Source organism: Rhipicephalus microplus, chromosome X (assembly GCF_043290135.1).
Source record: "Rhipicephalus microplus isolate Deutch F79 chromosome X, USDA_Rmic, whole genome shotgun sequence".
Taxonomy (NCBI): domain Eukaryota; kingdom Metazoa; phylum Arthropoda; class Arachnida; order Ixodida; family Ixodidae; genus Rhipicephalus; species Rhipicephalus microplus.
In genome coordinates, this window is record NC_134710.1 from 178,481,165 (window position 1) to 178,625,343 (window position 144,179).

At 43.5% G+C, this 144,179-nt stretch overlaps 2 protein-coding genes across 4 annotated transcripts in view; one reads left to right on the plus strand and one right to left on the minus strand.

Annotated features, from left to right (window-relative positions):
- Positions 1–19,342: 19,342 nt before the first annotated feature.
- Positions 19,343–118,687, plus strand: bsk (mitogen-activated protein kinase dJNK). Of its 3 annotated transcripts, none has more exons than XM_075878286.1 (12): positions 19,343–19,519; positions 38,104–38,299; positions 39,734–39,863; positions 50,345–50,403; positions 59,423–59,606; positions 74,424–74,589; positions 77,565–77,636; positions 87,668–87,853; positions 89,208–89,332; positions 93,329–93,392; positions 96,228–96,317; positions 118,330–118,687. In XM_075878286.1, the coding sequence occupies exons 2-12, from the start codon at positions 38,184–38,186 to the stop codon at positions 118,428–118,430; spliced, it is 1,293 nt and encodes a 430-aa protein (XP_075734401.1). In that variant the 5' UTR covers positions 19,343–19,519; positions 38,104–38,183; the 3' UTR covers positions 118,431–118,687. The 3 variants fall into 3 exon arrangements, with proteins under 3 accessions (XP_075734401.1, XP_037284550.1, XP_075734402.1); XM_037428653.2 differs by having other exon boundaries at positions 59,423–59,561; XM_075878287.1 differs by lacking the exon at positions 118,330–118,687 and adding an exon at positions 102,785–102,922.
- A 23,052-nt stretch (positions 118,688–141,739) lies between these two features.
- Positions 141,740–144,179, minus strand: part of LOC119177230 (uncharacterized) — a 116,750-nt gene continuing 114,310 nt past the window's right edge. Inside the window, exon 11 of the mRNA XM_037428654.2 lies at positions 141,740–142,523. Coding sequence (XP_037284551.2) covers positions 142,249–142,523 — 275 coding nt within the window. The 3' untranslated portion in view covers positions 141,740–142,248. The remainder of the gene's footprint in view (positions 142,524–144,179) is intronic.

Sequence of the window (144,179 nt, forward strand, 5' to 3'; positions counted from 1 at the left end):
GCAGCCAGATCCATTCTTCCAGATTACTCCCGTTACTCCAAAATCTCTAACCTAAAAAAAAAACAGTTAACGCTTCCTACTCTCGCTCTTCGTCGTCGTATTGCACGTCTCTGTCTTTCCCGCATTTTTTTTTCTTTTTTTTCGTCCAGCCACACGTGACAACTAGTTCACCTAACAGGCCCATCGAGGCCATCGCACAAGTCATTCAAACGCTGTGATTTCGCCACGTGCTCCCACCACATCATTTGAGCAGTCATTCTTCTTGCGCACCTCCCGAGACTGGAATGGCCTTCCGGAAGACGCAGCAGTCATTCGCGATTCTACGCGCTTCAAGAATGCCATCCAAGAAGCAGGCTCAGCTGTATCTTAACCATTACTTTTGATACTGCTTTTTTTTAGATGCGGAGCATCTTATACTCGCGCCTTGCAGTGCGCCGTCCGCGCCGTCCGCGCCGTCCGCACCGCTTCTCGAACATTCGACAGCTGACGCGCGCGCATGCGCCGTCGCGCTGTCGCCCACTCTTCCACCATCTGTGCATCCCTTCCTCCTCTACACACCGCGCGCGCTTCACTCCTCCACCATCTGTGCACCCTTCCTCCTCTACACACCGCGTTCGACATCTACAATTCTCCTGATTCTCCAGTGGACGCGCATGTGGCGTCGCGCTTCGAGAACATTCAACAGCTGACAGTGCATGCGCCGTCGTGCTGTATATATACTCAAGGTCGGCGCTCGCTCGCTCAGTTGCCGCTCGTCGGTTGGTTTGTACGGCGCGTCGACGTCCAAGGTCGCGGTGAAATGAATTCCAACGAATCCACAAACACAATGATCGACGTCCCTTCGACCAGCGCCGCCCTTTCGCATACGTGTGTACGTGTTCACTCATTTAACACCCCCTCCTACAACCACGTTAACCAATTTAGCCATCGACCCAAGTAAGTCGCCATTTAACACCCCATTTCACAACCACGTTAACCAATTTAGCCATCGACCCAAGTAAGTCGCACTTTAACACCCCGTTAACCAATTATATGGTCCGCATCCTCCTCAGTGTTCCCCCGAGGGAAGCTGCGGGCAATTTTTATGTCGCCCACCCCTCATGTAAGGTTCCATACGGAATATTTAGGATATAATACAAAAATTTTAAAAAATATTTCAGGCCGGGCCAGCGTCGCCTATCTGTCCGGAACGTCACAAAACCGCGATACGTCCAAATGACGTGTTGTCTCTATGCAGCCCACTATTTTTTCGAGCAAAAATGCCATGTGTTTGTTCTAAATAGCCGGGAAGTGCCCCTTTCTGAAAGTGGTCTCGAAGTGATGGGTATAAGCATTTGCTACTGATCACTCGCTGTTTCGTCGTCGTTTACGTGATGCCGAATTGAGGCGAGTGTACAGTGCGCTTTTTTCCTCCCGATGACGTCTCGAATCAAGAGTTTTTTCTGCGTTGCATCCTTCCCTCGAGCGTCGGCATCGGCAAGCCGTCTTTCTTATTCTTTCTATCTTTCGAGCACGTGGAAAGGCACAGCGGTTGGCGCATTTTGAGTTTACAATGCGTGTTCCTCATGAATTTTCACAGAGTCGGAATTTCCCTAACTTGTTGGAATTGTACTTCATGCTAAATTTGCAATTTTATGCTATAGATGGCTTTTGTTCCACCATCTTTAAATATCCTCATGAAGTATTCATACAAACTGCTCCACCTTATTATATACCACCGGTAGAACTTAGAGCAATCATTTCGATAAAACCTACTAGTGGGGTATAGTGCGGGCATATAGGGAATCAAAGCTCAAGTTTGCGGAGCGATTACAACGCCGGCCTGGCTCTGGCGGCAAGCTCCGGAGAAATTGAGGAAAGGCGTGGCAGAGGGCGCAGGCGATTCAGTGTGTTTCGCCCACGGTGTTAGAATAGTAGAAACTATTCTTACACCGTGGTTTCGCCTAAGCGGGAGCGCGTGCGACATGCGCAGAACGCGCAAGGTATACATTCAAATACGTCGTGAAAGTTCGGGTGAAAAACCGGTTCGGAAGCTACTGCCAGCGACATCAGCACGGGGAGTTATGGGAGTTGCGATTGAAGCGCGACTATGTGTGGAGGGAACAAACACTAATAGTGAGAAATCCAGTTTGATTCAAAGTCGAAGCAATTGCTATGTTTTACAAATGACATTTCCTTCAACAGTATTACGCATAGGTGTAATAAAAAATTATGACAGTTTTTTTTATTATTACGGAAAATCTTTTTCTAGTGCGCTCTTCCCACGCTATTATTACTCGCTGCTGCCGTTGCACTGCATGGAAAGGCACCCTCGTAAAATTCGTCCGCGATGACACACCCCCTCACGTGTTTTAGTGTTCCGCACTTGTTTGCGTTCTCTGCTGTGTACGAAGTTGGTAGGTGCGTTTTATCGTTCGTGAATGTCATGACTGCAGCGTCCAATGGGTGTGGAACGAGGCGGATAACTTTTAACGCCGAGTGCTTTCGTCGTACCTGCGGAAATGATGTGCTGTGCAAGGATGCAGGTGCAACAAACGTATGCCTAGTGACCCATGTCTTCTAGATAAGAAACAAGAATAATGGTTTGGTATGCACTGCTCGCCAGACTTTCATCCATCAGTACACCTGCAGCCCGGTTTATTTTTTGAGCATGCAGTGCCTACTATTATCCGCGTTGTCGGTGATGGTGCATTCAGACGACGGACCGAATCCGGATTTCTCGTGAACGCGGACTGGTAATCCGCGGATGATCCGCCTGCAGGCGCATCCACACGACGGACGGTGTCCTAGGAGAAAACAGCCGGATTACCCTCGACAGTAGGTTCGGCGCTCACCTGCGCGCGTTGAAAGCAGACCGGTTTGAGAGTATTCAACATGGATGCCCGCAAGAAGCGACGCTTTACTGCGATGTCTGTCGCGTTGTGACAAATGAACAAGGAGTGTTATTCTTTCAGGAGAAAAAGGAGTTGCTGGCAGAATGTTCTTTAAACTAAATTGTTCCCCACTTGTAGAACTTCTGAACGCGTATCCCATCCTTTTTTTAGAAGCGGCACGTCGCCGGTTGCAGAAGTTAGAATATTTCACCATCATGACGGCTAAGAATCTCGCGTGTCAAACGACGGCGACAACATTTCCCGAACCACCAAAAGTGATTTCTGCGTATTTAATCACCTGAGAACAAAGCCCCCGGAAACTAAGTAAACCATGCTCAAGCGTAGATGATGCCGACCAGTCATGCAGCTATTCGCGAGCCATGGAGGACATGCCGCGAGCAGAAGAAAAGTGTACTGGTTGCCAGAAACCCCGAGCTAATCCGCTGAAGTATCGGCTTTCCCCCGCCAGAATCCCGATGTGAGAAACAGGTTGCGGTCATCCGTCCGCGAGCCCCGCGGACGAGTCGCGGTCGAGGGGAATCGCTGATGTGAGGTCACGTGACGCGCCGTCCGTCCCGCCTCATCCGGATTCGGTCCGTCGTCTGAATGCACCAGTAGCAGATCGCCAAGTTATCTATCCCGCTACAATTCGCGTATCTGCATTCGCATACGTAGTGGTAATATATCGGAGCATAATGCAAAAAAAAAAAGTAACGCAAGTAGTGTCGCAGACTTTTTTTATGTTCATTACCATTATGTGCAATATAATAAATTTAAGTTCAATGATTCAGACCATTTAATAAACCTAAAATGTAATAATTTACGTGTGACTAGGCACCATTTCTCCCTGTTAAAACTAAAGAACACGAGCATTGTGCATGCTAAAGAACCTGCGTACGTGTGATGCAAATGAGCAACGCTGCAGATATGACATGTGTACGCTGTTGGTTGTTTTAATTCATCTGCGGAAGATGCCTTGAACACCGAATAAAAGTTCGAAGAACAGGTTGTCTTGTAAAACCGAGACAAAGTGAACGGTATAGTACACTTAAACATCACTATCTAGTCATGAGTCAGTGTTAGATTAGCTGGCGTTGACTTGAAGCGCACTCGTGCATGGATGACTCACCTGCAATTGCCTTATCGCGTGCCCTTAGTGATCGGGAGCCTATGAAAAATAATTTCAGATCAAACTTTGCGCTATTGCACACAAATTGACGTCACTTGTTTAATAGCTATTGCGTCACATTTGCTTTATTTTTTGTTCCACAGGGAGTGTTCCCTCCTAACAGAGATGGCGCTAAGCCCCGTGAGCAGTTGAGCAGCTGCCATTTTCTGAACGTATGGGCTTCTATGGGACCTTCGCTACCAGTTGTATATACCTTGGAACGTGTTCTGCAGTCGGTGCGGGAAACTTCGGTGCCATGCCGTCAGCTTGTCGGGCTAAAATGAGACGCTGGCTGTGCGAAGTGGCCTTTCCGCGATGACAGAAGCGACCCCACGGAAGCGTCGGTGAGGTCCGAAGTATTGTGTCGTGGGCTGCCACCAATGCAGGCAACACCAAGGAACGTTTTCCACGTGTAAAGTTGTATCGGTTCCCCGGAAAGTCATGCAGGGGTACCGATCACTGAGCCGCGTTCTAGAAAGATAGAGCAAGCATCACACGAGTGTTGGAACAAGCGAGGCGAGCACTTCAATATTATTCGCAGTGGTTTAAGGTCAGCTTACTGCCTCGCGGCGAAGTCAGTGTGTCATGCTTCCGCGGCACGGAGGACACGACTCTAAAACTTCTCGGACATTTTAGTCCCATGGCCTTATAACTTTAATTTTTTTTTTCAGCACGCCGCAAACTTTTGCTCATGACAGTACATGGCTGCTGCTAGATACCACAACAAAACAACAATTGTATGATCTTCATAAACGTCATTGCAGCACATCAATAGAGTACGTCGCTTCATGTCAATTAGAATAAGACTTACCTCGCTAGGCATACATCGTACTCGGTATTGTCAGGGACCTCAGAAATGCATTTCGCAGTGACTCATGCGTCCTCATCTTCTATCGTCTGTCATAAACGTGACTAACGAGCTTTACTCACTTTTTTATATTGGCTTTTCGGAAGTGCTTGTTCAGCTCAGCGGTCTTTTTGAAGCCGCATTGCAGGCGGTACATTTGAGGTGACTCAAATGCACCGTGCGTGTTCTGCACGTAAGCGAGCGGCTGCGCGTTGGCGGGAAGGGAAAACGCGCGATATCGGGCATGTATATCGGACGTTGTTTTCCCTTCCCGCTGACGCGCGACAGACATCCCCAATTTCTACTTTTATGCCAGAGATGGTACTGCCGATGGATGGATGGATGGATGGATGGATGGATGGATGGATGGATGGATGGATGGATGGATGGATGGATGGATGGATGGATGGATGGATGGATGGATGGATGGATGGATGGGTAGATATGCCTGTGCCCTTTAATACGAGCGGTGGCTAGTGCCACCAAGCCGTAATACTTAATCAACTAAAAACTAGATTTATTTCTTTTTCCTTTAAATAGGGAGGTTGAGTATTTGTACTTTGCAGTGAAGGGCTTAATTTTCACTTGTGCCTTGACTTTAGCCACCAATCAGATAACCTCCTTCTAGTTAATTCTACCCGCTTAAAGTCTATTTTGCCCTCACTGTCCCTAAACCCCAGTGCTTTGAAAAACTCTGCGCCATCAACCTGAACTAAAGGGTGAAGCCCTTTACTGAACATTATCAAGTGTTCGGCAGTTTCCTTTTCTTCTCCACACGCACAGCATACCGTGTCTACCCCTTCGTATTTGGCCCGATATGTCTTGGTGCCGGATGTATGGATGAATGGATGGATGGATATGGCTGTACCCTTTAGATTGGGCGGTGGCTAGCGCCACCAAGCCGTAATACTTAATGAACCAAAAACTATATTTATTTTTCGCCTTTAAATAGTGAGGTTGGGAATTCGTACTTTGCAGTGAAGGGTTTAAATTTCACTCGTGCCTTGACTTTAGCCACCAATCAGATAACCTCCTTCTAGTTAATTCTACCCGCTTAACGTCTATTTTGCCCTCCCTGTCCCTAAACCTCAGTGCTTTGAAAAATTCTGCGCCATCATCCTGAACAATAGGGTTACGCCCTTTACAGAACATTATCAAGTGTTCGGCAGTTTCTTCTTCCTCTCCACACGCACTGCATACCATGTCTACCCCTTCGTATTTGGCCCCATATGTCTTGGTTCGCATTACTCCTGTCTTGGCCTCAAACAGTAGAGAACTACCCCGAGTATTATCATAGATCCTTTCCTTGGTAATTTCCTGCTTAAAAGTTCGATAGATCTCTAGTGCACACTTCTTAATCATGCCAATTCTCCGCATATCGGTCTCAGCTTCCTGCACCTCCTTCTTAACCGATAATTCTTTTTGGTTTGGCCCCCTGCTGTTTTCTAAGTATTTTCCAGTCAATTTTCTGGTTCGCTTCCTCCATTTTGTATCAACATTCTTCATGTACAAGTAGCTGAATACCTTTCCAGCCCAACGCTCCTCCTCCATTTCTCTCAATCGCTTCTCAAATTTTGTCTTGCTGCTAGCTTCCCTGCCCTCAAATGATGTCCATCCCATATCACCTTCTACTTTCTGATTTGGTGTATTCCCGTAAGCTCCTAAGGCAAGCCTGCCTATTCCACGTTGCTTAATTTCTAATCTTGCTTGAACTTCTGATCTCATGCACAAGACTGCATTGCCGAACGTCAGCCCAGGAACCATGACCCCTTTCCATATTCCTCTCACAACATCATACCTATTGTAATTCAATAGTGCCCTGTTTTTCATTACCGCTGCATTCCTGTTACCTTTAGTCATCACATATATTTCGTGTTCCCTTAGGTACTCGGTCCCATCGCTTATCTATACGCCCAGATATTTGTATTTATCTGTTCTCTCTAGCGTGACCTCCTGTATTCTAAGCTCACTATCTTCGTTATCATTGAAAATCGTGACTCCTGATTTTTCCTTACTGAATCTAAAACCTAACCTATCTCCCTCATTACTGCAGATGTCCATCAATCTCTGCAAATCTTTCTTGTTGTCGGCCATTAGCACTATATAATCTGCGTACATTAATGCTGGTAGTGCCTGATCAATGAGTTTTCTTTGTTTGACTAAAGAGAGGTTGAAGCCCAGTCCACTTCCCTCTTATTTGGCCTCTAATCCTTGTAGTACATCATGAATAATAAGGGTGACAGGGGACACCCCTGCCTAAGCCCCCGTTTTACCTCTGCAGGCTTGTATACCTGTTTTTTCCAGTTTATAATTACCTTGTTACCTTTATAGATATCCTTTAAAAGATTACTGACTACATCTTCTACGCCTAGTGTGTCCAGTATTCCTCACAATTCCTCTTGAACCACGCTATCGTACGCTCCCTTGATATCCAAAAATGCTAGCCACAGGGGCCTGTGTTTCTTTTCTGCTATTTCGATGCACTGCGTCAGTGAGAACAGATTGTCTTCCAACCTACTGTGTTTCCGAAACCCATTCTGTAGTTCCCCCAGCACCCCCTCAACCTTTATCCATGCCTGCAGTCTTTCCTTTATAATCTGCATCGCCAGCCTGTAGACCACTGATGTCACTGTTATAGGATGGTATTTGTTTATGTCAGCTTCGTCCCCTTTTCCTTTATAGATCATGCTCATCCTGCTAAGTTTCCATCCATCGAGAACTTCTCCATCGATTATTATTTTCTTCACTGCCTCTCTCAAAGCCTGCTTAGACTTCGGACCAGTGTCTTTAACAGCATAATTGGAATGCTATCTGGGCCTGTTGATGTACTACACGGAACCCTTTTCTCAGCCTTTTCCCCCTCTCGTTGTGAAAATGGAACCATTGCGCCACCTGATTCATCCTTGCTTATTGTGGTGTATAAAGCACTTCTTTGTTGAAATTTTTTTGTCACCCTTGTTCTTATATATTCAATAGCTTCGTCCCCTTCTAGCCTAGCACCTTGAGCTGCAGTTATAAACCTCTGCTCTAGGTTTGTTTCATTTCTTAGGGAGTTTAAATGGTTCCAAAATTTTGCAGCTGCCTTTCTGTCCTTTTTATGTACTTCTGCCAGCCACTGAGCACCCTTTCTTCTAATCTTTTCATTGATCAGGAGGGATGCTTTCCTTCTAGAGCTTAGAAAGATGCCCCATTTTTTTTCAACCTCATCTGTCGGTTCACCCCGCTGCTTAGCATGTCTGTGTTCCCTAGAGGCTTCCTGACGTTTTGCTATGGCTCTCTTAACTTCCTCATCCCACCAACTCTTGGGCTTGTGTCTTCTTTTCCGGGGTGACTTGTCACGTGCCTTAGCAAGCTCTAGCCCAAACAGTCTAATTAGATTCGTGTATGTCCACACTGTTTTATTATCCTCAGTGATTACTTTCTCAATTTGTTTAGTGGCTATTTCAATTTGCCTTTTTGAATAAAAATTTTCCTGTAGTTGCTCATCTTGTCTCCTTCCCACTTTCACTGCTCTTCCAAAACTTAGCTTGATACGTTTGTGATCACTACCCAGACTTCTGTAGCCACCTTCATCTATGTGCATTCCCCTGAGCTTATCATACATCCTATGTGACATCAGTGCGTATTCTATCGTCGACTGTAGCCTTCCTACTTCCCATGTTATTTGCCCTTCACACTTCTCGGAACTGTTGCAAATGATCAAATGAAGCCTTTCACACATATCCATGATCATTTTGCCTGTCGGGTTGGTATACTCACCTATATCTTCTATGTGCGCATTCATATCTCCTAGTATAATTATCTCGCACTCTCCTCCTAACTCCTGAATGTCATTTGATATACACTCTACCATTGCCTGGTTTTCCTCTCTGGTCTTTGCTCCCGTCCACAAGTACACGAAACCAAGGAGTGTCATTTGCCCTGCCACTTTTACTTTCAGCTATAAATGTTCCTTGCACTCCTGCTTGACCCTTTGCCAGTCTTTACTTTTATGAATGAATGCCCCAATACCACCTCCTTTCTGCTGCCTTCTGTTCTCTTACAATATTCCCACGCGTAGTCTGCATCTTTAGGAGGTTGTTCCATGTCCCTGAGATGTGTTTCTACAAAACCGTATACCATCGGCCTCTCCTCCCTTAGCTGTTCTTCTATCTCTTCCCACTTCAGCCTGTTCGTACCACCCTGCACGTTAAAATACCCTATGTCTAAATTGGCTCGGCGCTCGTGGCTATCTATTTCTGCCCCGGACTCTACCTATCTTAGATACTGGCGCCACTTTGGAATCGTATCTGTCCATACCACCTGTCAAAGGGTCTCCCTGGTTGTTTTCCTCGTTACTAGCTATCCTGCACCCCGAAGGGCCCGCTTGCCCCCCAAAAGAGCTACTGCGCGTCCTCCAAGTCGCCAACCCACCTCATGACCTTGCCGCCCATCGAAGTGAGTTCTGTCTCGTTGAAAACCGCCCCACCTATACACCTCTCTGTTTATTTCCCCCACCTCAAAGCCTTCCTCTTGACTCATCCGCCATATCTCTTGGTTTGCGTTGAACCGCTCTTTGCAGGTTGCCATCACGCACCGGTGCCTCGGGTATTGTGTATATCACTACCTGTACCCGAGGAGAAGTGGCGCGCATGTCATCTACGCCTTTCGCCAGTGTGGTTGCTAGTCCTGCTGTATCTTCATTTAAGACATCGTTTAAACCACCTGAAATTATCACGAGGTTTCGTCTATCAGCTGTAGTTTTGAGTTTTGCGCTCGCTTGCCTCATGACTGCTTCCAGCTTGCGTCCTGGGAACGCCCCTACTGCAACCCTCTTGTCACCTCTTACCCTCTTTTTGATGGCTTCTGAGCATCGATTTAAATTCGAGTCCCTGGCGATTATGCCCAGCTGTGACTTTTCAGCTGGAGCGTCCTGCACCTGGGGGTTACTTGCACCTGTGGCGCAGACTGCTTTGTCCCCTCCCAGCCCCACCACTACGTCGCTGAAGCTGGGCCTTGCGACAATTGAACCAGCTGAACCTGTTTTTTCCGAACTTCCTTGCTCTTTCTTTTCCGCTGTTCTGATTGCCGGTTCCCTATTGTTCTCTCCGTAGGCCGCTCCTCTGTTCCCTTTGGCTAGTGCGTCCTCGGCGGACTTCAGCCTTTCTCGCATAGTCCTCGTTTTCTCTTGCTCTGTCGCCAACGCAGTCTCGAGCTCTGTGATTCTCATCAGCAGGTCACTCTGGGCAACTAACATTTTCTCCATTTTTGGAGGAAGTCCAAAGTCACAGCGCTTGTCCAAAGTCACAGCGCCACCATGCGTTGCTTTGGCTTCCTATAGTAAGGTTGTTCGTAGCGCTGTGTCTTCTGCGTCCTCGTGTTTCTCTGCGCTATATCGCGCACATTCATATCCAGGCGTGCGCAACACGGTGGCCCGCTTCAGGGAGATGAAAACGCGACCGAAATTGACCCTCGATCAGTAAAGGAGGATTAGCAAAGGGATTTCATCGACTTGCCGAAGAGTCTCTCAAAGTTGTACACGCACCCAATAACGCTGCGGAATGATAGCAATGACTGGTTCATATCACAAAGGTCTAACAGTCGCTTTAATGTCTCTTAGTGTGTTGTGTGCACAGCCGACCGTGGTTCCAGTTGGACTCGCTCACTGGATTTCGTGCCGACCGGTTGTGCCCCCGCGATCACCGACGACAGCACAGCTATGGCCGACTGGGCTCCCCCTTCATCTCCTGACGCCGACAAGAGCTCTCGCTGAGTGGTGCCCGTCCTCGGACTCCTGCGACCGTGTCCATCTTTCCTATCTCCTCTTTACTTCCGTCGTTCGCTGTCCCTGCGCCTCGCTCTCTCCTTCCTCTCTCTATATATACATTTTAAGCCTATCCTTTTCATCCCTCCTTAACCCGTCCCTTGTGAGCTACTGTTGAGGAGTCGCACTCTGATGCAGACAGTTACGGGGCTCACTTTTCTCTTCTTTTCTCTTTAAGACTCACACAAGAAAAAAGGTTCAAGTTGGAGAGTCAGTATAAGTGCATTAGAAGAAATAGTTTTCATCCTTTATAACGTCCTAGCTAAGAAAATACTCAATAATAAGGAGAAATGCGACATTTGCTCACTGACTTCGTAGTTACAAGTTCTTTCCTGGTAGGTATCTACGACGTCCAGACACATTGTTTGCCGGGTTATTCACAGAAAGTAAAATGATTTAAGTTTATTTGAAGGAGGAGGGCGGTCGGGTCAAATGGAAGAATTGTTTGGTGCTGGAGAGCATGTATTGCGCGCTTTGAGATTTCTAAAAAGTAACTTGTGGGAAATTTTACGGGGTGATGAAGTTCGAGTGAACTAATCAATGTAACTGACAGCGAAGTGCCGATATGAGCGCAACTAGCTGATGATTTGAGTGATTCTTAGTATTCTCCCCGAGATAGAGCGGAGTCACCGCCTGGTGGCCACTGGCTGAAGTGCACCTATAGTGTGGCACGGCCGGGCAAGACTGCGACGAAAGAAGCGCGCGCAGGTGCAGTCTATAGCCCGGCCATGAGTGTGGATTTCTCCCTGGGTCGTCCGCTATCCACATACGCTATAGCACGTGCTCGTACGTCATGCTCGTGCTCAAAGGGGGTAGCGCAAGGGTAACTGCTTGTACAATTGCCTAGCACTGTCTACAGAAGCATTTGGGCTTACTCGCCTGTATATGTACCGAAATAAGATGAGGTCGAGCACTTGGCGAGAGTGATGTGTATCATCGTCGTATATAGCCTCTCTTCGCCAGGATCATGTTGGTGTAGGGGCCGCGTTTTAGCTGACGCCCATCTTAAAGTGTACTTGATGTCGTCCCAAACATGAGGAAGAATACATATTGTGTTAATACAGTGTTTTAACGGCTCATGGATAAACGAAAGTGTTGCATTGTTGTTAGGTGTCTACTTCAAAAAACAATTGTGGCGTTCTTGCTTATCGGTTATGCAGCGAGCTTTAATTGTACTTAAGATAACCTTGTATTGTACGGTCCTAGTCCCATGGCACTGCTGTATAGTAAATTCTTACACTTCGGTACTTCAATTGAATGACACGGAGTGGATTAAACTTGAGTTGCCGTGCGCAATTTTAGCATTGGGCGATATTTATACAAACACACCCGTGTTCTTATCAAAGGTGAAAATTTGGCAGAAGTCTGCCTGGTTGGGATAGAAATCAGGCAGTTAGAAAACTCCAACCAAAAGTTGTATTCAGAAAATGAACGTATCTTCATCCTTGCACGATCAAAGGGCAGCAGGTTATATTCAATCGCTTCTTAGTCCCAATTAAGGGCAGGCCGCAGAGTTATAAAAATATTGCAGTCGATGGCCGTAAATACATTATCAGGCGTCGTGTTTAGGTTCTTCTAATTAAGGTGCATGATCTTAATAATAATCAGCGACCTAATTTAGGTATAGTTTACTGAAGGTGTTTTTTTATTATGTTTCAGGCATATGCCAATCGATGCGTGATCGTTTATAAATTACATGTACCACATGGTGTCCATGATGAAATGATATGTCCTAAGTGTACACGTTAAAGATAATTCGAGATCATCGATAGATGACACTTAATTCAGTCACCATCTCCGGAGGGATTTTGACATTTTCGTTCGTTAACCATCTATTTTTATTTAATTTTGATTAATTAATATTTTTAATTAAAACCCTTCTGGCAATGGCAAAGTGCTTTCATCATTTTTCAACTCTGTATGAGACCATTAAAAAGATGGCTGAAAAGTTTCAATCACTATCTGAAATGGTGAATTAAGTGTCATTTATGGGCACAATATCCAATCATCTTGAATGTGCACGCTCTAGCATTCGTCATTTCAACATGCACACCAGTGGTACAGTGTGATGACGCATCAGCTTATATCTTCGGCATCATAAAAACATCTCTGTTTTTATGTGTTGTTATATATTAATATAACTTCAATTGTGTCGTTATATATTAATAAGACCATGTACCTCAATTATCAGAAGCCAAACACAATGCTCCAATAATGTATTGCAGGCCATTGACTGCATTATAGACCTTATTAGAGTAACTTTATATAGAGTAGCGCATTTGTTTTCCAACGTCGCAAGCGAACATGCACTGCGCAGAAGCTGGTGCAGAGGCCGCACCGCCGAAAATGGTTGCTGTCCACCTGGAATCTATCAAGTGCATGATCAAGTGACTGCCGCTCTGTAGCTTGTTAGCTACAATCTGGTGTTTTTTTCCGACAGCAAACTATTCGTGTGGATTCGGCACAATTTCGAAAAACATACCGAAATAATCAATACTGTATAGCTTAGTGCGGCACTTTTTTCAAATCTCGGAGGACCTATGTTTTGTGTTTATGAGTCTATGGACTATGCGGCAGCGGTGGTGCATGTTATTCGGCGCTGCGCCTTTTGCGCTTTGCGTTACCGAACAGACTAAAGAATACTTTTGAACACGCGTGGCACAGTCCCGAAAGCGGGTGTTTCTGCTTTCTTCGCCGGCCTTTGACCTCGTCGACAGGCGATTGGCGACACGCTTCGTCGATCGGCGACAGGCTTAAGCAAGTCGCCTGCAAAAACAGGGCGCGGCTTGGCCGCGTAAGTATATTGTTGCTGACCATGCTGGCAATTAAGATTGCGGAATTACGCGCTATACTCTGGTCCCGTAGGGAGCATATACAGTCACTCTAGAACTTATGCAAAATCGCTGCCGTCTGTCAGCCGTCGTGCGCATACTATACCATGTTAGAGGCTTGAGCATTGGCGCGCTCAGTCCGCGTGTGTTTACGTGTACGTAAGGCGTATCGACGTATGCTGACGCATTATTACGTTTCTTGCTGCACACAGAGAGGAAGTAGGAATGCCGAAGGAAGAAATATATAAGCTGTAAACTTATTCTCTATGTTATTTTTTCACGCCGTTTGCAGCATGTGCTCCGGCTGCTGGTCCCGAAACACGTGTTTGCGGCCCTCCTTTCTAAGCAAGTAAGACGTGCAATAGCATTTGTACTCATGTTCCCTCAGATTGCTGCACGCCGGAGCAAGACCATTTTTCACGTTTCCACTAGCAGCCACTTAAAAAGTGAAGGCGACTTGAACGCTTCACGCAGAAACCACGTTTACGCAACAAGCTTTACTGCGGCTAATTGCACGTGCCTGCATTTCGTTGAGTGTGCCGAGCACATCGAATCTTTGAAAAACGTTCGCAGTCATGCGCAAGTCATTACACTAAACCGCAGCTTGCACACTGCAGAAGAGAAAGCGAAACAACATGAAACAAAGATGCTTTAACACCGTGGCTTCCTTCTCAGAATGAACCGATGACGCACACTTAATTTGCTTCTAATTCAGTGTGTGCCGTTACCGAAATGTATGAAACAAAACAACTCTTACAATCAAAGAAATTAGATGCGATAAAGCTCGTTACGTTAATACGCGAATGAAACGTACAAGACTACGAGTCCACTCCACTTGTTAAAAGGCTGGTTGCGAAAACGTTCCAAGAACTAGGGCATGCTGCAATTTGAAGGAACACGACTGCAAATGCTATTGCACGTCTTAATTTTTTGGAAAGGAGAACACAATTAAACACGTGTTTCGGGAGCGGGAGCCCAACTCATTTCCTGTCGAAGTATTTTAATGATGTAATATCTATAGCAACCTATAAAGAAAAAAAAACATTACTCGCGAAAAACGTTCTACAATGTGTCCAATATTATTTAAAAAAAAAACTGAAAAAAGGAGCTACATGCCCGCTGTCTTCACAGTTGCTTTTTCTGTAGTGGCAGGCACCTTAAATGAGCTGAACATTTCATTTTTACCAATAGTTAGCGAGGTTAATTAATTAACTTTTTAATGGGGTGGGGGAGTTAGGCAGGTAAGCTAAACGGGAGAATTTAAGTCCTCTATGCGGAGAACCCATTGCCGCTTCGAGATTTCAGCTATAAGCGGCCTCTAGTAATCATCATCATCCCCAGCCTGACTACGTCAACTGCAGGACAAAGGCCTCTCCCATGGTTTTCCAGTCAACTCGGTCCTGTGCTTGCTGCTGCCACTTTATACCCGCAAACTTCCTAATCTCATCTGCCCACCTAAACTTCTGTCTTCCTCTAACCCATGCACTTGCCTTCTCTGGGAATCCGGTTAGTTATCTTTCTGGTAATTTTGCCGACGCGCTACAAGCCCGGTCCATGTCCATTTCTTCTTGATTTCAACTATGATATCCTTAACACTGGTTTGTTCTCTGATCCATTGTGCTGTGTTCTTGTTTCTTAAGATTACACCATAATTTTTCTTTCCATTGCTCGCTCTGTCGCCCTCAATTTAAGCTGAACTCACTTTGTAAGTCTCCAAGTTACTGCTCCGTGTACCGGCAAGATGCAGTTGTTAGAATAGTGCCACTCTTCCAGTCATGTGTTTGCCAAATGTGCTCCACCCCATTCTTATTCTTCTAGTTACTTCAATCTCGTGGTTCGGCTTCGTGGTTATTACTTGTCCTAAGTAGACGTAGTCTTTCACAATTTCAAGTGCACTGTTACCTATCTCGAAGCGCTGTTCTTTTCCGAGGTTGTTGTACATTACATTCGTTTTCAGCAGATTAATTTTAAGACCTACGTTTCTGCTTTCCTTGTCTAATTCAGTATTCATGAGTTGCGATTCGTCCCCTGAATTACTCAGCAATGCAATATCATCGGCTAAGCGCAGGTTACTAAGGTACTCTCCATTAACTCTTATTCCTAACTCTTCCCATTCTAGGCCTTTGAACCTCCTTTATAAGCACGCGGTAAATAGCATTTAGGAGATGTTATCCGTATCTTACACCATTCTTGATTAGTATTCTATCACTGTCTTTATAGATATGGTGGCTGTTGATCCTCTGTAGATTTTTTCCAGGATGTTTTTATATGCTTCGTCGCCGCCCTGATTCCGCAGTGTATGCATAGCTGCTGATATTTCTACTGATTCAAATACCTTCTCGTAATCTATGAAGGCTATAGGGGTTGCACAGCGCCAAAGGCAAAGCGTGAGGATTGGGTAACATAAGGTCTGCTAAAATACGGAGGACAGATTGTGTTAGAAAAACTAGCCAGCCTGTTTACGAAATGTCTCCTGACGGGGAGGGTACCAGAATCTTGGAAGCTTGCTAAAATCATTAAATTAATACATAAGAAAGGAGATGACTAGGACTTGAAGAATAACAGGCCGATCAGCTTGCTCTCCGTCGTATGTAAGCTATTTACAAAGGTAATTGCTAACAGAATTAAGACAACTTTAGAATTAAATAAACCAAAGGAGCAAGCAGGATTTCAAACAGGCTACTAAACAATTGAGCACATTTATAACATCAATCAGGCAATAGGGAAATGCTCAGAATACAGCCAACATCTAGTAATAACTGCGAATCAATGAAATTCTCCGAAATCCTGCGGCGAAACCGAAACCAAAGGAGCGTTGAGCGCAACAAGCAGACGACTACAGGGACGTCACTGTTCAAAACAGCGGTTACAGGGGTGCAGTTCTTCCCCTTTCGTTAACGAATGTGCGTCATGCGTGCTCCAATTGCAAGCGCAGCCCACACAACCCCACAACGAAGTCGGTTCATGGTTGATGTAACAAAAGCTCTCTCGTTTAGGACGTCTCGGACAAACGAGGCAGTTGCGCTCTTTGGCGTTTCGGTTTCGCCGGATACTTTAGAAGAATTTCATTAATACGCTGTCATTACTAGAGGCCACTTTTTCTAAATCTCAAAGCGGCACTGGATTATTCGCATAAAGGACTTCAATTCTTCCATTTGACTTAACTGCCTAAGTTATTTATTTATAAAGTTCATTAATTTGAGCTGTCTAATTACTGTTTCAACTGACGTCTTCAGCCCTCTAAAGATGCCTGCCGCTGCAGAAAAAGCAAATGTGAAGACGGTGAGCAAATTGCACTTTTTGCTGATTTTTAAAGAATATATTTAACACATTTCTCTATTCACCCTGTATATTGCAATTTAAGCTAAAATAAATGAACCATTATAGTCATAAAACAGAACCAGTAATAATGCATAAATTCTTTTGAGTTTATATATATATTAACTAAGTTTGAAGCACCTATATGCTTCAAACTTTGGGCATCCAGGTTAAAAAAAATTGTTGCCTACAGGCCTCCAGGCAACAACTTTTTTTTTTGTGGAATATAACTTTTCAATAACTACACGATTTTTTTCCAGCATGATTGTAAATGGTTGGAAATCGACCGCATATGTTCCTGATATGGAATGTATATTCCCTTTTTAACGCGATAGCTTCAAAGAGCTCGTTTCACAAAAATTCCGGTGCCAATGTCGTTGGTTGCGAGCAAAAAATCATCATCTCATGGGTGACCAGAAATCGAGAACGATGCAAATAAAATAGGTAACTTATAAAGAAGCCTCGAGCAGATCGAGTGGGGCCACAAACCGCCAGGGTTATTGTGTGTCTGAGTAGAGATCGAACCCGGGTTGTTTGCGTGGCTAGCGGATGTTCTACCACAACGTCGCGCCTCTGCTCGTGAAAACAGTGAAAAGAACTTCCCCTACTTGTTAATGCCGTGAAAGTAGCTTTCATGCTTCACAAATGCACACGTACGTCCTGTATAGATGCATGCTTCATACTGCAACATGAAATATTGCAGTAATTATATGCGTCGTCAAGCACCATTGCCAACGGGCGTCAGAATATATGTGATTAGCATAATGGTTGAAAGCCGATACCCCTTTACGAAAGGCACACACGCTGCTGCGCCTATTCTCTTAAGGCCATGTATTGAGTGCATAGCAAATTCGACAAAGGTTTCATGCACTGAATGCTTGAAGAACGCACTACGAACAGGATGTCGCTACCACGTTCAATTCCTAATGGCGGAGCTTTAGGGTACCTTAATTTTTTAATGAAGCAATCAGTGCGTAAGGACATTCGTGATTTCACCAGAGGCTCCCATTGTGTCAAAAACCAGTCTGTATCGCAGCGTGAGCTAATCAGGGAGAATGCATGCCGACGAATGGTAAAATATGACAGAATGTTGGCAAGGAGGTGCACAAGCGCATTACAGCTGGACAATTATTGCAGTTTGCGTATGCGTACATACGTATGCCTAAATCAAACAATGGAATGCAGAACACGAGTAAACTGCATTGGCTGCAGGATCTCTGCTCGAATATCGTAACTTGTAGCGCGGAGGTCCGGCAGAAGCTATGCACAATGGTGCTAATGTGACAGTGGCGCCTTCTGTTGCGGTTTTCTCAAAATATAACAGTGGCGCATTCTTGCACACAATTAATTTGAAATACTGCAAGCGAACATTTTGGCTCTACTATAGATAGCATGGGCTTTACACACAATGCAAATTTTTAATTAAATATACAAACAACGCAATGGGCGAACAGAAAAAACAAAACGAGCGATAAAACTAGTATGACAATAACTGAACGATAGGGCCATCAAAGCATATGTTGTAAGAACACAGTGGTAGGAACAAGAAAAGTAGAAGCGGTAACAGCAAAGATTAAGTGCTACACCTTCAAAACATGACATTGACTATATTGCTAAGAAAGTCATCGGAGCTGAATATGCTATTTTCAAACGAATCCCAATCCGCGACTGTATGAGGAAAAAAAAAGTCATTTAAATGCTTTTGTGCGCGCGAATTAATACTGGTGCTAACAAATGTTTATGACTGTGCCGCGCACCGTTGTTCTTGTACTAAGATGCTTAAGAGATTCCGGAAAAGATTAAATAAATTTTACCTGCAAGGCAGTTGTGAAGGAATATTAAAGGCGGTTAACTTTTCTCCGGGCTTGCGGCGTCGGTATGTTATTGAACTTCATTAAATATGTAGGCCTGGGTATCTAGACGTTTGTACTTTCCAAATACAAATCTCACTGGTTTATGCTGAACCCTGGGCAGTCACAGGCGCCTCATAAAAAAAAAAAATAATATTTCTGAGCTAGCAACAGGATCAAAGCTTGGTTATAGCTGTACTACTTTTCCTGATGGTGCTTGAATAATATGAGAAGCCAGTGGTGTTGATGCAGAAACTTATAAACACCATGTCATCAACGTCACTGCCTTTAATAAATTTAATTAACTGAGCTTTATTTCATGTGAAAGGCACGTGACTGGTGCAAAACACAAGATGGTAATTCACTGAGACGTAAATTTTATGCATTGCAGTGTTATGTAACAACCGCGACCTGAAGAAAACATATCTTCCTTTTTTTTTCAGAATCAGTAATTGTTGGCATTGGTGTGAGCTGGGAAGATGGTTTAAATGTGACGGGATCAAATATCTGCAGCCGAAGGAGCCCACAAATCATTCTGGTACATTATCGACAAGATCCATGAAAAAACCCGAAACCGAAACCAGTGATGACATTGGTTGTTATTTTAGTTGAGTGCCGCTCCTCCGCATAACCGTGTGACGTCAAGCAAAAGTGCCTATGGCGCCATTGTGTTGTGTGGTTTCTGCGAAAAATTTGACAGAAACCTCTTTTGCGGGGCCAAGTGCAATAAGTATAAATTAGATTTCCCAGTAGGTATTCAAGCGGCGTCCATCGTACCTGACTGTACGGGCTGAAGTCTTTAGCCCGGACCCACGAGGATCACAACGAGGTATGCGGTCCGTACGGAATCGGATGCCGGACCCAAAACACGGCACCGTCCCATTCAATGCGCCCGTGCAGTGTTTTAGGCCTAGTGCGACGATGTTTCTGGGCTGATCCGTAAAGATATGCCCTAAGTTTCTGTCATCCCTGATTAAGGTTCGATATTTTGAACTGGCCTGGGTATTTAGGCTATTTGTTCGAACGAGTTCAACCTAATTAAGGTAGCGTTGATATCTTCGTTTCGCCTGATGTGATCGTGTCGGCTAGGCGCTGTAGTTCCGTGGTGGCACCGCGGGTCATGGTATCGTTGCCTGTGCGGTATTTGGCCTTTATATTAAGCCTAATATTCTAATTTTCGTCGTGTATTTGTTCATGTTCGGCCAATTCACCAATGCGTATCGAATCCTACGAGTTCCGGCTCAGCTTTGGACTTCGTTCTAGCGGTCGAGGGGCTACGAAGTAGCCTATTCATGCCCATCAGTACTACTACCGTCGTTTCAGCATGCATACTTACAAGAGATAAGGTGGTTTTTGTTTATTTCTGGAAATCTGCTTAGCGGGTTGCACACGATTAATGGGGCCAGCAACTTATCGCCTCTCCTCTGATGGCCTGAAACAGCCGTCCAATGTCATTGACTGCTGTTTTATGAGGGAAGCGCTTGTGTTTTCTACAACGGTTCTATATCTCCGCTCGGGTATATTTCGTTCGTATTGAAGTGCTTTATTCCCACTATACTTGGTTACCGCGTGTATGACAGTGCATTTTTACCACCTCTTCGTTGAAGTGGAGTATCTCCTAGACCTAGCAGTACCTTTAAAGTTCCTACAGTATGCTTCGAACTCATTACCTACGTGTGTAATATGAGCACTTGACGGTGGCTGTGTAAAGTGCGTGTGAAGTAGTGGAAACCGATATAGAAGTAAGTGGCATTCCGTTATGGCCCAGCTTGCCTGTTAGAACATGTGCGTACGATATATTAATAGAAGCACTCTTTTATGTGAACAGTTTTTCTAATGAATGCTAAATAAATACACTGTTTGCGTTGAATAAAAGATTTCTTTTATTGAAACGCAGCTTATACATGCCGCACCAGAGCGTCAAAGAGATGTGTATCTCCTATATTGTCCTGTGCACCTCTAAGTGCAGAGAAAACAGAAAAAAAAGAGAGACCATTTTCTGCATTCTCTGTCACCGACCTGTGTTTCTTAGCAGTTTTTAAGATAAAGCTTTTTAGTTACTGTTGGTTTAAGAAAATCTATTGCTCTGTGTTTATTTCTGGTCAATAATATTGCAAATAATTGTGGGATTTGACAGATGGGTTGCAGTTCGACAGCTGAGTACTGGCTGGGATAAGCTAATTAGTTGTGGGCATACAAAAACATTTTGTCTCGTATCCTGGCCTCACCTTTTTGTTTTCTTTTCTTAAATTGCCATTAAATGTTTCTTTCTCTCTCTTTTCTGTGGGCACATGCAAGTAGTCTGCCTTCAGCTATTTCAGCACAACTATTTCGGACTACTGAAATGGCTGAAGAGCAGTGTGGGATTGAATAAAGCTTATTTAATAATTTGTTGGGGTAATTTTCATCTGTTTATGAAAAATTATGCTAACATTAATGTATGAGATAATGTGTTCCTAAAAAACATTGCTGTCATTTAGCACAAAAACTAGATATTGTATCCCTCGTCCCCTGAATGAGCCATCATTATGGTTGTAATACAGTAATATTAGTTAGAATTCTGCTGTAGAGCATCTCGGCTTCGCCTTATATTTTTAGTCATAAATTTAATGTTGTAGTGCCAATGTTCTTTAATGCATTAGAACATGAATACATTTATATGGTCTATGCTTGAAAATAATCAAATAAAGGTAATTCAAGCTGACTTGGTTTGCATAGCTCAAGCATCTTCATTGTAACAGAGTTGACAACTGCAGGGTGCAAGTTATGTGTTCAGTAAAATTCATTAGATATGTTTCAAAGCATTTTAATGCCTTCTATGCGCCTCTCAAAGGTGGCTTCACAGATTCTTAATGTCATGCATTTTTCTTTTCATTCGTCCTGGATCTTTCTAAAGCTAATGTTTTCATGAGAGTAATCTGCCTATGCGCGGCAGCGATGACAACACTCCCATGGTTTGTTGGGGGAGGGGGGGGGGGTCACAGCGTAGTGACAGAAAAGAATTGAGTGCCAGCTAGTGTGGCAGATTTGAAAGTTTTCTTGAAGATTACTAGACCTCTGAAATTGGCTGCTGGCATGGGATGGATAACTTCGGTGGCCATGGACCTCCAGTTTTGATTTTAATGATCTCTACTAGAGGGGCTGTTTATTCTTGAAAAAGGTTCATTGTAGTGTTGGAAGGTACTTTCAAGGCAGACCAATGGGTAGGCACATGGGGAGACTTGTTAGTGGGCTTAATTCTTTTCTATCACTACTTCTTTTTCTGCTTTTTGGATGTATTGGGTCATTAATTGGTTGTTGCTCAAGTTGTTCTAAAGATAAATTGTAGGTTAAAAAAATTGTTTGGAGACAAATATTTGACACATGTTAATTTGAACACTGTAAATTGATTGATTGATATGGGGGGGGGGGGGCATAATTTCCCAAAACCACCATTATTAGAGACGCTGTAGTGGAAGGCTCCGGAAATTTCGACCACCCGGGGTTTTTTAACGTGCACCCAAATCTGAGCACACGAGTCTACAGCATTCTCACCTGTATCGAAAATGCAGCCACCGCAGCCGGGATTCGATCCCTCGACCTGCGGGTCAGCAGCCGAGTACCCTAGCCACTAAACCACCGTTGCAGGTGAACACTGTAAATTACTTGCTTCTCTGCTAGACTTCACTGTCCATATGTCTTGTATTGTGACTGTATCTGAAGCTTAATAACTTGTTTGTTTTATGTTCCTTTGGTTCTGCTTTGGATGCCTCGGCAGCCATTCATGTTTTGTAAGAGTTACATCTGAAAAACATGACCAGCAATGAATCTATTGAATTGAATGTGGCTATGTGTATCTGACCGAATATCTTGTAAAATTGGAGGCAGAGATTGGTGCTTCTTGTGTGCTGACATTCCAAGGGACCTCTATATTGTGTACTCTCTGACTGCACAAAAGTGGCAGGTATCATCCCAAGCCAAGTGTCTTTGATACATGGGTAATACTGTAACTTGCCGGCCTGACCAATTTTTGTACGCTGTAAAAATGACTCTCATTTTGATATAATTTCTCTTCCTATTTCACACCATTGGAAGTAATGTTTATGTGACCCTTAAAAATAGTTTAAACTTTTGTCTTTTAATGTCTGTTGGCTGCATTTTTCACTACATCATCAGCTAGTTTTTTTTTTTGCTTTGGATATCTTTCAGCTTTCAGAAGAGGTAGTAGTGGTCTGTAAAATACGGGATAAATCTTGAAGCTACAGTTCTTCATTGCAGCTTTTGCAATGCTCGTGTAAACTGAAGCAATGTTGTGGAAATGCTGGATGCCAGGACAGAAAAACACCTTCCATGTTCTTGTGTATTGCATCATGCTGTTCATATAAACATGTGCATAAAATAAACGCTCATACTTGGGCCTCTTTAAGGGGTAGTAAAGGATTGCAAAAATTTTCAACTGTGCTTATTCGGAATCCTGGGTGTCTATTCAATACTATACCTCGACTCGTTTCATCATCCGGGTTCATTTAATAAAAAAAAGCACAATTTCGATACCTCGCTCACGTTCCCTTCAACTGTACAGCTGACGTCACTTTATGTCTGGCAATGAAAAGTCTGTCTTCAACAAAACATTGCGATGCAGTGATGTTTGCTGAGTTATAGTGGACCAAGGTTCGTAACATCATACCGTTTTGATTACGACGCTGTTAAGCCATCCCAAACATTCTTTGCACTTTTATAAGTTGTGAGGCACTGTCTGACGACGCGCACGATCCAATGAGCTACCCGAAATGCACCGTAAAACACAATCTAACGCAACCAATAATTAAAACGCTGGCACGTTGTGCCGAGCGAACGAAGACACTATGTGATGGAACCCGGATGTACTTGAAAGTGGATCTAAGACGATCACTTGCTGTAATTCCACAGCATGGTCATATAGAAGCCCGAGAAAAGTGCGATTTCAAATGGGCAGCTAATTATACACTGGATATTACTCTAAAATATTTTTTCCTTTATGACCTCTTTAATATATGGTGCAATGTTCCTGAGGTGGCCATCTTGCAATTGCTGTCTTAGATGTCAGGCCGGAAACTTGTGGAATGTCTGTACTGCCTATCTTGAATTTTCTCCTTGAAGTTTTCATTTTTAAAGTATTTTTCACTGCAAAAATTTTGACATGCTGTATGAGGTTTTTTCAGGGTTACAAAATATGCACAGTCCTTGAAACTTAACAAAGCTAGTAAACTGCAAACGGTGTAAGCTGAGGTTAATTTCTTGTATATGTTGTCTTCTGAAACTTCTGCATCGCTCTGTTCTGCAACACCCAGTGTTCTGCAACACCCAGTGATGACATGCCTGTTCAGCAAAATACTGTTCAAATAACCGTAGCGACGGGTGCTCTCATCATTCATTAGGTGTTTCTATAGCGTGGCCTCCTCTATTCTTACAGTACCTCTTCAGTGATGCCAAAACAAGTTTTCATAGATGGGGCTACTTTTCCTGATTTTAGTCTTGATTTATGGGGTACAACAGTTGCAATTTAATCTTTTTAAGCGAAGGTGTTTGCGTATTTTAGTGTCTATGAGCTTGATCTTAAAAAGAGAATTTCCTGAAAGAAATGCGGTACAAATAAATTACCTATGAAGCCGAAATCGGACATAACTACATAGGAACATGTGAACAGTGCAAGTTCTCTGAAAAGAAGCCACATGGGATGCTTGCTGTAACTAACTTTGCTATAGCTAACATTTTCATAAATGAATTCGTTTCAAACGCATTATTACCCATTTGGAAGAAGTAAAGTCCGAGGTATATTTTGTGAGACCACAAGATAAATAGATGGGTGTAGCTCAGTTTCATTGTTTTATGATGTATCGGTTGGGTTCTGAAAAGCAGAGGCTTGAAATTAGACAATTTGATATGGTTCTTAAGAACTTTAATGTCTCTTTCCTAGCCTTGATTATACATGCATAACTGGCTTTCCAATTCTGTGAGGAGCTTTAAAATTCTTGTCCTGTTATTAACCCATAACCAAGCGGTGGTTGAGAAAGGGCTGAAAATGATTTTATAACATCACGGTGCACCGTATTCATGGTAGCAGGTTACACTTTGAAGTAAAGATGAAGCAGGAATTCTCTGTAGTACACCCACATGCACACAATTTGTGAATTCTCCCAACACTCATGTTACACATAATACATAACAGAACAATCGAGTTATACAGGAGTTGAGGTGTAATAATAAATTCAGTTTGAGTGAAAAAATAAGAGAAAGTCTATGTGCGTACATCGCTGTAAGCACCAGCAGCACAAACCAAGAGCATCCCAAAAGCAACGCTTCTAAGTCTCTTTTTTGACTCTGGGTTCGAGGTTCTAATGGGAGTCAGTTAGCCATGTGGTGCGTAACGAAAGGTTGTCGTCGGTGCACTGCAGGATGACTGGAGTAGGGGCAGTTTTGAACAGCGCATGGACTTCTGCCAACAATTTAGAGCTATAGACTCAGGCATATGCGTGTGCATGGGGGGAGAAGTGGGAGGGGGGGAGCAGTCACCCACCCTGGTCACCTAAAAGGAGGGGTGCAAAGTCAGCGCTATACATTGACAAATAGGAAGAGGGGGCAAAACTCGTTTTGAGAAGGGGGCAAAGTCAGCCTCATACATTGACTCCCCCCTCCCCCCCCTGAAGAGAAATTCTCCGCTCTCCTGTGGGCTTAGGCACATCAGGCACCAGCAGGAGCCAGGATTTTTCATCCAAATGGCTGTTGCTTCCTCGGTTTCTATCTCTTCGTGCTGCTCCTGCTGTTCTCTTTTTGACATCCTTGTGCCACGAGGTGTTCTCGCATAGTTTGTTTCTCTTTGCTTTTTCTTTTTGCATGGTTTACCTTGCGGTGTCTCGAAAACATTTTTTGGTGACATCTTTTTGTCCTTGATTTACTATTGTCAATACACTCGCACACACGTCTTGGTGTGGACTCCTAAGATCTCTTGTTTGTTGCTGCTTGGCCGACCAAAATCGAGATGCAGGGTAGGCGGCCAAAAAGTATATGAAAAAAAAAAAAAAAAAAAAACAAGCATGGCGCAGGGGTAGGAGGTGGTAAAGAGGAAGGACGAGTTTGGTCATTACGAACTGGACAAATTATAACTCTGGAAAGCGCTGAACCATCCGCTGCTATTTTCTGTGAAGCCACTGAAACAAATGATGACATAGATATCAATGGAGGTAGGCAGGCAAACAAATAGCCAAAGCCAATAAATGGAGGTATTGGCTATAAAAAAATTTCATTGTAGCTCAAGAAAACATGTTATTAATAGTACAAATGAACAAAATAAAAAAAAAATCTTTCACCCTTCATGAATGTTGACTTTCAATATCCTTGGAATGTTAGAATTTTCAAGCTTGTCACAAGAACATGATGGCCATCATTCTGGAGCACTGTGCGGGCATTGATTGATGTGTGGGGTTTACCGTCCCAAAACCACAATATGATTATGAGAGACGCCGTAGTGGAGGGCTCCGGAAATTTCGACTACCTGGGGTTCTTTAACGTGCACCCAAATCTGAGCACACGGGCCTACAACATTTTCGCCTCCATTGGAAATGCAGCCACTGCAGCCGGGATTCGATCCCGCGACATGCGGGTCAGCAGCCAAGTACCTTAGCCACTAGACCACCGCTGCGGGGTCACTGTGCGGGCAGATTTTATGGGCCTGGGCCAGGCCGGACCTAAAAATGTCATTCTCCAACTCGCCCGAGCCCAGGCCGGTGTTTTTAAATATGGCCCGTACCTGGCCCGGGCTCAAAAAAAAAAAAAAGTCTAAGCCTGGCGGCGCCTGTTACAGCCAGTTATGTTTTGCACATTAACGAGGCACTGTTCAATCTTTGGTTATTATGAACATATCTGTCGTACACAAGATAATTTTTAGCGAGTGTTTTAGAACTTCTTTCAGTGTCACGACTTTCACTGGTACTCTGCATACGTTTGGGTAATTACACTTGTAACACTTCTGCAAAATAATTGCAGGGCAATATAAAATATAATCGTAGTAATAGCTGGCTGTCTCATGTACAGTGTTAACCACGCAATCTTATTTTTTTTTTTGCATTTCAAAGAACGAATGCAAAATATACACCCCCCATAATAAAGGTGGGCCTAAAAAATAAATATTTGTTTTAAGCTCTAGGTATCCAAGTTAAATGCTAAGCATTTTTGGCTGATTGCCAAATACTGAATCTTTCCAACTGTGTTGCTAGCACAAAAAAATCAGCAACATTTACATCAACTGGCGTGCCTGTGATAAGTCATTTCGTATCTTGCATTCTTGAAATGTGTGAACAACAGCTCCTGAGGTATTAATGACTCACAAGGCACGTTGACCAGTCTACGAAGGCACGCAGGTGGAAAATGGCGTGGAGGGCATTTGAGAACATCTGCATACTCGAAATGTTTCTCTATATATAAACACGCTCATCTGATATACAAAGTGTAACACTTATATGGGTAGTGCCTGGTAAACCGTTCCTTACGGTATGAAAGAGTGTGTCTCACTCTCTATAAGGATGGAAACTTATATTAAGAGTTTCTTGAAAGTATGTGTAGCATATAGTGGGAGCAAGATACTAGGCATCTTGTACTTTACAATTTTAGTGCATGCTAATGCACTTCCTGTGGTCACCTCGGCATCTCACATAACCTGGGTCGCTTCGAGACGTTAAAACTCGCAAAGCAACAAAAGGGACCAACAATGACTGTTGGTCCCTTTAAGGTATGAGGCCAAGTCACGGGAAATTTGTTTAAAGCAATAATCACAGCAATTTTCTACTCTCCACTATAAAGCACATCTTCTTAGGCACATGTGAGTGTTATTTTATTTATTTACATATACTGCCAATCCCAATTAGGGATTATTGCAGGAAGGGCACATACATTGTGAAAGGGCAAGATTTATACAGAGGGGACTCACTGATTTATTATAATAACGAGTGAGACAAAGCCGACAGAAATACATTTGATGACTACATCAGTACCACTAAAATACATTCAGTAGCATAGGACATCAATTCCAACTAGTACTGAAAAAAAAAAAAGAATAGTGTGCACTTCAAACAGTGGACAAGAAAAAAACAGAGTTCGTCAGTTCTGAAGACAATAAATAACATTCGAGCAGGGATGAAAAAGTTTCCAATGATTGACTGTTTGTTATACTGATTGGCAAGTTATTCCACTCGCGAATTGCTAGTGGAAAAAAAGAATATTTCAGACAGTTCGTCCTGCAATGATATTCATTCAGTGTCTGAGAATGCTTTTGTCGTGTTGGCCTTGTTTCTTTAAATGACATGTACTTTGAACTGTCTATGTTTAGCTGTTGGTGAACTAACTGATATAGGAATTTCTGACGTGCCAGTTTGGCGCGGTTTTTTATTGTTAAGACACCTGCTTTTTTTAAAAGTTCTGTGGGTGAGTCAGTTATTCTGTACTTGTTATAGACAAATCTTATCGCTTTTCGTTGTATTCGTTCTAGGGCATTTATGAGATTGTTTGTAAAGGGAAACCATGCGACGTTTGCATATTCTAAGACAGGTCTGACGAATGCTTTGTAGGCTAGAAGTTTCGTTTCAGGTGGCACGGAAACGAGTTATAAAGCTAGTCATAATTTATGTTCATTTTACAAAGTTAGAAATTTTCTTTAAGTGTGTCTTGTGCAAACACTCCTGACTCAAGTACTGCTCGTTAAAAATTTTTTATTTTTTGCAATCATATATGAAAAGCTTTGGCCTGTGCAAAGAATTAAAACAAAATGAGATCTGATGAATTGTAAGAACATAGTAATTAAATAACCAAAAAAGTATGTACTAGCCATAGGAGCACCTTCGTATAACAGGCAACTATATTAAATCTTTAGGCACGATTCACTCATTGAAGTTCATTGCATGCCCACTAATGCGATAACGAAGTGTGCCAAGCTTTAATGAAAAATGTTGATTAGCAAAAGAGCTACTGCTTTGTGTATGAAAAAATGCTAGAGATATGTTTGGAAAAATAATCAACAAAATAGATTTGAAACAGGTGCACACTAGATTCGAAGATACAGGGCTAAGATTCTCAATATTGTAGTTAGTTTTATTGTGGACCTTACTACAGTGCGCCTTTTCTTTAGCGGCAAATCAAATTTTTTAAGCTTGTTTTGCAGCATCAGTGACATGAGGGGGTGCTTTCGCGATACAGTGCTTATCGTTTGTGAGGCACGCTTTTCCAGTGTAAGAGCCAGGTTTGATCCCATTTTGCTTTAAAAAAAAAATGAAATGCGCTCCTGTTGCCATATTGAAATGATCACACATCATCAAAAAAAGCAAATTCAATGGTTTACAGGCTTGTATGTGTGTCCTTGAGCGTGAGCAACACATATGCCCCTTTACTGTTCACCTGGTGTGAAGTTTTACGGTGAAAACTGTTATGAAATCACAGCACGAGTAACATGTGGTGCTGCTGTTGTCTGTCGCCACTGCCAATGTCCGTAATCGCTATCTCATGAATTAAAAGAAAAAAAACTTTATAAACACCAAAGGCGCTGTGGGATTCGAACGCTGGTCCAGTGTGTGCCAGCCCAGTATTCTACCGCTGAGCCCACGCAGGTGCTTCGGACTCATTCACGAGCTTTCCTTAGGCGGGCTTGATGTTGGGAAAGAAATCGCGTTAATATGAGTAATAGAGCATTTCAGAACAGCGAAAGAACAACCAGGCGTCACACAATGCGAATTGTGTAACGAGTGGGTCGTCCATGCTCCAACCCATTACAAAGCTTGTTCTTCATCACCTATTAACTGCGGCACATACCCACTTCAGGCGTAATTCGTCGTCAGCTTTTAGCCAACAAAATACCAATCTTATGATGCACAGAAAACTGTCACTTTCGGTATCGTAGGTGATGGTTGGTCTAACAATTTTGCTTGTATCTTTTGAAAGGAACTGCTTAGACAGAAGCTTTATGCAGTAAAATGACGGGCAATCAAATGCTTATTTAACATGGTGAAAAACCGAAAAATGACATTTTGAGAAAAAATTTGCTTTTTCCATTTGGCCTCATATCTTAAGTTATTAAAAGTAATTTGCTGGTTGCCATCAGACGGTTTGACTTAAGATTACTTTTCAAAAAGTTTGTCTGTTTATGGTAGAACTCGGGTGAATTTTTATGCCCTTGGAGTGCAAGTACGAGTGCAGGCAGATGTCAGCCCATGAGGAATTTCTTTAGATGCTCAGTTTGAAAGAAGAGAAATTTTTGTGTAAGGAGTGTGAAATCACTGTCTTGGCTATTTTCATTCAGTTTCACTGTTGCTAGAAACTTAAGAACATTCGAGTATCCACCTAGGAAGGTGTAAAGAGATACATTTTTTTCAGATGGTCTTCTCAAAGTGCAGCAACTGAATGAAAAAAAAAGTACATTAGTGAGCTTTATTCACAAAGCCCGCCTACTATAGGTGGCACGCTGTGCGATTTCGTGCACGGAATAGGGTCACGCCATTTGCTAGCATAGGAACAGATAGGTTGGGCGGATGTATGGAGTGTGCCACTTTCACCTGATAGTCTTACGCTACACTGAAATGTATATGATACCAAGATATTTGCTGAAACCATGGAAGCTCACCCCCCGATTATTTGCCGCAGTGTGAAAGGTTTTATTTCAGTTTCGTTACCATGCATGAATGATGTTTTGCAAAATCCTGTGTCTGCTACAGAAAACTGCACACACTAGAATTGATATATAAACTGAATAGCATTCAAAGGTAGTATGTACCGATCCTGCCTGATGTATTTGCCGCAGTAGCGGGCCGCTAATGAGTATCGCCGTCACTGCTGCACAGGACCAAAAGTTTGATGGGAAGATGGTTTGCGAACACGTTGTGCCGTCGTCATTACTTGCACTGTCAAGAGCATGGAGTTGCTTCTTCAACAGAATACAAGCATTTAACGTCCCATCAAGTAGCACTTGTGTTGTCACCATGGTGAGACTCCATAGCCGTGCGCGATTCACTGCACTTGGTTATTGCAGGTTCGATCAGCGCGATTGAAACATGCATATAAAAAATAATGCACATGAATGCTTCTGGCAATGTCAAAGTTGTGAAAATCTATCAAAGAATGCCATTTGGAAGGTACCAATAGTACAAAAGTTAGCAAAGAGGTGTAGGCTGCAGCTGCAACTGCACGTTTTATCGCTCTAACCATTTCGCTTTGCTGGTGGAGCTCGAGCGTGTTGGCGGCATGCAGCGCTCCATAATAGCCACAGTAATTGTGCTACATACAATCCAGAAGAAATTTTATTTTGACCTCGATGAAAGGTATTATACATTAAAAAATATAATCAGTGGCTTGTGAGCGTGAAAAACATGAACGCGAGAGGCGGCATGAAGTGCAACTAGTTTTTTGGGAGTTATCAGCTGATCGTTCGTCTCTGTAGCTCCCGGTGCGTTAACAGCCTTCTAAGTCCGGTGAAAAAACCTTGTTGTCAACATCCTTGTTTTAACGTCACTGCTGAAAGCAATCCGAGGAATTCCCTCCACAGACAACACTCCACCACCATGTTTATCTGGGCGTGGAGAACGTTTCTCCAATTTCGTTTTGAAACCTGTCAACAAGCAAATCATTTGTAGTGTGCTGCCATCCATCACCAAACATACAAAAACAAGCCCCACAGCACTGGTCAATTTGAGATTGCTCAGTTAAGGAAGAGCAAATCGCGAGCCTGTGCGACTTTCTTCGTACAATGTTATGAGATTCATGCACTACAAAAGCATCTGACGAATGCTGTATGCAAGCAAAGCAAGGCGAGAATCAACTGAAAAGGTCAGGCAACAACATTTAACTAACCTACGTGGCTATACAGGAAACCTCGCAAAGGTGAGATGTGTACTCTGCGGGTTATCATCAAAAGCGCGAGTTGCTAGGTATTTTCATGAAAACTTTGAGTCTCCCAAGAACGAATCATTGTGTGATGGAGAGTCTGGTTTGTTCAATGATGCAGAAAAGATGCAAAATGGCAGCGTTCGTTTCTTGCTAATGTGTTAACACTGTAGCTAGCACAGCCGAACAAGGGACTGTCTGCCTACTAACCATCCTTGCGGGGATGCTCAATTCCACTTGGTGGCACGACAGTCCTTGAGCATTGCAAAGAGACAGTCTCTTACCACTGTGCATGAGCCTGAATGTACAGTGCTTCCATGGTTTTAGGTTCATACTTGGGTGCCTTTAAGCTTTGCACAAAGCTTTAAGGCATCTAAAGCTTATATGCATCTGGTGCAAGGCCGTACTAAGTCTCACCACTGCACATGATGTGGTGCAAGACTATACTTGGCACAGCCTTCCACCAGATCTGACCTTATTTCTCAGTAACCTGTGGCATTTATGACAAATGAATGCTGATAGTGTTACCATCATTTTTCTCGTATATGCGAGAAAGATTGATAAAGTGCTGCTGTTTTTAAAACCATCGTCCGTTTTGGTGCTCAGGCCTTCAGCAGGATGCTATTGGCCGGTACCCTCACACTATTATGAATTTTCTTGCCTGACCTGGTTGGCTGGCAGCTACCTCACATTCCTTCTGACAGAAGTGCCAAAATTGTCGAACTGCTAGTTTAATGAGAAATCATTTAGCCAAGTGCTGGCTCCTTAACAATTGCTTTTAAAGCAATAAGGGAAACTTTAACATGACGGTCAGAAGAAATGTGACTTACAAGCAGTGGATTGCACTTTGCCCGTACACTGTTTTTACACTTATCAAGTTAACGCCAAGTTCCATAATCAATAGTGATAAAATGTTAGACTGTCTCCATTACAATTTTTCTACTGCTCTACTTCACCAAAGCTTACATTGTACAAAATGCTTATTGTAGCAAATTAGAATATGAATCAGCTTTTTGGGACCGCAGTTACAAACTTGATGGACTCTAGCTCATACAGTACAACTCTGGCCGTTTCATTCTACTTAACTAAATGCATATTGCATGCATCACTTCCTGGTTGTGCCCATTTCACAAAATTCTTACTGTTGTCTCAATCTACAGGATAAAATACCTATTTAGTCTTTCCATCTTACTCAGTCTAGGTCATTCTAACATAATGGACATAACTTCATATCGGGCAAGGTTTTTTTGGCATTCTTTCATTAAGCATACAGTTTTATGAAGATATTTATTTCACTGCATGAAAAACATTTTCCTTATAAAAAGATTGTAAAAGCAAGACCTGCCCGTAAACCGTGGATGACGAGACATTTGCTGAAAATGATTAGTGAAAAAATATGAATTAACACATGTCTGAAAAATCTAAATTTGGATGTGTTACACGCATTGAAAAAATACAGAAACCTGCTAAGGCTTTGTTCGAATTCGCCAGCAGTACTGTCATTTCATGTGGGAAAATTGTTGTAAAAAAGCTCTGTACAAACTTACTCTAATGCAGAAAAATGCTGTGCCAGCGATTGCCAAGCAGCTATATCTTCAACTTTCAACTTCAACTTTATTTCAGACAAAGACAAATAATATGTACACTTCACCTGTCTAGGAGGCGTGACAAAAAGGCACGAGGGCCTGACTAAGTGTCACATCCTTGATGCGTGCACATCTCAGTGAAGATTAATTAATTCTGCTTGATTGGTGTACATAACTCCTCACACACCTTGTCAACATTGCTTTCTGCAGCCATGACAGAATAGCTATCCTCTAGCTTGAGTTATCCTTTGTGCAAACATAATACATTGTAAAATTGTTATAGATACATATAATTGGTTCCTTTAAATTTTGCCCTTGTAGTTTATTTAGAATGTCAGAATGTTATTTAGAATGTAGAATGTTAAAATAGGTTTGGTTATGGTAACTAAGGCAACAGAGCTCTTGCCCTTAAATATGAGTATTTTTCTGGTATGTGTAATAACAGTATTTAAAGTGACATTAAAGTGACATTGAAGTATTCTTTCAAATTGAAGCATTTGTGGTGACTTTTTTATTTTCTTACATTTTAAATATTTAGTTACAGCCACATTAGGATCCTGCTGGGATTATTACAGCGTGCTTACTTAAAGGGAGAGCCACACATAAAACGGCGGTCTGCTTTCTGTTCTGACCACCTTAGCTTTGTGGTACCCCCATTTAATTTAAATTGAATTGGTCAATTACTACTGCATAAAAAGCTAGTGAATTCTTCATTGGATTTTTGAAGAGCCATTGTTTATGAAGTTTTGCGGATGCCGCATCTAGTTTTAGTTTTACAAAAAAAGTTATTCTGTTCTTGGTTAAAAAAAATACAGATTTCAAATAGGGGGGCAATACAATGTATGATAAAAACATTGTGATGGGGATTCATATTTACTTTCCAGGAGAGCATGACGATTCTTCCTTCTTGCTGCTCTCCCCACACATCCAAGCGCAACCCATTTTACCCTTCATTTGATGTAGCCAATGGCAGTGATCCAGCTAGCACGGTGGCACGATATTTATGCCACCCCTCAGCAGTGTACTTGTTTGTATTTTTTATATGAAATTTTCGTCTTTTGCTTTCGTCTTTGCGTTTTGTCTTTTGCAGTAACGTTGTTACTTAGATGTTGAAACTAAAGCGTGGCCATTTTTCAGCAGTCGAAACTAGGGAAAGAAAGTGCAAGTTTTTTCTGTATTACAGCTTTCTAATCTTGTGCCAGTCACCAACCTCATTTTTGCTTGGGCAGCTGTGCCAATGAAAGCATTGTGCAACTCATAACTATGGGCAGCATATTTGCATCACAGCTATACATCGGTAGGTTCTGTGGGTGAATACTTCAAAGTGCTATAAATTTTTTTCTCTTGCCGGTGTATTCATGCACACTTGCATGTCTTCTGAAAAAGAGTGAGACGTCATGTGAATGCAAGCAGCCCCGCCGTGGTGGTCTAGTGGCTAAGGTACTTGGCTGCTGTCCTACAGGTTGCGGGATTGAATCCCGCCTGCGGCGGCTGCATTTTCGATGGAGGCGGAAATGCTGTAGGCTCGTGTGCTCAGATTTGGGTGCACGCTAAGAAACTCAGGTGGTTGAAATTTCCACAGCCCTCCACTACGGCGTCTCTCATAATCATATGGTGCTTTTGGGACAAACCGTACATATCAATCATGTGAATGCACTCGTCACTCGTGCACCAATTAGGCAGGTCGTGTAAATACAATAACATCAGTGGGGTCAGAGCTCACTGATGTGATTGCTGTACCACTGGTTTCTAACCACACCTATTAGCCAAGCTACCACTATACATGGTACTATTGTGATTCCACCCGTCGCCATGGTCTATTGGTTATGGCGCTTGACTGCTTATCCGCACGTCGCGGGATCGAATTCGGCTATAGTGGCCATATTTTCAATGGAGGGGAAAATGCTTGAGACCCAGGTATTTATAGGTGCACCCTTAAGAAACCCAGATGGTCTAAATTTTTAGAGCCCTCATAATTGTATCGTAATTTTGGGGCATTAAACACCTATGATTATTAGTTGTGAAGGCACTTGTTTCATGCTCTTGCGGCAGTACTTAATGTTATGTATGACAGACTTCAGTTCTCATGTGCATTTTATAGTGAACCATAAAACTTTCCTTGAGGTTTATTTGGGCAAATTACAATGGGGATGTTATATATATATATATATATATATATATATATATATATATATATATATATATATATATATATATATATATATATATATATATATATATATATATATATATATTGCCTCCATCGAAAATGCAGTCGCCGCAGCCGGGATTTGATCCCGCGAACAAGAAAAACCTTCGTTAATAAATAAAGGAAGTGTATACTCAAGCACTCGTTTTTTCTTGTTAGACACAATATTAATGAGATTGAACAGACCATAATGCAAGGAAAGTATACGGGAAGTTATTAGACCTAATCGAAATGTAAATCTGGAAAAAGAAAAGTGAATGAAAAGATAACTTGCCGTGGGCAGGAACCAATATATATATATACACACACACACACACACATACATAGATACAATATACGATGGTTGCAAATTTGGTTCCTGCCCACGGCAAGTTATCTTTTCATTCACTTTTCTTTTTCCAGATTTACATTTCGATTAGGTCTAATAACTTCCCGTATACTTTCCTTGCATTATGGTCTGTTCAGTCTCATTAATATTGTGTCTAACAAGAAAAAACGAGCGCTTGAGTATACACTTCCTTCTTTCATTCATTAACGAAGGTTTTTCGTGTTCGCGGGATCGAATCTCTGCTGCGGTGGCTACGTTTTCGATGGAGGCAAAAACGCTGTAGGCCTGTGGGCTCAGATTTGGGTGCACGTTTAAGAACCCCAGGTGGTCAAAGTTTCCGGAGCCCTCCACTACGGCGTCTCTCATAATCATATGGTGGTTTTCGGACATTAAACCTCACATATCAATCAATCAGGTTTTGTTCTAGCAGACTTGGTGCCTTGAGGTATTATAGGAGGGATCATTGGTCAGCTACCAGTGCACAAAAAGTTCACGTACTACGTGACACCACACAGGCTCATAGTGTGCCACACTCGCCACCATGGCTACTGAGGGCGCTGACTGACACTCCCACGCTTAAATTCACTATATACCCAATGAAGGGGATGGGGGGATGGCCACCATGGTAGCTGAGTTGGTAGAGCATCGGACGCATTTTTCGAAGGTCGCAGGTTCGGTTCCTGTCCACGGCAAGTTATCTTTTCATTCAATTTTCTTTCTTCACATTTACATTACAATTAGGTCTAATAACTTCTCCTATACATTCCCTGCATTATTGTCTATTAGATCTCATTAATACTGTGTCTAACAAGAAAAAACGAGCCCTTAAGTATACATTTTCTTCTTTTATAATTGTGTATATATATATTACCCATTTCTCTTTTGTCTTTTTAGGGTTGTTTTTACTCACTCTTAAATGTTCCCAAATTTGAATACAGCTCTTTCATGTGAAGCTCATTTGGCAGATTGTGAATCCCAAAAGCATGGTGGACATTGTGGTGGTTGTAGTGCTGTTATCATAGTATGTTCTTGCACAGGAAGCTTTATTGTGTTGGTGGTAATTCCAGAAATTCTCAATTTTTTGGCTCTGCTGTGTAACGATTAAGCGGGAGTATTCTACCTGAATACACAAATATTTGTGTATAGAGGTAAGGGCAGATGGTGTGTCTAGTGGCCTACTTATGGGATTGTTTAGTTTGAATACATTCATGCCTTCTGTAAACATTCACTGAAGGCCTCCTGAGGTGGTCTTGATACAAGTTTTTCTCAGGTCTCGGGAGCCAAAAAAGGAAGTGTAACAGGTCTGGGGAATGCTAGGTTATAACCCCAGGTGGTTGAAATTTCTGGAGCCCTCTACTACGGCTTCTCTTATAATCATATGGTGGTTTTAGCATGTGAAACCCCACATATGTTTTTTTTTAAGGTAAAGCAGTGTACATGTGGAATAAAAATAAATTGACGAGTTTAAATCAAGGTGTAGCTTTAGTAATGCAAGTACTGTCTTAATTCAACAGCTAGAAGTGAAGTTTCGCCACATAGTTCAAAGAACATGCCATATAGCAGGGGCTTTGAGCCTTGGGCTCCTTTCACACCACCCTAGTCTTTGTGCAGAAATGTAAATCGAATGTGTGTTTTTCTGGTTCATTGACTAGCCTGTCTATTTATGGTTCTGAGAAGCCTTATTTTAATGTGAGTGGAAAAGTGTGTTGATCAATTACAAGTTTTTCCTGCAGTGGCTCAGTGAATGTAGAATTTGCTTCAGAGAGCATGCTCATAACTTCAAGACCCGGCCACAGCAGTTGAAAGAAATAATGCAGGAATTGCCATGCACATTAGAGAGGCCCAGATGGTCAAAGTTAATTCAGAGCCCTCTACTATAGCGTCCTTGATTATCTACTGTGTTGTTTCAGTACATTGAATACTGAAATTTTAGTAAATTTCAATGAAAATTTTAATGGTTTATCACAAGGGCTTCTACATAGAGTTATGATAGTATATCCAAGTAAGATAGAAGAAAAGGCACTTATGCTAACCTTAAAAAGGTGTTATGTTTTACTTAGTTTACGGCTCTGTTATGAAGTGTTGGATTGCTTTTTGGTCTTTTGGCTAAGAGTAAAGTGTACACCGTTTCAAAGTGCCTCACCTTGTTGCAGTATTGAAAAAAACATGCATGAAATCTTACGTGCTTTATTTGTCAGTTATTATTTCTTTTGTACACTCGCCAGAAATGCACTAATGTTCACTATTCAAGGAAGTTCTTGAAGCACATGTTTCACATTCTTCATACCTAATTAGAATGCTTCACATTCATGTGCCCTTGCTTATGCTCATTGAAAAGTGGTTTTGTCTCATCTATTTGCTTTGTTTGAAATGCAGCCAGTGTGGACAAATGTTTTTCTTAAATTTGTTTGCAGGGCAACCTCCCTGGGTTGTAGTCATGGCGCTGGGTTGGTGGCGGTAGGAGACATTGTGCTCTGGCTGCCATCGGTGCGCCATGTCCAAGCACTCGAGCCTGTTTTACACTTTTGAGGTGGTTGACACAAAGTTCACCATTCTGCGGAGGTATCAGAACCTCAAGTCCATTGGCTCTGGCGCCCAAGGCATAGTCTGGTAAGGCTTTGCTGAATGCCTTTACCCTTTGAGGGTCAAAGACGTACCTGTACATTATCCCAACAGCCACAAGACGGTCAAAAACATACATATATCCTGTACGTTTTAAGATACGTGCATTTTTAGATAATTTGTTTTGCTTTGCATGTGCTGTCTCATTTCAAGAACACATGCAATTTTTTTTTGTCGATGCCTCTTCGTTTCTGTTGCATGTTCTACTACCATGGTGCAGCGCCTAGTTTCGGTTTCATCCTTCTGCCAGTTTCCACTTTTTGCACCTGCAAAACTGACGGCTTTCTGGTTTAGAATCTTTTAAAAAAAGTGGTGGATTTGTTGCTATCTCGTTTATTGCTCCCTGGTACGCGATTGCACCTGTTTTCGTGCAGGCACTGAATGACACAAACAATACTGCTGTGGTTTTTTGTTTCGGAGACTCACAAAATCCACTTGTCAGTGATAAGATGAAATTTAAGTTTCGTACTCCTTTTTGCTTTCCAGATGCGCTCACAACTATGCAATTTTTTTCAATGTGCTCGGCTGCAAGAGTGAGTCCAGTGGCGATTCCTCTGAATCGCTGCTCGATTGGAAAATTAGAATCTGACTCACTAAATGTCAGCATTTCGTATAAAGCATCATGTTAAGATTCAGTTCTTGATGGGCAAATGACATCTTGTAAGGTGTACATGGCCAAACGATGCCGACTGGATAAAAGGTGGCTTTTCTCCCTCCGCGTCTCCACTTGATGCCACATGGTGCACTTATTTTTGTATGTCTAAACGACACAGACATCTACTGCCACACATAATTTTTTAACATTTGTGTACGTTTCTTTAGAATTTATCTTGCATGAAAAAATCGTGTGTGTAGCAATAGAACAAAATTTTTTTTTTTGTCACTTAACGGCTACTTCCCAAAAATCTGGACAACTGCTTTCTGAAATAAATTTGTCTGAAGGGAGTAATTCTGTGAATAAAAAAGAAATGCACATTTTTCAGATGCATTTCACAAAAACAAATCGACCCTCAAATGGTTAAAGAGTTTCAGAACAGTATATTTTTTACCAATGCTACATGAATACCAGTTTTCATTTGTTGCTTGTGTGTCGGTGTAATAATGGCAATGGAGTGCTTGGAACTAATGATATAGAAGTAAAATTCTGACCAACTGTGTAAAAAAGTGGATGTCAGTGAGGGCAAAAAAGGATTTGTGGTAAGTTTTAATACTGTCACCTTGTTAGCTTGCTAAATGAAACGTTGAATGGCCCTAACATTCCTGAACCTACTGGTGAAATATTACAACTAGAGTGGTTGGTTCCCTTACCTTCCTGGGTGTCTGCAATCTGAATATGATTAACCTTTTTTGAATATCACTTATGTATCACCATTAAAAGCATTTCTCTTTTGAGTTATTGAGAATTAATTGTTTTCATTCCAGTGCGGCCTATGACTCGGTGACTGGTCAAAATGTGGCCATCAAGAAGCTCAGCCGTCCTTTTCAGAATGTGACTCACGCCAAGCGGGCATATCGGGAATTCAAGCTTATGAAGCTGGTCAATCACAAAAATGTGAGCATTTTCTCATTTCCCTCAAACTGAAATGCTGGTAATAGAAGCAAGAATGTTTGCAACGGCTTTATTATTGGAGCCAGAGTGGCAAACTGGGTGTATGTAGTTGAAAGCCCACTTTAATGAAGTGATGACCTCACTCGAATTATTTTGTTAAATCAAGAAGTTCAGAAAGGAATTTTTCAGTTCTTCAAAATTTAGGATTGTGATTTAGCAACAACCTAAAGCTACTGCAGCGTTGCATGTAGCTAATCCATGCTTGCACAAGTGAGAAGTCTGCGAGGGTGACTCGTACGTGGAGCCTCTCATGTCCAGGCAATGCTGGCCAATTAGACCCTAACATGAAGTTGTCACAGGCTGCCGACATGCAAAGGTGGGGAGAACATATGCAGTGATTGTGCGAGCAGGCCAAGCAAGAAAGTTATGAGAAGGCAATTGCCATCTGAGGCATAAACTATGAAGTAGCTAAAGCAATCACTATGGTATTGCTGTGCAAGCATTTACAGTAACAATAAACCTCTGACGCCCCTAGCGTCATCTGCTACGTAATAGTGCTACTGGCTGAGTCTGTTTAGTGCATCGGCATGGTATGCAGCTCCATCAAAATAAAACTAGTGTTGACTAGGGTGACTATGTGTTTTACTGCAACAGCAATAGGGCCTATGCTCGAAGAAACACTCATCTGTGTCTATAGTTTGAATGAATTGCCGCAGTTTCACTCACCTGGTTTGGGGAAAACTTCATTAAAATGGGTTTCGTTAGATACAATTTTCATTGTATCACATGGTACTTGCCATAAGTTTGTGCGTCGAGGAGGGGGGGCGGGGGACACTGGGTGCCAAGCCTCCCTCTATTAAGTTGAAGTGGGTGGGATTGGGCGAGCGTAGGGGGATTGCAAGTTTGGTGGTGTAATCTAGTTGTTTATTTTGCATGCAGCACTGGAAGCTCATGCATTTCAGTTCAGATGACAACGAAGAGCTGTTAGAAGTGTTCGAAATAAAAATTCGGCAGATCCCGCGTACCTTGTGAATCGAGTTTATGCGAAGCATGCGGATGGAAGACGACGTGTTGTACTTGTCATACCGAGTCAAACGCTATGAAGTGTGGCTAAAGATATGTACAAATGCACACACAGACATACTTTAAACAGCCGCATATGTTTCTATATAACCAGTTGTGTAACGATGCCAACAGCAACGCGGATATTATTATGTATGTAATGTTTATAGAATTGGATAGCCAGCACTGCAACCACAATTGACATTTCATGAACATTATGGCCTATCACATTTGCTCGCGTAATTAAAGCACCTTTTTTTCTTGAAAAATCGGAGCTAAGTTGGGGGTGCACTTACTACGCAGGGCAAATTTTATGAAAACTTTTTCGGTATGAGCAAAAATTGCGGTAAGGAAAAAAAAAAAAAAAAACGCCAGGCCTGTGCGGAAGGCGCAGCACAGTTACAGTGAAAGCTAGAAGAGCTGCCTTTCAGAGCCTTATCAAAACACTTATTGGGTAACTACTGCAAGCGCACTTGCTTGATACCCACTAGGACATTAACAGTAAACTTCTGGGTTGTAGGCCGGCATTCGCTATGCTATTTTTCGTCATACTTCTGAGAAGCGTGGTATCCACTAAACACTTGCAAGGAATTTGGTGCTAATTGTTCATGCAGTGGCTAACGACAATGAGAAACTATGGCTGAAGTGGGTATGCGCCACATTTTATCAGGGAACAAGAACAAGTTTTTGTAATGTGCTGGAGCATCAGGCGGCCCACTCGTTATGCTATTCACATTGTGCGACGACTGGTTTTGCTTTTGCTTTTTTGAAACGCTTTATAAGTCGCATTAATGCAATTGCTTTCCGGACATCAAGCCTGCCTAAGGCAAGTTTGCCACCAAGTCGCAAGCACAAACGTAGCTCAGTGGTAGAATACTGGGCTGACACCCAGCAGACCCGGGCTTTGCGCTTGCTGTGTATTTGGTGCTAGGTTTTTTTTCTAATTTTGTGCGATATTGTTATGGACACCGGCGGCGGTGGCATACAACTGCGCGTGACCAGAGTCGTGATCTCATAACAGCTTTCGCTGTAAAAGTTAGGTCGCTTAGCCTTTTGCAATTGACGTATGCATAAGTGGAACCCCGATTTTATGACTTTCAGGGGACTACTCAAAACTGTCGTATAATCCGGGCATCATATAAAGGAAGAACTAAGAATATAGCAATGACACTCAGCCTTGCCCCAAAAAATGGGTATAGACTGTCTAAATAAACTCACAGCATGACCTTGTGCCTTTGCTAGGAAAGTAGATTATTCTTGCCAGCGGCAGCCAATGACAGTATAGCTTAGTTAAAAGAGGTGGGAGTGAATCCTTGTTCTCAAGTTTAAAAAGAATTGCATCCAATGGGCATCCTTCTACCGATAAATTGATCAAAAATGGCCTGCGCGTGAAAACGAAACCAAAACCGCGTCGCCAGTAGCCTCCCGTCAGAAGAGTCAGATACAGTGTAATCGCTATCACACGATGGCAACGGACCTTAAGTGTGCGTAGAATACTTTCGTGCGTGACTGAGCTATGCACATTGTAATTTGTCGTCTTGTGGAGTGCAACTAGTGATGTACTTCTTAGTATGAATGTGGACGTCAAGTAAAAGTAATCTTGCACAGTGAGAACAGCTGCGTCGCACCCTTATGCATCCGTAAGCCTGTGACTGCAAGTACGAAAAAGGCAGGAGATCGGCTGTATGTCGATCAGGAAATGTTTCGACAGAATGAAAATGTGAAAATATCAGCTCTTCGGCTGGCTGGAGCTACTTTGTGTGGATAGAGCTTGACCAGGTAATGACCCCGAATACGTACACATGCAATCGCGGCGTGTGTAGAAGCGCTTGAACTTCCAGGAGATCAAATTTTACTTTCTAAAAAGGGGATATCGGTCTCACTTTCTATTTTTCTAATCGTCAACCTAGTGCAGTGGTTCTCAGCCATGGATGTGTTGGGGACCCCTTGTGGACTGGTTGAAGTGATGGGGGGACCCCTTGGAGGGGGTAGGGGGGGTGCGTAGGAAAATTAACGCAACTGGAGCATGAAACAGGTGCCTTTTATTGCTACCGAAAACATCAAGCAAGCGTGCCCCTTTGTTTTAGACAGTTATCAATACATGGCACAGTCGCTTTTAAACAGAGTTGTATATGTAGAAGAATAAAAAAAATGTAAAAAAAAAGCGGGTGAGGGCTTTGCGGATCTTAGTAATGGCTTCGCAGACCTTCTTTTGAGAACCAGTGACCTAGTGTAACGCAAGTTAATATTTTGCACTCGGGAATATTTGGTCGACGTTTGATTCGAGTAAAGGTTTTTTTTTTCTTTCGAACGGAATCTGAATGGCATCGTAAGATGCAAGGTTAGCGTAAAACTGCATCGTATAACCAAGGTTTTTAATACAATATTTCTATGGGAATTTCGCCAGGACCAAACTGATTCGTCGTAAAACATGGGTCGTCGCATAATGGAAGTTTCACTGTATACCGTTTGGAAACAGGTTCTTTGTTGCACTTCACTCATCTTTGGTTACTGAAGGTGCTATCTTCTGCATGCTGTCCCTGCGCCGCTCATGCACTCCATAAAAGTGTTTCGCAGCTATCTTTTCTCGCTATCGTGTAACTGCAACAGTGGCATCTGCTGTGATCTCGACGGTTGGCCAGAAGCGTGTGCACGACGCTACAACGCATTTTGTCAACTTCATGGTCACCTGTCATGATGACCACGACGGCGCGATTGACATGGCAGCAAGTAACCACCGAAGCATCAAAACAAATCGTCACCAACAAGATTAACAACAAGATATGGCCGCTGCCTTGCTGTTTACATGAGAAGTTACTGTAGAAAATGTAGCCTATATCTCGCGTTCTTTGAAGTACGTGTGCATAACAAGCATGAAGAGGGAGTTTTAACCGAAGCAAGATTCAGGTGTGCTACCATGTTGTGGAAATCGTCACAACCTTTGTGGGCAACTAGAGCTTTTTATGATTTTCCAAAAACCTGCGATGCAATGGCGATGAATGGCCCTTCGCAACAGCCACGGCGACAGCGAATCCTGTCGTTGTCGCTCGAAAATCGCGTGCATGTTGTTGGGCCTTAAACTTTCATGTTCAAAGGAAGCGATCGTCGGTTGGCGCGGGCAGTATCGTGACCTTTGCTCGCTGTGTGCTTGTCAGTTGTGATGTCTCTACACTCACGCCATTCGTGAGCCCAACTGTGGCGTACAAATAATTTAAAAAAGAGACAGAGCACGTGCCACGCACAGATAAAACGGAAAACAATACCCCGCTTGGCAGTGGGTGAGGAGGGGTAGAGAGCGAGTGGAGGTGGCGGGGGGGGGGGGGGGTGTCGGCATTACAATAAAAACGGAAAAGATTCATTGGGCAAGGAAGCGGCAGGTGTCGGTCAACGGCACTGCAGCAGATCAATGTAAAAGGTGCGTTTATTACGTGGGGGGAAAGAAATCCAGATTTTGACGACTGAATTTGGGGGTGCGTTTACTATGCGACTGCGTTCATTATGCGCGCAAATACGGTAGGTGTAAAGTAGTTCCGAAACCTGGCGTGGCTTCGGGGAAGAATACTTGATTGCCATGCAGAATGCTGGGATTGGATTTTTGCTGGGACATTGACATCTATTTTTTGCCTTTGTCAGGTCAACGCTGCCGATGTCAGCATTTTCTTAACGCTCGCATTTTAAAATTACCCATGTCGATTTTCGCCATTTCGGGGTAGATATAAAATGTCAAGTCATCTGTGGCACATACCCGCCCATGGCTATGTGCCGCACGTCTAGCAGAAAGGGTTTATTGATGTTCGCGACTGGGTTTTAACATTATTCATGTCATGACCAGCGAGTCATATTCGTTGGACCATTTTACCCTCCTATACTAATTTTGGTTTACCCCAAACTAAGGGGGTGATCACGGGAGCACCCAGACGTGGGCGGTTATGCAGGCAGGCAAGCGGGCGGGCAAGCGGGCGCGCGGGCGCGCGGGCGGGCGGGCGGGCGGGCGGGCGGGCGGGCGGGCGGGCGGACGGACGGACGGACGGACGGACGGACGCCTAAAGTGCCTGCAGTATGCAAAGAAATACTTCACATTTATAATGTACATATGGTACCTCTAGCAGAAAACCTTCATGTCATTTGCTGTTTGTGGAACTGTAACTGTGCGCACGACTGTGTTACATACCAACATAGAAAAGGCATTTTGCTGTATAGTTTCTGAGTAGAGCATCGCTGCTGCACGGAGATAGATGTGTAGGTTGATGTGCACTATTGAAATCCGGGTTTGATCAGGATCCCACCGCTGCTATCCGTTGTTGAGGTGTTGTGACTTCGCCGTTACCGGCACCGAGGGACTCGGAAGGAAGACGCCGAGCATGAAGAGACTGATGAGGAAAACTGTACAGAAGTCTATTCCACATTTTTACAAGCGAGCATTTCTCACCACAAGACAAACATCTAGACGAAGATTTCGTCCTACATTGCGACGATCTCGTCGAAGCGCCTCTCTGAAGCACACTGTCGCTTTTTGGCCTTTCGCAGTCGCTAAACGCCAGGCCTAGGGAAACACAGAAAGACGTTTTCACCCAACCGGGTCACCACTGTTGAGGGTAATTTTTCTGGCACCACTTCCAACACAAACACACACGCATGCACACACATGCACACACACACGCGCACACACACACAACCCAAAACAGGTAGTTTCCCGGCCACTCTGTCGCATCCGGGGAATCATGCTGCCAGCAAACGAGATGTAACGAGTCCATCGTGTCGATGCTCGGGCTGACCACCTACACTGTCGAACGGTTGTCGCAGGCCAGGCAACTTCAATGACACGGGCTTTTTCATCTGGCGTTGATCTGAGCGTCGGTGAGCTCTCGGCCAAAGACGCACAGCGTGGTGGTCCGAGGTCCGTCTTCGGCAGAAACTCGGCGTCGCGCCCTCGGTGTACAAAGGCGCCACGTGTCACATTTCCGTGCCAGCACAAGCGACAGCAGTGCTGTGTGGACTAATTACAACCATGCACCTCCCAATACATGAGAAACAGCCGGCAGTCTTCGCGTTCCTCCTTATCGGCGGCTACCTTTCTTTTATCTCGGTGCCCTCGGCAAAGGCAGGCTCGATGATCGCAACAGCACAAATCACTTCGAAGGAAATCATGCAGTTTGTGCAAGTGAGCTTTTGTTCAGTTTGTTAGTGGGCGCCAAAAGTAGCATAAGCAGGTGGCAACAGTGCCGTTGAAGCAATGATGCTTAGATTAGTTTGGATCAGCTTGGATTAGTTATTTGTTGAAATAGCTGTATATGTGGTATATGCCTAGTGTGCATCGTTAGAAGTGTTATAGGTTGTGAACTTGCTCATTACTCTCAGGGAAGAAAGCAGACGGCCGTCATAGTTACCTACGTTATTGAAATTGTGTTTCCACATTCACGTTTTCATAGTGAATGTTGTATGTGGGGTGGCCGAATCGTCTAGGCATGTTGAATAACAATTGCTGTGGGGTAGGGTGACCAAACAAGTACAAAAACTTGCTCACAACATGGTTGTGAGCAAGTTTCGCTTTGCTTATCACACCACTGTGCTGTGCTTCTGAAACTGAAATGATAAGACCTGCAGTACCATATGTGTGAACTGATCAGATTTTGACAGGTGCATCGTCGCATTCACGAAGCCTGTCAAATGGGCAGGGACTGTGCGAAATTTCTACCACAATAAAACTCGCCAGCTCCCTTATGCATTTTTCTAAGAATTATAAAGCCAAAGCAGTCTTCTTTTTCTTCTCATTCCACTGTATCCCTACACCAAAAGCTTTCTACACCTCACGTGGTTTGTCAGTTTTTGGGGTCTGTCCACTTTAGATCAAGTGACAATGTCGCGTGATAACGTCATGATTTCAAGAATTTTGGGGACCTGTGACGTCAGCTAATAATTTTTTTAGCACTCGTATAGACCCCACTGGACACTTTTAGCTCTTGATGAGGCTTCTAAGCTTTCCCAACCATGTGTACTGTGCTGTTTATTTTGTAATAGTGTGCAGATATTAACTTTTCATACTGAATTGAGTACTGCCAAAGTCAAACCTGCAGTATCTACTTGTTCGATTATAAATCCAAGTGTTTCACACTTAGATTTTCACCCCACCCTAATTTCATTTCCAAAAATGTCATTTCCGAAGCACACTAGGAAAGTGCTGCTGTTTGTGTGATAGTTATACGAGTAGCGTATACTTGGGGAGTATGCACGCTCAGTTGAGAGATATGAAGTGTTGAAACAAATCTATATAGGAAAGAAGTTGTAGTCGTATTTGCTTATATATGTATATTTATTATTACGCTCAGTGACAATCATTTGTCTACAAAGTGTAGTCACACGTAATCACTGTTCTTTACGTTGCATTGCTTCCTTCGTGTGTTCACTTGTGAATAAGCAATTTAGTTGCTCAGGTGGTGGTTGCAATTGAAGCACAGATTTATGTTTTATGTGGGACGCACTTGTGCTAAGCAATTTTCGTGTAGGCTTTCGGGTATCGACTTTTCACCTGTATAGATAGGTTGGGTTTCTCCTAGAAAGAACCCTTACACATTTTATTATTCAATATCCCAAAAAGGCACAATACACATATGTTTAACAAATTAGCTACAGTGGGAGGGGAACTCACTTTATTGCTGTAAGAATTGACTGTAATACCTTTCTCTAAAGCTGATCAGTTCATTCGTGTATATATGCCTGATTGCGCCATCCAAGCATGAATTTCGCGTTGCTTGACCTCCTCTTTTCCTCTGCCTGCTCTCCACGCTTGCACCGCAACATGACCAATATCACTTTAATCCCCTCTCATATTCTTGAAGGTTTCAAAGAAAAAGAAAGTGGCAAACCATACATCTGTTTAGGGATGCATGAGGCTTGTAATATTTTAGCTGGAACAAAGGCAAATCCTTTCTGCCATGCATGCAGATTAAATCAGCATTTATTGGCTCACTGCAAGGCACCGAGAAGCTTTGTGTAATGATAGCCCTGAAGTAGTGGAAAGGAGCTTTCCGGGTAGCTTCTGAATGTAGCGACATAAGTGTCAAGCGGACTATGTGCGACACCCACTCTGTATGTACAGCCGAACTAAAGCTGGTGACTGCTGAGAAATCTCTAATTACTACGCAAGTGCACGGGGTGGGGGTGGGGGGGGGTTGTTCCCCGTGACTAAACACTGCCCGTATTCAGGGCAACTGACCATCTTTCTTGAGATGTTACTGCACAAACAAATGGTCACACTCTTTCTTAGAGAGAAAGAGATAGTTCAGAAACCAAACCATTGTTTCCAAAAATCCTTGCTGCCAGCGTGGCTGAGTAAAAGTCAGCACCTAACCACTCTATTGTTAATAGTTTTGCGTTTCCAGGACAAAGGGAGGCTCCTCGTTTCTCAACAGTTGCACGGGAATACGGCTGCCTGGGTTGGCGGTTTTTTACGCAGGGGGAGGGTGGGGGGGAGCGTTGCAGACATATGAAACATTTAAGGGAAGCAGCAGCGCCCCTGGAAAAGAACGGATTAGATACAGCAGGAACAGGCTCTTTGCGGTCGCATGCTACGATGGCGGAGAGCGCATTTTCTTCCTTTTTTTTTCAAATGTGACTTAGTGGCGTCTTCTGGTGAAACTACAAGAGAAACTACTTGCAAGATAGTGACAGTAGAACCACCACCTTAATGGCTCATGTTGCTGCACATCAACTGTAGAATGCGAATACCTAGCAAGAAAATGCTTACAAGACATTTTAAGCGACAAGAAAAATTATAACGTGAAAAGTCTTACAATGCTCAGCTAATAGTAAATGCTTGCTTTAGGTTTCTAGTAATTATATAAGGAATATCAAGTCTTAAAGGGGCCCTGCTACACTTTTTGAGAGTAGTCAGAAAATGCTGTCGATTGGTAGTAGAGGCTCCCGAGAACATGCGAGCCAAATGGTATAGCACACCACGTGGCCTGGAATTCACAATAAATGATCAAAGTAAACTAAAAATTGTTTTTTCTTCCCTCGATAAATGATGGACGCTCAAAAATCACTCGTAGAATGACCACCTATCAGCCATTGGCTGATAGTGGCGCGCTTGGTCGTTACAGAGATCGCCGCGGGAGGCCGCCACTTGCTTAGGCGTGCGTGTGCTATGTCACGGAAAAAGCCGCGTATTCGAAGAAAAAAAGAAAAAGTGCCCAAGATCACGAGGCGCGCGTGTCGTTTTTTGTTTGCTCCTCCCATCCCTCCTTGCTCAGCTTCCAGCGCTTTCGCCGGGACGAGAGAAGAGAGAATGGGGATTGCAGCGTGTGACAAATCTTTGTAACTTCACTCGTACTGGACATATTCTTAAAATTCTTGTGGCATTGAACTTGTGAGGCAATAAGCTGTTACAGTGAATTAATTCTACGGTTACTCAAATAAGTATTTCAGGACCCCTTTAAGAAAGATACTTGCACTCTAGACATGTTCAGGAATATGTGGGTAACATTTCATCCCAATCTGGCTACCAGAAGTACCAAAAACATGACGTTCATACTCAAAAAGTTGCCCCAGATCGGATCTTTAGAAAAACTCATTTTAAAGGTAAAAGGTAAAGGTCATCTGTTCAGCAAAGATAATGCATCTTAAAATAGTTTTTTTTCATCATAAGAGCTTGAGAATCAAGGTTATTTCGAACATGTGGCTTTGGTGAACTGCTCATACGAAATGCAATGGCAAGCAGCCAGGTGACAATTTCCAGGGGACTGTAGACAATGAGCATCTTCTGGTTTTTTAATAGCCACCTTGTGCTCTTTAAAAGTGATTTTGCCCTACTTCAAGTTTGATTACAATCTTCAATTTCTTTGTCGTGAAAGGAAAGAAACTACACTTGTGAAAGCAAATAAATTTAAAAAGTATGTAATTTTGAAAAAATAACTGAATTTTTTGAATCTCATCTCCCCTTAAGCATCAGTGTTGCCCTGAGGTCTGTACTCAGCCCACAGCAATTGAAAATCCTAGGTTACATATTCGAGTAGTCCACTGTAGGAAACTTGAAGATGGGACTCCTTGTTGTGTAGTGCTTCCCTTTGAAGTGCTTGCATGCTAGTGCTAATTATTTGAGAATGTTTAATAGATTTCAAATATTTGCAGACGTCTGTGACGTTTTTCCGCCTTTTCTTCCTTTTGCTGAAAAAAAACTTTTGCGGAAGTGCATTGTAGGAAACGGATTACACATCAATGTTTCGCGCTTCTGTAATTTTACAAAAAGTGCTGTCCTTCAATGAAACCTGAACTTTTTTCTGCTAATACATTGTTTAATGCTTTAGTCTGAGCACTTTTATAGTCTAGATTGATCACGGTGAAGGTGTGCCATCTACGCAACTCTTGCAGATTTATTTTCTTTTGCGCTCACCCTAGTGTTTACAACAGTGGCTTTGCTTTTACAGATAATTGGCCTGCTCAATGCCTTCACCCCACAGAAGTCACTGGAGGAGTTCCAAGATGTGTGAGTGGTTGCATTTACATACTGGAACTCTTCTGCAATTACCTCTGTAGCTGGCATGGTTTTGGAGTTGGATGTTTCCAGATGTGGTGGAGTTTCTCAAGTTAAACAAGCCTTAGTTCTTGTGCAACTATTTTTTCCGTAGAGCAAGTTGGTGAGCTCAATCTATAAATATCTAATTTGCTGCATAAGCATAAACATACATTTTTGCGTCATATTTACTCTCATGTTTCTATTCTTTAGTTGCTTAACTGACACTAGTCACGGTATAACAGGGCTGCAAAACATTTTGGACACTGTGTGAAAAGACTATTAGAAGGGCTAGTTGGTGTCATTAATTTTTAAAAATGCCCAAGGTAGACAGAGATGCTGAACAGAATGAAAAAAGTAAATGATGCATGATGTCAAGTGTCTGTGTTCACTTAGCCGCACCTTTAAAGATTAATCTGAAAACACTGCTGATTGGCAGTTCAGGCTCCTGTGAACACGTGAGCCAAATATAGCGATGTACGCAGCAGGTAATGTGCAATTATGTTTGAAAGAGCTAGGAAGCACTCACTTTTCTCTCGACAAATTAAGCCTTTGGAGGTAAGAATACAAAAAATAGTTGGTGTGACGTCCGTGAGAACAAAGTATGCTCAGGCATAGCTTTGACCCCCTTTGTGGTCCCCTCTTCGTATATCAGATCTTCACATGACTGTCGGATGTGCTATGGTGTCTTGGCTGATTCAGTGATTTCCTCTTTTGTAGTTTCTAATGCACTCATCAGTCTGAAAAAAAAAAAGAGAACGTGCCTAAAGCATCCGATGAATTGCTGTAACTTGCTCAGGCTTCATGGATTAAAACATTTTTTTTGCGGCAATAAATTCATGAGGCTATGAAATCTGGTAGTGAGATTATTCTATGATTACTTCGAAAAGTATTGCAGGGCCCCTTCAAATAGTCCCACCGTATGGAGACTGGTTTTGTCTTTCCCACTGCATTTGACCCTCAAGCAAGGGATTCAACCTATCTTAAAATATTGAGACAGTCTTGAAGGAGTGCTGACATGAAATTTATGCATGTGACGATATTTCCATTTTTGCGTCCCCCAGTAGCGACCCCCCAGTAGCAATTCACGACCCAACATGTAACTGAGTGACAAATAACTGTCTGTTTTATTGATTTGTGTCACTAATATCTAGCACGATTCAAAATGGCAGGTAAGCCCACCATTATTTAGCGCTGGCAGCGCTTACTTGCATTCGCCTCCAGACCACGTGCCAGCTGACCATTTGTTCATAGAAAAGAGTCACATGAAGCTCAGGTGCTCGACTAACAATTTGTCTGCTAGATGCACACGCTCAGTCATACCTCGTCACCAGCAAAAATGACGTCGTCGTTGTCATAAGTGTCTACTAGTGTTGAGGAAAACGTTCTGAAACTTGGAATTGCCGCGTTTCACGACGTTGTGAATCATTATTGCTTGGACGTTTTGCAAAAGATGAATTGAAAAATCGATGCCGTTCTAAGCAGCAATGGAGAGGTGCCTGGGGACTCCCACTTGGGCAATGCTTGCTGGTGTTTCTGAGTTAGCTGTATTAGAGAATTGCAGAGTGCACAGCATTCCAGTGTATGCAAAGAGTTCACTGGAATATCAATAAAGCAAATGCACACCAATCGAGAAATAGAATATATATGTTTCTACAAGAACAAATCTTTGCTCGTCAGGTCCTTCCTTGCACCAACAGATGGCCCTAACTATTCGGTCTCTCACGGTTACGGCTGCAGTAACCCGGTACAGTCAAGCCCGCTTATAACGAACTTGAGCGTGACACGACATTCGTTCGGTGTATTCTGAAGTTCGTAGCAAATCAAACATAGCTTTAAAGCAGTTGCGAGTTAAAATACAATATTTTTTCGCAAGAAAAAGTCTGTTATGCATGTATTTTGAAGAACAGAAGTGATTAGGTTGGTCTCGATTTTAATTAAAGCGGCAGTGTGCTTCTTGCCGAGGCCCTTGGCATATAGAAGCTGCCTGAGACGAATAATGTAGCCAATTGCTACAGGCACGCTTGTGGTGACTGGCTCCGAAGTTTCATCGTCGTCTTCATCCGATTCCTCCAAATCGCTCTTGTTGTGCACTTCATTTCAATGCCTTTATCCGTGCACTTTTCCGCAGTGTCGGCATCATCATCGGCCGTAATGAAATCATCCCTGCAGATATATAGAAGCTGCCTGAGACGAATAATGTAGCCAATTGCTATAGGCACGCTTGTGGTGACTGGCTCCGAAGTTTCATCGTCGTCTTCATCCGATTCCTCCAAATCGCTCTTGACGTGCACTTCATTTCAATGCCTTTATCTGTGTCGGCATCATCATGGCCGTAATGAAATCATCCCAGCAGATATCCCGCCCTCCCATAGAGTCGACGTGCTGCCACAAATCACCGCCAGAGTGGACCTGTAGAGAAGCTTCAGACTCTGCATCGAGTCCTACGTTGACGAAGCCAGCCTCAGGAAAACAGTTTCACACACATGTAGCAGTCACTTCCGCCTACGTAGCCTTCATCATCTCCAAAGCTGAATACTGGGGCACCTGAAGTGACAAGTTGGCTGTGCGGCAGTCAACAGCTATGAGCAAGTGCTCCACAGTGCGGAACCTATAAGAAGTCTTAAACGTGCAGATTACGCCCAAGCCAAGCACTTTTGACATTGCTTTGAGCAGCAGATAAAGGCGCGCAAGGCTTCCCGTCCACCATCCTGACCACACACGCACACCAACAGTGAGCAAGACGCAAACGTGCGACATACAGTATGGGTAGCAGGGAACTTCTCTGGGCCCACCAGGCCTATTTCTACCCAGAAAAAGAAACTTCTTAATTCTAACCAGCTTGGCTGGTGTTGTGGAGCACGGAGTGGTGGAGACGGAACAAAAGAGTTGCCATGAAGAGAGTAGACCAGACTTGTCAAAGACAAGGAAAGGAGTTGCGATAGAGTGAAGAGAGGGGAGCATACGGCAGGAAGGCAAACTTGAAAACCAAAACATGTCGTAAGAAGGCAGGGCGAGTAACTTGCTTGAAAGGTCTACGAAACGCACAACTCACGCGTAAGAAAACTTGGGAAAGCAGCCTGTGCGCACAAAGGTCAAAGAATCGCATTGTGGCACCAGCGGGCTTGCATGGCCTCACCAACTACATTATTTGTGATTTGTTCTATGTAACAGCCATTTTTACGCTGTGGAGGGCATGCTGAGCAGAGCGCGAAGCTAGCGAAAACAGGTTCTAAACATGGGAACAAATCGCAAATTATCAAAGTTGGTGGGGTACCACAAGCATGTGCATTGAAGGAATACAACACAAATCCAGACAATCGAGTACAGTCGGCAGGCACGGATATTGGCATATGTTCTGGTAACACTAGGCTGGTGACGCTAACGACAGTGTAACTACGACTAGTGATCAAAAACAGGGGTGGCTAGTCAGCCGACAGGGTCTTTAAAAGATGGGTGGCAGTGTGAAAACATGGGCCTCGTCTATCGATGTGGGGTCCTCAGAGTAGTGAATCCTCAGAGTACCTTAGCCGCTAGACCACCGCGGCGGGGCTACAGACAAACTAAAATTCATTATTAACGATACCTGTGCGTTCCTTGTTAGTGACAATATTTATCTGTACGCTACTCCACTTTGATAGCTTGTGGTCTTGTTGGCCTGTATCGTAAGTGTAATAAAATTACACATTTTCCGCGCTTCCAACAACAAAACTGCAGCTCACAACGGTTCCCCGACGTGCTGACTGATGAGTACTCTTTGAGTCATGCTCTTTCCTTTCTCCTGTATTTTATTTGCGATATGCACCATGTAATTGCATGAAATCATTCGAAACGGCCCGACAAAGATCAGGCGTAAAGAGTGAGAGCATTTCCAGGTGTCGGTGCTTGTTGGTGCCACGATAAAAGCACATGGATGATCGACCTCATCGCTAATAGTGCGTCTTCACTGGGGATGGTCTGCACCTCACTGAGCACGTCACAGTAGTGTCGGTGTTGCAGGATGCTGAAAGCCCCTTTGAACTTGTGTATGCTCTTTGCCCTCGAAATAAAATACCGTATAAACCGGACTATAGGTTGAGTGAGAATATAGGTCGACCCTCCAAGTTCAGGTTAGAGAAAAAGAAAAAAAAAGTAAAACAACCCAATACTGCCGAACCACATTTATTTGCGAATCGGGCGCACCGCACCCCGATCGTCGGAGCTTCTCTCAACCACCATCGCAACTGCTCCTATTCGTCCGGCGAAGCACCGCTGTCTTCCAAACACGAGAGTTTGTTGCTGGCCGCCTCCCACAGTTCGTCGTTCTTTGTGCCATCCAGCGAGTTGCTGATGCAATATTTCTTGAAAGCCTTTTCCATCATGGAATCTGGCAAGGAACGCCAGGCGGAAAGCACCCAGCCACAAAAAGTCGCAAGTGGAGGCCTCTGTTGGCGGCCCGTCGGTGTCTTTGGGTTGTCGCCGGACATCACTCTTGGTACTCCAGCCGCACTCGGTCCTTGAACGGCTTGTTCAGCACAAGGTCGAGCGGCTGGAGGGTGGACGTCATACCACCTGGTATCACGGCAAGGTCCGTTTTCCCATCGTCGAGTGCGCGTTTCAGAGCGTCGGTTAAGTGACCACGAAACGCATCCAACACCAACATGCTCCGAAGACGCTGCAGTGCTCTTGGCCGACGGTTCCACACTACTCTTATTCATTCGAGCATCATGGCCTCGTCCATGTATCCCTTTTTGTTTATGCGAACGACAACACCGGGCGGGAACACTTCCTTCGGCATTGTCTTGCGTTTGAAAATGATGAAGGGCGGAAGCTTTCTACCATCTGCCGTGCAGGCCAGCATGACGGTGAAGCACGAGCACTCGTTGCTAGTGGACAACAGCTTCACATCGTTGGCACCGCGCTGTGTGATTGTGGTCGACGAAGGCACGTCAAACCACGCGGGAGTCTCATCGGCGTTGCCAATCTGCCCCATCATGTAGTCGTTCTGCTCCCGAAGCCGGTTCATGAAGAGCTGAAAGTTTATAAGCTTGTCCTCAAACTCCTCTGGCAACTTCTGACAGATGAATATGCGCCGCGGAGAGAAAATCTTTTCTGTCGCATAAATCGACACACCCAAGAGTTTGGTGCACAAAACTCTTCTCTCGTGAGCCCATCTTCTCGAGCGAGTCCCACGGCTTTCTTGCGAATGGTATCCACGGTCACTGGCAGCGAGCACGCAGGAACTTTCCGCACAAAGTCCGCTAGCTTATTTTCGAGCTGCAGATGAACGGCACTTCGTCCACGAAATGACACTTTTCGAGGATCGCACATCTACAGCTTCCCTTTCTGTGCCTTTCAATAGCGCACACTTTTTTTTTCAATTCACCAAAACGGCGCTGAGCAGCCATATTCTCGTTCGCTTCTGCGAACTCAACAAAATCTAGTTTAAACGCAGCTGAGCACTGTCTCCTCGTATCGCTACTCATATTCCATGAACGAAAAAAAAATAACACTAAAAATGCAGCGCAATCTCAAGCGGAGCGAAAACTCTGAACATATTGGAAGCAAATCACGAACACACAAAAAAAAAACAGACAGAAAAAAAACAGCATGTGATTGAATTTGGATGCAGATGTGGCTGCGTTTGGCTTCTCAAGCACATGCAAGCCACATGTTGCCAGACAGCGGCGCACTTTCGGCTAGACACAGCTATATAAGGACTTTAGCTTATTATTTTATTGAAAATATCTCGACTTATATTCCGGTTTATACGGTGCAGCAGTGGTGGTGGTGGCGGCAGCAGTGAAGGGTGTTCCTATTAAGTGGCAGAACATGTGCTTCACGTTGTTTTCTAGCCCAAGGTTTTGATTGAACGATACGGAAAGATGTTGTGCTTGACCACAATGAGTTCACCTGAGTTTTGTTCAGATGCAGAGTAAATCTTGCACTGTGGACGCACTCAGACTCACTAAAATTTTTGTGAGTCACAGTCACTCGGACTCACACTCTTGAAAATTTTCTTAAACCGGAATAACACAGTTTTTTTTTTGCTTGCTTTCATTTACTTGATCATTTGATAATTTCATCACTGGGGATGGCACACGCTGAAAGCCTTGAGTTCTTTTCATGAATGCCTCAGCGTAATTTTTGGCCTTTTGGCTTTATAAGTTATTTTACGGATGGGTTTCAGTGCTGCAATGGTGGGCTGTTAATCTTTGTGTTTTGTACTTTTAACAACTAAACGAACATTGTTGTGGTAGACGCATATGCATGAAAATTGTTGGGTTGGTGCATACGATGTCTCATGGTCTTATTGGTGTCACAATATACAAAAACAAGAAAACGTCGGCTTAATAGACTGAGAAGGTGGTGCCCGTACGTCTTAAATGAAATAGTCTGTAAAAATGGAGCTACTGGTCCACCACGTACTCACATGAACACACACAGTTCGACCCCATTATAAATGTTTGGAACAACAAAGTTCTTGGAACTACAAAATAGTTTTGAGATCCATAGGCTTCCAAAGCAATGCTTGGTGGTGCTGCGACTCTGAACAGGCAGCGCCATCTCTGGCAGAAAAAATGGAAACTGGGGATGCACGTTTTGCGTCTACCTTTCTCTCTTCCAAGCTGCCGCTCGCTACCGTACACATGCAGGCTTCTCGTGCAGCACTTGCAGCACCGCGCAATGCACTGCTTGAAAAAAAAATCTCCCGGCTGGACAGGCACTTCAAAGAGCGAAAGTAATCAAAGCTGAAAAGTTTGTTAATCTCGTTTATGTTGTGGAGCAGACAACTATGCCCAACTTCACAAAAATGCATTTGTGAAGTCCGCGACATTACTGTGTATGATAGGTCGAGGCAAGCTTCCTTCTGTCATACGTTAAATATACCTAATGGCCTATATGCCGTGCGAAATGAAACCATGCATGCAATTGATGTTCTAAGTTGTTGGCAATGAAAAACAGGTGATTGTTGTTTCGATGTGCATGCCGGCAGTAGCAGACGCGCACTGTCATGAACAAACTTTTGTGGCGTGCAAAAAAGAAGCAAAGATGTCATGGCCATAGCACTAAAAAGGCAGGTAAAGTTAAAGCCATGTCCTCCGTATCACTGGAGCATCACCCTTTGACTTAGCTGTGAGGCAGCTAGCTTAGCTGCAAAGCTGCAAAGCAAGTAGAACTATTTGCCTTGTTTTTTCTTTTCTTCCTCTCTCTCTCTTTTTTGATTCTTGCACTCCCATTTCATGAGAATATCGACTGTACAGGTGTATAAGGTCTGCTGCGAAAACGTGGCTCAGTGTGAGACGTGCTGAAATTTCAGGCACGATGTGATGTCGGGCGTGCGATGAGCTCACGGAATGGGGGCACACGTAAACGCACACTCGAAGCACTCTACGAAGCTTAACCATGCACAAACACAGTGTGCGTGAAAGTCACACATCTCTAATTGTGACAAATTTAATTAATGTACTAAGTGTCAGGTTGGTTCAGTGGCTCTAATAAATACCACCCTAATGAAGCGACAAAAATAGAACAAACCAGCAAACCCATGTCAGAGTTTTCTGAAAAAGCACAGACGTTCATTCCAGTGCGATGGTGCAGCTTTCCCTATCGGTGAATTGCAGGCGGCGAACCTTCAATAGTGTGAGGAGTTCAGTTTAAAGCAACCAACAACGCAACGCTAACTGCAGTATGATGTATACGAATGTGAACATCCAAAGACAGCTACGTCTTACAAACACAAGGAATCAAAACACAAAGTTGTTTCAACATACAACCGTAACTAGACCTTCACAATGCAAGAAGACAGCGGGCAATCATTACTGCGATCGGTTTATGGACGCACTGCATTATGTACTGATTCAGGCAGTCGAAACAAATGATTTTTATTAAAGAATTGAGACAATCCAAACAGAAGGCGTGGCAGAGCTAGAACTTACTAAGCCTTTTTACTGCGGTGGTCCACGCTTGTTTTCTTTCTCTTTCAAACGACTTGTATGGCAGGGGATAGTTGTGCAGGTGGATCGCATGCTATGGTACGGTCTGCACTGTTGTGGCTCACAACAATACTTCGGACCTCGCCGGCGCTAACGTGGGGTCGCTTCTGTCTTCGCGTAAAGGCAATTTCGCCCAGTGACCGTCTCGTTCAGCGCGCCAAGCTGACGGCACGGCGCCGAAGTTATCTACACCAACTGCAGAATGCGTGACGCCGCATGTGCTCCTGCTGCGGTGAAACACACTGAATTGCCCGTACCCTCTGCTACGCCTATCCCCAATTTCCCCGGAGCTTGCCGCCAGAACCGTAGTGTGGCATTGTTGTCGCTCTGCGAACTTCAGCTTTGGGTCCTTATAGTGAACACATACAATTCATTTTGTACATGTTGACAGTTAAATTTCAAAGTTAAATTTCCACATTAACAAAGCTTGCTAAATGCTTCGTCTTCATGTAATGCCAACAGAGTTCAAGAAATGTTTAGATGCATTTTCTACTCACCTAAATGATCTTAAATATTGCCTGTGTGTGCCTGCAAAGTCAATTCTTTACATGTCATAGTTGGCATGTTATTTGCCAATTGCTCACTTTAAATGGCTTGACTGCATTCCCATCAGTTTGTACTGTCTACCTATTGGAGGCATCACGCTTGCCTTTTGTGCTGACCTGATCACTTTTACCTTTTACTGATATCGGTGTGTGTGTGTGTGTGTGTGTGGGTGTGCACTCATAGTTAAACCCGTTCATAAAAGGCATACTCCAAGCAGGAATTCTTGTCTTTTACATGAGATGTCTCTTATAAGCAGGGTACCTCATATGCATTTTCTTACCAACCCGTATTTTACTGTAGGCACACTGGTGTCTCTTGTACCCATTTGTCTCTTATATCAATGTCTCTTATAAAGGGGTTCAACTGTATAACGAATATATAGCATAACCACGATATAGTTATGCTAGATGCAACATTATGTGAGCTGACTATATTCTGTTTTGAATGTTGTTCTCGGTAACATTATGCAGCTATTTGGTCATGGAGCTGATGGACGCCAACCTGTGCCAGGTGATCCAGATGGACCTAGATCATGAACGCATGTCTTATCTTCTCTACCAAATGCTCTGTGGCATCAAGCATCTCCACCTTGCTGGCATTATTCACAGAGTGAGAACACTGCACTGCCTTGTGGTTTTTTCTTTTTCTTTCACTGTAAGTACGAATAGGTTTCACAGACAGAACATGTGAAAATTGATAGGGGGTGAACATTCAAATATTTGGAAAGGTATCAATGGTTTCATGCGCTGATGAGTTTTGTTGAATCCCACTGTATTCCAGAATCCATTTGAATTAATTTCATTGAAACCTTTGGCGTGTGCACTGGGGTGTGGGAGCGAAATGCAGGGAGGGCAGCCACAATCCCTAATCATCTAAGGGGGATGCAAAGTCTTTGCTTAGTTGTCCCATCAATGTTTAATGTGCAGGGCTATGGCCATGCAGTTTTTGATAATACACTCAAACATCATTATAGCAAAGTTGCACCTTATACAAAAATGAGTTTGTTGTATCCGAAAATTTGTTGTGAAGGTATATTCCAAACACTATGTATATTATCAGACAGTTCTTTATTTACTTTGTTATATCCGATATTTTGTTATATCCGGGTTCGTTATATTGAGGTTTGACTGTAATGGTAGGTGAGGACCACTGACGTTTCATTCCAAGAACTGTTCACTTTCCTTCTTTATGCCCGGAAAGCTGGAGATTTAAGGCATGTCATTATGAGGCATGCCAAATGAATGGAAAGCTGTGGGGGCAAAGATAACTGCTCTGTGTTACTGCGCCAAAGTAGACCTTGATAAACTTCTTTCGGTTTCAGTTTCGGTGTGACAGATGCATATTTCATGCAGTTCATTTATTCGCATGTGTTCCTTGGTTGTTTGCGTTGAACCACGATAACGGAGTGTGCAGGCATATAGACGTTTTGTCCCCTACGCTTAATTTGTCTGTCATGCTGTGTCGTCCACGAATGACGTGAATATTATCAGTGCTGCAGTTTTTAGGGCATGCACTGTTATTTAAACTCATCTAGAGCTGAAAATTGACACGTGTAGCGGGCTTAGATAGCGCCGCCAGAGCCTTTGCATTCTGTGTCATCGTTTTTAAACGCTCCGTGAGAAAGACCCATAATTTTGTTACACTTTGGCGGCGCTTATCACGCAACGCAAATTTGCAATTGGCGGTTGGCACGTAAGTGAGCGAGGTTCATCAGCAAGTACAGTGATGGAAGTGCTGCTGTATGCTGCTACAAATTGCAATACTTGTTATTAACGGCTCCGAATGAGCATTGAGGGAACTAAGAACTATGAAGTTAAACCGTGTGACTATCCAGCAAGCCTAAATGACAACAAAAACAAGCTGTATACAGGTAAGCCTGCATATATCGAAATAATAAATTCCCAAATAAATTCGTTATAAAGAGGATTTCGTGATATGCAGGTTCGGTACAAAAATTCGGAAAATGAACACGCAAATTAAACAAACAGGGGGACTGAAGGCAGAGCTAACCCAAAACACTTATTTTACAGTAAAAACCTGCGTTATTATTGCGATAGCAATTATATGGACACTTTCCGCTGGTTTTGCCGTCGCTGCCATGTTCCGTAACAAGTCCAAATTGATAACATGCCTCCGCGCATCGTAACTTTCACGAGCGGGTAAAAGCGTGCATGTGCAGCTGAAGCAGAAATCAAATATGTCGGCCCATCTCTGTCGCCTGGAAAGTGCATGAGATAACATCTCCCGCGTGTTAGAACTGCCGTCGAATACTTAAACAGAAAATAAACCACCCATCTTGTACGAGCATGAAACAATGCAGGGGGGGGGGGTCGTTTGAGTGTGCTCGAATAGCTATAATGAACTTGGATTTTAAGGGCGGTCGCAATCGCTGGCGTGCTTGCTATCTCGGCGAGTATCAGTGTGGTTTCAACGCGAAGGGACAGTGTGAAAAGAGCACTTCTCCCTGGAACGGCCGTATTTGCTCACACCAGTGTTTTGTAGGAGATCCGCGATATCGGATTCAAAAGAGTTGGCTGCCAGCCTTATTTATTACATTACAGTTTGTTGCCAGCCTTAATTATAACATTACAATTTGTTGCAATCGCGTTCATCGCATTTTATTCAACGCGCCGTTGTGTTACCAGAACTGATAGGCTAATCGCGAAAGCTACCAGCCTGCGAACTCGTGGCGCGGCGCCTCTAAAGATTCGTGACCGTCACTGTGGTCTCGGAGAGTTTCCATCAGGGCCTAATCTGACATCCCCTTGGTGGTGAGGACACAGTTGTCCGAAATAAGGTCACAGTTTCACTGCAAGGGCGAAGCAATGAATGCTATAACAACAACTTGGAATGTAACATTGAGAACAAAAAGCAGATCGAAACGTTCAGCACGCTGCTCACGCACAAATGACGCACTAAAACAACATACACAGGACGAGAGCAGACTAACAACGTTTACCGCTCGACCCTTGACGCGCTGTGTAAACAAAAACGAGGCATAATACGTAATCATAGGTACAGATATGAGTGCGAAGAAACAAGTGCCCCAATTGTTACTTCGCTCTGTTTGAAAAGCGCACTCCTTGCGCAAACGGTGCCTGTCCAGTGAGCGGAGTGATCTTTATGCGCCCGTCAACTGAACGCAATTGTTCCGATCAAAGTTGAAGGCAGACAATTCTTCCCACCGAAGGATAAGTGTGTGCACAAGCATCTAATCATAAAATATAGGAGAAATTGATGTAACCCCTACCCCCTGCCCTTTGTGGGGCAAAGTACGCGTGGGAAATAAGCGCGCGTCTGCGCATCGTGACGAGCGGGGCCACTGGGCACCAATCACGCACAGCTTTTTCTTTTTCTTAACTTTTCAGGTACTAATAGATATACGGTGAATTACGGCGGCAAAAAACCAGCTGAGACTGTCCATATACATAATTTCTATTGCAATAAAAAAAAGGAAAGCTGACGTCTTCGGGTGCCACGCCAAGCGCGTGCAGTAAATGTATGCAAGCCGCGTGGCGTCGAAAATGAAGAGTGAACAACATGGACACACACTGATATGGCGGAGAACTATTCGGTAAAGCGCTCTCCGTATGCAGTGTTGTCCAACGTATGTGACGCTAACTAAAAGCGGGGCACTGCCAATGCGCAAAAGTAGTTATATTTTTTATTTTGGAGTATGGGGGGAGGGGGGCACACCCACGCATGCGATCGCGGCAGCGAGAACAGCATTGCTCGTGTGGTGCAGGCCCACCTGCCTATCTCACGCGGATGTGGTCCGCGTGCTCGCCGTCGCCTCTTCACTCTTCGGCGGCGGCGGCGGCGGTGGAGCTGCGGAAGATACATGCACGTACCAAAATGCTAAAATGCGGGGCAAAATTTCTAGATTGTCTGTGGGGAAAATTCGTTATATTAAGGTTATCTCCCGCTGTTACTTTGTTACATAGAGGTCGCAAATACATGTGCTTCTATGGCGGAATGGCGGGGAATATAAAAACTTCGTTATATAGAGGAATTCGTTATATGGAGGCTTATTATAAGCAGGTTTAACTGTTCTGTCATGTAATATACAGCTTGTATAGTAGCTATATACTAGAAAATTGAGAATGCTACACATACTCGCATTTTTTATGCATATCTGATATAAACTCAAACCTCGTTATAATTTAAGGTGGTATAACGAAATAATGGCTATAATGAAGTAAATGAAACAAATGAAAGTAAATGAAACAAATTTTGCACTTCATGCAAAATTTGTGTTCTTTTTGGTGATGGTTTCTTTGTCTTTGCAGATGTAAACAATTTGTATATTTTTCGCGCTTGTACTTTGTGATGACTGTCAATTCACTACATTTCTGTTAATGTACCACCTGCATGTACAATCTGTACGCCCACCTGCTATGGTCTCGGAATGAGACTGGCAGTATTGAAAATAAAATAAATAAAATAAATAAAAATGAAATTCCCCTTGAAAGCTTCATTGAGAACCATGCATTTTAATCCTCATTGTAACGAAGTGAAATTGACCGGTAAATGGATATAACAAACTAAATTAGTCTATAAAAAAACAACGACCGTAGCGTGTTAAGTATATCGTTGTTTTCTGCCAATTTGACGCTCGTTCGGCGCGGCTCTTTCAAAACTACCACGCCCACCTTACAGCAACGCCACGCGCTGCCGAGAGCCGTCCTCCTCACCCAGCCAGCGGAGAGGATCGAGGAAGCGCTCAGCGGGTCACATGACGAAGAAGGGGCGTCACGGTGCAAAGCGATTTCCCTCTCTGCGCCTTAAAGACGATGACAACGACTGCGTCTCCGCTGCTACCCTCTGCACCGAGAAAGGAGGACTCTCCTCAACAGCTTTTTTTTCCCTCGCTCTCCGCGCGCAGCCTTAGAAAAAGAAGGGTCTGTATGTGCAGAGACGGAAAAGGGAGAAGCGTGGCACAGGCGCGTCGCAGATCGGCATTTGAGAGAGAGCAAACAATCCGCCACCGTCTTTTCTTTCCTTTTCTTCTTTTCCTTCTTCGCGCACAGCGTTGAGAGGTGCCGCCGCGAGATTGGGCATGGTAATGAGAGCATTTTCGGAGCGCGGTATGTTCGAATCAACCGTCGCAAGTGCTTGCGCGTTTGAATTTAGCGTGTTCGAATTAACAGCGTTGAGAGGTGCCGCCGCGAGATTGGGCATGGTAATGAGAGCATTTTCGGAGCGCGGTATGTTCGAATCAACCGTCGCAAGTGCTTGCGCGTTTGAATTTAGCGTGTTCGAATTAATGAAGTTTGACTGTTCTTATTTTCTGTCGCACGCGTGGTCGCGTAGTGGTACATCGGACCGCAAGGCGGTTTCCTTCTTTGCATGCTTATAGGTGTGCGCCCATCTGAGCATACATTGCCACAAACTGTTATAATTGATTTAACGAAATAATGGATATAACGAAATGATTGTGGCTCCCCTTCAACTTCGTTATAATGAGGTTTGAGTTTAGTCGCCATTTGTACTTTACAAATGGACTATATTGGTGAAATGCATGTGCGACTTCAGTCGTACTAGCCACTGCTGTGACAGCTTCGATATGTGACTGATTACATTTGGCATTTTCATCAGCTTTGACCACGTTTATATACAAGAATGAGCATTTTCTGATTTTTGAAAATTTCAATGTGGCTACTTTTGCATAATATGAAAACAACACTAACTTGGTGCTTGAAGATCATGCATGTGCCTAATTATTATTCTTGCAATTTGTAGTGATTATTATATGTGAAATATGTTTATTAATAAATAGTATATATAAGAGGCTTAAATAATGCATTAAACTTCAGGAGTCATTTGAAATATTGTGCTATCTCCTACAAAAGCATTCAAGGCTGCTCCAAAGCACCATTTTTCCTGCCCCTGAATCTGCTCCAAAAGTCAAAATGTCTGTTCCATCACTGCAAGTACAGAATGTGTTTGTGAGAGCCTGGGGGCACACCAAGACGCCTGATAAATATACTGGCTGTTTCTGACATGGCTGTGAAGATTTGATTGTTTGGGCGGAATAAAGAAGAGCGTGGATTCTTTTCTTAGACTGCCCAATTTTTCTGGTGATTTCGCGACCTCTAGAGAGTCCGAAAAATCGGGCAGTTGACTGTACTACTGATGAAGGGCAGGGGGTTACTGTAGTGACGACGAGCTGCTTTTGTTTCTGCAAGCAATGCACATTCTGCGTCTTCGTGGTACATAGGTGGTCCTAGTCAAGCATGTAACAGCAAATAGCAGGGCAGCGTGTTTCGATTATTGTCTAATATAAGAAAGCGGTACACTTACCACGCACCAGCAGTGCTATGCCATATACCCTGCTGAATAGGTAGCTGAAGGGGGTTATGCTGATGGGGCTGTCAGTTATGAGTCATACTAGTGGCATTGATAGCACCTTTGTGCTTTTCTATGCTTATCTGTAAAAGCAACACCACACATGTGCTAAAGTGCAAATCATTGGTTAGCCAACCTCTAAACTAACCGAAATGGGGCAAAACGTTTCATCTATGGCTTATTGGGGCATCGGCCTAACCACAAATTGAGGGATGCAGAACCAGGTGTGTTTGTCGACGGGTGCCATCTCTCGTTCATTCTTTTACAATGCTTATCTGTAGTCATTGCTGCAATCTCCCAGAAACTGAAATCATTGAGTTACTGGTCTCTGCACTTACTGAAATCACAGAAGACCTTTTGGAGTAGAATGCGCGGTTAGGAGGAGTTGAGGGATGTTGTTAACATTTATGCGACAAAAAGCTGTGGTGGTATACACTAGCCAGTGCTGCTAAAGCTGAAGTGGTCAGTGAATACGTAAGTCTGTGAGGCTCAACTAGGTATTCTTTGCAACTAAGTTTTATCCATTGTTACGATTGACGTGGGTACATATTTAACGAGGGCTTACTGTGTACAATGGTGTGATAATTATTACGGTAGGCCTTTGAACTCTTTGATCTTTATTATCTTACTTCAGCTAAATAGTTTCGATTGAAATTGACTAGGCTTGTGTGAATAGTCAATTTTAGATCCGAAGTGAATTCAAAGTGAATAAGGATTTCGGTCGAATAATTTCGAATTGAATTCTGATAGTCTATATGACATATAAAAAAATCGGCATATTTATTATGACTTAACTAACCTGCACAATATTTTTTTAAAATTCAAATAAGGCCTCAGTGCAAATGCCATTTTTTTGTTCAAAGGAAGTTGAAACAACTTTTAGTAGTAGCAGGATTTAACTTTCGATAGAATGCAAGTGATAACCTGTAAAATATGTCACATTTAGAATTTACTAAACATAGAGCATATTAGCGGGTGTAACAAGCTTTTAAACTAAAAAAAAGAGTTGATGTAAGGGTAATATGTAAAGGGTAATAAGTGATTTCTGAGCTGGTAGTGCAATTTGTCAAGAGAACGGAAAGCGATTTTCAGCTGACTAAGGGAATTTTCGACTACGTTTGCGCAATATTATTCGGCTCACGTGTTCTTGGGATCCTCAACTATTGATCGGCAGCGTTTTCTGACCATGCTCAAAAAGTGTTGCAGGGCCCCTTAAACTTTGAAGAGAGGCTTCGCGGCAGTGCGAGTTTCTTTTGGATAGGTGCTTTCACGATTTAGCACTCCTATGATGCAGTGAAACCACCTTTACAGGAGATTACGTGACAATTATTAATAATCTATTCATTCATTGCGAATACTTTGAAATTTTCAATAATTTAAATTCGAGTCCAAGCGAATTCGAATATAGTATTATTCATTTGATTATTCAAAGCATTCGAATATTCGCACAAGCCTAAAATTGACATTAAATATGAAATGCTGGCACTTTACTCTTTGCTTAAGAAAAGTCACCCTACTGTGCGCACAAGAGTATGGCGTATTAAGGAAGCACCATTTTTGCACACCATGGAAGCAGCTAGATCATAAATCCCAGTGCAGTCGACCTGATATGAATTTGGTTGGGTTATGTAAAATTTTGGTGTTATGTTATGGGTTTGGTGTTATGTAAAATTTTTGTGATACAAAATGTATGTTTCTGAAAATAAAAAAAGAAACTATTCATGCAAATTTATTCATAGCTTAAGTATTGGTGCAAGATGGTGAATGTTTTTTGGGACGTTAAACCCTACAAATCAATCAAATCAATCAAGATGGTGAATGTTGGGTGGTAGCCGAAGGGTCTAGCATGCCCAGTTTCATATCCCTCTACTGTAGGAAAAATTTTTACAGCGAAAGCTGTTATGAGATCACAACGCGGGTCTCGTGCAGCGCCGCCGTTGTCTGCCGCTGCCGGTGTCCACAACCACATTGCACGAAATTACAAAAAAAACCTAGTACCAATGACACAGTGGAGCCCTAACCCGGGTCCGCTGGGTGCCAGCCCAGTATTCTATCACTGAGCCACGCCGGTGCTTGGGACTTGTTGGCAAACTTGTCTTAGGCAGGCTTGATGTCGGGAAAGCAATCGCATTAATACGACTTATAAAGCGTTTTAAAACAGCGAAAGGAGAAGTCATCGTACAATGCAAATAGCGTGACAAGTGGGTCGTCCAATGCTGCAACCCATCACAAAAGCTTGTCTTTGTTCAGCTATTAACTGTGGGCAATACCCACTTCAGGCATGATTCCTCATTGTCGTCATGAACAACTGGCACAAAATCCCTCGCAATAGTTTCACAGATACCACGCTTCTCAGAAGAATGACGAAAAATAGCACAACGGATGCCGGCCTACTGCCCTAAAATTTTTATTATTAAGGCCGTAGTGGGCACAAAGCAAGTGTGCTTGCAGCAGTTACCCAATGAGTGTTTAGAAAAGACTCTAAAAGGATGCTCTTCTAGCTTTCGCTGCAACCGTGCTGTGCTTTCCACGCAGGCCTGGCGTTTTTAAAACTTTTTTCTCTGCATTATGGCATGGTGGTAGTGGTGAAACAAAAATGTCAAAAATGGGCACAATTGTAGTTTTGAGTGCTTAACTAGTGTCGCAGAAAAATTTCAGCTTGCAGTATACAGTCGCATACAATCTACGGTCACTGCAATAGATGTCGGTGTGTGTAGATTGCTGGGTCTGATTTTGGGTTTTATTGAAAGCATTTGATGTTTCAAGACCAAGACCGAGCAGCAACAAGCTTGTTATCTGTTTTATATTTTTTATATAGTACAGTCGAACCAACTTATGATTCTGGCTTCAACTATATATCATTAATAACACTGAGAAGCGCTGGACTGTCGACAATAGTGTGTTTCTATGATGAAATGACCTGCTTAGAGCAATGTGCGCATGCTGCATCATCAGTTATAACTTTGAATTTTTGCTGTTAGGTGTCTGTGCCGAAAGGTAATGGAACACGTAATAGTTATAGAGAATGGAGAACAAAGTGAGAAATTCAAGCCGCTGAATGCACGTTCACAACCCCAGCACCTTTTAGGACTTGTGGTGTGCTTCACTGCATACCGGCGTGGCATTGCGGCAGAACTGGCCTCCGAAATCTATTTCGGTACAAGAGTGGCAATGGCTCCTGTTAAAACATGCAACTGAGGTAATAAGTTGAAGCTTCAGAAGTGGTCATAAATTGACTGTATGGGGCTTGTGGCAGTCCCGTTAAGGTATCCAAAATTTCACACGTGTCTGAGAAATTGGTGGCTTCATCATCCTTATTATGTATCTCTCGTGGTATATTCTTTTCAATATTATAGTTTTCTCAGCAGCCTGCTGTCCCCCTGTTTTGCTTCTTTTCGTGTAACCCCTGCATAGAAATTATCGAAATTATCGACTTTAACAGTGAATTTTTCGTAGCATTTGAGTATTAAGTGGGTCCAACTATAGTACTACAGTGAACCTTGGTGACAAGAATCTCGCGGGACTACCGAAAATATTCTTATCACTGGAAAGAATGGAAAATTGGCATGTGTCAAAAGAAAGCTGGCGTGCATTTTCATTTATTCAGGGCCACAGTGACATTATAAAGAACTTTGAATGATTGTCATTCAAGTTTTTCGATGCCGCGAATCATACTAGCACTCCCACATATACTACCTGTATGCACATGTTTAATTAATGAACCAGGTATGTTTGACCAGCCACAGCAGTAGCCCTTTCCAAATTTTAGCATGTTTTTTTTAAGACACCAGGCTACTGCAGCGAAAGTGATGGAAGAAGGGCTTTGACATGATAGATAAAGGCCACAAAATTTCAGAACCACAGTCCTATCTTGTGATGTTGTTATCATGGGGGTGTTGGAGATGTTTTTTGTTACATTTACAGCTGTGCCTACACAAGTGCAACCTAAACAGTCAGGCATATTCACATTGTGAGGCCTGACTCCTTTGCCAAAACTGTACTTGCCCTCTTTCAGTGCTCATCCGCCTTTTATAGGATGTATGATACACGAGGCAGGCATGTGTAGACACAGTACAATGACAGCAGCCCACATCGACGCGTTAGAAGAAAAAACATGACGTCAATGCCCTCTGTAATCTAAACGAGAAGGCATATGGAGGCACATTAAAGCCTCAACAATTCACGCACACGGTCTCAAGGCCGCGACACATCTCTGATAGTTCATTCTAACCACAAGAAAAGTGGTTTTATTACATTGTGATTCTGACGATTAGCTGGTGTTGCACGCAAGCCCGCGCTTGTGTTCCCCGCACTTGCGCAAGCTTGGCGCGTCTTCCGCGATAGCGCAGACAGCACCTCTTTGTACTTGGGTGGTAGTGTACGTTTATATCAAACGTCGCGTGGTAAAATCAGTTTGCAACAACCGTACTCCATTACATTGCAGGCCAATGGGCCTTGTCCAGGACCAATGAGAAATTCGTATGAGCCGTGATGATACGACTGAGGTTTCACTGTAGTGGAGAAAGCTCCAGACCAGTGGTGTAGCCAGGGGAGCGAGCACGTGCAACCCCAATTTATTTTTTATGCCTTTGTATACAGTGCATGAGATGGCACTCAATCACACTTACCTTCCTGACCCTCATGATAAATCAAGGACATGCTGACCCCCCCCCCCCCTTTCCTCTTTCTTACACAACAAATTTCTGCCAATGTCACTGCTTCAAACTGATAAGCCATTTATATTCTTCAGACTCCTTTAAAAGGACCCTGAAATGGTTTTCTGAAGTTTTGTCAGCATTTAGGCTGAAGCATCATCAAATCATTCGCACCACAAATTTAGTGGCACGCCATGTACGAAGGCTGCTACGGACAATTATATCTATACCCTCCTTCTCACCCCTGCTTTGCTTCCTCAACTTGTGAGACACACTAACATCCCTAGCAATCGCAGCGCTCTCATGAGCACACTCAATGGCTTGAGATTTGCTCACTCACCGCCTTAGAGATTGCACACCTACAAGCTGTGCGCAATCTTGAAAACTCTAGCCCAGTGTGCCTGGCAGCACGCACACCATCTGGCAGCAGAGACAATCATTGTGGAGTGGTTGATATTCGTGGCGACAGGTGCCGCCACTCTACCAGCTGATCTTACTTCCGCGCATTCCACAGCCAATCAGATCAGGAGCCTGGGTGACATGCTACCAGAGCATGTTTACTGTGAATGAGCGGTTGAAAATGCGTTGTGCTAAGTCACAACGACCTGCAGCGATTCGCAGCTTTAAACCATTTTCATAAATTACACAGCTTACGCAGAGAGCTTAACTCAGTCTCTGAATGACCCTTAGGACTTGTCTACTGGCCACATGTGTTTGTACAAAACTGTCAAAACCGTTTCAGAGAGAGAGAGAGAAAATAGAGAGGAAAGGAAGAGAGATTAACTAATGAGGAAAGGGGGAATAATAGAAAGGAAAAAGTGAAAAAAAGAGGAAGAGTAAGAAAGAGATGGATATAAATAGCATGAGACTACACTGCATGGTCTCGCGATGGTAGTTCACAAGTGCTCGTGAAGTTCGGTAATCCTCAAGAAGCACAAGAGAGCTTTCGTGGCTCTGCGGGTAGATGCGATTGTCGGCCAAGGTCCTAGGATCTTCTTCTCTGTGAGTGGTTTTGAATTCAGGTGATGGAGCTTGTCTTTGATACCACGTCATTGAGTCCGGTATGATGGGCACTGGCATAGAAAGTGCTCTCCTCGCATGTTCTCAGGGTCCTCGGAGAATAGTCCGCATTGGAAGAATTTCTGCTTGACTCACTAGCAGCAGAGGAATGGGTACACGCTTCCATAGCGTCAGCAAACTGCTTGCGTGAGCGCAAGGAAGAAATCTCTATGGTTGTGCGCGCCCGTCGGAACATCAAAACGAGTGAAAAAGCTATGATACGTCTTATCATCAACGAGACGAAGTTAGTTTTTCAGAGTCCCGAAAACAGCAAACGCAACTATCACGGTGGTGTTTGTGTAATTTAGCACTGCATGGAAACATGTTATCACACTTTGGGGAGAAATAAACGAAACGGTCACGAGGGGTCACCCTTTGAAAGATTAGAAAATTACTATGCCTCTTTTTCTTTATCTACTAAGCTCTACTTATCACTGAGAAATTTTTTTCTTTATTCAGAAATACCCTGCTTTGTCCGAAGGCGTGTAAGCGGGGGGGGGGGGGGGGTTACAGCTTTGAAAAAAAACAAGTCTTCGTTAAGACAGCACGCTTAGTCACAAGACAATTGATTCCACTCTTGTACAGTGTGAACAAAAAAAGAATTAGCATAAAGGTTTGTTCCAGTCCGGTATTCTTGAATCTTAAGGTCATGATCAGACCTTCTAGACAGATAGTGCGGTGGTTTAAGGTAAGTGTCTTTATTGATGCCAGTCTTCTTATGGTATATCTGAAATAACAATTTCAAACGCAATTTTCTTCTGCGAGAGCAGAGCGCTTCCGATTCCAGCTCGTTTTTCATTTCAGTCACCTCGCTTATACCGACTGAGAACGAACCTTGCCGCTCTGTTCTGTATTTTCTCGATCAGATCAATCAAAGACTTTTCGCGCGGATCCCACGCACAACATGCATATTCCAAAATCGGGCAGTCAAATGAAATATACGCAGTACTTTTTAGGACAGCAGGGGAGGATCTCAGATTTCGTTGAATGAAATTTAGGGCTCTGGCAGCTTTTGCAACTACAGCATGCACATGCGCATTCCATGAACAGTCGCTCGTAAGTGTTACACCCAAGTATTTATACATTGATTGATGATCAATGACTTCACCATTCAAAAAGTAACGCACTTCATCCTTTTTCTTTTTTTTAGTAAAAGACACGTGCACACATTTTGTCACATTAAGTTGCATTTCCCACTTATCACACCATTGCACAATTCGGGTAAGGTCAGCCTGCAATTCAATGCGATCCTGTTCATTTTTTATTTTTCTGTACACAACTGAGTCGTCAGCGAATAAACGTATTCGAGAAGTAATGCCATCAGGAATATCATTAATCTAAACTAAAAACAGTAGCGGCCCTAAAACGGACCCTTGAGGGACACCTGATGTTACTTCCATCGTAGAAGAAGTAGTACCATTGAGTATGACACATTGTCGACGCTGTGATAGATAACAGGCTATCCAATTCAGTACTTTCTTATCAATATTTGCCCTTTCGAGTTTGCGAAGAAGCAAGGGATGGCACACGGTGTCAAACGCCTTTCTGAAATCTAAGAAAACACAGTCTGTTTGACCGTTGTCATCAACCTCGGACACTAAATTATGGTAGAACTCAATCAGCTGCGTTGTGCAAGACAGGCCCCTGCGGAAACCATGTTGATCATCAACTAATAATTTATGTTGAACTAAGTGTTTCATTATGTCTTTATAGAAAACGTGCTCTAGTATTTTGCAGGGAATAGATGTTAATGAAATAGGTCTATAATTGTTGGCCTCTTTTTTGGAACCATCCTTGTGAATGGGAACCACGAAAGCCATTTTCCAGTCCTCAGGCAGAACCCTAGCAGAGAGAGATTTTTCGTATATTAGGTAAAGATAAGATGCTATTGGCCAGGCACAGCGCTTCAACATGCGTGGGGAAATACCATCTGGATCAGGGGCCTTAGTTTCGTCTATATTTTTTAAAAGGGATTCGATACCACTCACACAGAGTTCAACCGATGGCAATAATGGCTGAGTTCCCAGAGGTGGCTCTGCCAGCGTAGATAATTTCGCAAAATCCATTTGAGGTAAAAATACGGAGTGAAAGAAATCATTAAGACACTACGCTTTATCAATATCGCTGGACAAGATCTGACCATCACGGAAAATTTCGTTTACTCCGGTTGAATCAGCTCCACAGTTTCTTGCGTATCTCAAAAAATGCTTTGGGTTCGTTTTTATACTTTCGTTTAGTGGATTGAAGTATTGATCCTTTGCGCTACGAACTTTAGATTTGTATTCATTACTTATCTCGACTAACTTGGTGTACTGATAACTACTATGGGTTCTTTTAAATGCCTTGTATACTCGTCGTCTTTTCTTTATTAATCTAAAAATCGCTGGTGTCACCCATGGCTTCTTGCACTTTTTGAGTTTAACTGCGTTTGTAGTTGGCACATACTTTTCCATTAGTTCTATGACTTTTGCTTTAAATAGAGACCACAGTTTTAAAACATCGGCGCTCTCGGTCGACGTCTTTTGTTTGCAGTTCCTGAACTTTATTTTCGAGCTGTTTGACCACGTTTCCATGCTGTTCTACCGTCTCGTTAAGAACTTCAATCTGTCCTTCAGCTTTGCCCAATTTATGATTTATTTCAGAGAGCATACCTTCATGTTTTGCTAGTTCTTCCTGGATAGTATCTAGCTTCTTCATGATGCTGTTCTGACCTGCCTGCAAACTCTTGAGCAATTCTAGTTCAGTTTTACTGCGGGCACCAGGATTTATTTCTACATATCCGGAAAGCAACAGTAATAGAATCAAATACAGTACCCGGTTAGCAAACAAACGGAATCTTCTATGGCGAGCACGTTCTTTCACTCGTTTGCTACAACTACAAGCAGAGCATGTCGTCGTGGGAGGAGCCGGCAGTGCACAAAGTAATCTACGTACATGAAAAGAGCAGTGTTCACTAACCTGCAATACCAACATAGGCATTAACTGCATGTCGGCCAGCGTGCCGGCTCCAAATCCCACGAAGGCACGTAGTTGTGCGCTTAAATAAGGTTGCACATGGTCACGTGGCACTTGATACTGGTGAGTCTCCGCCATATCACTTTCGATGCAGACCGTATCGCTGACGTTCCTGTCGTCGAAGATGGCTGGCGATTCATTGGGGTAGTCCCTTGCAGCCAAGAGGCACGATGTCGTTTCCGCAAGCGCCTTTGGAAATAAAGGGATCACCGCCCATTGACCGAACGCATCGAAATCCAAAGCAGCTCGGAAAGCGGCATTATGTGTGTCATTACAAGCGATTATTATGTGTGTGAATGCATACGAGTTTTATTGCTGTGAAATTTGTATGCATGTAAATTTTCTGATATTGCGTACCATGGAGCCTCATGGAGCCATTATATTTCATGTGCAGGACTTGAAACCTAGCAACATTGTTGTTAAGTCGGATTGCACGCTGAAAATTCTGGACTTTGGCTTGGCACGAACTGCAGGGACAACATTTATGATGACTCCATATGTGGTCACTCGTTACTATCGGGCTCCTGAAGTCATTCTTGGCATGGGCTACAAAGAAAATGGTGAGTCTTGTTTAGTGGTTTGCATTCATTACAGGTCTTGAGAACTTGTAATGTTATGGAAGCAGGTTATTTGTGTGACACACAAACACAGTTGTCTCATGGCACAGTTGTAGACAGTGTATATAACAGTGAGTGGGCTGTCCTGCATTGCATAAGCTGAGGTGATATTTATAGACTTGCAAGGTTGATTTCAGCCAAGTAGGAAAGTGCTTGAAGACCATAGTTTGTGCGTGTTTGCAAAACAGCCTAATATTTATTTTGCCGGTTTAATTGACATGATTGATTGGTTAACGAGTTTGCAATGTTGCTTTTACGAGTAATATCCTTAGTCGTTTCACGTTTAAAAGAACATACAAGCTGATACTCATATAGGTGGTCAACTCGGGTGATTTTGAACCTCGGAAATAGATCGCACGTATGTTCATTATCGCATACCTGCCAAGTCTCCCGGACCTTCTGGGAAACACCCGGACCTTCTGGGAAACTCCCGGATAACAACTGTTTTTTATGTTTCTGCAGTGAGCTGGAAAATATTCCGGAAATTGAAATTTCTGTGCATAATCTGGCTGTTTTGCTGAAAATATTGTCCAATCAGATCTAGGTTTTTTTTCTTAGTGAAACTATAGTACTTTCGCATTATAATTTGAACGAATTAGAAGTCGTTGATGCAAATCAACATGGGAATCTCGATTATGCAAATTCGCAAAGTTCTCCAGCCGAGTCCCACTGTGTCGAATGGGCTGAAATTCGTATGTTTTGAACACTTTGGCGCATTGTGCCGTGTGATACGCTGTTTGCTTGGAAGCTTCAAAAAGACGCGCGCGGCCAATGAAACCACGGTCACTCTTAAAGAGCCAGTCAATAGGCTCACATTTTTTTTACTCCCCCCTAAAGAAGCTCAGCTATTCATAGAGTAGACCACAGCGATCACGTTTTCCAAATATTACAGCGCTGCACAGAGCCTCCATTCGAAAAATATTCCTGCGCTCCTTTCCTATGCTTCACCAATCTTTTCACGCGCTGTGACGCAAAGTCGCCGATCGGTGACTTGACATAGCATGCAGCTCATTGATTGGTCTAAACCAGTCACGATGACGGGCTACACCTCCCTGTGAGGGGAAGGGTGGAAATGCCATGTGAAAATTTGAAACCAGTTGAAACCGATGTTCTGAACCCGGTAACTTCCTTAAAGGGACACTAAAGCAGCAGTGCCTTTTGCGCCATTGTTTGCTAAACTTGTTTACGTGCGCCATCTTGCACCGAACCGCCCCATTGCGCCAAACGTGTTTTATCAGCAGCGTACTTCGCTACAGCACACGAATTTAGCCGCAAGATGCGACAGCTATCGCCCCGTGCCTGAAAACGCGGGTAAAACATTGTGTTTTCAGTTTCTTGAAAACTGTTATAGTTTCAGTTTCGTTAAGGCTGTGATCGCTCGAGCAGCAGCTGCGAACTTCGATTCTGAGGGCGTAGTCGTGACCGCTGGCATACGCGCTAACTTGGCAGGTATTAGAGCGAATGGCTGTGGATTCTTCCACATGCTGCACTTAATGCGAAGTGACTGCAGAAAGAGCATCTCCTCCTGGCATGGCCATATTCTGTTAAATTAGCGATATCAGATTAAAAAAGAGTTCGCCATACTTCGTATTTCTTTCGTAACTTGATGGCAGCATGCTCAAAAAAGCGAGTGTGGTGTCTGGTTCTTGGAACAACCTAGCAAGAACAGCTACATGACTGCTCATCGAGCGCACACGCGTTTTCTTGTTGATTTCCCAGGTGTGCTCTGTCATGCGGTGCTTATCGATTTGGCGATCGACACTTGTGCATTCAGGTTTAATAAATGGGCAGTTATACATATAAAAAAGTCTCAGCTTAATCACAAAAGTAAAGCAATGAACGCAATAGCAATGAATTTTGGATCCGATCCCTACAAAACGCTGGTGTGAGAGAGCATGGCCACTTGATGAGGAGCAACACTTTTCGCACAGTCCCTTCGCAATGCTAGCGCAGCATGCAAAAGTGTATGCGTTCCGCTCACTGATGGTTGCCGAGCTGGCACACATGCCAGCGATCGCGCTATTGGAAGCAAAGTTCACCTCAGTTGTTGATCAAGCGCCACACCCTCCTTCCACTCCCTCCTACCCCCCACCCTCCTCGCGTCTTTTCATGCTCGTTCGACGGGGTGGTGCGTTTCCTCTTTGCTCCGACGGCAGACCTTCCTAGTAGGGTAATGTTACTGCAAATTGCTCTCCGAGTGACAGAGAAGGGCCAGCTCATTTGATCTCTGCTTGAGCCGCATTCGTCGCGTGGGGTTATGTCACCAATTTGTACTTTATATAGAACATGACGGCAACGGCGAAAAGTGGTCTAGAGTGAGTGCTATTGCAGTAATAAGACTATTGCACATTTCATTGTAGCTTAGTGTGTGAAAAATGTAGCATTGGACAAATGTCGCTTTACAGGTGCTGCGTAACAGGGTTACATCTGCTCGGAACATTCCCTCTGACTGCTCGAAACTTGCTTAAAAAGGCCTTTCAGGCTGCTTTAAGTTGCTCCAAAACGTCTTTCTTGATTTGCCAAGCCTGCTTTTGTTACAAAAGGCACTTTTGCCTGCTCCCAGGACTACTCCCAAACCCATGTACCCTGTTCCATCCCTGGTGTACTGTTGTCAATGGATAATTTGAATTCAAAGGAACTATGGTGAAAAACCATCGTGGTGATGAATTAAAACCAAAGCAGCATGCTGTCACACAGTTCGAATGATTGCATGTCAAAATGTCTAATGTTCTTTTATACATTGTCTATTTAGCCATTGGCTCCAGTGGCCACTCGAGCTTTCCAACTTAGCCAGCATGTCCAAAATATTTGTTAGAGAGTGTACATTAGAAATATAAAGATTGTACAAAAAAAAAAAAACATTATTGTGACACCTAAATTTGGCTTCACAATTATTTTCTTCTCTTTTCTTGTTGCAGTGGACATCTGGTCAGTTGGCTGCATAATGGGAGAAATGATCAGAGGTGCAGTTCTCTTTCCTGGCACAGATCGTATCCTTTTTGCCTATGTTTTGCCTCCACACTACTGCAGCTGTTGTGCAAATACTGATCAACTAAGCCAATAGGCATAACACTCGTCATTCCAGTGAGGCGCTGTACTATATGCCACACTATGTTGAGCGTATTCTTGAATACTGTCAGTTGATGAGACAGCCCTAGTCTCCTGGAAACCAAAGGGCAGCCTTTCAGCTCATTTGCAAAGTACTGTTATATTAAATACTTTGCACCATAGCATTTTACCGAATTTTCTATAGTGCTGAACACGTATTTTAAAAAATGACAATTTCTCTCTCTATTTTTATATGTGGTGCCTTTATAGCAAGTCTTGTAATTATGTTGAACATCAATAGTCTAAGGTTGCAAAGAGCTTAAAAAATAATACTCTCTATGTAACAAAGTATTTTACTTTTTCTGATGGGAAGACCATAAAACCCCATGTATTCATACCTAAATTAAGTGAAGCGTGTCTATCTGCAATTTTTCAACAATGAAGTCTCACTGTTGCCATGGAGGAAAAGCGAGGCACAAAAGGTAATATTCTGGTGCCAGTGGTCATATGGTTGAGTTGCATTTTCTGCTAGTGTATTTTTCAAATCACTCACCATACGACAAAAAGATGTCGCCCAAGTGGAGCAGTCTGTACTGGCAGCTTCTGCAGGCTAAAGGGTGCACCTCAATGCTCTCCTAACATTTGGAGTGTCGTACAAGGAGCATGTGTAGTTTTGTGTTGCATCTGGTATAGCCAAGTTCAGGCTGCAGTTGCATCTGTCATAAGTGTCGAATCGCATAACAGCTGCATTGTTCTTTACGTAGCTAGTGACCATATATGTTCAAATTGATCTTTTAGGTACGATATGTTTTTTACGACATGCCAATCACCACTCTGAATGTGCGTTGCACCCTAGCTACTATTGCACCCAGCAAGGTGCGTAGGTTTCGCCATGGCTGGGCTGGTTGGGCTAAAGGGGAGATGCGACGAACGCTCTGATTACTGCACAAGTTCCTGCCATCTAGCCCGACAAACCAACTGCACAGGCACGCTACTGCACAGTTTTCAAGACCACACATGAAGATGCGGAATGGAAGGAGGCCGGAAGCCCCGCCAACAGAAAGTGAAAACTGAAACTGCTTTGCCCATTGGTCGTACGTAACGGTAGCATCAATAGCTGTCCTAAATGTCTGAGCCCTACTAACACTTACCCTCCAAACGTTACATTATTTATGCTAAATGCAACGTCTGAATAAGCTCATTACCTTGCGTTTATGCAAACGATGATCGCTGAGAATCTGTAAGTAGCATGAAAAGTCAAAACATAGCTTAATCCTAGCTCATCATATTACTCACTGCTCTGTTTCTGCGCTGTGTAGTTATGTATTCTGTGTTGTGTGTACAGTGTATCAGCATCCTCTTTGCTGTTTTTGTTATCAACATGCGTCAAGGGAAAAAGTCACTAGTCACAGACGTAGTATCACTAAGCACATTGGGCTCTCTCATATCTTGCTAGTAGTTGGAGGCATATGTGGGCAAACTCACTCATGAGTCGACTCACTCAGACTCAGATAGAGCTGCGAGTCTGAGTCAGTCCGAGTGAATTCGGCTGAGGAAACTTTTGGCGAGTCTGAGTCCGAGTGAGTCCAAAGCGCAAAATATATTTCTCGACTGAGTCAGAGTGAGTTCCACTTTCTTTTGCTGACCTAATGTCCTATCTAGTCATCTTCAGCATTACTATCAGCCTTACCTGCATTCACTTTTACACTCACGGCTATGCACAGGTGTTTCAAAGCAGTGTCGTTCATACACTGTTTCAATATTTATTAATTAGAGGCGTGAATTACATAGGGGGCTGTCTTGACCTAACCCCAACAACTCTTCAAGGGACTTTCTTGATAATTATATCTTATTTTCAAGGGAATTTCTTGATTATTATATCTTATGCTTCGTCTTTTCCAAGAAAAATGACATTACTGGTTTGGAAGCATTCGGAACTCGTTTTCGAAGATACTATATATGACGAATACCAAGAAGAGCACCGATGACGTGAGATATTGGTGCTAAAGAGCATTGGCACTACGGTCGAATAAGCTAATTCTAAGCTGACGGACTCATGAGTCGACTGACTCAGATGCACTCAGACTCAGATCGAGTTATGAGTCTGAGTGAGTGATGTTTGGCGAGTTTGAGCGAGTCCGGATGAAGAAAATTTTCGTGAATGTGAGTCCGAATGAGTCAGGCTTAGGGAAATTTTCGGGAGTCTGAGTCCGAATGAGTTCAAAGCTCCAGATACGTTTTATGAGTGAGTTCGAGTGAGCTCCACAAGTTTTCCCTTACTATGGTTGGTGGTGAAAATGCTCGAAGCCAGTGTGCTTAGGTGCTCATTAAAGACCCCAGTAGCCAAAATTTCTGGAGCCCTCCACTGCAGTGTTCCTTATCATCATGTCAGGTTTTTGGGACATTAAACCTAATCAGTTATTATTTCTAGAAATGACAAATGTTTGGCAAAATGATGTTTTTGACAAAGCTACTATAGTGGAACTTAGTTATACGTCTCTTGGTTTTGCGACAACCCGCTTTTTACGAGAGATTAGTTTGGTCCCGGGAATATCCCCATAGATGGATTAAAAACCTTGGTTATACCACGCAGTTTTACGCTGACCCCGCATCCTACGACTTTCGGATTCCGTCTGAAGTTAAAAATAACCTTTACTCGCATCGAATGTCGGCCAAACACAGTATAGACCACGTATAACGTTAGTCACGAGAGTTGCGAATATTCGCACTATAAGTAGTACTGCACTATAACCAAAAGAACGTTTTTCAAGGGTCGCACTTGCGCAAAACGTGTTGAGCATGCAGCTTCGCGTGTCCGAGAATCAAAACATGCAATTCGTGCTTGCTAACATTTAAATTTCTGAATGTTAAAAGAATTATAGTCCAAAAACACGCGTTGCCAATGAAATGAACGCAAAGGGGGGGGGGGTGTCTAACAAATGAAAGCATCATCGCGGAAATTCGCCGACTACCAGACCGCCTCGATTATGCGCATTACACAGAAACCAGGTCGAATCACGTCCAGAATTTGACACGTTGAAAGACGCCAACCATTTGATTTCACGGGCGTGCACCCTATTTAAGACATCGCGATCGAATCGCGATCGAATCGCGAACCAATATATGAGCACTACACGTGTCGCCTTCGTTTTCATTGAACGATATGTTTCCTTTCCCATCAGTGGCCACCGCAAAGAGCTTCGTTAATTCAGTACTAAACCGCAACTTAGATTCACGCAACTGCTACCGATAGAAGTGCAATCAATGCCGATTAGGCCTAGCTTGCCATCCGTTTGATATGTTGTCGCAAAAAACTTGTTCGAAACGTGAGGATTCGGCGTCAAAAAGATCGCACTATCCAGGGAACTAAGAACGGCGTGCGTGATATGAAGTTCGCATTCGCGGCCAGGAGATCAGCAACGAAGGTTGACAACTCGCCACGTTTACGTACGACAGCGTACTGGCAGCAAAAGTGAAAGCCTGCGTCATAAAACCGAAAAAAGGTTTTCAATATATGGATGAGGAAGCAAACGTGATATATGTTGCAAGCGCGATAACGACGACGTATTTGCCGACAAAAAACTGTTAAGCGCATGTAGTTGATAAGGACGGGATCGCATGTGTCACGGGGTGCAAGGTTCTTCATCAATAGCCGCTCAACTTTGACGCATCTGTACACTGATTGAACCAAGTGTAATGTGACTTTTATAATAAAGAAACAGCATATGCAGTCGCTTTTTGTTTTGTTCTGGCTTTTTAACGTATGGTTCTTGTTGTGCGTTCATATAACTGGCCATGAAGAAACAAAAGCAAGAGTTTGCTGGTATGGTTTTATTAGACAGCGTTTCCAGCTAGGTGAAGGCTTAAGAACTGCGAGCGTATTTTACGCAGCACTTCTTGTGTTTCTTCAATTCATTGCTTTTGCTTTCAGCAATTGATTTTTGTGGCGCAGAGTATATACACCTGACAAAATTGATACCTAAGTTTTATGCCTGTTCGCTCGAGTCACAATAAAAGTTTATAGGAAAAGCCTCAGTGGTGAGCTTCGGCCGTGTTTTTGGTCACCCTGTGGTATGTGCGAGCACACTCTTCATCGGGATTTTCCGAATGGTCTACATCTCTTCTGGCACTCGAATTTGTATGTTTCTACTCTAAATAGTAAGCCTTTTAGGTTTTTCAATGATTCAGTAAACCACCTCAGACAGAGTTTCATCAATGACAGGTAGCATGGTATACGTGATACACTTGTCCCAGTTCTTTGGCTGCTGTATAATGAACTTTTGCTTGGCCCATATCGCTGACTATGCAGCAATTCTTGTTTTAACAGGAATTTGCGTCCAATAATGCTGCAGTGGTGAGCAGGAATGCTGAAGTATCACATCATTTCACACAACAAATCTTTGCCGTCGGAACCCAGTGACATTCAATTTGTCGCCTCCGGCCGTGTATTTTAGTTGCATGCATCGAGGCATGTATTGCTGCACTGGTGCCTGAAATCAACAGCTGTTCTTTGTTACCTGTGCAGTGTATGTTGTGCTCGTGACCAAACATCTATCTTTGCTCAGCCAGCCGCGCATTCCGGCACTGAGTGTCACAAAGAGCAGATGGCTAGTGTGGCAGGACTTACCAACAGCCTGAGAACTTGAGCGCTGTGCTGCGCTGCAGGGGACGCGAACAAGTGAGCCTGGGTTTTAGTGAGAGATAGAGCTGTTGAAGGGGAGAACGTAAATAACGGCCCCTGGTGAATGCCTTATTTTCCCGAACCATGACAGCACGCTTCGTGCCCCCTCCTTGTTGAGTCACAACACGAAATTCCTTTTCAGTGACCTGCATGTGTGGAATGCTACTTCTCAAGTCGACTGCTGTAGAGTCCGGCCTTGCTCACATGTTAACCCTATCAGCTATGCACTGTGTCACCAAGTTTCATCTTTTGTTAAACCACCAACATTTGCTGCGACAAAGTACGGAGTGCCATGTGGCTCCTCCACGTGGGAGTTAACATGCAATGAAAATACAAAAAAAGAAAACAGAATAATAAGATATAATAAAAAAGGCACGTGCACACTATTGTAACTCCTGTGGAAACTTCATGGAGAACAACGAAAGGAAAAGAGCGCACTTCGACTTCACCAGTGAACATGGGCAGTTCAAGCGACAACGACTTTTACTTTATGGAGGTGTGCGACTTCTTCAAGGAGCTCGGCAATTTCTTCCTAAAGAATGCTCTTATGCTTGTTGCAAAGATCCTTAATTTTTACGTCCCAAAAGAAGCGTCATTTCACTAGTTCTGCAGTGGGCAACTCGCTGAAGGCAGCGCGAGACATTTTTGAGCCGGGGAGTGAACGGATGTCGTCTGCTACTCAGTCGGACCGAGTTGTTTCGTGGAGGCAGTTGCTTGCAGCGTGCGCGTTCACTCCTCGACTCTGCCCCTGGCGTTACGTGTCATCCGTGTCACTGGTCGCTCTGCCGCATCTGCCGTGAGCGAATTTTTCCAGCTCTGCTGATATTCACTACAGCGTCCAATCGCCTCTGTAGAAACCTGTTTTGGGCTTGCGCAGCAACTGCCGCTCCGCTCTTGGAGCAATATCGCTCGCATATAAAACAGGCTTTACTCAGCGAGCCCGCGGTCTTTTTTTTTTTTTTTTCATTTTATTTACCTTCCCATCGCCCTTCGTCCATTCACTCCATGTCCCCTCGTCCTCCGTAACGACCTCGTCGTTCACTTCCCAGTGGCGCACCCAGCGCTACTCTCTACCGTGTTTGTCACAAACAGTTTCCGGCAACCGCATCATAACCGGTCTTTGATCTTGGGGTACTGCGCAATAAGCGGGATACGTATACATGGGATTTTATGGGAGGGCAAACGGGAGTAGAAAAAGACCGCATTGTAAGCGGTTCTGCGCTATAAGCGGTTACGATAAAAATAGTCTACACTGTAGTCATGAGTGCGAAATATGAACTTGCGTTCCCTTAGGTTGATAATGAAAAAAGTAGACATTGGGGCTGGATGCCTTCTTAGAATGGAAAATTTATTCTCCTGGCAGTTCATTTGCTTCTGCATACAGCTCGATCGCATGCGTATGCAGGGTCGTTACCTAGAAAAGCTCCATCCAGAGCAGCTTCCGCTGGCCGAAAAGCTCATTTCTAAGATTGTGGTATATTCATGTTTTCGGTTTGTGGAAACTCTTTGTGGTCGACGTATTACAGCTGATCTCCTGCCTTGGTTTGTGGTACTCGCACTCACAAGCTTGGGCATGCAAACGGGCGTGACGCAGCTATTTTCACTGTTCAAAATAACTTACACGTCATGTCAACATTCATTATAACAGCCGGACATCACTAGTAGCACTTTACAAAACAACAAATTACAATGAGCACAGCTCAATCGAGCACGAAAGCATTCTGCGCTACCTCGTGAACTCGTGGTTTGTCGCAATTATGTGATGGCGATGGCACTGTGTCTACCTAACTCTTCTGACGAGATGCTATTGGTAACACGGTTTCAGTTTTGTTTTTACGTGCAGGTCATTTTTGGGCTTGATTTATGGGGAGCAAGATGCGTATTGAATTCCATTTTTCAAAGCTGAGAATAGACATTTGCTCGCACTTGCATTAACTGAGTGAAGCTGCCATTGGCAAGAATAATTTATCTACCTTTCTTGGAGAAGCACAAGATCATGTCGTGGACATATTCAGGTGGTCTGTTCCCATTTTTTTGTGCAAGGCTGAGTGTCACTGCCTGTATTCTTAGTTTTTCGATTACAGGACGCCCAGATTATACGACAGTTCTCTGTGGTCCCCTGGAAGTCGTATAATGGGGGTTTCATTGTATCTCTTAAGCTGTATCCATCTGTGAGAAAGAAAGAGGTCACTTGAGAGCTCACATTATGTGATCCTGAACTCAAAAAAAAAAAAAAAAGGGGTATTCTAGTCTCTGAAGGGTAAGATGAATTCCTAAAAGAAGTAGTCTGAACAGGCACCTTCACCACAAATGAAAGTTTTATTTGGTGACGGCACTTGTGCCCTTTAGCAGCTGAAGGGTTTCTTTTGGAACTGCTTGCAATGACCAGCCACACCACAACTGTAAAGTTGTGTAGATGTTCCACAATAAAACTGACGTAAAAGACATTCGTTGATCCAATGTATAATACGTTTTCAATTAGACATCCTGCATTTCTTATGGCAGCTGTGAAGACTTAACAAGTGTGTCATCAAATCTCAGATTCAATGAAATTGTTGTTTTTACTCTATTGAAATGAGTTTTCTTCCCCCCCCCCCCCCCTTCCCGTTCGACTAATATTGCTCAAGCATTCTTATGGCACTTGCTGTGGAAAAAAAGAGCCTTTTGGTGTCCATGCTTGGCATATAAAGTGACATGTCACTGCAGTGCCGACAACTGATAGCGTAACTGCTTGTAGTGCAGGACCAGCTACAGTGACGTCTTTATGGGCTCCTGTTTTCACTCCCATAGAACCCAATGTATACGCATACCGCTTATTGTGCAGATCCACAAGATCAAGGACTGGTTATAACGTGGTTGCCGGAAAATTTTTGTGACAGATGCAGTAGTGAGTGCGCTTCTGAACGGATGTGCGCAGCTGGGAAGCGAAAGACGAGGTCGTTACGAAGGAGGTGGAGATGTGGAGTGAATGAATGAAGGGCGGAGGAAGAAAAGGGAAGAAAAACCGCGGCGTGCTGTGCGGGCTTGCCGAGCAGAGGAGGACGGTTGCTTAGGTGACGGATAAGCCTTTGTACCGATGTTGCTACAGTGTACAGTGAAATTTCGAATATACCTCCCTCGGTTTCGCGAAGACCCGCATTTGACGACGAATTGGTTTGGTTCGGTAAAATCCCCATAGAAATGATATATTAAAAAATGTACAACGCAGTTTTACGCCGACCCCGCATCAAACGACGACTTTCATATTTCGTCTGAAAGAAAAACGACACTCTAATCAAAAGTCGGCCAAATATTCATGAGTGCAAAATATGAACTTGCATTCCCCTAGGTTGACAATTAGAAAAGTAGAGAGTGAGACAGGATGTCTTCTTAGAAAGAAAATTTTTTTTCTCCTGCAAGTTCATGTACTTTACATATGCCTCGATCGTGCGTGTACGTATCCAGGGCCATTACCTAGTCAAGCTCTATCCATATAGAGTAGCTTCAGCTGGCCAAAAAGCTGATATTTTTGCATTTTCGGTTCGGGGAAACTTTTACTGGTCGACATACAGCTGATCTTCTGCCTCTGTCGCACTTGCAGTCACAGGCTTGCGCACTCATAAGGGCGCGACACAACTGTTTTCACCATGCAAAATTACTTTCATGTGATGTCAACGTTCATAATAACAGTGGGACTAGTTGCACTTCAAAAGCCAACAAATTATAACGCGCACAGCTCACTCATGCACCAAGGCATTCTATGCAAACTTGTCTGTCGCCATTATGTGATAGCGATGACACTGTGTCTGACTCTTCTGGCGAGAGGCTGTTGGCAGCGTGGTTTCGGTTTTGTTTTCATCCGCAGGCAATTTTCGGATTCTGTTTATTGGTAGAAATATGTGCATTGGATTCGATTTTTTTGAAGATGAGTACCCAGTTTTTGGGCAAGGCTACAATCTTTGGACTGGCTATAATTTTAGTCTTTAGGTTATACTACTCACGGGTTATACGACGGTTTAGCATGGCCCCTTGGAAGTCATGGTTTCCACTGTACTAGCGTTGCACCGGTTGGGTGCTGCTTAATATGACATGTGATCTCATGTTCATTAAGTTTCCTGTTGGGTAGAACATCGTTATCGATTTTACTACAGATATCGCGTTTCCTACCTCGCCCGTAAATTTAAGTTTTACAGCTTTATAACTCAACTTACGCCTTGCTGCCGTTTCGCTGTCTTACATAAGCTTGGCTAGCTTTTGTCGTTCTTGATTTCCTGGCCGCGAATGCAAACTTCGTATCGCACAAGCTGTTCTTGGTTCAGTCCTTGAATGCGATCTTCTCGATGCCCGATCTTCATGTCTTGGAGAAACTTCCCGCGACAACATGCCAAACGGCAAGCTAGGCCTAATCAGCGTTAGTTGCATTTCAGTAGCGGTCACGTGCAATCTAAGTTAGGTACAATTGGGTATGGAATCAACGAAAAATCAACAAAAAAAATGAACGAAAGTTTGCGATGGTTGCACTTGATGTGAAGGGATACATATCGTTGAACGAGCGTGGCACGTGGTGTAGCACTCAAATGGTGGTTCGAGATTCAACTGCGACATCTTGAAATCGGTTGCACATCCGTGAAATTGAATAATCACTGTCTTCTGAGTGTGATGCGACATAATAGTTTCTGTGTAAAATGCATAATCAAGGCGGTTTGAGAAGTAGTCGGTGAATTTTCGCAATGGGTGCTCTCTTCTTTTGTTAGCCGCCCCCTCCTTTTTGCATTGATTTTGTTGGCAACGTGGGTCTTTGGACGTTCTGCCAAGGACGCTACGAAGTCTTTTCAACATTCGGAAGTTAAATGGGTGCTCTCTTCTTTTGTTAGCCGCCCCCTCCTTTTTGCATTGATTTTGTTGGCAACGTGGGTCTTTGGACGTTCTGCCAAGGACGCTACGAAGTCTTTTCAACATTTGGAAGTTTAAACGGTTATAAGCTTCACGCATGGCATGCTTCGATTCTCGGACACGCGAGGCTGCATGCTCATGAAGTTTTACACAACTTCAGCCCTTAAAAAAAGGTTGTTTTGGTTATGGTCCAATACTGATAGTGTGGATATTCACAACTTCTATGACTTATGTTATAAGTGGTCCATACTGTATTAGGAATTTTTATATAATGAAGTAAATTCCTGACTTTAGTAACTATTTTATTATGGTTAACTGTATTGCAAAAGATATTTTTTTGGTGTGTTGGGTCTGATAGAAATTAATTGAGGTATTTTAGAATATAAAGAAAGAGTATTCCTTGACCTTTGTGTTGTACAGACATTGATCAGTGGAATAAGATTATTGAACAACTGGGTACACCGTCACAAGAGTTCATGCGCCGTCTACAGCCAACAGTCCGCAACTATGTGGAGAATCGTCCACGGTATGCAGGCTACAGCTTTGACAAGCTCTTTCCAGACGTACTGTTTCCTTCTGATAGTCATGAGCACAGTCGGCTGAAAGGTGAGCGCCTGCTTCTATACATTGAGCTTGAAGGGTCGCGAAAATGAAATAGCGAAGTGGTCTAGATTGATAGATTGATAAATTGCACTTTGAGAATTTCGATGTTCATTTCACCAACGTAGACTTATGAAAGGGACACTAAAGTCAAATAAGAGTTTGTGTCGGAGTGAAAGCTTAATGTATGATGTCTAAAACGTCAATATTATCAACAGCAGTGCCCTGCTTACAGAGAAATTGAGGTAAATGCATGCGAACACTTGTGCTACGATAGGACATTTGCAAAATTATCCTTATTAAGTCAGACGTACCGCCAAATATTAATCACTAGTAATCGAACTAGCAGCACTGAATAAGGAACCTTCTGTGTATCAAGAGATGTAATAAATTCCTGTTTGTTCGTTTCTGTTCGATTCATGGAAAAAAGAACCGCCGGACATTAGTATGGGGAATGGCACGAGTGGTTCAAAAGTTCAATTTTTTTTTGGTTAAACTGGACGGGTCATGCCATCTAGCGGGGCGCACTTGAATCAAACACATCTACCATCTCTAAGCCAATGGCAGGAAATCGTTCAATGGCCGTTATTGCTGCTGGGCTCCCGCTGCTTTCGTTCTGCTGCTACTAGTGTCTATGGTTGCGCAGTAAAGCTGGGCAGCGTTGTGCACGGCAACAGTGATGTGACACATTCTGCTTGAGGCAGGTAATTTGAACTTAACTAAGGCTGCAAGGTTTCTTGACTTCTATTTCAACAATCAGTCGACGTAATGGTTTCCATAGTGTCCCTTTAATAAAGGAAAAAATGAAAGTCAAAGTTTCATTTTTTAAATTTTACATAGAAATCCTCGTGGATTTCAAAGTGAATTTTTTATATTTTGGCAACATTCGGTCGAAAAAACTTCTTGAAACTAAGTATGCAAGTCCCAGGCCCCCTAAGACAACAATTCATGCAATTTTTACTGATTAGTAATTTCACAGGATCTACTAGACTTCATGGAAGTATATGATGACACGGCAGTTGGTGTAGGAATTTTGTGGTGGTGTCTTCACCCACATTTTCTTCTCGTGTGTCTTCTGACATATCAAGCATCTTCTCGTGGCAAGCTTGGCGATTTTAAAATTTCAATGTAGTAATTTACTAATGTCAAAAAATTGCTTTTCTCTTTTGTGTCCCTTTAATGTTAAGGATAATATTTGTAGCGTGTTTTAGTTGTAGAAACATTCAAGAGTGTAGTATTCAAATATACAGCTTGGATAGCTTTAAAAGGAGATCCCATCACTTAGTAGCCTTGCAAGGGCATTGTTTTGTCTGCTTGGAAATTTACTGTGCCATCTAACATATCTGGAGTTGCATTGCAGCCAGTCAAGCACGTGATCTTCTCTCCAAGATGCTTGTGATTGACCCAGAAAGGCGTATCTCTGTCGACGAAGCTCTTGCTCACCCTTACATCAATGTGTGGTACGATGAAGCTGAAGTAAACGCGGTGAGTGGCCCTGCATAATTCTTGAATGCTTGAACTGCCCCCAAGTTTTTAAGCAATGAGATATAGAAGTGACCTTCTGTTTATACCTGTGTTTACACATTCATATGCATTGCTAATCGTTTTTGAAGAAATGCTGCATTTTAATATAACAGGGAGCTAAAAAAAAATACTGAATCATTAAAAAAAAAATTGGCAGATCCCACGTACCTTGGGAATCGTCGTTATGCGAAGCATGCGAAGGGAAGGTTACCGTGTTATTTTTTTCATTTAGTGACACATTATGAAATGACTCTAAATATATGCACAATTGTTGCATGCACAGGCATATGTTGTACAGTCACAGCTGTTTATATCACCAGTTGTTAGCACTTGCACAATGATGCGAACAGGAACATGAGTATCAGAAATACTAGAAGCTATAAACTGACATTAAGCGCTGGTGCTTGTGAGGAAAATAGGCCTGGACACTGCTACATAAATCAACTTCAGCAGATGGCGCCGAACTGAATTGACATTAAGCCGATGTGACAGCTATATCATAAGAGTACATATGTAATGTTTTTAAAAGCTTATAGCCAGCAGTGCAACCATAATGAACTGTATCCTGCAACCATAATGGACGTTTCACTAACATTAGGGTCTATTTGAAAAGCAGTTACGAAACAAGGCGTGGTTGTGCGGTAGAATACTTGATTGCCACGCAGAATGCTGGAGTTTGACTCCTGCTGGGACCCTGACATTTATTCTAAGCATTTGTCGGGTCGACGCTGCCGAAGTTAGTTTTTTTTTTCAGGTGCATGTCAAAAGTACACCAGGTGGTTCAAATTTCTGGAGTTTTTCACTGTGCCGTCTTTCATAATCATCATGACTTTACGACATTAAAGTGCAATTTTATAAAAGAAAAAAAAAGAGGTTGAAGTAGGGGTGAAATGTAAAAAACGATCCATGCTAAGGAAGGGGTTAGTAATGGTAAGTGTAGTTATGCTATCATCTTGAAGCACTGCCATTGGAGTAAGTTGAGTAACATCCAAAAGTAGCCGAATTATCGGTCTCACGTAAAAGGTGTAGGACCGCACACTTAAAAGAAGTACTATTTAACATTGCCAACTTGCATTGTAAGCTAATTCATGTACGATTTTCGCAACTTTTTTTACTTGGCACACACCTTCCGAAGTACAGTTAAATCTCGGTTCAATGAACTTCAGGGGACCGTGGAAATTTGTTCGTCATTTTGAAAGGTTGTTATAGTGAAAGCTCGAAAATTAACCATAAGTACTTATTTTTAACCGACCAAAACGACTTACCTTTACAGCAGTGTGTTCTTGAACTCATTTTTCACGAGAAAAAAACAAATGCACAAGCAAACACCAAAAAATGCATGTTTACTTTGAAGAAGTTCGTGATTTTTTTTTTTTTTTTTTTTTTTTTGATGCGAGCAGCACAAACTTTGCAGCGCGAAGGCCTCCAGCTCATCCACATTCCTGTGGTGCGATTCGGTTCTTTGGTCACAACAGCCTGCTTTTTGCCTTCCAGTTGCTGAAAAATATCCATTGTTTCACTTATCGAAAACTGCTTTCGCTTCTTCGTCGCAGGCAGAGACGAACTCATTTGTAGTATCTCCACAGCGCGAACGCCGACTTGCTTTGTGAACCCGATAAGTAATCACCGAAAAGAGATGAGCACGACTGAAAAAACAAGGCCTCAAAAGAAAAACCTGAAGCGCCACGGCTACATCGCCTCTTTCCAAGAAAAGAAAGTGCTAAGAAAGAAAATTCTCCGCGTTTTTTTTTCTGCTCTCTGGCTGTCTCCGGTTTTCTGCGCCCATGCTTCCTGCTCCGCAACTCCCACTCTGCCTTGCTGACCTTGCTCTCCCGTGTTGCCCTCCCGTGTTGCCCTCCCGTGTTGCCCTCCCGTGTTGCCCTCCCGTGTTGCCCTCCCGTGTTGCCCTCCCATGTTGCCCTCCCGTGTTGCCCTCGCCTCTGCGCTCGCTTCTAAACCTGCAGCGTCAAGGTTTCAACGAAAAGAAAGAAGAAAAAGTCGCCCTTTCATTTTTTTTTTCCTCCACATGGTCGCGTGTCTTCTGAGAAGCAAGGCGTCGGTTCGCTTTGTCGTCTGCTTGAGTATCGCTCCGGTGGTCATGACGGATTTCAGAACATAAGTTCGTAGTACTGAGGCGTTAGTTAATATGTGGAATAAATTAATGCTCGTTATTCTGAAAAGTTCGGTATTCTGAAGTACGTAGTTGTGAAATAATTTTACATTAAAACTATTAGCAGTCGGCGTGGGACTTTTTAAAAATTCGTTAATCTGAAAAGTTCGTTAATTTGAAAAGTTCATTAATATGGGGTTCGTTCTACTGAAATTTCACTGTACTATGTGTGCATTGCTTCCTAAAAAGCTTTTTTTTCTGTGTGATACTCAAATGACGGTATGGTCGCATGGAACAGAGAATAGTACATAGATTACTCTGCCAATTTTTTTTTTATTAGAGAGAAAAGAATGGCTAAATATGGATAACCATGCTTTTTTTTTTTTTTTAGAAAGCTTCACTCTTATCATTCATCGTACGACGTTTTGGTTCATGCTGCCTTCTCTTATCCCTCCTGACTGGATAAATGCTGTCTGGCTACCTTATAGGCGTGTGAAAAATTACTGTAATATTTGAATTATGTGTGGGTTATTGTTGTAGGACTTCGGAGTGCTCGTTACTTGACTTGATATTGGTGTTTTATGAGACACCTTCAAATACAATGCACTAAAAGCTCGTTAATTTGTGTTTCATGGGAAGGAAAGAAATGGCCACTGAATGTCGAACTATCGAAACTATAAAAAAATAATAAGCAAATGTCTATTGTGTCAATGCATTTTCATTTTCTTGATGAATACGCAACTACTGAATATGCAAATACAGTACTTATTTTACATAGCAGCAACAAACCCACCATATTTATCATTTGTTACTTTGTTCACAATGTGACAGGGTCTTAAAACGTTTGTGTCTTAAGCTGAAACATTTTCTTGACCAGTGCCTTGTTAAGTACTGCCACAACCATTACCATGCTCACGTGACGATCAGTTGCAGACCAATTTTCTGGAGAACAAATTGTTCTCCAGAAAATTGGTCTGCAACTGATCGTTTGTCCATAACAATGTAGCAAGGGAATTTTATTAAGATGCAGATTGCAGCCGAAGTTCTTCATTTTCAACAGCTTCCACCACGCTTGAGTTTTGTGACATTGTGTGTGCATTGCCCAAAATCAAAACGAAGCTACTGAGGACTGTATCCACTGTGGACGAAGCCATGGTCACTAAAGGCATGCCCGCTCAGCTTTGAAGGCATGCAAGTGGCCTTACGTTCATAGTTGAAACTGCGGAGCACCGGATCTGCTGCTGAGTAAAGCTGGCTCGCTAATGCACTATCACAGATGTTGACTAGGTAGTTTTGATGGCACGTAGAGAAAGTGAAACGACAGCATGTTACAGCTTTGATCCTAGTTATCAACGTGACCAGAGGTAAAGCCTGCACTGTTTATGTGTGCCGAGTAAAATTAAAAAAGAAACGTTTGCCACAGCCACTGAAGCGTCGGTTGCCAACGATGCTATTGTGGTAGGGTTTTGGATGGAGACTAGGCCTTTTTGAAGGCTCCCAGCTGTCGCACTTCTTTGTGAACATTGTTTTTGCTCCTTTGCGGCACACACTTACGGTGCTTCATGCTTGGCATAAAAAAGTAGTAGTGTCCATATTAGCTGGGCTGTAGCCAGGTCATGTAACCAAAATAGTGAAAATTCGATGCCAATAAACAATACATTTGTTTGTTAGATAAGCAGATAGTTTGATAAGCAGATAGACATGTTGGATAAGCGGATAGTTTTATCCAATTTTCTAAATTAACAGGGATGAAACTAACAAGCTTTTTCTGCATATTTGTATTGTACCACCTGAAAGCTGTTGTAAAGGTTGTTGTTTTATGGCTGATTATTTTGTGTGTGTTGCAGCCGGCACCTGCGTCATATGACCACTCCGTAGATGAACGTGAACACACCGTGGAGCAGTGGAAAGGTGAGGACTACTATCTTTGAAGCCTCATGGGGCAGGTAAAAAGCTGCTTGTGATTGTGCTCTGACACTCACACATTGTTGTGACTGTCAGTTTAAGATTGGGATCAAAGTGCACTGTGTGCACTTTTATCACGATTTTGATTAAATCAGGATAGAGTTTTGCAACTTCAGTCGACTTCCTTTCATATCTTGTGCGAGTAAGTATAACGATTGCCTTCGAGGGACACAAATCTATCGGAAGTGCATTTCATCATGCTCTCATACCTGCCAATACTTTCGAATTTCTCTTAAAATGTACAAATTTTAACCATGCTAATGATTTCACGAACCTTGCCTGAAATCTTACAGAAAATATTTTATTTCTGATAGAGTAAAGCTGCAAAATCTATTAAAACAGTGTGGCCTTCGTGATTAGCTTCGGCGCGTTGTGGGGCGAGTCACGGAGGCTGCGTAAATGGCATTATGGTATGTTCCACTGCTACGAGAAGACAGTACATACTTCTGTTATCAGCGGCAGCTTCATCAATTAGCAGAATGGCTAGATTTAGTCAATTAAATGACCTTTGCCGTCTTTTTGGAGAAGTTTCCCTTTCTCTGTGTCCATACCACCTACGCGCATCCGCAGACATGTAGCAGTGGGCGTTGTGCGCAGGCCCGTGGTTAGGATTTTATTGTGTCGCTTTTCGTATGATCGGCTTCCGTGTCCGGCATAGTAGGACTGCAGTGTGTAACAGTACGTTCGATTGCTCGTTTTTTAGCACTCCGGAGGTTTTAGTAAAGACAGTCCAAGCACTATCATATGACCACACGAACGTTCCATAATTTGTAACGTATTCGCAATGCGATGGCAGGCTTGAAGCCGCGACAGTTTTTCCAAGTGTTTCGGAAATTGTACACATACTTCTCCTGGACTTCCCGGGAGACTCCAGGGTTTCGACCATTTTTTGCGTTTTTGTGGCTGGCAGGAAGATTTGCCAGAAACCGAAATTCCTGTGCGTGATCAGGCCGCATTGACAAAAATCTAACTCAATCTGATGCAGGCTTTTTATGAAACCATTGTATTGTGCTAACTAATTTGGAGAATCTCGGTGATACGAATTCTTTAAATTCCCTGGCAGAATTCCACTGAGTACAATGAGCTATAATTCAGATGGTCAGAACACTTCTGTGTCGGGGGGGGGGGGGGGGGTGCGAACTTTGGTATCAAGCTGTCGAGCGATGGCCAAGAGCAGCATGCTGGAAGCTTTGAAAGCAAGCACATGGCTGGCGTACACACTGCCAGATCTGTGGCTGTCTTTTTCCACAACAGCCAGACGAAACCACGGTTGCTCTCAGCGCGGTCCTGTATGGCGACGACATAGCTGAGGGGATTCTGAAACTGCACGTGTGTCCAATGCTTGACACACTCAAGCGACACTGCTTTCTGCAAACGCTGCACACAAAACTGCGGCAGATGCAATCATAGATAGCAACCAATGACGTAGTTTTAAAGGCACGTGTGCAGCCAGCACATCGGGGTTGAAAACGGAACTACCTGGCAAAACCACCGTGCACGAAACTGTGGTCGTTTTGATGCGATTGATGGGGAATACAAGCTCCAAAGTTATGCGGGTAATGCTACCGTAGGGTAAATCAAATAAAGTTGTGTAAAAGGCACGAAGCATTTCGATGTTCATGTCGATCTATGCTTATTACTATGTTACAGTGGACTGGGGCACCAAGTTCTTTTTTTTTATGTGGCCTAAATTAGCAAAACTATGATGCGCGCTTTCGGGGCAGCTGGCTTTCCTTATGGGTCTTTCACATGTGTCTAAAAAAGGCATAAGTGAGTTCTTTTGACAGAAATAGATGTCTTTTGCGTGTGTCGTGGTTTAAAACTGATTTTTCTGGTTTTAGAAGCTTGTTTGGAAAGCTTCTTATACTCGCGCCTTGTCCAACGGTGGCATGTACACTTCTCCGGCACCGCCCCTCAAAGTGTTGGCTCTGTGGCGATTCCAACAATGCTGGCTAGATGGTGCGCCGCCGCTGTAGGTATCAGCTTTCCGGTGATTTCAGCACGTGCAGTGAACACTCTTTGTTACCGCTGGGCTGCACAAACACCTCAGAAGCTAAGGCAACAGTGCGGGAAGCTCACAACGCAACAGCAGCTCATGGTGACAGCCCAAGATATTGAACAACGTTATGTTTATATATGATGTTAGGAGATGTGTATGGAGGATTGGCGGATTACCCACTTATCTCTGAGCAAGCTCCTGTAACTTCATTCACTTTGTGGATATGGCGGTGATATTTTTTTGATGATATGAAATTTCTGGTGATACGAATATTTTTGCTTCATTGGAGAGTTTCACTGGAGAGTATCACAGAGTTTGAAAATTTTACCTGCGCTGTTTATCAGTCATTATGGAACTGAAACACCAATGTGACGCTTACGGGGCTATTCGCAGTTGTAAATGGTAACTGCAGTTGTGAAAGTGAACATGTAAAAATGGGATGGGATCGATTCATTATCATAGCTCATTGAACCGTGCAAAGCCATTTGTGGAAGACAAAGAAAGTGCTTAAAGTGCAAATCATAGGAGAGGATAGAAGAGACAAGAACAGAGCGCTGAGCTCAAAATAGGTTCCACCATTTGTAGAACCCAGTTGTAGAACCCAGTTTGAGGATTCCTGCCCTGAAGCAATAAAGCTATTAATCACTTACATAGTTTACATAACATTTTCTGTTATGTTTTGTCCTTGGTACATTACAGCCGTGGTTACATTTGCGCGATAACGAAGAAGAAACTGAGGGTTCAGTGCAGTAATGCTTCGTTTTATTTTTTGATTGTTATAGAATTGATATACAAGGAAGTCCTGGAGTATGAGCAGACTCACAACAGCCTTGGAACTCCTGGTCGCAATGCTTTGCATGGCTCCTCACAAGGTATAGTACAAAATACTACAAAATAATGGCATTGTAAAACTTGTGTACTGCTCGGAGGATCTTAAAGCCACTGTGCCTCAACTAAGAACTATGTACTTCAGTTCTTGCAGCAGGTTTTTTTTCTTCTTTTTTTTTTGTTCATAGTATAGGTCAGTGGTTTTCAGCCATGGATGTGTCGGGGACCCCTTGTGGACTGGTGAAAAGGGTGGGGGACCCCTTGCAGCGGAGGGAAGGGAGGGGAAGTACGTAGGTATATTAACATAACTGGAGCGTCAAACAAGTGGCTTTATTGCTATCAAAAACATCAAACATGCCACATCACTTCATTTTGGACAGTTCAATAATACGTGGCACAGTCACGCTTAAAGAAAAAGGCAGGTAAGGGTTCTGCGGATCATAGAAATAGCTATGCAGGCTCTAGGGGGTTGGGAACCACTGGTATAGGTTATAGTGAAATCACAGAGCATGGATACATTTTAAAAATTAGTGGAGTGCGTAGTTGTGCTTCTACTTGCTGCAGCAGCTTTGTAATTAGGTAGTCTGCGGCATGCACTAGATTGTTGGTTTCCTTCCTGGCTGCATTGGCTGAATACAGCACACACAGGAAAGGGAATTGAGAACCACCTTGTTCGTAGCACAAAGCCACAATGGACTTCATATGAATTTTCCTGAAAGAAAACTTCTTTTTACAGTCAATTCTTCTTTTTTAATCTTTCTGCCACCTTGCGGGATTCCGTAGAATCAATTTTGATTTCGTGTACGTGTGCTTCGAGTTGCCAATGAATTCACCCTCGCACTGCCAACTGCTACCTTCCAGGTTAGCTCAATTGGTAGAGCGACCTCCCACAGGGAGGCTTTATTCCTAGATTCAATCTCTTCAGCTGCTAAGAAGCTTTATTTTCGGGAAATCCATATGGATTTACTTGAATGTGTTGTTGGGGTAGTTAGTTTATTCTTTGAGTGGGCTCCAATTTATTTTCATTTTCTTGCACGCATTAGGACTGTGACACAATATTTCGTATGCACTTGCGAAATCCCTGCGTAATTTGCACACTTCCTTCTTGGCGCCCCAAAATCGAGGAAAAAAGTGCCCAAATTATGAGAGTAAATACAGCATATTGTAAGGAATTCAGACACAGAGACAGCACCCGATCCTGGTTGGTTGGTTGGGTTTTGAGTCCTGGCACAAACCACTGATCCTGAGCCAGCTGTTCGTTATATAGCTTTGTCTTCCCTTTCGCTCTCCCGCTAGCTCTCCGCGTGCTAGAGCCACGATGCCACTTTTAGTCATCACAATATATAATATCTGTGAGTGTGTTCTTTCAGTGCGCCCCATTCGTTCACATAGCCAACACTGTATCTCAACTCAATTTTTTTTATTGCGATAGCAATTATATGGACACTCTCGGCTGGAATTCAAGGTGGTTGTCGATGTCATGCACCGTATATGTATATATGTCTATGTATATGAAAACGCAAGAAAAAAAAATCTTAGAAAAAAAAAGACTCCAGCGCGTAGAATTAAGCGTGGGACCTCCGCGTCATGACTGAGAAGCATTAACCACTGAGCCACCGAGAGGTACCTCCTTCAACATTCAAACGGCAAGCTATTCATATCAACCACTTACTGCTGTTGGCGGGCATATCGGGGAGGGGGGGGGGGGGGACTATCGTGTTTTCAGCATTATCAGCAAGATGGCGCAGTGGCAACAACTCTCATCTCTCACGTCTACTTTGGCCAGCGTAGAGAATAAGGGGGAGTGCGCTTGATCGTGTGCCCTTATCTTGTAGTGGGGAGAATCGTACGTCTTGGCTAGCCTTTGAGTTTCGTCGGAACAATTATGTTGTAGTTACCGGGTGCACAAAGGTCACTGCAATCGTTGCACAACCTTCGTTTGCCAGGCATGCTTTTCAGACACAGCAGTAACAACTGCTGTGTCGGTGAATAACAACTGAGACGCTTATATGTGTTGATTTGTACCTGTGAGTATGTTTCGTGCGTCCTTTGTGCTTGAGAAACGCGGGGCACGTTTCAATCTGCTTGCCATTCTGCTCCCGACTTTTCAATTTGTTGCTATCGTGTTCATTGTTTCGCCTTTGCGGCAAAGCTGTGACTTTTTACTCTCACAGCGATGCTGTTATATGTATTAGGCACTATTCTTTATTAACTTACTTTTTGTAGCGTTTTTACTTCGATGTAACTGTTAATCTCTTATTCATTGTCAAATGTACCATTTGCCTCTGTGATACCTTTGGGCCCCGCCGCGGTGGTCTAGTGGCTAAGGTACTCGGCTGCTGACCCGCAGGTCGCGGGTTCGATTCCCGGCTGCGGCGGCTGCATTTCCGATGGAGGCGGAAATGTTGTAGGCCCGTGTACTCAGATTTGGGTGCACGTTAAAGAACCCCAGGTGGTCAAAATTTCCGGATCCCTCCACTACGGCGTCTCTCATAATCAAATGGTGGTTTTGGGACATTAAACCCCACAAATCAATCAATGATACCTTTGGGTCTTGAGGTTAATTTTAAATAAATGAATAATGGAATAGCCTCGTTATCGGGTAAATAGTGGACAGCGGAACTTGCAGTATTCAGGTTTCATGTACTGTTTTTTTTTTTTTTTTTTTTTCAGAGTAACAGACAGGAGGGCAATTTGTGGAGGTCATTATAACATATAGGGATTCGTGAAACACATAAGAAAGGCGCTAATTCACCTCCCATGAGGGGAAACTGCTCAGCAACATAAGATGAAAGTGCTACAACGAATACAAAAAGGGTGAAATGAATATAGGACAGGTGTTTTTTTCTTTGTTTCCTTTTTCAAAGACTAAATTTTGAAAGACGCAAGGAGGTGCAGGGGGGGGGGGGGTGTGAAGTGCTTGAGTCTCGTCTCTTTGTAGACTGCTCTTTATATTCATAGCGGCTCACACTCCCTCCCCCCTTCCGTTTCCTCTAAAGAAGTACTGAAACGAAATTCTGAAAGCGATATAACCTGTCATATAGGTTTGCGTAGACACGCACATCATCTACGAATTATCAACTAATATTATCGCCCAGAATGTATTTAAAATCAATTTTGAATTGCATGTCGCCCTACGGCATACTAAACATGCTTTCGTTATTCAGGTAAACAACCAACCCCCTTCGTATACCCTGCGTTATGAGTTTTGTAATGGCTGCCACCCTTGCGAGCGCTCTCTCCTAGCGAACCATTTCAAAGGAAAGGGGCAGACTTGCAAGGGAATACAAAGGCTGCTGGGTGAGCTTCAGTGGCTTTTTGAGGGGGTCATGCATATTTACAATGCTAGAGGAAAAGTCATAGCAGCGCCCACTAACCTTCATTGAAAAGACTTGTCAACATCGTGATTTACGTACACGCAGTTTTGTGTGTTCAGCTAGCCAGCTAGCTTTGCAGAAAAACCCAGGATTCCTTTCTACCATGCAGAAACCCCTCTGGGTCCCGCCTCACTCAGTGCTCTGTGGAACCGAAAGGTCAACTGAGCGTAATGAAATAGTCTCCAAATAATTACCATCGTGCGCTAAAGCAAACGAGCTTTCCAGCCATGATCAGTGGGTCGTTAGCTGCCTGTTGCAAAAAAAAAGCGTCATTTTTTGCGTCAGTGCTCCTTTGCTCATATTGGCAAAAAGAGGGGCTGTTAATGATGCGCAGCTGTCTTATCCCCTCTCACAGTGTGTTGGGGGAAGCCCCCGAGGGGCTAGGGCGTAATCTACGACTGGGGGAAAATAAATGGTCCGCAAAGGCTTTAGCAACGCTCCATTGCATGAATGATTCTCTTCATTCATCTTGCTGTGCTATCTTCATGCCTTCTCATCACTAGAGGCCGGCATGAATGATTCTCTTCATTCATCTTGCTGTGCTATCTTCATGCCTTCTCATCACTAGAGGCCGGATTTTTAGGCACTAAAAAAGTGTGTTTTAGGCGCCAAAGACAGGCAAGTAAAATACCGTTTTAGGCCCTCGAAATCATAATTTTAGGCACAATAAATTTCTACAAAAATTGAAATATCTCAAAACAATGACCTCAGTGACTTGTATCTACGGCAAGAAGCAAATAAATGATACTGTTTAACATAGCGGAAAGGTACTAACGATTGAACATTGGCATGTATTTCCCGCATGATTCGCAGTATGTGGTCTTTCGTTTTATCGTCTAGCATTGTGCGTCAAGTGTCCACCATTCAATTGACACTCTCCTGGGTCTCTTTTGTTTCGTTGTGGCTGGGAAAGGCAGCGCAGGAGCAAATAACCAGACCACTGATACTCAAGAAGAGAGGAATGCTAGGTCTAATCGCGTAGGACTAATTTCTCTCCTATCGGTGAACACCTTGAAGAGCCCCTCACTGGGTTTGGGCGTTTCGAGCTGACAAGCGTAATGGTGCACTGGGCACTCCAGATCATTCCTGTTAAGATTTGCAAAATTACATATCGCGGAAAAATGCTCAATTTCTAATGAATGCCACTTTCCCTTCCCGCGGGCGTGCGCCCCAAGATCTAGGGAGTGACATACAGCAACGAATGGTCCTGTTTTTACGTCGCTCCTTTACGTTGACGTTGGTGGGCTGACGTCACATACCGTACGCTCTTCATCAGAACTTCGTTAAATGCTAGCTATATCTAGAAAAACACATGAAAAATGTCCCACCTCATCCTGCATTTTAAACGGTACCTCATTAAGAGCATTGCACGTGACATTACACTACTTGGCATGTGCAATTTGTGTGTTCTGTTGTGTAGCATGAATGAGGAGTACTTTGGTTTGGGCTAGCTGCTTCATATCATTTTGAAAGGGAAGCGCAAAGACAAAGGGAAAAGTAAGATGGTGCTGTTTGTCTCTATGTCTTTCTTTTCTCTCTGTTTTAGCACTGCCCTTTCAAAATCAGTATAATGAATGAAAGCTGAGAAAAATAATAAAACACGCATATATATTCTCAGCTTATTATTTTTATTTTTGTTTTGAATAGTCTCGAGATACTATTCACCAAACGGCCCTTGTTTCGCGTTCGCTTTCGTGGACCAGTCGCTATCGGGTGCTCCTCTGCTGACCTGAATGCCGCGGGTTCGCTTGTGGCCGCGGCAGTCGCATCTAGATGGAGGCGAAAAAGTTGATGCCCGTGTACTGCGCGATATCAGTGCCCGTTAAAGAACACCAGATAGTCAAAATTTGCAGATACCTTCACTATGGTATTCCTCATATTCATACACCGTTGATTGTAAACATGCCGGCACCTGCCTCAGGCTTTGCTGCATAAATTACAACGATTTGGCGACCTTCGCCACCACTGAATCAACAAGAGCATTCCATGACTGGCCCTCCATGGTTTTTCATTCGTTCTCCAGCTACCCGTGACTACCGAGAAAAACCTGCTCTTCCTTTCCCAACGCAACACCCAGGTTTTCAGGGCGGTTTTTCAGTTCCTTCAGGGCACTGGATAGCTGTCTGTAGAAGGCGGTCGCCACGTTCTCGGTCATACACATCGCTTTCGTTTTCTTACCCTATCTTTAATTCTCTCTTCTCCTTCCCCTGCTGGTGCATTGCTATTGGAAACTTTTTTAGCGAAGTACAGTGCATCGGCAGGGCATTCACAAATCACAAGCACTTGTCCTGTCTTTCTCGTTCATGTGAATATTTTGTTTTGTGCTCTGTAATTTACCAATCGCCACATTTATTCATGGAAAAGCAGAAGCGGCATCTGAGGACAAGCAGTTCCATGCAAAAGAGAGCAAAGCGGAGCTTGATTGTCGTGAATCGTGGTGTTCTGTCGCCTTTGAAGCTGCACGAATAACGAAAAAGGAATACTGAGACATGCTTCCACTTGGGGCTGCAGAAATACGGTCTTTTGCACTCCTCATGCTCCTCCTCCAATCGCTCGCAGCATGTCAACTTTGTCTTCGTTGAACCTTATAGTGTTTGGAAATATCAATGTCGCCTTTTTACCTGAATAACGGTTTCACACCACGCTCTAAAACAAAATTTGGCCATGAAAGGGGCTAAGTTGGAAAATAGGCATTTATAGGCACTATAAAAACACCATAAAAGCCCTTCTTAACCTCTAATTCATGCTCATATATCGAAGTGGCACGATAGGAACGCAAGCAACAAAATAAGCATTTGCTTATAATCCGGTCTCTACTCATCACCCCCTGCTAAGCTTGTGTTTTGTGCTTGCCGGCTGAGGCTGAGACGAGTTTTAGCTAATCCCACCAGCCTCCCACATCAGTTGCTGCAAGATTTCCCTGAAAAGCAACCGCATACGTACATATCTATAGTCGGAGAAAAAGAATTCGAAATCACCTTTCTTGGGCAAGAATAACGAAACCTGAACAAATGAGAAAACTCCAGCCAAAGTAACCAATCATCCAATCACCACTCGACACCACAGGGGCGAAAGTGAGAAAATAATCCGTGATCTCGGCACCAACAGTTATTTACAAAGGTGTTTATTTGCAGAGGCCTCCGTAAGAGAAAAGAAGGGGAAAAAGTGACACCAATGGCACGTGTCGATCCCCTACATCGTGGGCACCAGCAAAGTTAAAAAGGCAGGAGTCGACATTGCCCACAAGCCTTCCACCACCATCGGCAGTTTTATCCGCCGGCCCAAAGACCTTGCATGTGCTTGTTTTTGCCAGTGATGAAGCGTCGCGCATGACATGAACGTGTGTTCCTGCCCCCCTTCCTCCTTCGAATCCGTTTACAAAGCTTTCAACGTACCACAGGTTGGAAATGATAAGACAAAAGCTGATAGCATATGTTGTCGCCACATCTTCAAAAAACTTGAAATTCGCTGAGATGGTACATTGCTATTGGAAACTTTTTTAGCGAAGTGCAATGCATCGGCAAGGCATTCACAAGCACTTGTCCCGTCTTTCTTGTTCATGTGAATATTTTGTTTCGTGCTCCGTAATTTACCAATCGCCACATTTATTCATGGAAAACCAGAAGCGGCATCTGAGGACAAGCAGTTCTGTGCAGAAGAGAGCGAAGGGGAGCTGAATCGTCATGAATCGTGCTGCTCTGTTGCCTTTGAAGCTGCACGAATTATGAAAAAGGAATGCTGTGCTCATTCTCCATTGATTAGGTACATAATTGTAGGTCAAACTCAGTGTGAATCACGATGTCACGTAATAAAATTGGCTGGAGTTGTACATGTGCCAGAACATACTGCACAGCTCCCCTTAACCCTCGTTAAGCCATGTTCACTTATTTTGAACAATTGTGAATTAGACTGGATACACGATAATGGAGTTATGGATAATTATTCAGTTTTTCTTCTCATTAGTATTGCAATTCAATATGCATTGTTCTCTCCTCTGGGAAAGATCATACGAGTTTTTTAGCATGCATCAGCATAAATTGCCCATTCTATTTTGTCATAGTTTGCGAGCGGTGTACTCTATAAATGCATTATCTATTAGCACTAAAGTTGGAGCCAGTGCAATGCATAAAAATCACTATTACATCGCTACAAAATACGGCTTTTTTTAGAAGAAACTCCTAATGTCGCGGAAATTCCAACTTTAAATTGTGAAATCACACCGCCGAGAACGGCATTAGTTCAGTGACCAAATACACTGCAAATAATTTTACAAATAGCTGTGCACCTTGGAAGTAGGCAGTAAACATTAGCTTCGTAGTCAGTTAATCATTTTTATGTTCATTACTGTTAGCATTTTAATGTCCCCCGCATACTTTGCCACGCCCTCCGTGGGGCAAAGTACATGTGGGAGATTAATGCATGAGCATGCGTCGTGACAATCGGGCGACGCACACGCATTGGGTCATCTCGCTGGTAATGCTGAAATATAGTTCCCCACGAGATAAACATAGCCAGCAGTAATTGGTAGATATAAATAGCTTGCCATTTCAGTCTTGGAGGAGGTGCTTTTTCGTGGCTCAGTGGCTAATGCCACGCACTCACAAGCAAGAGGTGGGATGTTCGATTCCACATGCTGGAGTCTTTTTTCTAGATTATTTTTTTGTTTCGTTTTCGTATAAATCATCGTTTGTGCTTGTTGTTCGTTTGGTGCTGCATATTCAATGCGGCAATGTAGATATGTATACAAATGCGGTGAATGACTGCAGCCACCAACGCCGACACTGGCGGCAAAATCCTGCCGAGAGTGTCCATATAATTGCGGTCGCAGTAAAATTCTAATATGAGAGTTCTTAGAATCCTCAGCCCATACTATAATTGCTTGCTTTAGGTTCGTAATAATACGGGCGATATCAAGTTTTAAAGAAGATACTTGCATTGTTCACGTGTTAAGGAATATCTGGGCAAAAAACTTTATCCTGATTTGGCTATCAGAAGTAGCAAAAACATTTTGTCTAAATTGAAGAAGTTGTCTCAAAATAGATCTTGAGAAAAACCCATTTAAAAAGTATAAGTCAAAGCTCATCTATGCGGCCAAGATAGTATGTTTATCAAAATGATTTTTTTGTGTCATGAGAGCTTGGCAATCATTGTTATTTTGAGAATGTGGCATTAGTGAACTCTTCATGCGAAATGCAATGGCAAGCAGCCAGGTGAGAATTTCCAGGGGGCTCTAGATAGTGAGCTCTTTTTTGTTGTGAATAGCCACCTCATACTCTTTAAAAGCGATTTTAACCTACTTCGAGTCTAATTGCAATCTTCAGCTTTTTGTTTTGAAAGTAGAGAAAGCAAACTTGTGAAAGCAAATAAAAATGAAAAATATGTGATTAAAAAAAACTACTTAAATCTCCCTTTAAGGGGCCCTGCTACACTTTTTGAGCATGGCCAAAAAAACACTGCTGATCAGTAGTCAAGGGTCCTGAGGGCATGTGAGCGAAATGTTAAAGTGCAGTTCGGATCCTGGAATTTATAAGGAATTCTCAGTCAGATAGAAATCGCTAATATTCTTTCGACAAAAGATGAAATATACCTAAGTGACCATGCCATTGCAGGTTTGGAATAATAATAATAATAATAATAGTAACAACATTATTGAATGCAATTATGATAATGATCTTCAGTGCTTTACAGTAAAAGCTTGAAAAACTTGACAGGGCCAAGAAACTGTCCAGTGAAGCAGTGCACATATAAAATAAACGGCGAACTCAATAAAGCAACACTTGATATAGTTTCTAACAAAGATGTCTGGCAAATACTTATTCTCCCTAATTTTTCAGCTCTATGTAGTGATAAGGGTGCTGACGAGCTGGTCGGCTGGCACTCGCGCAATACCTTTTGGAGCAAAGCTCCTCATTGGTGGAGGCTTTTCCGTTGTTGCCGCTGTTGAGGAAGAACAAGCACGTTCCAGACCACACATTCGCTCTTTGCACAGGACATGCTAGGTACCCACTATATGTCATGCCAAAGGAAAGAAAGGTAAATTTAAGGGCACATTTTCGCTGTTGACGCAATATAAATGAGAACTGAATGACAATTATGCCAAGGAAAGTATAGGGGATGTTATTAAAAGTAATTGTAATGCAATTGTGAAGACAGAAAAGTGGACAAAATGATAAGTGGCCGTGGTCCGCAGGGACCATACTTCTGACCTTCGAATAACGCGCCCGATGCTCTACCAACTGAGCTTCCACGGTGGCTATCCGCCATTCATTTTATGGGGTATGTATGAATTGAGAGTGTCAGTAAGCGCTGTCTGTTGCCATGACGGCATGTGTGGGACACTCATTTTTTGCCTGTTGGCGTCACCTAGCATGTGATCTTATTACGAGCTGGCAGCTGATCAATAATTCCCTGCATACCACCTGAAGGCATTAAGTCTGCCAGAACGAGACTCTCATTATGAATGAAGGAAAAAAGCGAAAATTTAAGGGCTCGTTTTCTTTGTGAAATGCAGTATTAATGAAAACTGACAGTCACTTATGCCAAAGAAAGCATACGGGATGTTTTTAGAGGGAATTTCTATGCAATTGTAAACAAAGAAAAGGGGACGAAGAGACACTTGTGACAGTGAACAAGCTCATTCCAGACCACACATTTTTTTTCTACCATCATGGCACAGCACATGCAAGGTACCCACTATACGCAGTGACAATGAAGGTGATGACAATGACGATCACGGACAATGACTGGCTTGTGCAGTAGATGACGTCTCCGTATGCTCTACGATGCATTTCGTATGACTGGAAACAACAAACAATCACCAGGGGAATGTGCCCAGACCTCGTATTTGCCAATTTCAGGCTAGATGCGATACCATAAAGTAGTAATGAAGGCAAAAAATGAAATTCACAACTAAAAAAACATACCAGTTATGACCAATAAACATTGTGTATAACTGTACACTGCACTCATTTGCAATACTCATTGGCACTCATTTACATGCGTTAGTGGTCAATGTGATGAGTGATCTACGGTAACAGCAAACAATTTCACTGCTTCGCCCATTCATCATCATTCGCTTCGTGGATGGGCTGCGATTTTTAAAGAATGTGATTACTATAGTAACCCAAACTAATGGGATGCAAGAAAGGTGCACGAGGATACCTGGTGCCGTGTGTTTTTCTTGTGTCTCATTTATTGTTTTGTGTTTATTTATCATAGCAGTCAGGAAATGTCATAAAAAGAAGCCCCATCGGAAACTTTAGCCATTAAAGAACTCTGCAACTGAAGATTCTGTGCATAATGTGAGCAGAACATCTTATATCAAACTTTCTTCGAGCCTAGCCAAACTACAAATATGAAAGTGCACCGTTGATATTGATTATAAGCTTTGTGGTATTGATTATAATTTATATGTACAGCTCAATGCAACATACGGGCAGTACAATTGCCACACCTGTGCGACCTCTATATTTTCAGTGCCTGTGCGAACGCTCTCCTCAGGCTGTTGAGCGTGCTTGTCTCTGCTCGCTGCTGCCCGTGGCAGCGCTGCGCGAGTAAACTACGGGAAGCTGGCACTAAACTGTATCGCGTAGTGAAAGGCTTGCAAATTCAGATTTTTGTGCCAGTTTTATTGCATTTGTGCTTCTCGCAGGCTTTCCAGGGTAGAAGGGAGATGAAAAGTAACGGGAACATAGCGGCACACTGTCTTCACTGAGCTCTGACCGTGATAGCAATAAAAAGATGCTAGATTGTCTTTGATTGTATCATGTATGATTCAGTTTTTCTATCAATCATTTGAGCTACATCCGCTTAATAATTAATGCTAAACAGCAAGGAAGGTCGATATAGCATGTCCACGTTTTTTTCTATGTCCACTGTGCGTATTTTTCAGGCAGTCTGTCAGCTGTCGTGCTGCCGGTTCGAGTTTGAAAATATTGTAGCTTTATTTTTTGTTTCAGGCAATGGCAACCTCATCATTTGCATGCCTCAGTATGTCATACTGTTGTATACCACTCTGCATATCAAAGGGAAAAAAAAATCAGATGGTCTTTTTTTATTTCTCATTAGTGATAAAGAGAAAAAAGAACTCGCAATTTCTCTCATGTATTCACCATAGATGACTGAAAGGCGAAAGCCATCTTTTTCATTCCATTCAATATATTGAACGTTTCTTGCTTCTCTCCAAGATATTTCTGCGCCTAGCATGATTTTTTTACTGCCTCAAAGATTGCAGACAATGCTAGCTTTTTACCTCAGAGCTGGTTATGCACTACTGCCACGGTGATCAGCCTATATTGATGATGCAAAGATATAATATGATGATGTCCTGTTATGTCACCTTCCAACGTGTCACAAAATTTTAGGATTTGTGATTTCATATGATCATTGCTTGCATCACCTGTATTTAAGCCGCCGACGCGAGATGACATGGGCGATCATTCATCGCTTTTGACAAAGCATTTGCTTTCGCCTAAATACACTACAGCTGTTATCCCATCGCAAATACACAGATGAGCTCAAGCAACTTACAACAGGCCACATTTTACACGCCTGTTACATTGGCTCTTGTTGAGTCAGCATTACACAAACAGCGCCTGTTCAAAACATCGGCCATTGTGCCACATATTCAGCTCATTTTTTTTCATTGTGCTTCATACCACCACGACTTCATTGCTTTAGGCTCTCAAATGGTGGAATCATTCCACCTGGCATAGTTTCTCATTTTTGGGCAGTAGCTTTCTCTCAGTGAATACACATGTAATACTTTTAAAGCTTTACGAAGGCAATGGGTGGTAACGCATATCCCTGGAAGCAGTAAAGTGGCTGTGCTATTTACAATAGTCTCTCAGTAAATGGAAATCTGTTAAACGGAACTAATCCTTAAACGGAACTATTGTCTCTGTATTGCTTGCTTATGGGCTTGTATTCTGCACCCATGTTCACCTCTCACTAAATGGAACTCCTGTTAAATGGAACATATTTTCCCGGTTCCTTCAGGTTTCGTTTACCAAGAGAGTACTGTATATCTAATGCATGGACTCCAGGCTTGCATATAATGTGCTACACTGCTAGACAGTAGCAAGGATCAGTGAATATTAAGCACCTTGAAGTGTTAGTTCCTGGCAAATGCTGCTTTCGAAAATTGACTTTCAGTCAGTCAAAAAAACAACTTTCAGTCTAGCAATCATAACGGGGATCACCGGCATGCGCTCTATAGTATTGGTCTAGCAGACAATGCGTTCGCGCCTCGATCATATAGGTGTGAACGACACGTCTTTGAAATAGGCTTGGTGCCCAGAATGACAAGTGCTTCACGATTCTTGTTTACAACTTTTAATTATACTTTGAAAATTGCTAATACAGTGGAGAACTGAACTGCATAGCAGCTTTAAATGCAGCCGCTGCGTTGGTTTGCGGGAGAAACGATGCGATGGCGAGTCTAAAAGCCACATTAGCACCGACGACTGCTCCTAATTGAAATCCGCTCCTTCACGAGCGCTGAAAAAACAGAGGAGGCGCTGGCCACAGATACCGATTTGCCAGGTCATTCGGATGCACAGGTTTTGCAACAGAAGCGGGCTCAGTTATGAGTGACTGATCGATGAACGCATCTGACGGTGATATGTGCAAAGTAATCGCTGCCTTTTTGGCCGTAATTGAGGATTTCGGGGCTGCTGCGGCATCTCTTGATTCTGAACACACAATGTTTTTCGGAAAGTAGACTAGGATTGTGTGTGACTGGGGCTTCAGGGATGCCTGTGGTGTGGTAGCTCATTGTCGACGCTGATTCACGAAGCAGACACAGAAACAAGTTCTAGCAAGCAATCTGAACATGCGGTTGGTTGCTCATCAAGCTGTATCTTCCGTTGGATGTGCAACATACAAAACAGAACTAGTTAACAGAGGGAGGGTGAGAGATGTCTACTAGGAAAAGAACAGAGAAAGAAAGAGTGACCCCTCATTATAGAGTCACTCTTCCAAAGCCCTTTTTCTCATTCTGTCACAGCGTCTTGCTCCTCCCATCTTCGCAACATATGGATATCACTTCGCATGGCAGTCACACTTGCTTGGGGTCTTTTCGTGTATGCAGCACTGCGGCATGCCTGGTGACGCAGACACTAGATGCGCTAACACCCCCGTCACACTGGAGGTATTAATGTTATTAGGTTTAAATGGCATTCGTCGCTCAGATTGACATTCGATCCATGGTGGTGCTACACTGGAAAAAGTAATGTTATTTGTTCATGATATCAAAAAATGGCCGTAAAAGTTGATGCAAAATGTAGAGTGATAAAAAAGTGAAGTTATTCTTTTTAAAAGACATGTGGAAAGTTGCTTTGCTAAATAAATCCGCATAGAAATTTGAAATTGCAGTACACATGGCCACCGTAATTAAGCCAAGAGGATCTGCTTAACCTGTAGCCAGAGCTGATAGAATAACCACAAGATACGGGGTGGGAGCAGTGCGACGAAAACAAAAAAGAGGGAAAATGAACGTCTCGCATCTATTTGGGTTTTCCAAAACGTGAAGTAAAGGTGCATACGTGGTATAGTTTGTGTTACTACTGCACACTTAACAAAAACCCAGAGCGTTTAGTGTTTCTTGCCTCGCACGCATCCATGCTGGCGAACAGCTTGAAACGGAACTGCTATAGCATTACGAGAGCAAATGTCTTTCTCTAGGTACATTGCGCTCGTGCAGCTGATGCCATCACTGCAGATACACGTATACACGTGCCCAGAGGCGTCTGCTCGTTTAAATCATAGCCCACAGTGCCAGTGGCCAGGTTCCACTGAAGTGGAGAGTAAGGACATTTTCTGACAAGCTTCTGTGCTTCAGTCCTTGTTAAAATTATAGATGCCCTGAAAAAGCTACATTATGAGCATGTTTTCATGAATGCAGGTCAAATTGATGATGCTTAATGCCACCTTTTAAGTAGTCTCTGAGGTAGAGGGCCTACATTCAGTTTGACTGGGACGGCGAATGTGTTTCTCGTACTCAATCAATTGCCTAATTCATTCGATTCTAATGGCATTACATATATCTCTGTATAGCAGCTACATAATGTCATTAGATGCAAAGATCTTACCATGCGAATGACATTAAAATGACCAGTGTGGCAGGGGGTGCTAAGTTTGCTAAGAATGTAGGAACTATAGTGCATGTTCTTAAAAAGGCCCTGCAACACTTTTTGAACATCAACAGAAAACGCTGTCGATCGGTAGTCCACTCTCCTGAGAACACTCATGGCAAATATTATAGCGCAGCACGTGGCCTGGGATTCGCAATCAATTCTCAGTGAGCGAAAAATGGCTTTCTCTTCTCTCGAGAAATGATAAAGCAAGCTAAAAAATCACTTGTCAAAGCCATTGTATCAGCCATTAGCTGATTTGAGCATGGCGTGCTCAGTCGTTATTGTACCTGCAACGGGAGGCCGCCACTTGACCATGCGCTCGCGCACGATCGCGCTGAAAAGCCATATATTTGAAGAAAAACAGATATAAAGAATAAAGTGCCCAGGGTCACAATGCGCGTGTGATGTTTTTCTTTCCCCTTGCCATCCCTCTCTGCTCAGTATGAGAGTAGTATGAGAGAAGTATCAGTATGAGAGAAGAGAGAAGGCATTTATAGCGCACGACAAATCTTCGCAACTCTGCTCGTATCGGATGGACTCAAAAAGTTTTCACAGCACTGAATTCGTAAGGTAATAAGCTCCTTTACTGAACCCACTTCATGCCTTCTTTAAAAACTGTTGCAGGGCCCCTTTAAAATAACATCGTCATGTGCTTGTACTGTACAGCCTCTAGAGTTTGCTGTCACTTCTACACATGAGCCGTTACAAGGTCACTTTTATTCTCGCCACTCCAATGCTCATTGATCAACCCCTGTCAACAAAGTTTAAAAAAAATGCACATCGACCCTTCTGGAGACACCATTTGCCTGCAGAGAAGGCAAGCCTGGGAAGAAAATATAAAACATGTTTCGAAGCGCCACTGACACCTTCTTGTCTTGAGCATTGTGCCAACGTTTCGGAATTCATACAGTTCCTTCTTGAAAGAAGGGGTATTCACCAAGAGGGCTTTCTTTCTTGTTCCGTGCGTACGAAAGAGTACGTGAGGTGTTAGTCGTGCTCGTCACTGGAAAAACGCAGGAGTGACTGTTGGGGACAAGTTGGAGAGTAAGAGGGGGGGTGTCTCCTTTGATCCTTTGATGTGTGAGTGTGTTGAGGTGGACTGTGAGACCAGGTACATGGAAAGGGTAATAATGGAGAGCTGGATTGTGTGAAGCGTTACGCAGATGTCTTTTCTTTTGTCTTTTTTCTTCCGTTTTGTGCAGGGATGAGCAAGGTTGCCTAGAACGTCGTTCACGTTTGAGATCCCTTGAATCTGCCAGCATTCAATTCCAATAATTGGTTTCAGCTGCGAGGGCTATAGTTTCAAGATAATTAATTCGGCAGTGTTTTGCAAAACTAGGGACATATTTCCCATCGTTTTTATGGGCTCTCAGTTGCCCTGATGCAGCTTTCGTCGTAGTCAGTGCAAGCAACATTGTAGAAGCCCTAGGTTCGCTCTTACGTACTGGTGCTCTTTGGCCACCACATGGCCCTTGCGCCAATAAACACCATACATCATTAGATTCGCTCTTACACTATAGGATCGTAATGCTGAAAAAATTTTCATGAGCCACCCATCTCCACTCTCTGCTGCAGGCCATGCGCTCAGAGGGAGCGGTAAGGTGTCAACAAAACTGTTTTTCTATTTTCTCCTATCTCTCTTATCCACGAGTGCATCAGCGACTTTTCAAACATGTGGTTTCTCTTTGAAGTCGTATCGTTCAAACATGTGGTTTCTCTTTGAAGTCGTATCGTTTCGGGATTCGAACTGACCTCAACCCGCCCTTTATTCTTCCCTTTTTGGGCTGCACGTGTGGGTGGTGCAAGCGGACGGGCCACTCTTGAATCAGCCTTTCGCAGATCGGTCTGTCGAGAGTTTTGGGTGATGCCTTGAATAGTAGAGAGTGATGTATTTATTAGGTAATTTGGAGAGGACTGTTGCTGGATTTCTCAGATTGCATCGTTATGTGTTTGGCAATGAAATGCTTTCTGAATTAAAGATCTTAAATGGCTGTCTTTGGCGAGGTAGCTGAAGATATTGTGCCTCCCCCCCCCTCTTTTTTTTTTCTTGTTTTGTGCTGCATATGTGTCCTGCTGTTTCCATTAATTTTTTTTATTACTGATGTATTGCAAATTTTCGGGCGGTCTGAAGTGAACTGAAAATATCGATTACTGGTAGGTGTGATCTCACAGTTCTATTTTCAGGTTACGAAAGGATAAAAAAAAAAATACAGGGAGTCTTTGGTTTCTAGGGTGAAGTTGGATAAATTTAGATAAGAGGATGATTTTGTGATTCACAATCTCTTAATGCTCAAAGGACAGTCGTTGAGCTATGCCATGAAAACTGCCATAGCCACAGAGTTACAAATAGTGAAACATTTATGAGAAATTTAGCATACCTAATGTATTGTGATAAGGCAGAAAAAGATTTGCTGCACATGCTTTCCCCTCCTTTTTATTTTCTTCTATTGGAGAATCAATAGGCACCTTGATTCGGTCCTTCTAATTTGAATTATGTTATACCCCATTTGCATGCCGAAAGTGGCATCAATGCATAAAACCTTGAATTTAAAGAGTGTATTAGCGGCACACCCTTCAGATTGAAGGTTTTAGTCTAATGAATGTCTTTATTCTTATTTCGTGTTGTGTAGGGCCCACTTATGATGCAAAAAGAATGCTTTCCAGCAAGCAGAGTGCTCATTGACTATATAAAGATGCTCTTCTGACTCCTCCCTCTCCCGATCGTTGGTGCAACACTGCCTAACATGCTGGAAGTTTTCATGGGTTTCAAATTAAAATCTGCGAGGGGACTGTAACCAGTGTTTTCATATAAAACTGAAGTGCCCCTGCATTACCAGTTAAAAAAAAAGAGTAAGTGAGACACGTACAGTTAGCTGTCTTTGTAGGCTAAAAATCACAGCATATCCATGAGTGGGCGATGCAGTGGGATCGTTCGGTCTTATTCTAACTCACTCGTGACATTGATTACTCACACATGGGAATGAGTGCCAACGAGTGTCGCAAATGAGAATGGTGTAAAGTCATATACAATATTCATTGGTCAAAACTGGTACGCTGTGGTGAGTTATGAATTTTGTTAGCTTTTGATATTACTGCTTTGTGGTATCGGATCTAGCCTGAAATTGGCAAAGACGACGTCTGGGCACATTCCCCTGGTAGTTGTGGGATGTTTCCACTCATACAAAATACATCGTAGAGCATATCGAGATGCCATCTACTACATGAGCCAGTCGTTGTCCGTGATCATCATCGTCATCGTCATGGCCACGGGAGAAGAATAAACAGAAGGAAAAATTCGGCTACTTTCTGCGCCGCAGTAGTGTCCCCCTCCCCCCCCCGCCCCCCCGGAGCTGCGGCAAACATTGTGACAGCGTCACCTACAGAACCGCAGCCGAACTGCCGCGCTGGAGCAGCAGACGCTAGAAGCGTGGAGCCCGCTCTTGTCGTCTGCTTGCACGTTTACTCTCGCTGCTCAGTGTATTAGTGCATTGCTCAGATACACTCGCTAAACGAGACAGTAAATCGTTACGTGTTTTTGCTAAGCTAGCCAGAGTGCCTTGGGAGAGAGACCATACCACAATAGTTTCACGAAGCTGTCCACAAGCCCTAAACAGGTTCAATTTCGCTCTTTCACGTTCGAATGCGAGAGTAGAAATACCATTTGTGGGAACATGGCATACAATATGCGCTAATAAAAAAAAACATACAGGGGGAGTTTTTCATAATAAATAAAAATAGAAATTTAAAAACGAAAAATAGGGAAAAATATTTTTCTCATGTGTAGCTCTCTTCCGAAGCTTGTTTTATGTTGGAACTTCCTGAAAACCAATCGCTCATGCCAAGCTACAACAACCAAACACGTAAAACTGAGAACCACGCTTTTTTCATGATGCAGCTTACCTGGACGTTTGGAGGTTAGTAAAATATTTGCCGAAGACTCGTGACTCGTGACGAGTATCCTCTACCTTCACTCGTTTGGCACTGCTTTTATCTCAAATTTCAACCGTATTCCGGCCAGTTCTTGGCTTCATTTTTGGACACGAGTAAGTAAAACCTCTGCTCAAAGTGCTGCTTCAGCAAGTCACAAGATCTTTGGCTGGTCAGGGATGTCTGTAAACTTAAGCTCAGCGTAGTGTCGCTCCTGCCGTCCATTCCGCTGCGAAAGTAATTTTTCTAGACGCAGTTGGTTCCCTTTTATCTCCTCTTCATATAACCCTCGCCCATTCTTGCTACTGTTCTTAGTCAGACGGAGCGTTGAAAGGCCAAACTTATTACTTTTTTTTTACGCAGAATTGATTCACAGCTCCAGGCAGTCTCTATTCAAATTAATTGCCGTCTGCTCAAACGTGCTTCATCAATGTCTGTTTTTCTTCCGCGCGCAGTAGTTCTGTATGGTGCTGTTATATCGAAGAACATGCAAAATTTATTCTCAATCTACACCATGAGTGATTTTAGGCACGCACCTAGCTACGATTACAGATCGTCTGTTTTCTTTTAATTCTACCACTTCATTCCTTTCGTTGCTTGAAGAGTATCTGATCCAACATATATAATTAAATAAAAATGATGGCACTAAGACTCTCTACTTGCTTCATTTTGTTTTGGCAAACCGCGCCGGTGAAAAACTTTCACAGCCGCATTCAGTAGCATAGTGGAGTCGGCGAGAGGCAGATGTAGCAGACGACATCGTGTCTATCGGAGACCGCGGGTGCGCGCGCTCTCCTCCTGCGGCGGAAAACGAATAGTTCTGTGCGTCGCCGCAAGAATCGTTGCGCGCACGTTTGCCAACCTCCTTTCCCAGGGTGACATTATTGCAGCGCGTGCTCGCGCTGGCGCCGGCCCAGAGTTTTCCCTCCTGTCTTTCTTGCTCCGTGGTTGTGGCGTATCGTGAGAAAATGAGTGGTCTGGAATGTGCTTGTTCTTCATCTTTGTGAGTGCCATCATCGTTATGATGTATAATGAATACTTTGCATGTGCTGTGCCGTGATAGCACAGAGGCAATTTGTGGTCTGGAACGCACTTGTTCATTGTCATCAGCGTCATCATCAGCGGCGGCAACAGTGCACATCATCAACGAACAAGCCTCGGCGATAAGGCGCTTCGCCGCAAAAAAATTATTTTCTTGGTAGTTGATTTTCTTCTGTGATCCAGTTTTCTTGGCAACAAGCTTGCTTTCAGTATGCCTTTATTGTCTGTATGTTTCAGGGCCGTTAGCTAGACGAACTCATCTTCGGTTTAGTTGTATTGCCGTTCTCAGCCCATGGAAATTTTCTGGTTAACACTCCGCTGAAGATTTCTCTTTGTGCTACTCTTGGCTGTAGGCCTTGAGCACACTAATAGGAGGGGTGTTGCTATTTTCACTGTGCACATTAACTTTCCCTTAATGTGAGCATTTATAATTAAGGCCACACATCACTGATAGTTCTTGATCAGGAATATATACAAAGCATGCAAGTCTTAGTCGCGCATGAAATTATTCTCACAGTTGCGCTCGAAATCGTCGTTCAGTATCACATGGAATAGCTTACGGTAACTCTCAAGAAAATGTGCTCGGTCGCCATTTTGTGGTGGTGATGACTGTATCTGACAGTTCTGACAGTAGGCTGTTGCCAACGTGGTTTTGGTTTTGCTTTAACGTGCAGGCAATTCATGGACTGGTCTTATTAAAAAGATGTGCATTAGATTTGCAATTTTCACTCTTTAAGATGAGAACAAAGATTCTCTTTCACTCCTCGCAATTAATGCTTGGTGTCATCTTTAGAGAAAATTTAGTCTGCCTTCCTTTGAGAAATGCAGGTTCATGCTGCAGGTCTTTTCAAACTGTCTGGACCCACTATTAATGAGTGTCATTGCCTATATTCTTAGGGCACAAAGTCAGCCCCATACATTGTCATAATAGGGAGGGGTGTGCTACGATGAACATTCGTCACTCCGTGAAGGACAAACTTGCGCAGGCCTATCTATGCTCACTACAGATCTGGTGTGGCGTCACTACAACTTTCGTTACCCTTTCTACAGAGCTACGTCAGTGCTGGATGTGCTTACAATGAGCCGCGATCGGGAGAGGGGGCATTTTGGTATCCTTTGTAAATAAATTAAGATATATTTTAAACGTTTGCTGTGCCCGACCATTTGTGTGGAGTGTCCTTGCTTACAGGGGAAACACACAAGAGGCTTGTTGTTGCTTTGAAATTTGATGGCACCATCCCTCTAATGCATACCTGCCAACTCACCTGAATTGTCCAGGAGACTCCCGAATTTTTACCTAATCTCTCAATTGTAAAAATGCTTTCTCAAATGTCTTGAAAAGTGGCTGCCATGGCAGAGGCATTTTCCTTTTTCTGTTTGTAATCACGGGCGGATGTCAGGTTTTCCTGCTGCAACAGTTGCAGTGCTGCGAAGGAGCACTCGCCACTATACTCTTGGTAACCATTCCATGGAGTACCACTAAGTATATTCTAGACACTAAGTACTGCACATCTGGGCGAAGATCAACTGCGAGACGCGCTTGCCTCCATACCTATAGAAGGCAGGGGTAAAGAACTTTTGCATCTGTTTTCTATGCTAGGCCTACGCTTCCTGCCCAGATATCCGTTGAGTTTGTTACGAAGTTGGAGGGGGGGGGGGGGAGTCACCGAATTCAGTTGGAAGGTTGATGGCAGTGTCAAAAGCAAAGAAGTACTTGCAAGTGTTTCTCGACTCGTACACAACTGAGCTTTCGTGCTTTGTGACTTATTGAAGAGGTGTACCATGTGCGTTTTGTATGGCGGCAAGGCCGACATATCATTTTACAGAAGTATCAGAACTACGTTCGTGCTGCAGAAGGGCAAAAGAACATCGGAAGTTTCTTCCTAAAGACTTGCAAAGACAGTGCGATCCGCGCAGACTGCCTATTCGCGGGATATCTTGTTGAACAAAACTTGCTGCGTTAGTGGTCACACAGACTGTTTTGCAAAATGTTTCTGAAGTGCGAGCGGGGATGCGAAGCGGTACGAGTGTGGACGTACGAAAATAAGTGACATTGTTGGTGAAATGGCCCCAGGTGCCGAAAACAAAATGGCTGTGGCTCTGAAATGCCATTCTTTCGCAACCGCAGTGGATGGAAGCAACGACAGTAGTTCACCAATGCATTTGAGAATGGTGATGTGCTACGTCATTTTTTTCATGGTGAAAAAGCAAAGCTGCTCAAAATAAGCATTCTTCCCCCTTTTCTGATGAGTCTCCAGTTTCAGTAATTTTTGATATGCATCCTAATCATCATTAATTTCTGATATTGTTATAATATGGGACATAATGTAGCGAGAGAACGTGCGTGTGAATTTACCACAAAATAACTTGTTGAGCAGTGCCTGACTTAGGACTGTTACGGCCATGTTGCTTTGTGCGCAGGGCCTGACTTTGATCTGCAAAGCGTTGACCTTTCTAGTGGTGTATATGGAATAAGTATCCTTGTTACGTCTTTTTTACCATATTGCATGTTTTATTAGTCATTGCCCATTGTATATTTTTCGTCCTATGTGTTCTGTACCCTGTTACGTGTGCAGATGGTGCAATAGAAGTGATAGATGGAGACCAGTCTGTGGACCAGTCATCCAATGGAGGGGCTTCAGCAAATAGCTACCATCGACGGCGTTACCAGTCCTAGCTTCATGGGAGGAACTGTGACAGCTGGGGTAGATGCATCCAGGGAGCTTCTGGAGGAAGAACTCGTGCACCACCTGTTCTCTTGCTGTCCATCTCTGCAGTTTTCTTCTCCATAACCATGAGCTCAATGTTGCTTGCCTTGATTTTCACAACATGGGGCCATGGAGTGATCTTGAAGCCTCACACGGTGGGCATGCTCAGTGTTGGGCAGGTGGTTTTATTTTTTTTAGTAAGTTTTGCCTTATTACAACATTTTTTTTCCTATTCAGGCCAAATGAAGGAATTATTTGACAATTGTCTTCGACGATTTTAATAGTAGTAAGGGATGGAATTTCATGTGCCGGTTGGAGTAGGCACTGTAATGTGCTGTAATGTATAATAGCTGTTGCAGTTGTCCGTAAGACAAAAGTATTTGGGGAAAATTTCTCCCGTGCCAGTTCAGTGCGTGCAGGCCATTGTCTTTTTTTAAGGTTGTGTGCAGCTGTATTGCACAAAGTTTGGTTGTGTTGCCACTTCCACCCCATAAACGCAGCCCCTGGCATTGGCTTTCTGTTTTTTTTTATAGATATAAATTGACTTTCTTATGACAGTTAGCAATAGTGGGAAAACACACTGCAGTGAAAACAGTTAAGTGAAAACTGTAAGCTCTGTGAAAGGCTTCTCGTTGCTGAAAGATGTGTTGGCACTTTTTTTTTTTCGTTTTTCTTTCTATTTCGACGTCTGGTACTTCAGCACTGTACGATTTGTTTCGTGCGATTTTACTTTGCTTTTACATATGCGGACTGGTTTTTATAAGAATGCGTCTAGTTATGTGTTGGCAGTTGTCTTCATTCAGTTTTTTATTCTGAAGGAGATGAATGTATTTAAAATATTGTGAAAAAAAGTGCATGATAGGAAAAAAAATAGAATTGTGCTCACTTGCAAGATAAGTTATTGTCCATTATTATCTCTTCATAACTCAAGGGACTTGTTATGAAGAGAGTTATGAATAAGGGGCAGGCTGGTGGTATTTTATTCAGGCCAACAAATTAATGAATTTTGCAGGCATGTTAGTTTTGGCCTCTTTTACAGCTTTTAGCGAACTATCGTCACTGAAAGCAGTGAGAAAAGAGGTTCTGCTTTCAGCAGGGAATAGAGCTTGTGGAGCTGTGTGCTTATTGTATGAAGCTGAAAATTTGCAGGCCTTTAGCTTTTTTGGCAGATTTTGTGATAATTGAAGTGGACTTCTTTGAGGGTTTTACGAATGGCTGTGTGGCAGAAGGAGCAAGATATGGTGCAGGCCATTGAGACTGCTTTTTCAGTCTTGAGTGCAGAGGTCAGGCCTGAGGCATGTGGAACCTAGTCATGCAGCATGCAAAACATCCTAGCACAGGAGTTGTCTTTCTTTTTTTAAATAGGATCTGCAAATGCATATGTGTGCACCATCTGTCTCTCCGATTGTTGGCCCTATTGACTATGTTTTTTCTTATACTCTCGTTTGTCTGTATTTTGTTCATTTTGATTCCTCATGTACAAGGGATTCATTTCTTGTGCTTTTATCATCCTTGTTGTTATACACAAGACTGTTCCCAATTGCTTGTGACAGTACAGAGGCATTTGTTATGAGTGTGTAAAACTTTTGTGATGTGCGATTTTGGAGGACGTGATTTTTTAAACATTAGTTATTCATTCAGGATTGTCCAACTGCTAGAAAGCACTCAACCCAACAATGTTAAAACAGGCCGTGTTATGATGAGAGACCGTAACTTTGGCAAGATTTGAACATAGCAGTCAAGTCCTGGGCTTGTATCCAGTGCAAAACATGGGATTGCCAGGAAGCTTTTGCACAAGTGGACAGACAATTTGGCTCAGCTGCTGGTTGTCAGTTAAGAGAAGTGTGTGAATGTGTATGTTTGTTTCATGTGTAGTTGAGTGACAGAGCAAGGTTGATAGCTGTGGAACCAGGTCGCTGACAGATTTGCCAACTAGCTGCAGGGTCTGGGGCACACCCCACAGGTGATGCAGTCTTTCTGTTCTTCCTGCTCGTCTGATCGGGTAGGTTTAGCCGCCATGTCTGTACATATATATACGCAATAGTCTTACTTCCTCTAGAGTCCCACTAATACACTCTGTACTGATGGACAAGCCCCTTTTTTAGGTTTTTGAAGGACAGGTGGTGAGAAGTGTTTTTGCCTTTTTGAGACGACGTTGTATAAAGAACAGAAAAAAAAACACATTGTACATTTTAATTTTTACTGTGACGCCCATTGGTGAGAGAGTTCTTTTGTGTGTGCATGTGTGTGCATGTGTTTCCTCTGGGGAGATATTTTCCTTGCGTTGGCCTTCACTGGAGCAGCCTTCGCAAGCTGCGCTTGCACCATAGGCGTCGTGTTATTGTTTTCTTCGTTTTTGTGCATTTTATGTTGGTTTTTACTTTTGTTCAACAAAAACCAAGGGAAAATAAATTAGAAAAATTCACTGAATTATGAGTGCTCGTCTGCATTTATTTACAAAACCACATCGACAGTTGGGAATGTGCTTGGAATGGGCAACTTCACTGAATTATGGTATATGTTGTTCATTAGCAATGTTCAGTAGATGTCTGTTGACTAGAGCTGTGCGCCGCTGCTGAAGTTCCGAGAAAGACCACGCCGCCTCTGGCGCGCAATAATTGCGGGGCGCCGGCATTTGGCTTATTTTAACATGAGCGGGGAATCTGGTCATCAAATACATCACTGCACCTTCTTTTCTGCAGCTAAGATTTCCCAGAGCGGCACTTGCGGTGTCATAACAGCTCTTTTGTGCCCGTGTTTGCTTTCCCTGTCTATATAATGGCTCTAAAACAGCTTCTAGGAATACACAATTGAGCGTATTGTTCTCTTAGCATTTCTCATTCTTTTGGCGCCCTTTATTACACCAGAACGGAGATTCATGTGGCATCATTTGGGTACATACTCTAGAATGGTCCATATACGAGAAGTATCAGTTGTAAATTGTTTTCTACCCTGCATTGCCATGCATCCCCCCCCCTGTTCTCACGTTTTGCATGATTATCACGTGCGATGAACTTGTGATTTCTTTGTATCTTGGGAGTTTTCAATTGCACAAGTGGAAATAACAGTGTAGCCCACACGCTAGAAACCCTGATAGGCTCAACGCTTAGCACTCACATTGCCCACATGCTTTATGAAGACATAAATGTCGGAGATCCTTGAAGAGTTGTAGTAAAGTGTTTGGGGCAGTGTAATGAAGAACGATTGATGTGTGGGTTTACCGTCCCAAAACCACCATATAATTATGAGAGATGCTGTAGTGGAGGGCTCCGGAAATTTTGACCACCTGGGGTTCTTTAACAGGCACCCAAATCTGAGCACACGGGCCTACAGCATTTTCGTCTCCACCGAAAATGCAGCCGCCGCAGCCGGAATTCGATCCCGTGACCTGCATGTCAGCAGCCGAGTATCTGAACCACTAGACCGCTGCTCCAGGGAAAAATGAACAATACCCTAGGAAAAGGCTCCGAATTATTTAATTCTCCCAACGGACGAATTCTTTACAGAGAAGACAATGCAGTTTTCCATAAAAAAGACCAGCCCGCTTCAACGATCTGTATTTTTTAATTGCGAGGAGAATTATATATTCGCTACAGGCTTTCATCGTCCCTGTCATGCTCTTTATAAAGTCCAAATCAATTACTTTTGTACGCACACTGTATGTTGTTCCCGGCGATGAAATCTCGCGAGCGCTAGCGAGGAACACTGCTGAAGCATAGATGAAACAAGCTGCTCATGTCCACTGCATGGAGGGCACATGCGATGGCATCACTCCGCGTGCGATGCCTACACTCTTGAGAAAAAAAAAAGTATTCGGGTAGTAGTTCTGCTACACAACAATAATCGTCATCCGGCTTGCTTGCGTTTTCTTACTTGAAAACCTGGCGCTGGCAACTTTCCTGTCGGGAATGCTAAGTCACACTTATAACGCGCGTGCCGTTCATGACTGCGAACTACCGGAACGTGGTGATAGCGCGAGGAACACACTCGAAGTGGATGACGATTATTGTTGTGTAGCAGAAACACTCCCAAAATGCTCGAGTTGTTTTTTTTTTTTTTTTTTGAGTGTACCGTAAGCCCTGTCTGTTTTTTGCTGGACGAAGGAGTATGAAGAGATACTCAGGTAGGAGGCTGCGTGGCTAGACCCACAACTCTCAGCTTTGAATATAAGGGCGCGGACGCGAGTGCTAGAACGTGCTAGCGCGCCCGTGCTATTTCAGCAGGCATCAGCGAACGCTTCTTGTACTCTTCTATATGCTGTGGTATCACTGTACTAACCCTGCTTTTTTTTTTTTTTTCGGGAGCGGCCGTATTCCCGCACACAAGGGTTTTTACAGTTTCGCGAGGTGAGATAATAAAGAGGGTTAGGTGCAGCCCAATAAGTTGTGGGGCTGCCTGCTCCTATCGCACAGAGTATAAATGTTAAGTCGTCGTAGGGTTTTCTGACAATAAAGCTGCTGAAGTCGCCTTAAATTTAGCGTCCTCTTCTCAAAGACCGAAGATTAACTGTTTTGAACATTTTTAAAGGGGATGACACTTCCGTACTGGACATTTTAGCCTCATCTTTTGAGGGAATTTGATTGTTGTGACGAATTTTGCAACGTAGATGGACTCTTTTGTACGTTTTAACATGACCGGCGTCTCTCATAATCATATAGTGGTTTTGGGACGTTAAACCCCACATATCAATCAATCTTTTGTACGTTTTGTGATAACGCCTATCCAAGTATGTGCCACAAAATACATTAAATGGACCTCAAGACACCCGTGCTACCTTAAAAATATAATCCGCCTCACTAGTCGCATAAAGCGCTTACGTAATAATCGTCATTCCTAGTGAAATGGTAATGCTTTTTTCATTTACTGCATTGAAAAGTAAATTAGAAGCTAAAATTAAGAGGTTAAGAACTACTATTTCAGCAATGCATTCGCAACAATTATAAAAAAAAAGTTCATTCAGGCTCTAGAGATCGTTTAGTCCTGCATCGCCTATGCCCTCATCATCTATTCTTGATGCCCAATCCTCCTCAAATTCGAAAGCTATAAAATGCCTTTAATAACTTGAAATGTGTTTTTGTTTCTACCTGTAACAGCATCACTTCATTTTCCGCGTGCAGCAAACTACCTGCTATTTCTAATCTTGAATTAAGCTTCTCTGGAGTATATAACCTTATACTAAATCTTGAGGTTTAGAAACGACCTGGCCCAAACGGTAGTCCACATATGTTTCTAAAGTAGTATTCAGAATGGCGGGCCGACGATCTTACTGTATATATAAAAAATCAGTAATATCTGCAGCAGTTCCCCAGCTGGGAAAATTGGCAAACGTCGTTCCGTAATTAAGTCCGGAAACTAACAAATAATACCAAATTATAGGTCATTTTTACTTTCTACCTGCTCTAAGCTTTAGGAGCATATCATTAAGAAATACATTGTAGAATGCCTAAATAAACGCAATATACTTTCACGATCACAGCACGGCTTTCGTGCTGATTATTCTACAGTTACACAGTTGCTTCAATTTACGCACGACATTGCTCCTTCCCTTAACGATCGAAAACAGGTTGATGTCATATTTGTTGGCGATTCTAAGGTCTTTTACATAGTTTGCTATGCTAAACGTACAGCTTTTTTACTATTTTTAGCGACAATATGCTAGTTGATCGGATAGCAGTTTGCTTTCTGTCACGCTCGAAATTCGTTACGTTACACCACGTGAAGTTATCCGACGTCATATACCACATCAGGAAGGGGCCTCGAGGCTCAGTGCTTGGTCCGCTTTTTATTATATATAAAAATGACGGAAAAGAAATTATCGGCGATACTAAAATTGAAGTTGAAATGTATGTAGATGACTCCGTTATTGGAGAACCACCTCTAATAATAATACTCAACATCGCCAGCATCATCATCATCATCCAGACTAAGACCACTGCACGAAAAATGCCTCTCCCATAATCCTTCAATGTGCTTCAGTGTGCACGTCTTGTGCTTTCTGCTGCTACGTTATACCTGCGAACTTTTTAATCTCATCGGCCCACCTAACTTTCTGTCTCCGCTTCGTGCGTTTGCCTTCTCTGCGAATCCAGTCAGTTACCCTTAATGACCAGTGGTTATCCTGCCTACGTGCTACGTGCCCGGCCCATGTCCATTTCTCCTTCTTGATTTCAACTATGATATCCTTAAACCCAGTTTGTTTTCTGACCCACTTTGTCCTCTTGTCTCATAAGGTTGCACCTATCATTTTCCTTTCCATCGCTCGCGGCGTCGTCCTCAATTTAAGCTTAACCCTCCTTGCAAGCCTCCAGGTTTCTGCTCCGTACGTAAGTACCGGCAAGATGTAGCTGTTATATACCTTACTCTTAAGGTTTCGTGGCAGATTATCATTCATGATTTGAGAAGGCTTGCCCAATGTAGTGTACCCGATCCTTATACTTCTAGCTATTTGACTCTCATGGTTTGGCTCCGAGGTTACCTGCCCTAAATAGGCATATTCCTTTGCAACCTCCAGCGTCTCTCCACCTATTGCATGCAAAGTGTCGATTTCTGTCGAAACTGTTGCACATTATTTTTGTGCATATAATTTTCAGACCTTCTCTTCTGCTTTCCGTGTTCAGTTAAGTAATGATGAGCTGTAATTCGTTCCCTGAGATACCACTCATCAAGGAAAGGTCATCAGCAAGTTGCAAGTTACTAAGATACTCTCTATTAACTCTTATCCTTAACTCCTTCCAATCTAGGGCGCTGAAAACCTCTTGTAAACACACGGTGAATAGCATTGGAGAGATCATATCCCCCTGCCTAGCTTACACCCTTCTTTATTGGCATTCTGTCGCTTTCTTTACGGAAAACTATGGTGGCTGTAGATTCACTGTAGATTTCTTTCAGTATGTTTATGTAGGGTTTGTCGATGCCCTGATTCCGTAGTGCCTGCATTACCACTGATGTCTCGACTGAGTCAAACGCCTTCTTGTAGTCTAGCCGTATATCGCGTAAACATCAACAATATTAATCAGACGGTAACAATTCCTAACAGCTGAATAATTGTCTTGTTTTTTTGCCTCTCTTCATCGACAACTGTATATTCTGCATTTCATGCGGGCAAGCAGTTCATACTGGTTGGGGAGGGATTTCTTCTGTAGTCTTACATATTTGCGACAATTCAAAATGTTCAGTGCTGTTGACGACAGCCCCATAGTTTCGACTTCATTGCAACTAGCTAAGTCTTCCTTATAAAATTTGGCTTAAACGGTCCCTGAAACATTTTTTCGAGCAACCATGGAAATAATTCATTTTAAGAGCTTATTGCCTCACAAATTCAACACCGCGAAAGTTCTAAGAATCCGTCCAGTATGAGCGGAGTTACGAAGATTTGTCACACGCTGCAATCGAATTTTCATTTCTCTCGTCCCGACGAAAACGCTGGAAGCTAAGCAGAGAGGAGGCATGGGAGGGGCGAACGAAAAACTTCACGTGTGCCTCGTGACCTTGCGAACTTTTTGTATTTTTTTTCTTCAAATACGTGGCTTTTTGAGTGCGATATAGCGCGCGCATGCGTGGATGGATTGGTTGATATTGCTGTACCCTTTAGATCGGGCGGTGGCTGACGCCTTTAAGCCGTAATACTTGGTGAACCAAAACTAGATGTATTTTTTTTCCTTTGATTGATATGGGGGGTTTAACGTCCCAAAACCACTATATGATTATGAGAGACGCCGTAGTGGAGGACTCCAGAAATTTAGACCACCTGGGGTTCTTTAACGTGCACCCAAATCATTTTTTTTTCCTTTAAGTAGTGAGGTTGAGGACTCGTACTTTGCAGGGAAGGGTTTGTTTTTCAATCGTGCCTTGACTTTAGCCACCAATTAGATAACCTCCTTCTAGTTATTTCTACCCGCTTAAAGTCTATTTGGCCTCCCTGTCCCTAAACCCCATTGCTTTGAAAAACAGTGTGCCATCATCCTGAACTATAAGGTGAAGCCCTTTACTGAACATAATGAAGTGTTCGTCAGTTTCCTTTTCCTCCCCACACGCACTGCATACCGTGTCTACCCCTTCGTATTTGGCCCGACATGTCTTGGTTCGCAATACTCCCGTCCTGACCTAACAGTACTCCCACAATACTCCCGTCCTAACAGTAGAGAACTACCCCGAGTATTATCATAGATCCTTTCCTTGGCAATTTCCTGCTTAAAAGTTCGATAGATCTCTAGTGCAGACTTCTTAATCATGCCAATTCTCCACATATCGGTCTCAGCTTTCTTCACCCTCTTCTTAACCGATAATTCTTTTTGGTTTGGCCCCCCGCTGTTTTCTAAGTATTTACCAGTCAATTTTCTGGTTCGCTTCCTCCATGTTGTATTGACATTCTTCATCTACAAGTAGCTGAATACCTTTCTAGCCCAATGCTCCTCCCCCATTTCTCTCAATCGTTTCTCAAATTTTATCTTACTGCTAGCTTCACTGCCCTCAAATGATGTTCATTCCATATCACCTTGTACTCCCTGGTTTGGTGCATTCCCGTGAGTTCCTAAGGCAAGCCTACCTATTCCACGTTGCTTAATTTCTAATCTTGCTTGAACTTCTGATCTCATGCACAAGACCACATTGCCAAACGTCAGACCATGAGTCATGACCCCTTTCCATATCCCTCTCACAACATCATACCAATTGTAATTCCACAGTGCCCTGTTTTTCATCACCGCTGCATTGCTGTTACCTTTATTACCTTCAGTCGTCACGTATATTTCGTGTTCCCTGAAGTACTCGGTTCCATTGCTTATCCGTACGCCCAGATATTTGTATTTATTCGTTATCTCTAGCATGACCTCCTGAATTCTAAGCTCACTACCTTCATTACCATTAAAAAACATGACTGCTGATTTTTTCTTACTGAATCTGAAATCTAACCTATCTCCCTCATTACGGCAGATGTCCATAAATCTCTGCAAATCTTTATTGTTGTTGGCCGTTAGCACTATATCATCTGCGTACATCAATGCTGGTAGTGCCTGTTCAATGAGTTTTTCTTGTTTAACGAAAGAGAGGTTGAAGCCCAGTCCACTTGCCTCCAATTTGGCCTCTAATCCTTGTAGGTACATCAAGAATAACAAGGGTGACAGAGGACACCCCTGCCTAAGCCCCCGCTTTACCTCTGCAGGCTTGGATACCTGTTTTTCCCACTTTATAACTGCCTTGTTACCTTTATAGATATCCTTTAAAAGACTAGTGACTCCATCTTCCATTCTTTGGCCGTGAAATGGCCCTTGCGCCACAAAACATCAAACATCATCATCACTCCATCTTCCACACTTAGTGTGTCCAGCATTTCCCACCAGTCCTCTTGAACCACGCTATCGTACGCTCCCTCGCGTGGACAAGAGACGGCCTCCCGCGGCGAGCTCTTTAACGACGGAGCGCGCCATGTTCAAATCGGCCAATGGATGATAGGTGGGCTTACTACGAGTGATTTTTGGGCTTATTGCGTGATTTGTCGGGAGAAGAGAAAGCAATTTTTAGTTGACTTTGATAATTTATTGTGAATTCGAGGCCGCGTGCTGCGCTATAATATTTGGCGCGTGTGTTGTCGGGAGCCTCTACTATCGATCGGCTGCGCTTTCTGACCATGCTCAAAAAGTGTTGCAGGGCCCCTTTAAGAAGGCTTGCCTTGGGGGCGTCTATATATTTCTAAATACATGGGAATGCAGGGATCGTTTTCCCTAGTGTTCGTGCAAGCACCGAATTGATTAAGGTTTACTACGATTACATGAAAGCATTATACTGTATACGGGTGTGCCAGCTACAATGCAGTGCGAGAAAAAAAAATAGGAACGGCGTTACGCGAAGCACACCTTGTGCATATTGTTCCCAGTATACTGTAGTAGCCGCTTCTCAATTTTTTGTTAATCGATGTAAATAATTAGTTCTAATGACATTCTTAACTCCAAAAGTACTCACTAAAGAGAGAAAAATGGTAGAGAAGGAAATGCAGGGAGGTTAACCAGTTCATGAAAACCGGGTTGCTATCCAACACGTGGGACGGGGAAGGGGGGATCGAAAGAGGGAAAGAGAGAATCAGAAAAATGTCAATGAGACAGATCCTGTTGAAATGACATCTTCCTGTGCTACATTCAACAACGTACTAATCGCGTGCTTATTTGTTCCTGTTCAGAAAGAAAGCCCGCGAAATGTTAGTAATTAGCACGTTAAGCACAAACAGATATCATTTCAGCAGGCCCACATCTGCCTCATTATTATCCTTATGCTTTGATGAGTGCTTTCGGAGTTATGATTGTAATAAGGACTAATTACTAATTTTCATTATTGAAAACATATTATTGGTTTCTACAGTATACTGGGAACGATATGCACTAGGTCTACTTCGCGTAATTCCATTCCTACTTTTTCAATATCGTGTTGCGTGATAGCAAGGATTCCGTATACTGGCTACAAGACGCAACTTTTTGATTAAGGGGGTCGGTGCCCAAGAATTGTTGAATATCGCAAAATTAAAACTATAGTACATGAAACAACGATGTTTTGTAACTGTAAAACGGCAATGAATAACTACATATATAATAAACTTCATAAAATGAGAGATGTAATGCCGACAAAACATGTATTATGTACAACGATCTCCAGTAAGCCCACAATATGTGGGTAAAACTTGAGAAAAACACTTGTTAACGTCGTAACAGTTGCACGCACCACTCATGCGCAAAATTTGCCAACAGCTGCAGTGTATATGTACGGATACACACATACAAATAAGTTTGTTTAAACACCAGAGGGACTACTGGAACGAAGTCCTAAGACCTCCCAACCAATCGGTGGCTGCACCCAGGTCGGCACGGGAAGGTGAAGATCCTCCGCGACGGACCGGGCGCTCCGGACAGCCAGTAGCTGTAGACCCAAGTCCTGGCTGTGTAAGCTCCGCCACCACGAGTCTTCGTCACATAAATCAGCGCCCACATTCGCTGTGCACTGCCAGAGCATGTGGTTGAGCGAGCAACTCTCGAGATCGCAACGAGGAAAGATACTCTTCATGAAAGTCCGACTATATCCTACGAGACGTTCGTGGGCAGAGACATGTACTTGTCTGTAGGAGTCGAAGAAAAGTGATTCCCTGGGCTCTGTTGAGCGTAGCATTAGGAAGGGGAAAACGTCTCCGACCAAGCTTGTAGCTGGACGTATTCTTATAGAACATTGTAAAAGGATTCTTTCTGAAATCAATGTCCCCCCCCCCCCGGACGCTTCGCCATCCCCCACACTGTTCGTGCATTAACGTGCAAGGGTGTGAGCGCTGGCATTAGGATTAACCCCATCAATGCCCTCAACTCGAGCTGGAAACCAAGAGATGTGACCACCAACCCATCTCGTCTGTGGGCGACCACTTAGAATGAACGTGGCCACCTGCTGCGAAATCAAACCTCCAGAGAAGGCCCGAACGGCTGAACTTGAATCCGAGTAAATCACACAAGGCACCTCTGCTGCCTGAAGAGCTAACGCTATGACCACCCCCTCCACAACTGTCCCCTGATCTTTGCAGTCTGAGGCCTGGGACACGAGCTGCTTTTTACCGTCCACGACTGACATACCAAAGGCTCGCCGTGTGCTGTATGGCGCAGTGTCCACAAAAGGCACCGCTTTAGTATTACTACCTACTTTTCAAAAAATAGCCCAAGCTCGAGCCACATGGTGGCCTGCATGGCGCTCCGGATGAACGTTGCGAGGAGTAGGATCCACCGTGATATCCTCCCGCTCGTCACGTGTGAGCTGAACTCCTTCAGAAACCGCTACCTTAGGAGCAGCAATGCCAGCCTCATCCAAGATCCCCAAATCAGCCTTGGTGCTGCACAGACGTGTCACATGTGCCGCAAAGTGCGCTTCAATCAGCTGATCAACAGTGTTGTGCAAATCAAGCTCCATAAGCCGCTCAGTAGTCTGTGGAATTCCCAGAATCCTCTTGAACCTGACCCTCATAAGGGTATTGAAATTGAAATTGAAATTTTATTCCGCAATAAAAACATGCTACGAGGAGGGGAGGTAAATGCTGTGAAAACAGCTTGAATAGCCCGATCCCCTGTACAGAGGGTGGCACAGAAGACGTGCGGCTAAGGACAATCAAAGTAAAAGTATTTCTCAATGTGCATTGAAAAAGAGACAATGAACGATTACAATACAGGCATAAAAAGGCAGTCGCCCGGCCACACCATTATACAAACACTAATCGTTATTGTTTTAGTGACATGCTAGATATGTCATGTTATGTTTCCTAATTGGGTGGTTTAAAAGTGTAGGCAGTTGAAACTTTGACATTTGATTTCCGTATTTTGTTCTACACATTTATTTGCACCACACTTGAGGTTGATGTGCATTATAAGCAGGAAATCTTTTCTCTAACCTAGCCATTATAGCACTCATATCATTATTTTTCAGTAAACCGAACTTATATAAACGACTTAACTTGTAATCATATATTGATGCAACCTGAATGATGAGTGTTTTTTAAATATTTCTGCTCTGTGGCAGCGATGTAATGATTTAGAGGCGAGACGCAAAGCATTCTTTTGCAAAATGATTAAGTTTACTAACGTTTGCAGTTGTTGTTGTGGACCATACAAGAAAGGCATAATTCAATAAAGAAGAAAACAACGAGTCATAGATGAGCATGTTTACAGGAACAGGAAAGTAGTAGCGATGGCGGTGCATATCGCTAATTATTCGAGATAGTTTAGTAATAATATGGTTCACATGATCATCCCATGTCATGTTTTGTGAAAAATGAAGCCTAATGATTTAAAACTTTTGACAACTTCAATTTTCGCGTTATTTAACGAAGTGATGGGAAACTCAACTTGTGTGTTGTGGGGGTGAAATAAAACGGCTTTTGTTTTGTTTATATTTAGTGTAATGGAGTTTTCTTGGGCCCATCAGTTAATTTTAGACAGTGTGTTATTCGCTCGACTACCTAGATCGCTGCTACATCTGCTTGAAAACAAATTACAGCATATCCACGAATTGTACGGCGATGAGTGGGGCGAAGCGTCCGTCCATCCGTTCGCTCTTGCTTCCGTCCGTCCGTCTGTGCGACCGTACATGCGTCCATCTATCCATACATCTATCCGTGCGTCCGTTTGTGCGTCTGTCCATCTGTGCGTCTGTCCGTACATGCATACGTCCGTTCGTCCATCCGTGCATCTGCCTGCCTGTCTGTCCAACCTACCATCCGTCCATCTAGTGAACATTCCAAGTACAGCCATCTCGCATCTTTTCATCTTATATTCAGCAAATAGAAGTACCGCCATCCAGCGGACATTCCAAGGACTAAACGAGAGGTGGCATGGCCGGACTAGAGGAGAGGCACGCACGAACTCTCTTCCAGCCTGCGCTTCGTGGCTAGTTCCCACCTTTCACCGCCGCTAGTTAATGGCACTGCGGCCCAACACTCGCTAAAACTTGCTAAAACAAAGGAGGTTACGCCCAGCGAGTTTAACGTGGCAACCCTTTCTTGTCAGATGGTGCTCAAAGTGTGTCCTGATACTAGTTTTTTTAGTAAGCATCAAATTCAAGGAAAATTTTATTGGAGAATTAGTCACCAATACTCGTCTCTGTGAGTTATTTCATCAAAAACAACTATCTTTTTATTTATGACTAACGTGCGCGGGTTTCCTCTTCAATTGAAAACAGTGCGCGCGTTACGCACCTCTAGTCCGGCAGTGGAGGTGGATATCTACTACTACTACTACTACTACTACTACTACTACTACTACTACTACTACTACTACTACTACTACTACTACTACTACTACATACATACATTGCAGATGCACGACCCACGGCTTAGGGAGCTTCGCCCTCAAAAACTCGTATCGTCAACGTATATAATGTAATGGGCTGATCCATAAATTCTCATTAACCTAAAGTATAAAGCGAAATGGTCCCAAGATGATTTCCTGCAGGACGCCAGTTTGAATGAATTTCGTTGCACAATGTTGCCTTGAATTACGACGAATTGAGTGGGGTGTTGTAAGTATGAAGTGATCAACTTGTGTGCAATGCCTCTTATACCATAATAATCCAACTTTTGTAGGAGAATTTCATGACTAATGAGATTGACGGCCTTTGAGAAATCAAGAAAAAATACCGAGTACCATATTTTGGGTTTCAAAATTTTTCAGAATGTATTCTTTTTTATCATCAAGCAGTATCAATATTCTTCTCTGTCCCCGTTCATTGTATATAGGGGACCGCACAATTAACATGACTAATAAAAAACTCACCGAAAACCCGTAGGAGTAGATCCTTTCTCAAACCACCACGCCTACTAGTAATCCGAGAGATCAGGCGCAAGGTGTTGCTTGCCTGACCCTGCAGTCACTCAATGGTGCCTCCGTTACAGCCTCGCACGTCAATTCACAGACTCAGGATGCTCATAGAATCCACTCTCGGAACTACGTACCGTTCCCTCTCGAGACCGCAGCTTCACCGCAAGGGAATCCAAAGGCTCAAGGTTCAGCGTTCCCTGACGCGCTCTCCGAAAGAGTAAGAGCTCCGACTTTTCCAGAGAAGGCGTGAGGCCCGTATATCCTCAAGAAAACGCTCCGTGACGTCCAGCGCTTCCTTCAGGGACTCGTCAAGCGTCGCCAGAGAGCCACACTTACACCACACGGGAATATTGTCCCCATGATAAGCACGCCCAATGCCAGGCACTCCCTCTAGTAGTTTTGACAGCCTGTGCAGAGCAATATTGAAAAGCAAAGGGGGAAAGACCGACACTTGCGGTGTTGCCCTCTCTCTCAACTCGTCACTCAAGAATGAGCCGAACCTAAGGCGTGCTCTCCGTCCTGCAAGAAAAGATTGCGAGAGCCGATAAAATTTACGTCCCAAACTCGTACACGAAATTTCTCTCGGGATATGCTCATCAACAACCGTATCAAATGCCTTACCAAGACCAAACTCCAATATCCGCTTGACATCACGCGTATGATTATCCAGAACGGCCTGATGAATGGGGAGAAGAGCATTCTGTGTGGGCAGCGCTCGCCGGAACCCGACGAGATTGTGTCTGAAGAGTTCATGTTGCTCTACGTACTCCATGACTCGATTATGAATCACATGTTCTGCAACCTTGCCCAGACACGACGTGAGTGAAATTGGACGCAGGTTGTCTACATGCTGAGGTTTACTTGGCTTAGGAATGAGGACCACCGTGGCAGTACGCTGCTCAATCGCCACCTGCACAGTGGCCCACACGTCATTAATCTCTTTCGTAAGAATCTCAATCGCCTTATCGTCAAGGGTGCGTAGGAACCTATATTAATATTTGTGATTCCGTCCAGACCTGCAGCGGATCTACCATTAAGGTTAAACAGAACATGCCTAATTTATAACATTGTAAAAGGAGCATCAAGCTCTGGCCTGTAGCACCCCATAATCGCTCAACACCTGACCCTCAGTCACATTTTTCTTCCTAAGAGGCAGGCACTGGGTGGTAAGGTCTTAGGCCATCTACGCCTCCGTCATTCCCATATGCTACTGCTTCCTAATGATCCTGTCCGTCGCTAGACAAGCCACCCCCTTCAACGTCTTGTCATTAAAGAGGCTCTTGAGCAGCCCCTACCTGCTACCCCTGCTCATTCGGCTATTCGTCTCATTACACTTCTCCATCCATTCTTGTCGGCCAAGCTCTTTGGCGTGAGTCTCAATTTCTTTATTGAGTAAGGATATACTCGCCCTAAGTCTCCTATGAAACCTCTGCGTACGCCACCGACTAAGGAGGCAATTTTTAGCTTGCAGCAAATGTGCCAATCTTGAATCCATTTTTGGAAGTTCCAGTTGCGTTTTAATCTCCTTCGTAGTCCTTTCTACTACCCGTTGCAGTCGAGGCAGTAGCCCTGTAAAATCATCGTCATCCGTGGCATACTGCCAACTAATGCGCCTGAAGAAATCCCAGTCCACATATCTGCGCTTGAAAGTTGGCGGTGCCCGTATCCCGATAAGCGTCTCCAGAATGTAGTGATCACTGCGTAAATCCTCCTGCAAGTTGCCCCACTCCCCGTCCTTGCCGGGCCCTGCGTGCGTGTCCCATGGGCTTGTCTTGCAGACGTGTCCTGTGGGCGTGTCCCCATTCTATTTTGGAAGCGTTAAAGTCTCCTGCAAAAACCAATGCCTTACCCCGAGCTTGCCGAATTGCAGCCGAGAGCTAAGTCCCAAAGTTGGCTGCCTGTCTGAGGGAGAACTATATAGATTCAGACCAAAAATACAGGCCCGACATTTGCGATCCGGAATAATCTCCACCATCTGGGCTGCCCAGATTGTACTGAGGTATATCATGTGCGAGGGAAGACGATCCCTTAGCAACCAGGATTTCTATTTCCCGTCCCGTGTCTCCACAGCTGGTGACAGTTTGGTACACGGGAAAGGTGAAATCCTCCCCATCAACGTTTCCTGCTAGAGAATGACCTTCAGCGTATGTTCTGCCAATCAAAACAGCTGCACCAGTGCAGCCCTACGCTTGCTGAAACTGGTACAGTTCCACAGCCAAATCCCAAATCTCCACGGCATCTCCGTCATGTTTACGGAGCACACACCATCATATCAGCAGCCGTGCTGGTCTTCCTGCTAGGATCTTGACCCCTCAACTGCGATTCGGCTAGCAGCTCTTGCCTTCCTCTAGCAAGAGCCTTTGGAAGTTCCAACACCGTGATTCTACCCTCCAAAGAAGACAGAACATCCATAAGATGATGTAACGTTGTCTCTATATACGTGCCAACCTATCCTCGATGCCACCAGTCACAGAAGACGAGGCGGCTTCCAACTCAACTGCCTCGACCGCAGCCGCACTTTTAGATTGCTCCTCATTAGGTGCCAGGGCGCTGCGCTTGGCTTTACCCTAAAGGGGACCATCTTCTTTACAATCTCCCTGTGCCATCTCCTTGAACGACTTAAAAGCCGCCTTGAGTTCCGTCAAGTCCCTCCTCAACTGTTTATCTTGGCCTCAAGAGCTTGCATACGGGGATATACAACATGCTCTGACCTGCCTCTCACCGGTGACTGGCGTCTTCGCTCAGGAGGCCCAGACTTCGGCTGATTCTGGTCTTTCTTTGGACCGAGAGTGCGAGCATCCACTGGACCGAGAGTGAGAGCGAAGTATGGAAGTCTTCCCCGCAGCTGCAGTCTCTGTTGATGATTTACCACCATCAGCCCCACCAGCGTTGTCCCAAGTCGCCTTCTTTTGCTCTCTTGCGTGCTGCCGACGACGCCGCCTCCGGCGCCCCACCACATACGGCGCCTCAAAGCGCTCCTTGGATTCTTATGCTTTGCAGCCCGTAAGATCTGGGCCCACGCACAACCCACACTTTGGCTCGCACACATGGTGCTAAACTTCATCCGTTGGGCCCGAGACCATGGGAATTCCACACCCACGACACTTTGCTTTCTCCTCTGCACTGCTAGGGCAGACGTCAGCCCGATTACCAACTTCACCGCAGACGTAGCAAACGTCCACCTGGCGACAATAAAGGTAGCAGTGGACAAGCGCTGTTCCGCACATCACCGTGTTAGGCACCATCACGCCGTCAAAGAGCACCACTACAGTCGACGTGGTCTTAATCCGCTTGCCTCCAAGAACGTTGGGTTCCAACCAGTAACAACCATGCGCTTAAGCACTTAATGACCAATCGACGGGTCGATATTGCAAAGAATCCCCTTACAGGTGTTCTCCGGGGCCGCGATATACGTAGACACCTCAAACGACCACATCCCAGCGTAAATCTTGCAGACCTCCGCATAGTTCATCGCATTGAACTCGCGCGGGACAGAGACGACAACGATATTCTGCATCTTGTTGGGGCATAACGGATCCTCCTTTATCTGATCCTCTGTCAGGCCAGCCACCATAGATAGAGCCTGAGCTAAAAGAACAATGCCCGCTTTCGTCACATTCAGCCAGCCTCGCGGACGGACTATAACCTTATTATCATTCCTAGGGAGCCGGACATCCGTGAAAATCCTGCAGCCCACCTCGAGCCTCGTCGCACCACTTCCTGTACCTTGCCAGAGCCGGCGGACGCCTGCACTCTACCATAGTGGCCGCCGCCACCCGACGACCTGTGTCTCACATCACCTTTCCGGGAAGGAAATGCCGCAGTCCACCCGGCATCTTCCAGTTTCCCCGGACTCGCGTTCATCCCTTCCACTTCTACAGTCGCTGACATAATCGCTATCACCTCCCTCCGTCACGAAGATGAAAGCGGCCGCGAAGTTATGCCGAGGCCTCACTCACATCTACCCAGCAAAGTACGCCCAACGCACCTGAAATGTCGTACATCTGTTTTATTGTTAATGAGAACTGACACACAATTATGCCAAGGAAAGTATATGGCATATTATTAGAGGTAATTATAATGCAAATATGAAGAAACAAAAATGGATGAAAAGATAACTTGTCGTGGGCAGGAATCGAACCTGCGACCTTCGAATAACGTGTTTGATGCTCCACCAACTAAGCTACTATGGTGGCTATCTTCCCATTCACTTCATTGCATGGGTGATGGGTGTGCATGGGTATTAAACGTGTAAGCGTCAGACTCATCACCACCTGTTACCATTGCGACGAGTGTGGGACACTCATTTTTTATTGGCGTGCGTTACGTAGGACGTGTTTTTATTACGAGCTGGCAGCTGACCAATAATTCCTCACCTATCACCTGGAGGCACTAAGTCTGCCAGAACGAGACGCTCACTATGAATGAAGGAAAGAAGGGTAAACTTGAAGACTCGTTTTCTTTGTTAGACACAATATTAATTCGCGTTATTCGAAGGTTGCAGGCTCGCTTCCTGCCCACGGCAAGTTATCTCTTATCCACTTTAATTTCTTCACATTTACATTAAAATAACTTCTAATAATATACCCTATACTTTCCTTGCCATAGCTGTCTGTCAGTTCTCATTTATGTTGTTTCTAACACAGAAAACGAGTCATTAGGTTAACCCTTCTTTCCTTCCGTTTTTATTGCAGTGTGCTTTGAAGATCCTCGTTTTTGGCAGTTCTTCTTGGAATTAGGGGGTTTTATACTTCTGTCCTATAATATCATATGATGCACAATCAGTAGCGGCGAGCTCCTAATCGTTTCTTACCGCTTGGAGTTCTGTACCGTGTACGTTAATCCGACCAACGAGTGCTTTTGTGTTCCTCGACGATCGATATGCGGCCGCCGTGGTCGGGAATTAGAGGCACATTCTGGAGCTTGGCAGTCCAACGCCAATTACCGCATCACTGGTCTTACTCAAGGTTCTAGCGTATAGCACGGTCTTAATCGAAGTTTTGCCTTACTGTATAATTGAACTTTCTCTCAAATGCGATTAACGTAATTCGATTTGTCGTGGCTTTACCGTGGTTACAATAGCGACAAATAATGCATTCTGAGTCGGCCTCGGCGAACAGTGGCTACGGTGCTCGGCTGTCGACCCGAAGGTCACCGTTTCGATTGAGGCGAAAAGCCAAATGTCAGTGCACGTTAAGGAACACCAGCTGATCGAAATTTCCGCATTGAGGTGCGCCTCATAATCATATCAGGGTTCTGGCATGCTAAACTCTAGATAATATCATTAATACTGCAAGCTTAATCAGTGGTACGTATGTTTTTTTTTCAAATTTTTGCTTAATTCGACTCTTCATATAGTTAAAATTAATCGACAACTACGTAGCGTTTTGAAGCACGAGGACGGAACACTCGCGTCGTTTCCTCTTTCTCTATCTTTTTCTTTTCGTGCGCTTTATATTTGTTACGCGTGGAGAAGACTTCTTCTAAAGATGCCACCTCACCTGCTAAGTCGGGTGGCCTCCATGTTGTCTTACAGCATTCAATCCGAGATGACTTTCGATATTTCAGCCTAAAGTAAAGATGTTCGCGTGACCCCCCAACCACCCGAACGCATTCAGTTCTTTGCCGAATGCAATCTTGAAAATGCATTCGGGGTACCTCTAAAACGACGCACGCATCAAAACAGGATTGTATTCCAAAGTGTAACTTCATGCCAGTTGATAATTTTACACATCGCACCTGATCACCTCACACACTTCTCACAGCCCATTCAATGCCTGTCATAACAAATGCCACAAAATTTCCTCCGAATTTGATTGGCTTGCTTTGTGAAACTCTGTCCATTTTTTGGACATGCCCCTGAGCTAGGGTTTTTTCGATGCATATATTTAGGGGCGAAGCTCCTTGTGGCGTGGCTTCTGCGTCCCCCGTTGTCGTAGTGCGTAACCTGTGGCACATACCCGCATACCAGTGGTACATACCCGCCCTAAGGCACATATCCGCATGTCCACGTGTTACGAAAAACGTAGCACAGCGTCGTTATCCTGCTCTTGGTGTTAACAAAGCGCTGGCAGCAGAACAATGGTACATACTCTCGTTTAGTCCTTGGATTGTCCGCTGGATGGCGGTACTTGTATATGATGAATATATAATAAAAAGAAGCGAGATGGTGGTACTTGAGGTGTTCACTAGATGGACGGACAGGCACACCGATGGACGGACGGACGAATGGACGCACAGATGCACGCACAGACAGACGCACGGATGGACGCACGAACGGACGCACAAATGAGCGCACGTACAGATGGACAGACGCACGGACGAACGGATGCACGGATGGATGAACGAACGGACGCACGAATGGACGTACGGACGGATTGACGGACGCTTCACCCCACTTATCATCATTCATTCCGTGGATATGCTGGGATTTTTTTTTGTGTGTGTGCAAATAGCTGCAATCGTAGCTGCGATTGAGAACAACTAAAAAAAAAAAGGGGGGGGGGGGGGGGCACACAGTTGCTCTACAGCGTATATTTAGAAAACCAGGCGTATAGCATTTGTTTATTTCAGCAGGCTTACAAGGTTATCTTGGTGGTTTTATTGGGTCTTACAAGGTTATCTTGGGACTTGGTTGTTTTATTAAGTGAGATGGTACCAGTGCTCATGCTTTTTTTAGAATTCTATATGTCTGTGGGACGTAATGGTAATGAGATTCAATACATGCAAAGACGACGTGGAAAAACATGCCTGGGTTTTTGTAACTTCTGCGCATTTCGGTTACGGGTCACTTGTTTGTTACAAGTGGTACTGTGGTATTGAATCTATGCGCGTACACCCTGGCCATCGAAATGAGCTACGAAATAGGAAAGAAATGCAGGCACCCGGGAAGAGACGGGAGAAGAAATGTTTTATTCCGTCGTCAGTCGAGAAACAAGCAAACATCGACAAGAAGATCGCACACGTGCAAACTGGAGTATAGGCTGGTTTTCCTCATCTACTGGGGTTAAAAAAAAGTTTTCTTCTCTCGTGGCGGTTACATTACACAGGCCGTGTGCTTGTTATTCGTCCAAGTATTATGGCATGCCGGCGTCCTTGAGCCTGCTTTTCGCTTTTATATCGCACTCTGCCTACGACCAATACTCCAGCGCAGATGCAGTCTTAGCAAATGAGCTATACGCAAGAAGGGTCGTTTGTGGAAGAGCAATATTGTCGTGGTGCTTCGCTTGCATCTTCTCATTTCCTTTGTGAGTATTTACAGCGGAAAGTGGTTGCTCTCCGAAGCGCTGCTAAATGTGCAGCCCACGCACGCCATACACGTATGGAGTCGCAAATATATTATATTTTCGCTAACTTTTCGTATTCTCGTTCAGCGTTATCAAAAACTCGCGCTCATCTTAATAAGTGAAGCAGTTGAGCGCAGACAAATGGAGTAGGTCATACCACATGATTGATAGCAGTTTGGGGTTCTTAAACCCTTCGCTTGACGCCTTACCCCGTCGCCATTTTCGCCACCGCAGGAAATTCTCGTAGCCGAAGAAAAGACACTCGCTATCTTGTGAAAATCTTTGTGCGTGTGGCAATGTTTGTTTTAGCGATAGCAGTGAAATATTCTACATATCACTAGGACGGCGCAGTCATTGCCTACATGAAAGGTGATTGTTAAGTTACGTTATCGTTGCTTTGTTTTTGTATAGTGTGCATGGTTGCTCATAGCGCACACATGCCTGTCACTTTGGCTGACGAGGCTAAATACACATGAAATTTGATTAACTATTCATATGCCTTTGCAATGCTACGCGCGATTGACACGTGTATTGTCATGAGGCGTGTTTGATGACGAGAAATTGTTGCACCTACCATCCTTTGGCCGCTGTGTGCCAGCGCATGTGTTCCAGTTGTGTCACGCACTCTGAGAAATGCGCTGTAATTATACAAGTTCGGGAGGAACTCTTCGCACCGCTCTTCGATCCTCGCCGTGCAGCAGCGAGTTCGTTACCGTATCCACGCAGGAACGATTCGCGAGTGGTCGAAGCCCAGCCGTCGGGCATTTGGGCAAGATTCGTGTTTGGTGGCTCATAAGAGCACCCAAACATGTCGTCGTTAATTACATGAATATGTGGACGTTTCTCTGATGTGTAAAGCGTTCCGCACAGCTGAATTTGAATTAATCCAAGGTAAAATCGAGTCGTGCTATAGGTGTTGACGGATTTGAGATTACTTGTACATTGACCCGTGCTTCTCGCACTCCATTTCACGTAGTCATGCACTACTGCGTGACTACTTACGACTGCTGCCTCGCGTCTTCAACTATATAGGTTACTTTAGGCGAGTACAGTTATTGATATATTGGTTGTCATGAGGACATTTCAAAAGAGAAGTGCAAGTCCTGCTCGGGAAGACATCACTCCACAACGTGGAGTTTCTCTGCAATGCGTTACAATTGTTAGCGTCGTCTGACCAATTTAGAATGTTTATATGGTCAATGCCGCTTTTCTGAAGTTAAGCCACAACACAGTAGCTACTTTGTCTCGCCAATTCATTCCAACTTCATCTGGCGGCGATGCCACATTGATTGATAGAATTATCTTCATTAAAGTAGTATTCCTCATCTTTCGCTCTGTAAAACCTTTTTTCTTCATGATTACTGTTCTCGTACATCCCTGCACTTGGAGTTTTTGTTGGTATGGGTCTAGAAAATGTTGTGTGTAGTTCATTTCTACTTGTTGTGTATATATATATTTAGGCGGGGCCTTTCTTCTTAGTCTCTCTATGAAGCTTTTTTGGCTTCTTGTTTTTGTGTCTTCTCTGCACTCACACACACGCACACACACTGTATTATCACTCATGAAAGCATTCCTGTTTCTCCCAAGGCTTGGAGACTAGCATATGTCAGAAATAGTTTCATTTGAAGTCGACGTGTCTTCTGCCGATGCAACAAGAACAGGTAAGCCGAGGCACGAAAGAAGTATGTATGACATTGAGAATATTACAAATTATGAATAGTCCGGGTAGTACGAAAATTTGTGTGCTTATTGCATTGCAGAGGTCGAAATTTAAAGCCATGCGCGGAAAATCAAAAGCGTGGTTGACAACAGAAAGTGTAGTGACAAAAAGAACGTACTGTTTTTTTTTCAATGATGCAATTAATAGTTGAGTTATCGGGACCCTAAAATAAGTCTTGTACACACGTACGTAAGTAAATTCGTGTGTAATGGTGCAGAAGCAAGGCAAGAAAAGAAAGGCGTTACAAGAGGCGATAAACATCCCACAACTTTGGCAGCGCGGCGACGTACGCTCTTACGCCGCCCCTCAAAGAAGGAGGTAATTTCTAAGATATTACCGGCTGTCTGCGGTCCTTTATGGTTACTAAGCAAGGGCATGAGTGGGTGGCGTTCCTGCTGAGCCGGCAAATGACAGCCTAACTTCGACACTGGCCCCTCCGACTACGACCACGGTGTTAGCGGGTGTAGAAGGTGGGGGCCTTCACTGGCCGAAACGTGGCTTGGCGGGAGCAGCGCGGTGACCACGACCTCGGCAGGCTGTTGAAGTTCTGGAACTGGGACAGATTGATGCTGCTCGGAGCCGGTGATCCGAACGTGGGAAGTGGGCTCAGAGAGCTGGGCTGGACGGCTCCGCCAGTCTGTAGCGGCGGACAAGGACTCACGCTCTCGGACGGGGCAGCACTGCCGCCGGCGCTGGACCAGGAGCCGCCGCTGTGATCGGGAGCAGGCTCTGCGCATGAAACGCAGCGATTGAGCTACGCGCGATGAGTTTTCTGCAGCCCATCACTGTACATGCCGAGCACAATGATCGAATGTAACATGCTGCGCACTGCAGCTGCTTGGTTAACTGCGAATCGTTGAAATGTAAAGAATTGGAGGATGCCTGAGCTTCCTCTTCAAGAGTAGATCGCGATAGCGTAACCGGGCCTCGTGCGCATTGTCTTTTGAACGAGTAACCTGCTTCGGTTCTTGGTGCGTGCCTTAAACGTGCCGTAAGGAAATGAAGGACTGTATGTGTAATATTGGCTGTTGCAAAGTGTCATTGAATATCTCTTGTAAGCACTGTTGTTTAATGCCCACTGCGCCACAATTATTTCTTTTGCGAATCAACCAAGGGCCCACTACGCGTCACCACGCGATCCTACACAGCTGTTCACATTGTATATGGTTCTGCTGGTAATGATGGTTAAAATGTCTGAGCGCTCTGTATTGGTTCGACCTTTAAACCACCAACTTGTTTCCCAACTCACATCTTTTGACGCCCTACGCGATTCTACGATTCTTCCACGCAATGTATGATGTGCCACGCAATATACGAGCCTCCTTCCCTTACGTGATATTCGTAGGCTATAGTGTTTTTTTCCGAGGCAATTTCAGCAAATATTGTGGCTCTGTGGTAGAGCACCTGCTTGCTACGCAGACGATGGGGGGGGGGGGGGAGGTACCATCCTCCCTCGGATCCAAAAATTGTACTTTTCATTTTATTTGCAGATTTCACGATTTTGGTCAGAGAGAAGATGATTTTTTGCTCACAACCAAAGACGCCGACCCCGACCTCGACGCCGCAATTTCTGCAAAACGTGCTCTTTAAGGTTAATATAATTTCCTGCTGAGGCTAACAATTATAGGACCGCGATTGAACTGACAGCAGTGCAAGTTGGTCTTCGTTCATATTGGATGCGAAAAAGGACAATAAAGAAAAATGCGTGACGAGGGAAAACTTTTGAGCTAAAGAGCATGACGCCGAAAAAAAAATGTAGCGTATGGTGACAATACTTCTTGCTCTGATATATCAGTGGATAGTTTTCGATATAGTATCGCCTGTCTTCCTTCTTGGCCTCGTGTTTTTGCGAATCCAGGCAATATCGAAGCTATTGAAGGAATAAGGTATACGCTCGTGTAGATATAACACATTAACAATATTTTACCGGCAGATCAGTGATAAATGCAGAGAAGGGAGCAACACAGCATCAAAGAAAGGGCAATATGTCGGAAGGGAATTCGGGTGCTATTCACGTTTTGTGCTCATACTCTAAAAATGTCAAGGAATGCCAGTTTGTTTTACCCCTCGTGATGCCGATAAACATGCGCCGCGCTCCCCTCGTTGACATGAGTGCTGGATTTGGTATGAAAAAAAAAAAACTTGTTCTTATAGAACCGCGAAGAGCAGTAGAAGGAAATTTTATTCTTTGAATGTTGCTGCCAAGGCAAGTTCTTTGTTCTGAACCATGGTGACAACAGCTTTTGTTGAAAGGTCCTGGTATGGACGGCAAGCAAACGCTTGGCTGAGAACCGGGAACTCTTGGCTGAGAACGGAAGAAGCTGCACGTGTATAAGCCACCTACTCGGTCACCTTAAACGGGTGGTCCCTTTCTATTATTGGAGA

Excerpts from the sequence above, each read along its gene's own strand:
- bsk (XM_075878286.1), top strand. The coding sequence starts at position 38,184 with ATGTCCAAGCACTCGAGCCTGTTTTACACTTTTGAGGTGGTTGACACA. Across the intron at positions 50,404-59,422 it reads CTGGAGGAGTTCCAAGATGT|CTATTTGGTCATGGAGCTGA; the intron begins GTGAGTGGTTGC and ends AACATTATGCAG. Across the intron at positions 89,333-93,328 it reads ATGAAGCTGAAGTAAACGCG|CCGGCACCTGCGTCATATGA; the intron begins GTGAGTGGCCCT and ends TGTGTGTTGCAG.